At 48.4% G+C, this 113,520-nt stretch overlaps 5 protein-coding genes across 12 annotated transcripts; 2 read left to right on the top strand and 3 right to left on the bottom strand.

Annotated features, from left to right (window-relative positions):
* Positions 1–1,744: 1,744 nt before the first annotated feature.
* On the bottom strand, positions 1,745–42,289 carry SHC2 (SHC adaptor protein 2). The gene is made up of 13 exons (XM_060275337.2): positions 41,726–42,289; positions 38,120–38,190; positions 33,084–33,144; positions 32,133–32,252; positions 28,980–29,033; positions 18,575–18,626; positions 16,987–17,113; positions 16,229–16,409; positions 15,941–16,007; positions 15,088–15,252; positions 13,118–13,434; positions 5,804–5,941; positions 1,745–2,972 (listed from the first exon to the last, which is right to left on the bottom strand). Exons 1-12 carry the CDS (start codon positions 42,287–42,289, stop codon positions 5,813–5,815), a joined length of 1,908 nt encoding a protein of 635 aa, XP_060131320.1. The 3' UTR covers positions 1,745–2,972; positions 5,804–5,812.
* Positions 42,290–49,168: 6,879 nt separating this feature from the next.
* Positions 49,169–87,779, bottom strand: CIMAP1D (CIMAP1 family member D). 4 transcript variants are annotated; one of them, XM_088673035.1, is made up of 5 exons: positions 87,643–87,779; positions 87,397–87,564; positions 56,455–56,565; positions 51,642–51,752; positions 49,169–50,461 (listed from the first exon to the last, which is right to left on the bottom strand). In XM_088673035.1, exons 2-5 carry the CDS (start codon positions 87,476–87,478, stop codon positions 49,977–49,979), a joined length of 789 nt encoding a protein of 262 aa, XP_088529161.1. In that variant the 5' UTR covers positions 87,479–87,564; positions 87,643–87,779; the 3' UTR covers positions 49,169–49,976. The 4 variants fall into 4 exon arrangements, with proteins under 4 accessions (XP_088529161.1, XP_088529160.1, XP_088529162.1 ...); XM_088673034.1 differs by having other exon boundaries at positions 51,642–51,755; XM_088673036.1 differs by lacking the exons at positions 87,397–87,564; positions 87,643–87,779 and adding an exon at positions 59,761–60,974.
* A 1,502-nt stretch (positions 87,780–89,281) lies between these two features.
* On the top strand, positions 89,282–98,224 carry MADCAM1 (mucosal vascular addressin cell adhesion molecule 1). Of its 2 annotated transcripts, XM_035119535.3 has the most exons (5): positions 89,282–89,481; positions 90,391–90,657; positions 92,542–92,856; positions 94,535–95,251; positions 96,991–98,224. In XM_035119535.3, exons 1-5 carry the CDS (start codon positions 89,430–89,432, stop codon positions 97,095–97,097), a joined length of 1,458 nt encoding a protein of 485 aa, XP_034975426.3. In that variant the 5' UTR covers positions 89,282–89,429; the 3' UTR covers positions 97,098–98,224. The 2 variants fall into 2 exon arrangements, with proteins under 2 accessions (XP_034975426.3, XP_034975425.3); XM_035119534.3 differs by lacking the exon at positions 96,991–98,224 and having other exon boundaries at positions 94,535–95,573.
* Positions 98,225–102,813: 4,589 nt separating this feature from the next.
* LOC118087659 (uncharacterized) lies at positions 102,814–107,549 on the bottom strand. Of its 4 annotated transcripts, none has more exons than XM_088673038.1 (2): positions 107,422–107,549; positions 102,814–103,873 (listed from the first exon to the last, which is right to left on the bottom strand). In XM_088673038.1, the coding sequence occupies exon 2, from the start codon at positions 103,858–103,860 to the stop codon at positions 103,159–103,161; it is 702 nt and encodes a 233-aa protein (XP_088529164.1). In that variant the 5' UTR covers positions 103,861–103,873; positions 107,422–107,549; the 3' UTR covers positions 102,814–103,158. The 4 variants fall into 4 exon arrangements, with proteins under 4 accessions (XP_088529164.1, XP_088529163.1, XP_088529165.1 ...); XM_088673037.1 differs by lacking the exon at positions 107,422–107,549 and adding an exon at positions 106,668–107,081 and having other exon boundaries at positions 102,814–103,896; XM_088673039.1 differs by lacking the exon at positions 107,422–107,549 and adding an exon at positions 106,645–107,081.
* Positions 106,916–111,392, top strand: TPGS1 (tubulin polyglutamylase complex subunit 1). The gene is made up of 2 exons (XM_035117235.3): positions 106,916–107,814; positions 110,596–111,392. Exons 1-2 carry the CDS (start codon positions 107,462–107,464, stop codon positions 111,125–111,127), a joined length of 885 nt encoding a protein of 294 aa, XP_034973126.3. The 5' UTR covers positions 106,916–107,461; the 3' UTR covers positions 111,128–111,392.
* Positions 111,393–113,520: the final 2,128 nt, after the last annotated feature.

Below are 113,520 nucleotides of genomic sequence, written 5' to 3' on the forward strand. Positions count from 1 at the left end.
GGCAGCCTCTGCTCTCTCCTCCAAGCAGAAGAGCAAAAGCGTAATAATAATAATAATAATAATAATAATAATAATAATAATAATAGGGAATTTATGTAAATTGAGGGGGTGGGATTCCATCAGCTCCCCAGAAAAGGCCGCAGGGGCGAGGGAAGAGAGGGAACGAGATTGCAGCAAATCAAATCAGAGAAGAAGCGAGAAAACTGCAATACTGAATTATTGCCTCCGGCGTTAAAAAGAAAATCTCTGGGTAGTTCGAAGGATTCGTGTTGACACACTTCTAAGCAAGATGTAGAAAAATGAGGAGAGGAACAATCTTGAAAAAGCACGCATAAACTTATCCCCACCACCATCTGCTTGTAGCTGGATTCCCTCTTTCCCAAACCAATTTGATCTTTGTTTTATTTCAGCAGAGACCTCTGCCAAGGCGGAAGGAGAGGAAAAAATCCTAGGCAATTAAAACCCTGCGAAGTGCGGAGGGTTGGGTGGGAAGGGAGCAGCAGTCAGAGGAGAGACAAACTCTCCAAGATCTGTGTCCACGGCAGATCTGGGAGCCAGGAGGAGGCTGCTACAGCAAAGTGCCCAGCGCCGTAATTGGCTGAAGGTTATTCCAAGGCTCCGACCGGCAAGGAGACCATCTCAGGCAGCCGTCAGAAGCCTCCACTCCAGAGGACGATGCAATTATCTTGGCAGAAGCCATCCAGCAGCGGCAGAACGATAAAAGAGAGATGTGGGCGTCTCAGAAAGCTACGAATGAGTCTCCCTTTGTGGCCAAGTGGCAAGGAATTCGCCGGCGTAGATGATCAATGCAGTAGCCGAATCTGGCTGGAATGCCTTATTAAAATGTCAGGCAGCATGGTGCAATGGTTAGAGTGCTAGATCAAGACCTGCTTTCTCCATGCAGATTGAAGGTGTAAATAGGTGAATAAACCATATTTCTGAAAGCTACGACAGTCTCTGCCGTGTCTCAATTCTCCAAAGGACCACAGGCCCTGGGTGAGTGCCTGGGACCCCCCCCCCCCCGGGCTCTTGCCACTGCTCAGCAGAGGGGGGGGGGAGGCACCCAACTTTAGTAATACAGTGGTACCTTTGTTCTCAAACTTAATCTGTTCTGGAAGTCCATTCCAAAACCAAAGCGTTCCAAAACCAAGGCATGCTTTCCCATAGAAAGTAATGCAATACTGATGAATCCATTCCAGACTTTTAAAAACAACCCCTAAAACAGCAATGTAACGTGAGTTTTACTATCAAACGAGACCGTTGGTCCATAAAATGAAAGCAATAAACAATGTACTGCAGTCACATCAGTACCTGGACTGGGTTCCACAAAGTCACAAAAACAAAACAAAAAAACCTGCAAAAATGCAAAATAACTAGCAAAAACAAACAGACCTCAGCGTAACATTCGAAACAGAAGTGTAGCACTCAAATTGGAAGCGTAACACTCAAAACTGAGCGTGTTCGGCTTCCAAAAAAAAGTTCGCAAACTGGAACACTTACTTCCAGGTTTGCAGTGTTCGGGTTCCAAGTTGATTGAGTACCAAGGCGTTTGAGAACCAAGGTACCGCTGTACTCGAAAGAAGTTTTCTTCTCTTGAGAAAGGAGTTTCCATTTATCTGGCACATTCAGAAGATCGGGTGTTAATGTCTAAATGGTGTGTACATCAAAACATTTTTATTTTATTTTTTTTGAGCAGGAAAAACAACAGCCATCAAACAAACAAGGAAACAAAAAGACTTAAGAGCAACGTTAAACATTTCCGTGTTTAATTAGAAACATATTCAAAACAGCCCATGCTTTCTGGACATCAAATGCTCCCATGGATAACTGTGTGTGATAGAATAGGCTGTATTTATTCATATATGTGCTAACAGTTATGCAGACATTCTCCTGGGGAGGGAATGGGCAAAATGAGTTTCTTCTTTAAATAAATAAATAAAAATCTAGGCAGCAATGTGATAGATCAGAGAGAAGCAAGTGGGGCATGCCCAGAGAAGGCGGGTTTGTTTGTTTCTTGCAGTGGAAAAAGAGAAGCAACTTTGAAATGCTGCCCTGGCATCACAGCACCCCCTGGTGGCACAGGAGGGAATTTTCACCCACCATTACCCAAGCAGCCCGAGAGTTAATTTTTAGATACACACTTCTGGCCGTGGTAGTGGAGCCTTCCAAACTCCCACTAACTGAAAGGAGCCCCAATGTCAATAGGGGGGGGGGACCAGGCAGTGTCAGGCAAGCATCTCCAGATCATTTGCTCTGTTCTCCCCCCTCCGTTCCAGAGACTCAAAAAATGCAAAGCCCCAGAATTCAGAGACAGGAATGCTCTTTGCAGGAATGGAGGGTAGAGAACCACACAGTTGTTCCCCGACTGCCTCCATCCTGGGCTGTTTGGGAAGAATATCCCGTCACTGGATTTGAAACTGGATTGCCCTATATAGGTATATTTTAAAAGCCTGTTGTTGATTCCAAAGTCAGGCGGAGGTAGAGAGCCCCCAAAGCATCTTGGCTGCCTCTCCGTTCAATCGAGAATCTCCATTGTCATCTAGAAAGGGAGACCTAGCCTAGCTTCTCTCCTGCCTCCCTGCTCACTGCCCCCCCTATTTCTAATAAAAAAATAAAGAAAACCGAGAAACCTTCCAACTCTGAGCTGATTTGCTAGAAAGCTGGGCACAGGCCTCCCTGCAGTGTAGGCCTTCTAGACTGATTAAAAGCTTTCCACCCCACATCTGAAGTAGGAGAAGGAGATCGCCGACTTTAGAAAGAATTAAAAAGACTGGGAGAGACTAGTGATGGGCCAGAGAGAGTCAGGAAGGTGGTGATGAAGGTAGAATCCAGGGTTTCTGACTCCACTTCAGATCTCTCTCTCTCTCCTCCGCCAATAGATGGTTGCTTCTGCAAAGCTAGACGCAAGGATTCCAGGCTCGGATCTGGCTGGTAGGAAGGCTGGGACAGCTTCTGCAAAGAGGGCCAGATTCCTAATGGAAAAGACATTTCAGTAAGGAGGGACCGGGGGAGGGGGGTGGTTGTTAGTGGGTGGTTTTTTGCACTGCTCCAAATACAGGCATCTCTGCCTTCTTCCTCCCTCCCCCTTTTAAAAATACGATATTTTCCTTACAGGGTCATTAAGTATGAATGAATGAATGAATGGTGATTTGCGTCAGCCACCGGCCATAGCAATGAAACAACAATGCGAGATATACAAAGAATAGAAATAAAAAGTCAATTATATAAAATACATTTTAGGGTTTTGAATCAATAGTCAAATAGTGGATCTTATTCTGATTGCCCCAGAATGAATTAAGTATGAAAACACATGGCAATGACCATATTTCCCCATGTAAAACACCCCCCCGTGTATAAGACAACCCCTACTTTGGGGGGTTCCAAATTAAGAAAATGGGGTGGTTGCCCAGAGGTGTTGAGCTTTTGGGGGCGGTGCTGAAAATTGTGCACCCGCCTGGTCGACGAAGCCACCAATCGTCTGCCCGCTCGCCGACAGCAGCCATCAAATTGCAGCAGCAGCAGCAGCAGCAGCAGCCAATCAACAGGAGTCCTTGATGCAGCCACTAATCACCCGCCAAATTGCCACTGACAATCTCCTGCTCGCGGCTGCAAGCAATCGCCCGTCCCCCCTCAGCTATTATCCATGTATTAGAGACCCTATACCAGGAGTGGGGAAACCTCAGGCATGGAGAGGCGAATCTAGCCCTCCAAAGTTCTCTCTCTGGCCCTTGCAGTATTCCTGCTGCACGGATTATAGGAAAACAAGGAAGCTGTCATATACCGAGTCAAGCCATAAATCCATCCAGCCCAGATGAGCTTGCTTTTTGAAGCTTCAGGTGTCTGTCTTGCTGTGTATCTGTAACCTTTTGGCAGAAACGGATGAAATTTGTAGGCAAGGCAGCTCTCTTTGGAGAGCTGGTTTTTCAGACCAATATGGGCAGGTTTAGGAACATAGGAAGCTGAGTCAGACTGCGTCAGACCCTTGGGTCCACCTAGGATCAGTTTTGTCTACACTGGCTGGCAGCAGTGGCTCTCCAGGGTTTCATAGCCTCCAGCTAAATAAAAAAATTCCTTCAGTAGCACCTTAAAGACCAACTAAGTTTTTATTTTGGTATGAACACTTGAAACAGAAGAGCCAGACCCTATGTATATACAGAGGATGGGGGTGGGAATGGGTGATGGGCTGGTAGGAGTGGTAAACTCTAACATTGTGTATGCCATCAAATGCTAACAGTGCCCTTCAGCTCTCTATATTGGACCAACAGGCCAAACCCTACGCCAATGGATAAATGGACATAAATCTGACATCAGGAACCACAAGACAGAGAAACCAGCAGGAGAACACTTCAATCTCCCAGGACATTCTATACAAGATCTCAAAGCAGCTGTTTTATTACAGAAAGATTTCAGAAACAGACTGGAAAGAGAGGTTTCTGAATTGGAACTCATTACCAAGCTTAAAACCATGGAACCACCTGGGATGAACAAAGACATTGGATTCTTATCTCATTATGCATGATCAAGCTTTCTTTAGCGCCTCAGCCCTTGCTTTTTCCTCCGCAGGACCAATTGCAGTCATCAGCAGTCGTTAACAGCCATCAACAGGTTTACCACTCCTACCAGCCCATCACCCATTCCCACCCACCCCCACCCCACCCTCTGTATATACATAAGGGTCTGGCTCTGCTGTTTCAAGTGTATCTGACGAAGTGTGCATGCACACGAAAGCTCATACCAAAATAAAAACTTAGTTGGTCTTTAAAGTGCTACTGAAGGAATTTTTTTTTATTTCGCTTCGACTCAGACCAACACGGCTACCTACCTGTAAATAGCCTCCAGCTGTAAGCCAAGGATCAAACCTGGGACCATCCACATGCATGCAAGCAACGCAGCTGTTCTGCCACCAAGTTACACCCCCTTCCTCCTGTTCCCTTTAAAAAGTTTCTTCTCAAACAGGTCACACAAGTTCTGGGAGCACCTCAAAAAAAAAAAAACCCTGCAGGACCTATTGGGGCCTCCTTTGCAGATGGAGTCTCATTTCAAATTTGCTGAGGGGGGGGGGATTTAGGGAGGGGAGGTTGTGCTTTCCCCACCCCCACCTAGCAAGGCTCCATCAGCTGCTGACGGGTAACCTGACAAGCCGTCCTTCAGAGGGAGACGTTGCCAAGAAGATGGAGGAGTGGGAAATGGGGAAGGGGGTGGTTTTCGGGCCGTGGCGTGAAATCCTTGGAAAAGAACGGGCAGTGGCCCAAAAATAAAAACGAAAATAAGAAAGATATCATCGAGTAGGCAGAACCTGAGGGCAAGGCAGTCAGAAATGTGTAACTGAATCCTCAAAAGATGGAGAGCATTATGCATGGTGGAGCAGTCCCGATCCTTTCAGAGCTGCCTTGGGGGACCGGCCTCTATCCCCCAAATATACACAAACAAACAAAAAGATGAACCGGGCTGCGGGGTGTTTGGAGACAGCAAATCTGAGCTCCTTGGAGAGAGAGAAAATACTTCACAAATAAATATGAGGCGGTGTCAGGATTCCAAGGAGGGTGTGAAGCGAGGCCAGTGAGAGATGTAGCCTGGGGAGAGTTCTGAAAGGTGCTGAGGGCCAGAGGTTCCCCATATCTCCCTTGCCTTAGGGTTATACGTAAGCCTCTTCCATATGGAGTTGCACGACCTTGTTTAACTTTAGCATTATTTGAAGTCGTAGCTGCTCATGGCACATCCCCCCATCTTGTGGCAGTCAGTTCCACAAGCCACCGATCATGCCACTAGAGCAGAGGGAGGGCTGCAGTGGCAGGGTACTCACCCGCCCACGTCACTGTTTCCACCTTACCGCCTGCCGCAGGTGGAGCTCGCTTTCGGCGGCGACAATGGGCTGTTCGTTCTGCAGGTGGTAGTTTATCAGGTGGCTGATGCTCTCGAACAAGGCATCCTTTGTCCTCACCTGAAGGAAACAGGTGGGGAAAGCAGGAGGCTTAATCTTAGCCCATGGGAGAAACAGAGCGCAAGCACATAGATCTTGCAAGCATGGGTAGAATCAGGCTTGAGGCTCCACCCCCTGCTCATTTAGCCACATCCAACATAGTCCCCTCCCACCTGTGGCCACGCCCTTCCTTAAAGGAACAGGTCACTAGTTTGGTCCTCTCCATTATGTATCCAAACATTTCGAAAGTTTATGTGAGCTTTAATCTGATTTTAGTCTTTTAAAATAAGTTTTGAATTCCTGTTGTTAATTCTTCTTATTGGTAATCTTATTGTTTTATCCTCCCTGCCCCCTCCCCCGGCAGATGTTATTAAAGTTTGAAAGGTTAATATCTTTTTTTAGTAAACCACCTTTGTGTATAGATTTTAAGAAAGAAATAAAGAAAGTCCTACTCGGAGCAGACCATGGAAATTAATGAATCTAAGTCCGCTGTGTTCATTCGCTTCAGTGGGTCTACTCTGTGTAAGAACAACACTGCATGCATCCCTATATTTACAGATCTTTAATCTGAGAGCAAATGAAGCTCTATTTTAAGCACCGGAATTTGATCATGTTACAAAATTCTGCTTTCTGGATGGGCACTGGTGTCATGGTGAATTTGAAAAAATGCTTTAGGGCTGTGTATATGTCCAGTATTATTTAAACAGCATGGTCGTGTTCTTATTGTGAACTGCCCTGGGATATATTTATATAAAAGGCGGTACAGTCGTAGCTCGGGTTGCGAACACCTCGGGTTACGAACAACCCGGGTTACGAACTTCGCAAACCCGGAAGTATTTTCACCGCGCACATTTGCGCATGTGCAAAGCGCGATAATAGCAAAAATAGCGCTTTGCGCATGCGTAAAACCGTGGTTCAGGCCCTTTTCAGGTTATGAACTTTTCAGGTTATGAACTGCGACCCGGAACGGATCGTGTTTGTAACCCGAGGTACCACTGTATACAAATGACTTAAATAAAATACAGTGGAACCTCGGTTTATGAACACCTCGGTGTGAGCAACAGCAATGGCTAGCACACAGTCTGTGTGTAAATAGTGAGTTTTATTCCAAATAGTCAAAACAAAGGCAAGTAACCACAAGAAAGACTGCAACTTCCTGCTCAAGACCACTAGTTAATCAGATGATGACTCATCTAGCTCTCTAGCGTGAGTCCACCTCCTTTTATTCCTACGCTCGAACAACGCCCTCTGCCTCTCTCTCTGTAATTGCCATTTCCTCTTATCCTGTAACCCTCCCCTCCTACGTTCCTGTAACTTTAAAGAACTAGGACCAGACTCGGACAAACTCTCTTCTGAGGTTTGAGTTATTTCTGCCATTTGCTCACCCCTCCCAGCCAGTTCCTTTATCAAAGCAAGCCTCCCTTCCAGTTCCGGGCTATCAGCCAAGTCCGACAGCTGAGCCTCATTAGTTATCGGCTCTAACCTAACATCATCCCCCCCTCTAGGGGCCTCCTCTCCTTCCTCCCGCCTCCGCACTTCCTTACTTGGGGCGTTATGAGATACCTCCCACCATTCTCCCTCTTCACTTCCCCAATAACTGCAACCCGGTTGCGACTCTTCTACTTCTTCCTCCTCTTCAAACCCACCATTCACTTCAGCTTCCCAGTCTGCCTGTTCTGCCTGCTCCTCTACCCAACCCCGGGGTTTGGGTTTATTAGGGTACCTATGGTGAAACTCTCTCTGCAGCCTAGATGCATGTATATCACTCGCATTCACCCATGAGTTCTCCTCTGGTCCGTACCCTTTCCAAGCCACCAAATACTGTACCCCCCTGCCCCTTCTACGAGAGTCCAATAGCTGAACCACTTCATATTCCGGTTCACCCTCCACCCAGATGGGCAAAGGTGGTGGCTCCTTCCTCTTCTGATACCGGTGTCTTGGCGTTACTGGCGATAAGAGTGACCGATGGAACACCGGATACATCTTCATTGAAGTCGGTAAACGTAACTTATATGAAACAGGATTTATTTGTTCCAACACTTCGAATGGCCCTACCCGTTGCGGCAGTAACTTCTTACAACGTCCCTTGCTCGGCCAATCTTTAGTGGATAGCCAAACTTGGTCCCCTACCCTTATCTCCTTGCCCACTTGCCGGTGTTTATCAGCTTCTGCCTTATACAGAGCCTTCGCTTTTTCTAGCTGTTCTCGCAGAATACTGTGCAACGCTTCCATTTCTTCTGCGAACTGTTCAGCTGCAGGCACTGCCAGTCCATCTCCCTGACCTGGAAACACCCGTGGATGTCGCCCATGGCAGACAAAAAATGGCGTCTGCTGTGTAGAAGCGTGCACAGCATTATTATAAGCAAACTCAGCCAACGCTAGTTTCCCAACCCAGTCATCCTGTTGATAATTCACGTAACAACGTAGGTACTGTTGCAACGTCGCGTTCGTCCGTTCGGCCTCTCCATTTGTCTGAGGATGCCGAGCCGATGAGAGGCACACCTCCACCTTCAGCAATTGCATCAGTCTCCTCCAAAACTGGGAGGTAAACTGCGTTCCCCTATCAGACACAATCTTCTGCGGCAATCCATGCAATTTGAACACATGTTCTATGAAGAGTTGCGCGGTCTCCTGTGCCGACGGTAATTTCTTGCAAGGAACAAAGTGTGCCATCTTGGAGAACAGATCTACTACCACCCAAACCACTGTCTGTTTCTGCGACTCGGGCAAATCAGTGATAAAGTCCATAGCAATGCCTTCCCACGGTGCTTGTGGTGTGGGCAGTGGTTGAAGTAGCCCGGCTGGTGTTTCGCGAGGTCTTTTGGACCGTTGGCACACTTCACATGCCCGGACATACTCCTTGACCTCCTCCTGCATCCGTGGCCACCAAAAATCCCTTGATACCAGACGTTCTGTCTTCCACTGCCCAAAATGTCCTGCTGTTGGACTGTCATGGCATTGTCTCAGCACCCTCGCACGAAGCTCTCCCTCTGGCACATAGAGAGCTTCCCCCTTGTACAGCAGCCCTCCTCTCTCAGTAAACTCCTTCCCTTGGACTTCCCCCTTACGTATTGCCTTCCTCTTCTCTTGAGCGAACCCATCCTTCTGCGTTTGTTGGAGAAAGTCTGACCGTTCTAATGCCGTCATTGTTGCTAGCTGCAGTTGTTCGGGGCTCAGGATCAATCTCCGTTCTAACCCGGTCTCTATTTCGGAATACTCCGGTTTTCGGGACAATGCGTCCGCCCGCTGGTTCTGAGCACTAGACACATACTTAATCCGGAAATTGAACCTGGCAAAGAATTGCGCCCACCTAATCTGTCGTTGGTTCAATTGACGAGCCGTCTGCCAGTACTCTAGGTTTTTATGATCAGTGCGTACCTCCACCTGATGCTGCGCCCCTTCCAAGAAATGCCGCCAAGTTTGTAGAGCATCCTTTATTGCCAACAACTCTCTCTCCCATATAGTATAATTTTGTTCTGACGAGTTTAATTTCCTTGAGTGAAAGGCACATGGTCTCAGTTCCCCTTTGTCATCTTCCTGGAGAAGCACCGCCCCAATGGCTTTGTCCGAAGCATCGGTTTCCACGACCATCGGCTTGTACGGGTCTGGATGAGCCAAGTATCTTTCCTCCACAAACAAGTTCTTAAGTCTCTCAAACGCCCTTTGGGCTTCCTCAGTCCATTTAAACGCCTTTTTGCCTTTCAAACAATCTGTTATCGGTGCTGTAAGGCCTGAGTACCTTGGTATAAACTTCCGATAGTAATTGGCAAACCCCAAGAATCTTTGTACATCTTTTCGAGTCTTGGGTCTTTGCCATGACACTACTGCCTGAACCTTTGCTGGATCCATGTGCACCCCCTCTGGGGTGATTCTATAGCCTAAGAACTCCACTTCTGTTACGTGAAAGTGGCATTTCTCCAACTTAGCGTACAATCGATGTTCTCTTAGACGCTCTAACACTTCCTTCACATGTTGTACGTGTTCTTCCAGACTCTCCGAGTAGATTAATAGGTCATCTAAATAAGCAAGGACCGAACGATCCAACAAGTCGGACAACACGTAATTAATAAATGCCTGAAAGGTGGCCGTGCCCGACTGTAGTCCAAACGGCATGACAAGATATTCAAATGTGCCGTACCTGGTGTTAAAGGCCGTCTTCCATTCATCTCCCTCTCTTACTCGTATCAAATTATATGCCCCCCTCAAGTCCAGTTTTGTAAAAATTTTAGCCGACCGTAATCTTTCCAGCAAATCCCCAATTCGTGGCAACGGGTAACGACTGGGAATCATGCGCTGGTTGATCTTCCTGTAATCAACTACAAGTCTTTTCTCAGAAGTGTTCTTCTTATCCACAAAGAAAATTGGAGCTCCTCCCGGAGTCTTGGTAGGCCGTATGAAACCCCGTTCCAAATTTTTTCGCAGGAACTCCCTCAGTTCTGCCAACTCCACTTCTGACATAGCGTAGATACGGCTGGCGGGTATCTCAGCCCCTGGCACCAGATCTATTTTGCAATCGTACTGGCGATGCGGTGGTAACCGATCTGCCTCCTTCTCGCAGAATACGTCTCTAAAAGACTTATACTGTGGGGGTATTTGTCTCTCTTCCCCAGTGAGCGGACCACAGTCTGGCGTACCATTGGCCTCACCATTCTTCTCCGCCCTGATTCCCAAACAATGTAGTCGGCAATACACTGACGAAAAGGTCATCGATCTCTGGCCCCAGGAGATCATCGGATCATGACGGGATAGCCAACTCATCCCCAAAACCACGGGGTAGGAGTTCAACCTGGTGATATGGAATGCAATGACCTCTCGGTGTCCCGGCAGTTCTAGACCAATTGGCATTGTGGCCTCTGACACACAGCCAGACAGCAACACTCTACCATCAATTGTTCTAACTTCTAAAGGTTCTTCCAATGACTGTGTCTCTATTCCCAACCTGCTCACCAAGTCCATGTCTATAAAATCAGTCGAGGCTCCAGAATCAATAAGAACTTCCACACGCTCGCCCCTTCCATCTGGGAGTCGTAGCATTGCGAATGCTGTAATTACTGGTAAGATCGGTCCAGGTGGAAGCCCTTTGGGTCTCTTTTCCCCCAACCCGAGGCCTCCAGAACGGGCTGGGTCATCTCGTTTCCCGACTGCTCCACTATGCCCTCTCCAGGTGTTGTTACATTTGTGCCAGACAGCGCACCTCGGTTTCTTCCTACAGTACACTGACGAGCCATGTGATTGGGGGAGCCGCAGATAAGGCACAACCGATCTCTCCACCTTCTCTCTCTCTCAGCGTGTGTAATACTAGGTGTTGTACCCCTTCTGATAGAACTACGTTGCATGGGTGCTTCTTCCTCCACCCTTCGTGAATCCGGCAGCTCTAAGGGCACAAATGTCCTGCGGCTCTCTGACCTTCCTTGGCCCCTACGCAACCTGTCCAGCGATTGGAACCTCAGGTCTAGTTGCAAGGCGACTTGTGCCACCTCTTCCAAGGTCTTCAACCCAGGATTTTTTGCCAACTCCACCCGAATCTCTTCACTGAGTCCCGCCTTAAACAATCCAACCAAGGCCTTTCCTTCCCAGCCTAGTTGTCTAGCAAGTCTCACAAAAGAGGACCAGAACTGTGCTACAGTTCCCTTTCCTTGCTTAAGGCTCAAGAACTCCTGTTCCCACTCTGCTTCTTGTGCAGGATTCCTGAACATGCTATCCAGAAGCTTCAAGAAGGCTGATAAGTTGGTGAGCACTCGGTCATTAGACATTAGGTAAGGGGCAATACACTGCCGCGCCTTCCCTTCTAAAAGCCCCACCACCAGGGCCACTCTGGCATCATCATCTCTGTATTCTTCTCCCTTAAGCCTTAAATAATACAAGCAGGAAGCCCGAAATGAATCATACTCTGCACCGCTCCCACTAAAACGTGGGGGAAGGGGAACAAAATTCTTTGCCACTTGCCTGCCAGATAAGTCAGAGAGTTGTCTTGCTTGTTCTGAGGTCACTCCTTCCAGCCGTGCTAATCTTGCCTTCAACTCTTGGTTCTCTGCCCAGAGAGCTTCAGTATTATCTTCTAACTTCATCTCCATTGCTGTTGCGCCGACTGATAAATCCCCAGCCGGTTGCTGCTTCCCCTTTTCTTCCATTCTTGCTTAAATCCACATGCTTCCCCTTCAGCAGCAAGTTAGATGAGTCATGCTGTGAGCAACAGCAATGGCTAGCACACAGTCTGTGTGTAAATAGTGAGTTTTATTCCAAATAGTCAAAACAAAGGCAAGTAACCACAAGAAAGACTGCAACTTCCTGCTCAAGACCACTAGTTAATCAGATGATGACTCATCTAGCTCTCTAGCGTGAGTCCACCTCCTTTTATTCCTACGCTCGAACAACGCCCTCTGCCTCTCTCTCTGTAATTGCCATTTCCTCTTATCCTGTAACCCTCCCCTCCTACGTTCCTGTAACTTTAAAGAACTAGGACCAGACTCGGACAAACTCTCTTCTGAGGTTTGAGTTATTTCTGCCATTTGCTCACCCCTCCCAGCCAGTTCCTTTATCAAAGCAAGCCTCCCTTCCAGTTCCGGGCTATCAGCCAAGTCCGACAGCTGAGCCTCATTAGTTATCGGCTCTAACCTAACACTCGGTTTATGAATTTTCAGTTTATGAACGCTGTGGACCCATCTGGAACGGATTAATTCACTTTCCATTACTTTTAATGGGAAAGTTCGCTTCAGTTTATGAACGCTTCAGTTTATGAACAGACTTCCGGAAGCAATTACACCCATGTTTCTGTTTATGAACGCTTCAGTTTAAGTACTCCGCAGACCCGTCTGGAACGGATTAATCCACCTTCCATTACTTTCAATGGGAAAGTTCGCTTCAGTTTATGAACGGTTACTCCGCGGACCGTCTGGAACGGATTAATCCACTTTCCATTACTTTCAATGGGAAAGTTCGCTTCAGTTTATGAACGCTTCAGTTTATGAACAGACTTCCGGAACCAATTGTGTTCATAAACCGAGGTACCACTGTACATATTTTAAATAAAGTACCACTAGGCATGTGCAAAGTGCATTTTCCCTCCCATCTGCAGAGCAGCAACCTACACTCAGGGGGTACGTCAGGCTCAGAGGAGACCCACTGAGACCAATGGGTGCCTCAGTGTCCAGCTACCCATTGCTGCAAACCCAGCCTCTTTGAGGTCCAGCTGCTTACCACGCCTTCCGGGTCCACCAGGAGCAAGTGCTTGGGCTGCCCGCTTTGCATCCCGGTCAGGACGTATTGTCCCGGGTTGGTGACGCTGTCCCTGACCAGGAAATCCCCATCCACCTGCAGCAGCTTCTCCGCGTCCCTCCGGCTCAGCTTCCCGCGGTACCAGGGCTCCTGCTTCAGTTGCTCCTCCGTGGGGGCGATGGGCGCCTTCCGGGTGGGTGGGCTGGGCCACTGGTCCTCAATTGGCGGGCTGCTGCCGCTGACACCCACGCCGCAAGCAGACATGGATTCGTGAAGCTTCAGAGCGTCCTCAAATGGCCCTGGGAGAAACCAAAAGGCTGAGGTCAACTCAATCAAGGACAGGGAGTCAAGGACCGCGTTCCACTTGTCAGCGGTGGGTGGGAGCAGAGGCGAAAGTGGGTGGAGCAATGAACTAGCAGGCTAGTTTTCACACCCCATTCTAGTTCTAGACCAGGCATCCCCAAACTGCGGTCCTCCAGATGTTTTGGCCTACAACTCTCATGACCCCTAGCTAACAGGACCAGTGGTCAGGGATGATGGGAATTGTAGTCCAAAACATCTGGAGGGCCGAAGTTTGGGGATGCCTGTTCTAGACTGGCCACATCTCTATCTTAGTGCTGTCCGTGGTGCTGAAGCCACACCTGCCATCTCAGACTCTTTGCTGTTGCTGTCAAATCTGGAGCCCACCTGCTATGGGGGGGGTTATGGTCATTGTCCTTAGGAGCATAGAAAGTCACCTAACACTGTGTCAGACCATTGGCACATTTAGCTGGGTACTGGAGTACTGATTCCATCAACGGTGTCTCCGAAATACATTACACATCACTTGGGAAGACAGGCGAACTGATGCCAGTGTCCTGGAAGAAGCAAAGATCCTGAGTGTCGAAGCGATGATTCTTCAACATCAGCTTCGTTGGACTGCTCATGTTGTCCAGATGCCTGATTATCCTCTTCCAAAGCCACTACTCTTTTCCGAACTTTAAAATGGAATACGTGATGTTGGCAGTCAACAAAAGAGGTTTAAAGACTCTCTCAAGGCAAATCTTTAAAAAAAGTAGTATAAACACCAACAACTGGGAAACACTGGCCTGCGAGTTCTCCAGTTGGAGAACAGCCTTTAACAAAGGTGTCGTGGGCTTTGAAGACACTTGAACTCAGGACGAAAGAGAAATGTGCTAAGAGGAAGGGTTTTCTCGGTGCAGAATTCAGGCACTTGGCCTAAATTCGACAACTGCCCCATCCATGTTGAGCGCAGAAAGTCAGGGAGGGAATGGAGCCAGAATCCCTGCAAAATTTTCACAATACAGTCATACTTCAGAAGTCGAACGGAATCTGTTCTGGAAGTCCATTCGACTTCCAAAATGTTCGGAAACCAAAGTGCGGTTTCCGGTTGGCTGCAGTAAGCTCCTGCAGCCAATCGGAAGCAGCGGAAGTCGTGTCGGACGTTCGGGTTCCAAAGAACGTTCACAAACCGGAACAGTCACTTCTGGGTTTGTGGTGTTCAGGAGCCAAAACATTTGACTCGCAAGGTGTTCGGGATCCAAGGTACGATTGTACAATAGAATTATATCTAGAACTAATAGAATTGAAAAGACAAGAAAGAGAGGGAAAAGAGGAGAACAAGAAAATGAAGAGGGGGGCGGGGCGGGAAGAGGAATGGTGCCAGAACCTTTCCTTGCCACAAACTAAACTCTCATGAAAGCTCCCCTCATCAAACTCACTTTCTGTTGTGTTTGTTTTCTCTCCCCCTGCTTACGCAACTCGCCCCGAGCACCATTCAGTGTGGGAAGGAGATATTAATAAAAATTATCGCTCGACTCTGCCAGGTGGGAGTGATGCACTTCTGTCAGGTTCCGTCCTGCCAGTGTTTGCAGAGGCAACTTTTGAAAGGAGAAGCAGAGCGAGAGGCAGCCCTCGCCACCTGCTCCATCGCCCACCCCCCACTTTCTTACTCATATCAAAGAGGTCCTTTGTGGGGCTCTCGTCAGCCGCTCGGTGCACCCCAGCATCTGCCTCCCAGTTGTCCAGGCTCTGGGTGTTCACATACATGTGCTCTTCATAGTCTTGGGAGCCCAGGGGCTTTCCATCTGCCTGGACGTACCCGTCACAGCTCTGGCCTGGAAGAAACAACCACACTGTGTTGTCTAGCAGCTCGCCATAAGGACTCCCTGGTCCTGAATGGGGTAAGTGTGTCCCTGAAGGACCAGGTGCGCAGCCTGGTGGTCATTTTGGACTCGCCACTGTCCATGGAGGCGCAGGTTAATTCTGTGTCCAGGGCAGCTCCATCTGGTACGCAGGATGAGACCCTCCCTGCCCGCAGACTGTCTCACCAGAGTGGTGCATGCTCTGGTTATCTCCCGCTTGGACTACTGCAATGAGCACCAGGGTGGCGGTGGTGGCAGAGGGACGATGAGCGGTGCGAAAGGGCTGGTTCCAGAGAGGGACTGCTTAAACTGGCGCTCAGCCAGCTCAGCCCAGCCTCCTTCCTCCTCTAGGCAGGGTGGGGAGAAGCCAGGAGGGAGGAGGCGCTGCCACAATGTGAGAGAGGAAGGTGGGGGGAATGGAATGGCGCAGGGGGGGGGGAATGGCACAGCCCGAACGAACAGAATCCCCACGCCGATCCACGGACAGTCCAAGGGCTGGATCCTGAAGGCAATTGGGCCTGATCTGGCCCGCGGGCCTTAGTTTGCCGACCCCTGTTCTCTCTCCCTCCCTCCATCTCTCTCTATGGGTCCCTTTTGCATATAGGAGTAGCAGCACTTGGAGAGCTTGAATCAGAAAGAGGAATAAGTGGGGATGAGTTACCGTGAGCGTCGGATTCCCAGTTCAAGTTGGAGTGAGCGCTGTGGTCTCTCCTGGCCAGAGATGCAACCTACAGAGCAGAAGATTGGGGGGTGGGGGAGAATGACAGATGTCATGCTTGGCTGGGAGGCCCCAAAGGTGGGTTCTATCAAGATTACAAAGGTTCTCATCTCGTGAGGCCATTGCTCAAAGGTGGCATTCACACGCCTGTCCCCAAAAATGTGGAATGTCCAGTTTCAGAAGGAGGCGGTTGCATTTTACAAATACTTGCAAAGGGCAATTGGTGGTCACCTGGCTGAAATGACCGGCGCAGGAGAGCTGGGAATGGGCGTGGCTCAGGGAGGGGCTGTGCTGAAGGCGGGAGTCCACCAGCCCACCAATGGGCGGCTCCTTTCCTGGGATGCTGTTGTAATAGTCGTGCTCCAAGGCTTCCTCATCCTCTCCCCAAGCAGAATCTTCCGTTCCCATTGTCCTGGCCAGGAAGATAAATTGGGAGGGGAGGGGAGGGGGTCATGTGACACAACAAGCGACCAATGGGATTCCACCTGAACTACAAAGCTGGACATCTTTTATTTATCTCATTCCAGCAATGGTGGAACTGAACTGCCATCAAAGTACAGATGGGTGAACCTGCCCATTTTAGTTTAAGAACCTCTTCTCTTTCAAAGCCATCTTAGTTGGTGGCCATTGGTGGCTCCTGCAGCAGCGAGTTCCATAGTTTAAACTATCTGTTGCACCAACAGAATCCTTTCTTTTCTCTGCCCTGAACCTTCCAGCTTCAATTTTTTTCAGTTCCTCATTTTTCCTCCTAAACTGGTTCGGTTTGCCCCATTTCCACATCTCTTCATGAATTGCACAGAGATGTTTTTAAAGTCCTTATGAAGTGTTTTGACAGCGTTTGAAATTTCATTGCCTCCCCCCTTACTGTAATGCATATTTCATGCTATTTTAATTCATATATTCCTTTTCATGCACAACTGGTGTCAATATGCAATTTTTATCGTTGCTGGAGAATTGCCCCGGAGAGGTACGAATTCTGAAATACCTACCTATCCTGCAGCCCCATAGTCTTGGCGGGGCTGTGGAGATATTGCTTAAACCGGAGCTCGAAAGCTTGCCCCACAGTATTGATGACACTCTGCGCCAGCCCGTCACAACACTCCAAGATGTGGCAGGCTGCCAATCAGAGAGAGGGGGGGGAGAGAGAGAAGCAGTTACTCAACACTCACTCAGGTTGATGACAAGCTCAACATGAGCCAGCAGAATGACACAACTGCTAAAAGGATGAATGTAAAACTTAGACTGCAATAGAAGCAGAAGGTTACAATATGCCCACCCTCTTCTACACTGGCCAGGGCTATCCCAACCCTGAACTGCTGGAGACTTCAGAGGAAGAGAAGGATTTGAACTCAAGCCCTGGTGTCGAGTTTTTCTGGGCAGTCATCAGAGACCCACTCCTCTGGGGAGAGCCATCAGCACCAGATTCTGCCCCTATCTCCCCGAGGTTGTCAGAGGAACGGGCTACTAATTCCTCCAAGGAATCAGAGAGTCCACGGCCCCACCACCTAGAAAGAAGCAGCCCTATCTCCAAAGGATAGAAGCCCTTTAACCAGTTGGCTTCAGCAGCCATGAGGCAGGGCTTTAGTCTGGGTCCTATACACCCAAACTATAAAGCTATGGCAATTGCAGCAAGCTGGTGCTGAAACAACTTCTTCCCTTTCTCAAATAGCTGCAGGGTGCTGTCCATGGTCTTGAAGCAATTGCTCTTAAACCCTGGCCCATCACCCCAAGTTCTGTCCAGGGTCCTGACCTCACTCAATCACAAAGCTGGCTTGAGTAGCCCTGAGTCTGCTTCCACCATCTCATCTGGGCTGTCATTCCCTTGAGTCGACGGAGATGGCTCTGGAACCAAACAATTAGATATAACTGCTAAATACTTTCTCTTCTCCCTTAGACATCTGTGTCAGTGCGTCTCCACCCCCATCATTCTGCCCAGACACTGAGGTCCAGCGCCGAGGGCCTTCTGGCGGTTCCCTCCCTGCGAGAAGCCAAGTTACAGGGAACCAGACAGAGGGCCTTCTCGGTAGTGGCACCCACCCTGTGGAAAGCCCTCCCACCAGATGTCAAAGAGAAAAACAACTTTTAGAAGACATCTGAAGGCAGCCCTGTTTAGAGAAGCTTTTAATGTTTAATAGATTATTGTATTTTAATACTTCTGTTGGAAGCAGTCCAGAGTGGCTGGGGAAACCCAGCCAGATGGGTGGGGTATAAATATATTATTATTATTATGCTTTGATGGGTTTCCTGCTCGGCAGGGGGTTGGACTGGATGGCCCTTGTGGTCTCTTCCAACTCTACGATTCTATTATTATTATTATTAGGTGGATCTTTTATAGTAAAGAGGCTTTTGAGAAGCCTCTTCTTAGGGATTTTTTGAAAGGCACCCTTGCTTGTGTTGGGGGAAGTGAAGGAGATACGAGACAGGTTGACCACACAGGATACAAATTTTGATCCTTGCAAATTGCTGTAAGTAATACTTAACGTTTGTATTGCATGATCAAGTGTTCAAAGCAACCCGGGGGGGGGGGAGGGAGTGCCAGTCCTTTGCTTAAGCCCCTCATTGTGGAGTTGCTCTCACCTCGTTGATTGATGGGGTCCTTTGCAACGTAAGCCACGTAGTCAGTTGTGTCCTGTCCAAAAGTCCAATGAAGAATGGAGAGTCAAGGGGTGAAATATAGAGTGGAGCAGGGAGGGAATCACATCTGGCAGCCAATGTCTCCCTTTGGTTTCAGGTAGTACATGAGTAGACAAGTATAAGAAGCCTGGGACACAAGTTTTCATTTACAGGAAGTTAACTCTGGAGTTTATCCTAAATTCTGACCAAAATAAGCCTCCTAGAGCGCAATATGCATGTCCCGGGTTTTTGAGACTCATCTACTATTCCAAACCAAAGGGATACATCGGTTGCCAGATGGGAAATATATTGGCATTATTCCCAGCTCCCCTACCCTGCTGATTCTCATGAGCAGAAACAACACCTGAAGAGGGAGAAAGGTGAAGGAAGAAACACATTTTTTGTATTCATGTAGGATTTTCGGGGGAGCACCTTCTCTCGGTCTCATCCACATCAGAGGCACGGTTGGTGGTCGCACGAGAGACAGGGCCTTTTCTGTGGCTGCTCCCATATTGCGGAATCCCCCTCCCAAGAGGCTAGATTGGTTTCCTCCTTGTTATACTTCCACGGGTAGGCGAAGACATCCTTATTCAGACAGGCCTTTGGAAACTAAGGGGATGTCGCTTTTAATTTTAATTTCCGGTTTCAAATGTGTTCTGCTGTATCCAAATTGTTTCCAGCTAGATTGCTTTCATTATTCTGTGCGTTTGTAAACACTGGGAGCTGCCTTGAATCCCAATTTGGGAGGAAGGCAGGATATAAATACATTCAAACAACAACACTTTGTTTGGCGCAGTTACAATGATTATGGAACGCAAGTTCCCGGGGATGAAAAACACACGCAATCCCGCAGACTTTGGCCACAAGAAGGAAGCAGCAATGCGTGATGGGAGACACCTGCAAAATGGCAACTTGTTAATCATACTACCAGCTACAAAGAAGGATTAGGCTCCTGCACTTATTTACATTTATGGCTTTCAGGCCAAGGGAGCCGGCACTTGTCCGCAGACAGCTTTCCGGGTCAGGTGGCCAGCAGGACTAAACCCCTTCTGGTGCAACGGGACACCGTGACGGACGCCAGAGCGCACGGAAACGCCATTTACCTGCCCGCTGGAACGGTACCTATTTATCTACTTGCACTTTGTGCTTTCAAACTGCTAGGTTGGCAGGAACTGGGACCGAGCAACGGGAGCTCACCCCGTCCTGGGGATTCAAACTGCTGACCTTTGGATTGGCAAGCCCAAGAAGCTCAGTGGTTTAGATCACAGCGTTAAGGGGTGATATAATAGCCATGTTCAAATATATAAAAGGATGTCAAATAGAGGAGGGTGAAAGATTGTTTTCTGCTGCTCCAGAGAAGCGGACACGGAGCAATGGATTCAAGCTACAAGAAAGAAGATTCCACCTAAACATTAGGAAGAACTTCCTGACAGTAAGAGCTATTCAACAGTGGAATTTGCTGCCAAGGAGTGTGGTGGAGTCTCCTCCTTTGGAGGTCTTTAAGCGGAGGATTGACAGCCATCTGTCAGGAATGCTTTGATGGTGTTTCCTGCTTGGCAGGGGGTTGGACTGGATGGCCCTTGTGGTCTCTTCCAGCTCTATTATTCTGTGATTCTGTGGTTCTCTTTTCATAACCCCTTCTTTTACATAAATAATAATACGCTGAAGGAGTTGGCAGCTGCAACAGAATACCCCAGCCCTTTAACTGTCCAGCAGGCTGCAATCAGGCAGATGGGGCCTCCTATCGGCCTCCGAGACCACATAACACCGGTCCTGAAAGACCTACATTGGCTCCCAGTACATTTCCGAGCACAATTCAAAGTGTTGGTGCTGACCTTTAAAGCCCTAAATGGCCTCGGTCCAGTATACCTGAAGGAGCGTCTCCTCCCCCATCGTTCTGAGGTCCAGCGCCGAGGGCCTTCTGGCGGTTCCCTCGCTACGAGAAGCCAAGTTACAGGGAACCAGACAGAGGGCCTTCTCGGTGGTGGCGCCCGCCCTGTGGAACACCCTCCCATCAGAGGTCAAAGAGAACAACAACTACCAGACCTTTAGAAGGCATCTCAAGGCAGCCCTGTTTAGGGAAGCTTTTAATGTTTGATGTTTAATGTCTGATGGATTTCTGTATTGTAATATTTTGTTGGAAGCCGCCCAGAGTGGCTGGGGGAACCCGGCCAGATGGGCGGGGTATAAATAATAAATTATTTATTTATTTATTATTATTATTATTATTATACCTCGCCCTGCTATAAAGCAGGCTCAGCTGATCAAGGGCCTTGCTAAGGCAACCTGGATGCCTGGTCTCAGCTGCAGGAGAGCTGTCCGTGGTCCTGAACTCCCACCATGACCTCCCTTCCAAGGTCCTCTCCTTGCCTGAGCCCTGTTCAAAGTAGCCTTACCGCTGGTCCCCTTATTTGTGCCACCGAGCCTCCCCAGTGGTGCCCCCCTACGGATCATAAGGGTGCAGCTCTAGGGCTGGTGTGCTATTTCACCCTTTCAAGGGAGGCGTCCAGGGTACGGGGGGGCAGGCGGTTTGGGGCTCTGAGACTTCCTGAAAATCACCCCCCCACACACACACACTGGCTTCTAGCCCTTCCACCTTCAGAGCGGATGGCAGAGCAAAGGTTCTGCAACCTTCCACCACCTCATCCGATGCAGGTGGAGGTTACCCAGTGGACTTTAACAATGGTGGCAGTAATGTTAAAGGAACCCCTGACCATTAGTTGCGTATGACTCTGGGGTTGCGGCGCTCATCTTGCCGAGGGAGCCGGCGTACAGCTTCTGGGCCATGTGGCCGGCATGACTAAACCGCTTCTGGAGAAACCAGAGCAGCACATGGAAACGCTGTTCACCTTCCCACCGGAGTGGTACCTATTTATCTACTTGCACTGTGACGTGCTTTTGAACCACTAATAGTACCACTGTATTCTGCTCTGGTCAGACCTCACCTGGAGTACTGTGTCCGGTTCTGGGCACCACAGTTCAAGAAGGATACTGACAAGCTGGAATGTGTCCAGAAGAGGGCAACGAAAATGGTTAAAGGCCTGGAAACAATGCCTTATGAGGAACGGCTTAGGGAGCTGGGTATGTTTAGCCTGGAGAAGAGAAGGTTAAGGGGTGATATGATAGCCATGTTCAAATATATAAAAGGATGTCATATAGAGGAGGGAGAAAGGTTGTTTTCTGCTGCTCCAGAGAAGCGTACATGGAGCAATGGATTCAAACTACAAGAAAGAAGATTCCACCTAAACATTAGGAAGAACTTCCTGACAGTAAGAGCTGTTCGGCAGTGGAATTTGCTGCCAAGGAGTGTGGTGGAGTCTCCTTCTTTGGAGGTCTTTAAGCAGAGGCTTGACAGCCATATGTCAAGAATGCTTTGATGGTGTTTCCTGCTCGGCAGGGGGTTGGACTGGATGGCCCTTGTGGTCTCTTCCAACTCTACGATTCTATGATACTCTATTCTATGACACTAGGTTGGCAGGAGCAGGGACCGAGCAGGGATTCGAACCTCCGACCTTCTGATCGGCAAGCCCTAGACTCTGTCGTTTAGACCACAGCACCACTCACGTCCCACATAGTAGTGCCCCACATAGTACTACCACAAGGTAGCATGTCCTTATCAGCCCTCCGAAGAATCTGAGCAATTTCCTTCCAATAACTTTGGGCTTTTTATACAGCCATATATGAAAATCAGATGCAGCACAGCTCTGACATTAACCTATTCATTTGGCTTAATTTGAAAGGAGTTAAATACCAATTATGTAAACCTGCAGAACAATTTTTCCTCAAAGGGGTAGAAATTGAGAAGTTTAAGCTCATTTGCAAAAATAGCTTCCCATATACTCCCGGTAATCGCCGTCCTACAATAACAATTCCAATTCGCTTTCAAACCTTGGATTTTTAACCACCACCACCCCATTTCTATCATTAAACCCCAATATATATTTAGCTAATAATCTTTTAGTGCTCTGTAACTATGAAATTATTATTTTTTGAACCAAGTTAGTTGTCTATTCACTTTCCTTCCACTATAATTTAACAAACAACTTAATTGAAAATATTCAAACCATTGAATTCAATCACCATGAAATCTTCTACCAATTTCTGTATACTGAAAAAAATGAGCATTTCCTTTAAATGAAAAAAAAAAGATATATTACTGAATAGAACACTTCCCCATGCTACCAAATTTCTCAACCTTCTTTGCCTTGACTGACGAACAGAGTCCATTCTGGAAGTCCGTTTGACTTCCAAAATGTTCAAAAACCAAAGTGCTTCAACTTGGAAGGCGTTTCGGATCCAAGGTACGACTGTAGTCCAATTGCCCAGAAACTCACAGGGAATCACCTTTTTTCTTTCTTTTTTTAAAGAGCAACATTCACACACAAATTTTAAAGGCTCTCACAAAATCCCGTTGGGGAAAGGCTGTAGCTTCTGTTTTCCATGCAGAAGGTCCCAGGCTGAATCCCTGGCATAACCATGAGGACTAGAATTTTACTTTACATTTAGAGAAAGGGACCATAGCAAAGCGGTAGAGCAGCTGCTACTTTATATGTGGAAGGCCCCAAGTTCAAAGCCCAGGGCGGACAAAGAGAGTCCCTGCTGAAAAACCCGGAGAGCTGCTGCCTGTCAGTGTAGACAATACTGAGCTAGGTAGACCAATGGTCTGACTCTGTACAAGGCAGCTTCCCGCACTCATAACCCTGCACCTCTTTATTATCTGAAAGTCAGCAGGCCTCAACCACTCTAAAAGGGGGTGGCTCTGCCTGCAAATTTCATCCACTTCTGCCAAAATGTTAAGCAGCCAGCAAGTGGGGTCTGGTGGTTAGAGTGTTGGACCGGGGCCCTTAGAGAGACCAGGGTTCAAATCCCTCACTTGGCCATGAAGCTCACTGGGTGACCTCTCAGCGCTAACCTCCCTCACAGGGTTGTTGTGGGGGTCAAATGAGGAGGGGGAAGAACTGTGTACGGCACCTTGAGTTTCTTGGAGAAAAAAAGGTAGGATATAAATGCAAGAAATAAATATTCTGCAGTAGCAAATCCGAAGCTTTGGGGAACAAACCAATGTGATGTTCTCCTTTGGATCCTGGCCAAAGTGAGCTGCTGTCTGAAGCATGCATGATATTTTTGAAGCATTTCCTTAGTCAACAAACCAAACAAAAAACCCCTTGCTACTGGAGCAATAGTACCATATTCAGCTGGAACTGAACCTGCATATTATGATCTTTCCAGTGTGGTATAGTGGTTAAGAGCGGTAGACTTGTTATCTGGGGAACCGGGTTCGCGTCTCCGCTCCTCCACATGCAGCTGCTGGGTGACCTTGGGCTAGTCACACTTCTCTGAAGTCTCTCAGCCCCACCCACCTCACAGGGGGAGGAGGGGAAAGGAGATTGTTAGCCGCTTTGAGACTCCTTCGGGTAGTGATAAAGCGGGATATCAAATCCAAACTCTTCTCTTCAAACTCTTTCAGGATCATTGTTATTACTCCTGCTACAATTATTCCGCTTTTCTGTACACTATCATTTGAAACTTATAGCCCACCTTTTTTCCACGGGTTTACTTGAAGTGGATTTCGGGCTAAGGACGCCGTACAATGCACAGAAACATAACAGGGCAAGATCCTGTTATGTTCATTATTTTATTATGTTTGGTTTATCATTTTTATTGATAAAATCTGCACGCCGCCCTTCATCCAAAGGTCACGGTGCGGTTCACAATACGAAAATACAATACAAAATACGTAATAAAAACAAGAATGAAAAAAACCAAACCAATAACCCAACCCACCCGTCCCACAAATGTTTGCTTCCCTGAGCAAAAAGTTTGGATGGATTCCCTCCTCCTTTTTCTCCAAAGAGCTCAAGGGGGCATGTAGATGATTCTCCTCTCCTCATTCAATCTCAGCGACAACCCTGTGAGGTAGGTTAGGCTGAGAGGCAGTGACAGGCCCACAAGGTCATCCAGTGAGCTTCATGACCAAGACGGGATTTGCCCTGGCCTCCCAGGTCCTAGTCTGATGCTCTAACCGCTCCACCACACTGCCTCTCACTAGGCGCTTCCACCAGCAACAACAGAACCTCTGGTTTCGGTGCTCCAGCTCCTGTGTCCAACCTCCCATATCTGTTCCAGACATCTGAGACAGATTTTGAGGGGTTCCATGGAGGCGGGGAAGAAGCCCTTTTGAACACAGGGATGCCTGCTCATTCTGCACCCTGGATCTCGCCCACCAGCTATAAAACGACCAAAGGTCAACTATCCGAAAACATTGATCACGATGGAGCACCCGGAGGAGGAAAGGCAAAAGAGCAATTAGCTAAAAGCCTCCTGGAACAGATGTGGTTTGGCCAGACGCCTGAGAGAATAAGTGAATGGGCCAAAGAAGCTTCCCTCGGGGGTGTCATTAAGCACGGCAACCAGAGAGGCCTAATGATAAATGGGGGCTGTTGGGCTGATGGGAGTCGTAGACATCTAGAGGGCACCAGGTTGGGTTTGTCAAGAAAGGTGCTGCCGCTCAGTGGTTAGAGCAGTCCCCAATTGCATCTCCAGGCAAGGGAAGGCTTCCACCAGTTTCAACAGGTGTACTCTGAGGAGGGTGGCGCTGTGGTCTAAACCAGTGTTTCTCAACCAGTGTGCCTCCAGATGTTTTGGGACTACAACTCCCATCATTCCTGACCACTGGTCTTGCTAGCTAGGGATGATGGGAGTTGTAGTCCCAAAACATCTGGAGGCACACTGGTTGAGAAACACTGGTCTAAACCACTGAGCCTCTTGGGCTTGCCAATCGGAAGGTCAGCAGTTCTAATCCCCGTGACCGTGGTGAGCTCCCGTTGCTCTGTCCCAGCTCCTGCCAACCTAGCAGTTCGAAAGCACGCCAGTGCAAGTAGATAAATAGGTACTGCTGTGGCAGAAAGGTAAATGGTGTTTCCATGCGCTCTGGTTTCCATCACAGTGTCCTGTTGCGCCAGAAGTGGTTGAGTCCTGCTGGCCACATGACCCGGAAAGTTGTCTGTGGACAAACGCTGGCTCCCTCGGACTGAAAGCGAGATGAGCGCCGCAACCCCATAGTCACCTTTGACTGGACTTAACCATCCAGGGGTCCTTTACCTTTACCTTTTACTCTGAGGAAGACTAATGTTGGGGAGGGCCAATTCATTGCCTCCCTTCTGGGGCATTCCAGGAGTAGTGGTCACCTGCCATTAGAGGGTGGGGCGGCTGCCTTCCCATTCCTCTCTCCCCTCCCACGTCGAAGTTGTCCTGGGATGACAGAGTACCCAGGGGATTCTGGGGGAACAAAATGGCGGCCAACACCAGGGCTGGCAAGCCACTGAAACTGGTTTTGGGGCCACTGCCACAAGCTGTAGCAACCAAAGGAACTGAAAGAAGGGGAGAGGAGAAACCTCCAGAAAACGAGGAAAACAACCGTCCTAGGAATGAACGGATAATGAAATGAATGTTGTTTTAACAAATGAATAATGGAATGTTCACATTTAATAGTGGGGGTGAAGAGGCTAATAGCAAACATTGTTGCACCCTGATCTTTTTGAAGGCCAGTGAAGACCTTCTTCTGCCTGGACAGAGATGGATCTCCCCAGGGCCGTCTTAAGCCTATCCAGCGCCGTGGTTCAGAGATACCTCCGGCGTGCACCCCCCCCCTGTTTCCCAGAGCTTTGCGGAGCAGTTGTGGGGCGACTCCTGCCCTCTGCTTAAGGTTGTCATGTGGTTCCAAACGTGTGTTGCGTCTGCTTTTAAGGGCAGAGGGCATGTAAACGAGGGAAAGGGGGATCCCCTTGCTCCCTCCCTAGCTCCCTTCCTTCCTTCCTTCCTTCCTTCCTTCCATAACCCCCGCTGCTCAACCGCGCCTTGACTCTACTCCCAAACAGCAGCGGCAGCAGGGAGACTCTGCTCACCTCTCCACATGCCGCGCCAGGTTCACCTTGGACCTTACCTTTCAAGTTCCGGACTGCAGAATCCGGGACCGGCAGCCATTTGACACTGGAAGTTGCGTCAATGTAACTTCCGGTGTCGCTTTGCCCTTCTATGGGCACCCAAAATGGCCACCGCCGGCTTCGAAAGTCGCTTCTACGCATGTCAGGACTGCGCTGACGCAACTTCCGGTGTCGCTCCACCCATCTATGGGCACCAAAAATGGCCGTCGCCAACACCGGAAGTTACGTCTGTGCACTTCCGGACATGCGTAGATGCGACTTTTGAAGCTGGCGGCGGCCATTTTTGGTGCCCATAGAAGGGCAAATCGGAAAGAAAAAAAATGGCCACCGGCAGGAGAAAATAACGGAGAAAAACGGGAGACGAAGTGATATGGGGGACCACTGGGAAAAGGTAAGTAAAAAAGGGGTTTTCCCGGGGAAAACGGGAGACTTGGCAGCTATGCCTTGGACGGCAGCCACTACTACGAGGGCAAATGGGAGGCAGAGAGAGCTGGGAGGGAGGAGGCTGGAAGCAGAGCCCCCTGCAAACACGCCCCCCCCCAATTTCCCAGAGTTGCTTTTTACAGTGCTGCCAGCAGCTTTGCGGAGCTGGAGGAGTCAGGCAGCGGCTGGAGGGCAGCTCCTCCGTCAGGGAAGAGGCGGAGGCTCCGGGTGCGGCACTGCTTCAGTCCAATGGGCGAGGGCGCCGCGCCCAGCCTCTGCCTCTTCCCTGGCACCCGTGCCTCGGCGGTCACGGCAGGCGGAGGCTCCGGGCCCAGCGCTGCTTCGGCGTGGCGGACGAGCGCAGTGAGCTGATGCCGCGTCCAGCCTCTGCCTCTTCCCAGGCACCCTCCAGAACTTGGTGTGAACTTGGCACCCTGGTTCCCCGCGCTACTTGCCTCTATGGGCAAGGCGCCCCTGGATCTCCCCTTCCTCCCTCAGTTATGCCTCCCCTTGCTGGCCTATTGTCCCTCATTAGGACTGCCAGTTCTGGAGCATCCCAGGGCCCAAACCTAATACCCAGTGGTTGATTTGGTTGATGTCACATGGGGTAACCAGGCCGGCATGTGCATAACTGCCCCTCTCCTCCTCTTGAGCCAGTTCTTTTTCTTCCTCGGCGCTCCCTCCCACTATTGATCCCTGGAGACAGAGGTTAATTGGGAGAGGGGAGCAGGGCAGATCCCTGGAGATGGAGGTTAATTGGGAGAGGGGAACAGGGCAGGCCCTCACCCTCGAGAGTCTATGCAATCATTTGGAGCCAGCTCCTGCAGGACGGAAGCTTGCAAGCTCCACGAATAACCTTCCTTTGAAAAGGAAGGTGTTCTCGCCCACCTGGAGATTCAATCCTGGGCACCTGGAGGAGGCCAGGTCAACATGGAGACTTCAGGTCAGCCCGGGAGTTCTAGAAATCCTGAGGACTGTGTTCTACCTCCTACCGTCAGAGGCAGTGATGTTTTTGGGTACCAGGATGCCGGACCAAGGTGCTTCCTTTGACCCAGCCAAGCTCTTTATGTACTTAACCTGGGCCCTTCTGCATGTAAAATAGATGCTATTATCGCTGAGCTATGGACGTTCCCATATTTGAATATTTGTTTACTGGCAAGTGGCCGACGGTGGCTAGGTTATAGGTTATCATAAATGCCTCCGAAGACCAGTTGTTGCTGACAATTGCAAGCATGAATAGTTCCCCATCCCTGTTCTGCATTATTTCCTCTGCCCTCACCATCTCCTCACAACAACCCTGAGAGGTAGGCCGGCTGAGACCTGGTGTCTGGCCCAAGATTACCCAGGGAGCCTCAAGGCTGACTGAGGATTTGAACCCAGAGGGCTCCAGTCTGAGGCCATATTTGTATTATCCATTTAAAGCAGCATCGTGCAACTTTGAACAATCATGGTTTCTCGCAAGGCATCTTGGAAACTGTCGTTCAGTAAGGGCGCTGAGGCTTGTTAGGAGACACCCCCACACCCCCACTGCTCACAGAGCTACAATTCCCAGAAGGTTTTAACGGCCAGTCCCTCTTCTCACGGAATTCTGGGTCTTGTACTGAGGGGAAGAGGGGCCTCTCAACTTCCCATAATTCTTTGGGGGAAGCCATGACTCTTTGCAGTGTTATGAAACTGCTTTAAATGCACAGTGCAGATGTGGACTTGCAGGCGGGAAACCTCTGGGTCCCCAGATGTTATTGGACTACGGTTCTCACCATCCATTGGCCATGCTGTCTGTGCCCGGTGGGAGTTATAGCCTGGCAACATCTCAGGGGAACGCAGGCTCTGATGCTTAATGCTTGTTTCCATGCATGCCCATTCCTACAGTCCTTTCGGCACGGTTTTATTTTGGAAGAGCGTGATAGGACTACGATTCCAGATGTGAGGGCCTGTGTCTCTTCCCCGACTGCTCCCGCAGTTTGATACACACCCACACGCCAAAGCTTTCGAACCCCCCTTACCGTATCACCCCCTGAAGCGAAGGAGATGGATTGCATGTGGTGGTTCGCGATGATCTGCGATGGAAAGAGACAGGCAGAGGTGGGTGGGAGGGAGGGAGGGAGGGAGAGGGGTTGAGAAGAGCTTGACAGACACCAAGGACAAAGAAGGTCATGCGGATGACTTAGCCATCACTCAGCGGCTGGGTCGATAGAGCAGTTGGAGGGGGAGGACTCAAGCCTCTGGGGGGCAAAGGCCTTCCTCGCAAATGTTGGGGTGACCCAGGCCGCTTTCAGCACAGAACACTGGACAGGACAACCTTGGGGCGGCGTGACACCCCCCCTAACAGATTGGCAAGGTCTCTCCCTCTCTGATGTCACGATGCCTGGAACAAGCGGATATATAAACATGTTCCATTTGGTTCCTCGTTTTCCCAGTCTCCAATTCAACTCTCCGCGTCAGCCTGAGATTTATCAATACCGTGTTTCTTAAAGTTCTCGTGAAAATTCACCAGCATTTTGGCACCCGTTCCTCCGAAGAGAGACGTTTTTGTAGGCCTGTGTTCTTCAAACTTGGAGAGGATTCTGAACTACAACTCCCATAATCCCTGAACCATTGGCATGATGGGAGTTGTAGTCCGTCAACCTCTGGTGACCCAAGGTTGAAGAACCTCGAATGTAGGCAATTTTGCCTGAGGTATACATTTTTGCCCAGCATTTCCCCCCGACGTACATTGTTTTGTTTGTGTTTCCAATCAAGCGGTATATACCATATTTTTCCATGTACGTTGTTTTTTGCTTTTAAAAAAAGTAAAAAATTGGGGGTCTTCTTATACACAGATGGTGAATGCATAGGATGGTGGACCATGGGGAGAGGCAAACTTGCAATGGCCAAAAAAAAAGCTCAACAACTTAACAACTTTGGCCAACTTCTCTGACCGCTGCTGGTGCTTAACTATATGGTCCTAAATATACTGGTGCTTTGAATATTTAAGAAAATATCAAAGTTGTTCTGTTTGATGTTTAAAATATTGATTTCTTAATTTTGGGTTCAAAAAATAGGGATGGCCTTATCATAGCTGCCAAGTTTTCCCTTTTCTCGCGAGGAAGCCTATTCAGCATAAGGGAAAATCCCTTTAAAAAAGGGATAACTTGGCAGCTATGGGCCTTATACACGGGAAAATGTGTGTGCATGCATGTGTGTGTAGCATATATTGCTTAATTGTAAGAACAAACAAACAAAAACAAACAACAAACTCAAATCAGTTTGCAAGAAGAATAAAACAATGAAATGATCGGCAGAAAGTTCAAAACAACGACTTAAAACATCCCCCCTCACCCAAAAAAATTAATTAAAATCACCAATTAGCTAAATACCTGATTAAAACAGATTCTACATACAGGTATCTACATACATAGCAGGCTTCCACGAAACATAAATGGCACTTGCAAAAAAAAAAAAAAGCCGTTGGGAAAGGCGAGTGAGTGCGCTTTTCATGTTACGCTGTTACAACCCTTTTTGTACGCATTCCTCAACTAGGGAACTGCAGTCCAAAATTCAGAGGTGTGCAAACATCTAAGGACGGCTGTGTTCTTCTGGAAAGTGGCCATTCCATAAAGGCAAACGAAACTGAATTCCCACCCCCCGCAACCTTACCTGGGCCAGCTTTGGTGACCATTGTCAGGGGCCAATGCAGGCCAAGCCGTTGCCCTCCATTGACTCAGACTACAACTCCCATCAGCCCCAGCTAACAGTAGGCCCAGCCAATCCACGTGCTGATCTACATCTGGAGGGCGGGGCTTGATAATCTGTGGTCCTGCATTCCTGGGTAGGATGGAAGGAGCTGCCTATTGGACTCTGCCCATTTTCTCATCTTTCCCAATCTTAAACTTCAGTTCTCCACATTTTTTGCAGCCATTTGCTAAATATATATATTTTATAAACATCTTGAAGTCCACAAGCACTTTGGTGAGGATTTTCCCCAATAAACGTATTTTTTTTCCTATGCAGTGTTGATTTTTGCAAGCACTTTCCCCCAATATGGCACAATCTTTCTATGAAATTTTTTAGGAACACAGGCTCGTTTTTATGCACCTTTCCCCCTAATTTGTGCATTTTTGCTTCGTCGGAGAACTGCATTGCAAAATTCAGACCAGCGTGGATTTCGAGGGACGGCTGTGTTTTGGTTCTCGTGTTCTTTCGGAAAAGATGGATTCAATAGATTTGCTTTAAATGCAAACCAAGTTGAATTTCCCCCCCCCCCCAGTTTCAGCCAGGCATGAGGTTCCTGGTTCACGGGCACACAGAGTCCCTGGTGGGGGTTGCCGGTTTATTTCCTGTTCCTGTAAATTTGGGCTGACACCCCACCCACCCCAAAAAGGTTGATTTTCACAAACAAGTTAGTCCTTGTCGAAAGGTGTGCCCCCCCCCAAACAGTGAAATACAGTGGAACCTCGGTTTATGAACACCTCGGTTTACGAATTTTCGGTTTACGAACGCCGCGGACCCATCTGGAACAGATTAATTCACTTTCCATTACTTTCAATGGGAAAGTTCGCTTCAGTTTATGAACGCTTCAGTTTATGAACAGACTTCCGGAACCAATTGTGTTCATAAACCGAGGTACCACTGTAGAAGTATTTCACTCAATCAGCTACATTTGCCTGTGGTGACATCATTAATTCAACACATAATCCTTGATTGACTAGACCAACCATGTGACCAGCTGAGGAAGTATTGCCCTCTGTGCATAGCTGCCAAGTTTTCCCTTTTCTCGCGAGGAAGCCTATTCAGCATAAGGGAAAATCCCTTTAAAAAAGGGATAACTTGGCAGCTATGCCTCTGTGACATCATCCGTTCAACTTGTGGTCCCTGATTGACTAGGACCACACATATGACTAGCCCAGGAAGCGTTGCCCTCACTCTAACTTGGCTTCATTGACCCTCAGTGACATCGCCCAATCACTGCTTTTCTAGGAACACCCTGCGGCTGGTCCAGGAAATGTTGCCCTTCCTCCACCTTGGCATTCATTTGCCCACAGTGACATCACTATGTGAGTCCTGATTGGCAAGGATCATGCCCGTGACAAAATGGGTGGTTGACATCTTTCAGCACCAGCCGAGAGAAGGGCCCTAAGACGAGAATATTTGAATATTGGGGGGTATTCAGGGCTTACCTGTCGGGTGGTAGGAATCATGAGATTCAGCCCGTCAATGGAGATGTTGACCGCTATACTAATGCCAGCGAAACGGAGGTTGCTTTTGCCGAGAATTGAGAAGAGGGCTTTGTTAGGTGCCTGGGAAGAGAGAGGGAAGTGGGAGAGAGGCTCATGCCAAACAACTTGTGAAAACCCTCAATCCTTATGGCCATTTCCCTATCACAGCTGTCCATGGAGGCGCAGGTCAGTTCTGTGTCCAGGGCAGCTGTCTACCAGCTCCATCTGGTACACAGGCTGAGACCCTACCTGCCCGCAGACTGTCTTGCCAGAGTGGTGCATGCTCTGGTTATCTCCCGCCTGGACTACTGCCATGTGCTCTACGTGGGGCTACCTCGGAAGATGACCTGGAAACTACAACTAATCCAGAACGTGGCAGCTAGACTGGTGACTGGGAGTGGCCGCCGAGACCACATAACACCAGTCCTGAAAGACCTCCATTGGCTCCTAGTATGCTTCTGAGCACCATTCAAAGTGTCGGTGCTGACCTTCAAAGCCCTAAATGGCCTCGGCCCAGTATTCCTGAAGGAGCGTCTCCACCCCCATCGTTCTGCCCGGACACTGAGGTCAAGGTCTCAGGGCCTTCTATTGGTTCCCTCCCTGCGAGAAGCGAGGTTACAGGGAACCAGGCAGAGGGCCTTCTCGGTGGTGGCTCCCACCCTGTGGAATGTCAAGGAAATAAACAACTACCTGACTTTTAGAATTTTTAATGTTTGATATTTTATCGTATTTTTTATATTATTATTATTACACACAGGAGTCTTTTCCAACCCTACCCAGAAATTCCATTGGGGACTGAACCTGGGTCCTTCTAAATGCAAAGCACATGTTCTGCCACTGAGCTGTGCTCCAGTCCAAAATTACTCTTTTATGCAAGAATCTCATAGAGGGTGGGGAGGATATCAAACCCACCTTCTTCTTCCAGGTCCCTTTGACTCCCGGGACAGCTTCGTACAGTCTGTTGATGGCTTCCCTGGAAAAGGAAAAAACAATTCCAGAATATCAGTGACAGATAATAAATGTTAGGCCCCTGTCTATCTAGTCAAGCATGGTCACCATGTAAACACACCAGCCTACCTCTGAACATTTTATTATTTTTATTTTATTTATTTAGACTTATGGGTATAGGTAAAGGACCCCTGGACGGTTAAGTCCAGTCAAGGGTGACTATGGGGTTGCGGCGCTCATCTCGCTTTCAGGCTGAGGGACCCGGCATTTGCCCACAGACACCTTTCCAGGTCATGTGGCCAGCAGGACTAAACCGCTTCTGGCACAACGGGACACCATGATGGAAACAATGTCTGCTTAAAGCAGGACGATACAGTGGTACCTTGGTTCTCAAACTTAACCTGTTCCGGAAGTCCGTTCCAAAACCAAAGCGTTCCAAAACCATAGTTTCCCATAGAAAGTAATGCAAAAGGATTAATCCGTTCCAGACTTCTAAAAACAACCCCTAAAACAGAGTCGGACACAACTAAACGACTAAACAACAACAAAACAGCAATTTAACATGAACTTTACTATCTAACGAGACCACTGATCCATAAAATGAAAGCAATAAACAATGTACTGCAGTCACACCATCAATCCATCAGTAGCTGAACTGGGTTCCACACAGTCACAAAAACAAAACGAAAAGAGCCGCAAAAACAAAAACGCTAAATAAATAGCAAAAACAGCTCAGCGTAACACTCAAAACGGAAGTGTGGCACTCAACCAGAAGCGTAAAATTCAAAACGCAGCACGTTCGACTTCCGAAAAAAGTTCACAAATGGGAACACTGACTCCCAGGTTTGCAGTGTTTGGGTTCCAAGTTGTTTGAGTACCAAGCGGTTTGAGAACCAAAGTACCACTGTACTCTGCAAAATGGGAACTAGAGTCTAATTCGCACGTTGTCAACTCGGCATGAAGGGAGGTGTTCGACAAAGCTTGGCCTCTTCTCTGCCCTTAGAGGCCAGGGAGACCAGCGGCAAAACTGGGTAGCGGAACGAGGGGGACACCCATCGCAGGGTGCCACCTGAGGCGGCTGCCTAACCCAGCTTCATAGGTGGACCGGCTCTGGCCTGTACAGAAACGGGAATGAATCTGACACGAATGAAGCTGTGCTGATGTGAACAAATGGGCTGTGGAAGGAGGGGAGGGCCATGACAGGCATCCAGGGAAGGAAGCAGCTTTACTGTGGCTCCCATGTGGTCATGAGAGCCCCCCCGAAAAGCCCTTTTGAGAGTGGAAGAAGCAAGGAATGGAGGCAGGGCACCCCTCCTGGGATTCTGTAGTTGGGAAAGGGTGCGGGAAAAAGATTAAGAGAATGGAGCGACTCCCCTTTGAAGAAAGGTTGTAGTGCGATAAAAGTTTATACAATTTAGCGTGGAACGGGGTCAGAGATTTATCCTTGGGAAAGTTATGGAGGGAAGATTTACAATTCACAGCATGCTGTAGGTTGAAGGAGAACTATATGAAAACAGTATTTAACACCGGCAAAATTAGCAAGGATGCACAGAACTGCTTCAAATGTTTGCTGGAAATGTAAGGAGAATGAAGGCACGTTCTGCCACTTGTGGTGGACATGCAAGATAACAAAAGCATTCTGGGAAATGATTCATAATGAGCTGGAAAAAATGTTTAAAATAATGTTTGTGGGAAAACCAGAGGCTTTTTTACTAGGAATTTTAGGTGCAGAGACACCATAAGGAGCGGAAATGATTGTTTATGTATGCGGCGACAGCAGCGTGGATACTACTGGCCCAGAGATGGAAAGAAGATAAAAGTCCCATCAGAGAAAAGGGGCTGATGGAGACGATGGACTACGCCAGGCATCCCCAAACTTCGGCCCTCCAGATGTTTTGGCCTACAATTCCCATCATCCCTGACCACTGGTCCTGTTAGCTAGGGATCATGGGAGTTGTAGGCCAAAACATCTGGAGGGCTGAGGTTTGGGGATGCCTGGACTATGCCGATATGGCGAGAATGACCGGGAAGATCAGAAACCAGGAAGAGAGGAACTTTAAGAAGGAATGGGGAAATCTTACAATGTATTTAAGAGAGCACTGTAAACAACTAAAAACTTTGGCAGCATTTGAGTATCGCTTGAAATGTATGAAAAACGATGTTAAAAATGAATTCTTTTTTAAAAAATAGATAAAATTAAAGGAAGCAGCGGAAAAAAGATTGAGGATGGTAACCATGGAAGGGCAGAGGGAAGTTGAAGGATTCAGGGAATTCTAAATGATGATGATGTTGATGTTTAATGTTCGAATTTAAATTTGTAATGTAAAACTCAATTTAAAAAAAAAAATTAAGAATGGGGTCAGAGAAACATTTTTCTCCTCCTCTCATGACACTGGAGCTTGTGGGCATCCATTGAAGTGCAGTGCGGTAAGACTTTCCAACATATTTATGTATGCTTCAGTGTACCTGAAGGAGCGTCTCCACCCCCATCGTCCAGCTCGGACACTGAGGTCCATCTCCGAGGGCCTTCTGGCGGTTCCCTCCCTGCAAGAAGTGAGGTTACAGGGAACCAGGCAGAGGGCCTTCTTGGTAGTGGCGCCCTCCTATCAGATGTCAAGGAAATAAATACCTGACTTTTAGAAGACATCTGAAGGCAGCCCTGTTTAGAGAAGTTTTAATGCATTTTTAATCTCTTGTTGGAGGCTGCCCAGAGTGGCTGGGGGGGCCAAGCCAGATGGGTGGGGTATAAGTAATAAATTATTATGATTATTATTTTGAAAATTTTCAGTGGGGAAGATGCAGGGCGGATAAAAGGAAGTCCTTTTCTAAACTGTGGAACTCCCTCCCGCAGGAGGCAGTGATGTCCAGTAGGGGATTATGAAAGAGGGTGATTAAATCCATGGTGCCAGCAAGATGGCGGTTAATTGGGAACAGTCAAATGAAGGCAATTTGCAACGAGAGAGGCAGAGACTGGGGAGGTGTTAGAGCAGAGGTTTGGGGAGGCACAGAGAAATGCTACAGAGGTGGGGCACCTCCCAGCCTACCTCCCCCTCCAAGAGGAGGAGTCCCTATCGGAGCGATCCATTCCCTCCCCACCCCCCCCCGCAAATTTGCTGCCTGCGCATTCGGACTCCAAAGTCATTGGGGTCGACAGGTGGGGAAGGCCAGCGTCTCTTCAATAATGCATGGCCATCCTGCCCCACTGCGGGGACGCCTTCCTTCTCCGGTTACCCACCATTGATCCACACTTTGCACGAGCACAAGGAAGGGGCTACCCCCTCGCCGTGGTTCCTCCTCCCTCCTCCTGCCTGTAGGGCTGATGTGTCAAGCTCCCTCCCCCCAGGTGGTCCTCGTCTCAGACATGAGTGCGTTCGAAAGATTGTGGCTGCTGCATCAGGGCAAAGACCCATCACAGGCCTCCCGTCCACACTGGAGGTTTAAAGCAGAACTATCCCACTTTAGTGGACCCAGGTGGCGCTGTGGGTTAAACCACTGAGCCTAGGGCTTGCTGATCAGAAGGTCAGCGGTTCGAATCCCTGTGACGGGGTGAGCTCCCGTTGCTCGGTCCCAGCTCCTACCAACCTAGCAGTTCGAAAGCACGTCAAAATGCAAGTAGATAAATAGGAACCGCTACAGCGGGAAGGTAAACGGTGTTTCCGTGTGCTGCTCTGGTTCGCCAGAAGTGGCTTTGTCATGCTGGCCACATGACCTGGAAGCTGTACGCCGACTCCCTCGGCCAATAACGCGAGATGAGCGTGCAATCCCAGAGTCGGTCACGACTGGGCCTAACGGTCAAGGGTCCCTTTACCTTTACCTTTATCCCACTTTAACCCTCTGCAACCACACCAAATATTTAAAGCACCACTAAAAAGATAAAGGCAAAGGGCCCCCTGACAGTTAAGTCCAGTCACGGACGACTCTGGGGTTGCAGCGCTCATCTCGCTTTACTGGCCGAGGGAGCCGGCCTTTGTCCGCAGACAGTTTTTCCGGGTCGTGTGGCCAGCAGGACTAAGCCGCTTCTGGCGAAATCGGAGCAGCGCACGGAAATGCCGGTTACCTTCCCGCCGGAGCAGTACCTATTTATCTACTTGCACTTTGACGTGCTTTCAAACTGCTAGGTTGGCAGGAGCAGGGACCGAGCAATGGGAGCTCACCCCGTTGCGGGGATTCGAACTGTCAACCTTCTGATTGGCAAGCCCAGGAGGCTCAGTGGTTTAGACCCCAGCGCCACTACGCAATGTTAAATAGTCATGTCCCCACTCCCGAATCCTGGGAGCTGCAGTTTGTTAAGGGTTCTGAGACACACACCCCATTCTCTCCCCCCCTCCACAGAGCGATGATGATGATGATGATGATGATGATGATGATTGCTATTATTACTATTACAGTCATACCTCAGTTTACAACTGCCTCGGTTTACAACCACCTCGGTTTACAAAAACCGCGGACCCATCTGGAACGGATTAATTCACTTTCCATTGCTTTCAGTGGGAAAGTTCGCTTCAGGTTAAGTACAGACTTCCGGAACCAATTGTGGTGGTAAATCAAGGTACCACTGTATTAGAATTCATATACAGTGGAACTTCGGTTTATGAACATCTCGGTTTACGAATTTTCGGTTTACGAACGCCGCGGACCCATCTGGAATGGATTAATTCACTTTCCATTACTTTCAATGGGAAAGTTCGCTTCAGTTTAGGAACGCTTCAGTTTATGAACAGACTTCTGGAACCATTTACATCCATGCTTCGGGTTAAGTACGCTTCAGGTTGCGTACTCCGCGGACCCGTCTGGAACGGATTAATCCACTTTCCATTACTTTCAATGGGAAAGTTCGCTTCAGTTTATGAACACTTCAGTTTATGAACAGACTTCTGGAACCAATTGTGTTCATAAACTGAGGTACCACTGTACAGCCCTTTCCCTGTCATCTCTAACTGCCCCCCAGCCCACCCTGTCGTGATCTCCGTGGCGTCTCCTCGGGGCTTCGCGACACTTACTTGGTAACTTGCGTCCGAGTGTTGAAATCTAGGGACCTCATTGAGCGCAGGATTTCGATGCATCCCATGTACTAAAAAAAAAGCAGAGAAGGGGCATCAGCAAAGGTGGAGAGGTCAAACTCTGACTGCTGCGATCCCTGCACTGCAGGGGGTTGCATTAGGTGGCCCTTGGGGGGTCCCTTAAGAGCACAGTGGCTGACCAGGGGAAACAGAGAGCAGGATTCGCACCCAAGACCAACATGCTCGGCTCCTGTGGCTTTGGCAGGTGCCATGCCGAAGCCCTGCTGCTTCGGCTATAACCATAACTCTTTTAAAGTCATCCATGGCTGGCTCCTGTGGGAGGGAGTCCCACACTGCGCACTGTGTGAAGAAGGGCTTCTTCCTTTTATCTGTCCCGAATCTCCCACTTTCAGATCGTCATTCAGTAATACTTGAATTAAGTGGAGAGAGGGGCGAAAACACTCCATTTAGATGGAGATTAAATGAAGTACTTTCAGATAATCAAAATATTTTACGAAAAGCAGGGGGGGGGACATCCTGAGGGATTATTTTGAATTAAATTTAAACCAAGGAAAGATGCTTTGGGATGCTAGTAAAGCAGTAATGAGAGGTTTCAAAGTTGTTTAGATTTCTATACGTCTTAATCTCTCTCTCTCCCCCCCCCCCCTCTCTCTCTCTCTCTCACACACACACACACACACATTCCTTGACTGAAGAAGGGCATTGCAAAATTTGGAAATCTGCAATTTTCAGAGGATAGCTGTGCTTTGTTTCAGGTATTGTTTTGGGAAGCGTTCATTAGCTAGGTTAATCTCTAACCATGGGTGGAATCAGAATTCTGCCCCATCCTTCCTTGTCTGCAGCTAAATTCTGCTACTTACAAAACCCATTGAAATTACCGGTAATGGACTAACTTTAGGCCCATCAATTCCAATGAGTTTACTCTGGGGAAAACAAAGTTAGGCAGACCTAATTCTGCTTTCCACTTATTTACTCCCCCCTTGGGACATCCCCCACCCCCACCCCACCCCCCAAAAGGCTATTTGCCTTAGGAGAGTATTCTAGAAGAATAACAACCCACCCCCCTCCCTAATCTGAAACCAGGAAATATAACTTGAGAATAGGAATGGAAGGAGCCATCCCTTTTGACTTTCTCCGCGTCTCATTTTTGCAGTCTTGATTTCAGTTCTTCAAACTTTGCGACAATTTGCGGTTTATTTCTGGAGATGGGGGGGGACCCTCATGAAAATTCTTCAGCGTTTCAGTGCGAATTCCTTCCAACGAACACATATTTATATTATACGCATGCATTTTTGCAAATCCACCCCCCCCTTATATAATGCAAATTTGGATATTGCTTTCACAAGTATGAAAAGATGCCCACTTTCCCCAAATAGATGCATTTATTTTGTTAATTTGGCTCGCTTCACAAAATTCGCTGCAGTGCGAATTTTTGAAGGATAGCTGTGGGTGGGTTCGCGTGGTGTTTCGGAAAGTGTGGGTTCAATGGGAGCATAGAATCATTGAATTGCTAAGTTGCAAGGGACCCCCAACGGTCATCTAGTCCAACCCCCAGCAATCCATGAACCACAGCTGGCCTCATCCCTGACAGGTGGCCATCCAACCTCTGCTTAAAAACCTGTGCCACCTTCCGATGGAGTCTTGTTCCACTGTCAAACAGCTCATATCCTCAGAAAGTTCTTCCTAATGTTTAGCTGGAATCTCCTTTCTTGTAACTTGAAGCCATGGGTTCGAGTCCTACCCTCTAGAGCATGAGAGAAAAAAGTTTGCTCCATTTTCCATGGAACAGCCCTTCAGATATTTGAAGATGGCCCCCACAATCACCACCTCAGTTAAACATACCCAACTGTCTCATACAGTTTTACTGATTTGAATCTCTCCTCCACCCGTACTCAAGAGTAAACCCATATGAACACACCGGGGATCACATCCCATGTACACCAACAGCCGGCCTGTGACCCTCAGAACTGTTCTGGCCTCATTTATTGCCATATGCCATCGTTGCTGACTTCTCAGCTGGCGGAGGTTCAGAACAATAGATGTTTTCCTCCATTTCTCAAGAAACCCAGCTTAACAAGGAATGATTTATAATCATTTTTCCAGGCAGTGAAAATTCCCTCCCCTCCCCACAAAAAAGGCTTTACTGCTGCAATTTGCCTGTCAAAATAAATTGCCCCTTAAACGAATTAAGAACAAGGGGGTAGCGAATGAGTTCCTCCTCCTCCTCCTTTTTTTCCTTTTGTGATGTGTCTTTCCAGTTTTACGCCTGAGGGCAGAAATTGCCCTTTCCCTGATATTTGCAAGCAGCTTTGGCAGGGGTGGGGGGGGGTTCTTTCCTGGCTGAAGTGCTGGGTTTAAAAAAGTACCGGTAAGTGGTGCCCACCCTCTAATTGACTTAAGAAGGTGCTCTCTCTCTCTCTCTCTCTCTCTCTCTCTCTCTCTCTCTCTCTCTCTCTCTCTCTCTCATATAATTTGTTCTAAAGTATAACTCCCAGTGCCAAGAGACTACAGCTGGCCTGCGGTCATCAACGAGCAGGGATTTGAACTCGAGTCCCGCAAGGTGCCACAACAGCCCTGGTTATCATTTATTGCCTTTGTTTATTCTTATGTTTATATATTTAAAGGACAGCCCCAAATCACTGCTGCTGGGGGGGGCGGACTCTTTTTTTGAACTCCTTCCAACTCCAAACGAACCTTTGAGGGCATCAACAAAGGAGGCCGCTGTGAATTCAGGTTGCTGTTGCATGTAAGTTGATTGGAGGAAACCCCAGATGAGATCCTCTTTAGAGCCTTCAACCCTGCGCTGAGTGAAGGGGGCTAAAATATAAACCACAAAACCTACAACTGGCTCTGCCTTCTGTCCCCCCCCCCCCACCAACACATCCACTTCCCGCCCTACTGAATTCAAAATGACGACTTAGCGCGAAAGAGTTTGTCTGTCCTGATTTCCTGTAACGTCATTCCAGTCTGTGCAATGGGTACATTTGCTGTTAGGGTCCAAAAAATTCAAACTAGTGATAATCGCCAGCTAGTTTATTAGCAAGAGGACCTGGGGCTCGTCCTTGCTTCATTCTGAAAGCCCTACCTCGACTCAAAACATGTCAGGGCACTCCAGAGATGCTCCACAGCACACAAAGATCCATTGGGGCAGCAAACAACTATTGGGAATGGCATCTGAGCATGTGCAGAGTGAACTCCACTCCGCAGAGCAACTGCAACGAGTTCCACAGCATGGGACCGGGTATGCGATCTCCAGGGCATCCCCTGAGGTCCCCTTCTTTTTTCACTGTGCCCCCTAGAATCATAGAGTTGTAGAGCTGGGAGGGACCCGAGGGTCATCTAGTCCAACCCCCTGGGTGGGGTCAAACCACCAACCTTCTGGTTGACAGCCAGGCATGCCGAACCACTGTGCCAAATTGCACGAATTAGTACTCCAGGCGCTTCCAGCGTTGACATAGATTTCAGGACATGGATGGGCTCGCGAGGTTTGGTGCCTGTTGCAAAAAGTCCCCCCCCCAACTGCCCCCAGAACTGTTCCTGACGTGGTCCCCAAAGGAAGGAAGCAGGGGGCCGACGGCCACTCACCCGAACGATGTAGGAGACTCCGGGCCCCAGGATCCTCTCATCCGGATGTAGCCAGCCTTGGACCGGTTTGCTGATGAAGCTCCCTTTGCGGCTCCACTCCTCCCCAGCTGGCCGGCCCCCCTCGGCCCGTGGGGCCTTCCTGCCGCTAGCGGGGGCCCCCCTCAGCCTGCTCATCACCTGCAGGCTGCAGGGCGTGGCGCAGACCGGCTCGCAGGCGCTAAGGACGGCGGCCAGGCCCGACGAGGGGGGCTGCGAGGTGCCCCTGACTTCTCCAGCTCTGCCTGAGGCCGAAAGCTCCTTGCTGGTGCCGGAGGGGCTCCGGCTGAGGAACCCCGAGGGGCTGGAGAACTTCCACTGGGGCATCTTGGGGATCAGCATGCAGAAGGTCGTGACGGCCTCCTGCTCCTCGCCCAGCGGCGGGGGGCAGGGGGGGTTCGCAGGGGGGGCCGCCGGCGGGGGCGGCAGCGGCCCGCCGGCCGAGGCGACCTTGCCGCTCATGGCTGGGTTCTCCAAGGGAGTCAGGGCGTCGTTCCAAAAACGGTCATACTTGGGCACTGCTAGCATCCCCAGCCGACGTGCTCGTCTGGCTAAGTGGTTTTAGAGTGCTGCCAATCACTCTGAACAGCGCGGCCGGCCGAACGCCCGCCCCTGCCGCCTGCCACCCCCTCCACCAACACAGGCCTCCAGCAGTCATCCCTCCTCCCCAGCCCCCAGCCCTTGGGAAGATCAGTGCACACACTATGACGTAATGCTCCCCTGACTTCCTTTTATTTATTTCTTTACACACACACACACACAACCACTGCAGAATGCGAGGCTCCAGCTGCCAAGACAAATTGGCAGAAAAATAAACTTGCTGTTCCTGCGGCCGTTCCCCGCCCCCAAGGGGCCACCCCCACCTTTTTCATTATGGAAACTTTAAAGATTCGGGGTTGGTTTTTTTTTATGTCATATACCCTTGGAACCCAAAGTATTTCTGCTTGTTATTTAAAAGATGTTACAGTCGTACCTTGGTTCTTGGAACGCAATCCATTCTGGAAGTCCACTCGACTTCAGAAAACGTTCGAAAGCCAAATCATGGCTTCTGATTGGCTGCAGGAACTCGGAAGGTGGATGTTCGGCTTCCGGAAAAAGTTCACGAACCAGAACATTTGTGGCGTTTGGGAGCCAAAACTTTTGCGTCACGAGGCGTTCGAGAACCAAGGTACGACTGCAGTCGGGGAAATGATTGAGACCCAGCGAATGTCGTGACATTCAAACCCTGATCTCTGACACTCCAACCACTGCCTCTTTTTAACCACAAGGAGGCCAAATTGCAGGTTATCCTGTTGCCATTTGGGGGCAAAGCAGATTAACTCTTCCCGGCCCCCGGGAGGGCTGCCCCCAGGATTCACCTCTGCCCCCCTCCCAAAATGATGTAGCCCAACTTGGTGCCTTTAAGAAAGCCCTTGCATAGAGTTTACTGCCTCAATGACCTGGTGCCCTCTCGATGTTGTAGACCACAACTGCCATCAGCCCTGGCCAGCATGCCCAGTGGTCAGATCTGGTGGGTACATAAGGCCCCCCTCAGCTGCATCAGTGGTCATAACTGCTGCTTATGTTATAATTGCTAAAAATTGGGCTGGAGGAGCTGAATGGGTTGAGAAAATGTGGTCCGTGGTAGCTATGATGAAGCTTCCTTGAGCCTTGGGGGTCATTGTAGACTCACAGCTGTCCATGGAGGAGCAGGTCAACTTTTGTGTCCAGGGCAGCTGTCTACAAGCTCCATCTTGTACACTGGTTGAAACCCTACCTGCCTGCAAACTGCATACCTACCAAGTGTCCTGGAAAACACAGAGCACCCCGCTTTTTTTGCACAAGATCACAGTGGCTGTTTTGCACTCTACATGGGGCTCTCTTTGAAGGCAACTCGGAAACTACAACTAATCCAGATTCAGGTACGTAGCCATGTCGGACTGCCATAGTCGAAACAAAATTTAAAAATTCCTTCCAGTAGCACCTTAGAGACCAACTAAGATTGTCATTGGTATGAGCTTTCGTGTGCATGCACACTTCTTCAGATAAGTCTGCATGCACACGAAAGCTCATACCAAGGACAAACTTAGTTGGTCTCTAAGCTGCTACTGGAAGGAATTTTTAAATTTTGTTTCAACTAATCCAGAATGAGGCTGCCAGGCTGGCGACTGGGAGAGGCCGCCAAGACCATATAACACGGGTCCTGAAAGACCTACATTGGTTCCCAGGACATTTCCGAGCACAGTTCAAAGTGTCGGTGCTGACCTTTAAAACCCTAAACAACCTCAGGCCAGTACAGTGGTACCTCGGTTTATGAACACAATTGGTTCCGGAGGTCTGTTCATAAACTGAAGCGTTCATAAACTGAAGCGAACTTTCCCATTGAAAGTAATGGAAAGTGAATTAATCCGTTCCAGATGGGTCCGCGGCATTCGTAAACCGAAAATTCGTAAACCGCGGTGTTCATAAACAGAGGTTCCATTGTATACCTGAAGGAACGTCTCCACCCCCATCGTCCAGCCAAGACACTGAGGTCTAGCTTCAAGGGCCTTCTGGCAGTTCCCTTCTTGTGAGAAATGAGCTTACAGGGAACCAGGCAGAGGGCCTTCTCGGTGGTGGCACCCATCAGATGTCAAGGAGATAACTACTGTATATGACTTTCTGTAGATATTTGAAGGCAACCCAGTAAAGGGAAGTTTTTTAATGCTTGATGTTTTATTGTGTTTTTATATTTTGCTGGAAGCTGCCTGGGTGGCTGGGCAACCCAGTCAGATGGGCAGGTGGGGGGGGTTCCTTTTTGTGGAGAAATTGGTGTTTTTTTGTAATACTTCAGAGCAACTTCAGTGGCAATGTCCAGCCTTATGCTGATTTCAACCTGCTTTCAGCCAGGAATTCTTTATGCTCTTAAGCTCTGGTTTATTTTATTCATGAAATACTTTGTAAAGGGTTTGTTTTTTTCAGTGAAGGTTTCTTTCACGTTATAAACAGAGAGAACACTTATAACAGATGAAGAGCAAAACTATAAAATAGGTGCCTAGAATGAGTACAGTTGCACAAGGGATAAAATGACAAAGTCCAAGTCATGAAAGAGGAAAACGAGAGAATAAATGTTGCCGTCAGATAAAGATATTCACTTCATTCGATTGTCAAGCTGCTGATTTGTCAGGCTTGCGGATCGGAGTTGCCTTGAAAATGGTGGTTCCTTTGTAGATGTGATAAAGAAATGCCAAATCAACTTCTGAGTGCTTAGAAAAGGGAGGAGGGAGGGAGGTGAAAAAATCTCCCAAGGAGACGGCGGTTGGACTTGAATTTATTTGACTTCTGATGGTTTCATCCAGCTTTGAAGTCAACGGGCCTCCCATGGGGCTTCTGAGTCAGGAGAATGCTTTTTAAAATAATAATAATAAGAATAACAAACACACAATGAACTAAATTTAAGAACCATAGAATTGTAGAGCTGGAAGGGACCCCAAGGGTCATCTAGCTCAACCCCCTGCAATGCAGGAATCTCAACACTTCGTTCCCCATCCAATTTGAATCCATAACGGACTCTGCTTAGCTTTGCAAACGCACTAGCGGTTTTGTTGATGCACGGCTAAAGTCAAACGGCATTCGGCTGTACAACATCGTGGAATTGATATTTCTGAAAAACGGGCCTTTCCTTGAGGGTGTGGGTCTGTCTGCCTTGCTAGGACTCCCCCCTGTGAGCTTCCCCCCGATCCCCCTGCAAAGAAGGCCGCTGCGAATCCATCGTACGTCTCAATTTTGGAGGCCAGACCTGCTTGCCCCTTCCTTTGCCAGCAGGCTGGGCATCGTGATTCTGAAAGCAGCCAAATCTTTGGCTCCCTAAGCCCCCTGCTATCTTCAGAGTGGATCAAGAACAATTCATTAAAGGGGATCAGTGTCAGAAGGTGGACATGCTCTAGCGCTTGCTGAAAGCTGGCCTGTCGTCTCAGAGGCTCGGATTATCTTCTGGTGGAGGAGAGAGAGAAAGAGAGAGATATGCCGTAAGATTCTGAGTTTGCAGCGCAGTCGCAGGCCAAGAAAAACAGGTGAGAGCTCCTATCCTTGGCAGGTAAAGGGACCAGGCCACAGGGAGGGGTGGAGAAAGCACGTGATGAATTAATTACTCCTCTGCCAGATGTTTTGTGCCAAAGTGCTCTTTTTTTAAAAAAATCCCCAAATAATTTAAATTTCCAGATTTACAAATATACATCAAACAAACAAATAAAGCATTCCCCATAAGTTCCCATGGACTTCTCTGCTCCCATTTGTGGGTCCTTATGTTAAGGGACGGGAGCTCTCCCTGTCACGGGGATTCATCATGAGAAGAGAAGACTCCCTGGAAAAGACCCTGATGTTGGGAAAGATGGAGGGCACAAGGAGAAGGGGACAACAGAGGACAAGATGGTTGGACAGTGTTCTCGAAGCTACGAACATGAGTTTGACCAAACTGTGGGAGGCAGTGCAAGACAGGAGTGCCTGGCGTGCTATGGTCCATGGGGTCACGAAGAGTCGGACACGACTAAACGACAACATGTTAAGGGGCACAGGTGGCGCTATGGTCTAAACCACTGAGCCTCTTGAGCTTGCCAATCGGAGGGTTGGCGGTTTGAATCCCCATGACGGGGTGAGCTCCCGTTGCTTCATTTCAGCTCCTGCCAACCTAGCAGTTCGAAAGCACATCAAAGTGCAAGTAGATAAATAGGTACCACTCCGGCAGAAAGCTAAACGGCGTTTTCGTGCACTCTGGTTTCCGTCATGGTGTCCCATTGTGACAGAAGCAGTTTAGTCCTGCTGGCAACATGACCCGGAAAGCTGTCTGGGGACAAACACAAGCTCCCTCAGCCTAAAAGCGAGATGAGCACCGCAACCCCATAGTCGCCTTTGACTGGACTTAACCGTCCAGGGGCCTTTTACGGTAGCTTTACCTTTTTTTTATCCTCATGTTAGCTTTTCCTTCTGCATCTTCTCTGTTAATCGAATTCTATTAAATTTCTGATAAAACCACATCCCAACGTTTAACTACAAACATCATTCCAATCCTACTAATAATTTTAATCGCTTACAATGATTTTATTTTTTTTATAGGTAAATTATATATTTCCCCCCATTTCCTTATTGAAATGTTGGTCTTCCTGATTCCTGATTCTTCCGGTCAGTTTCGCCAGTTCTGCAAAATCCATCATTTTCATCTGCTAGTCTTCTTTCGTTGGTACTTCATGCTGCTTCTATTTCTGGGCTAATAAATTAATTCCTCTGGCTTTTTTGTGGCTGGAGTAGAACCTTTCAGAGTCGTGGCCCGTGGCCCCGCCCACCTTTGCATCTGGCCCCGCCCACCGCCAGCAAGCGGCCCTCGGAAAGTCACTTGCAAGGGAACATGGCCCTTGGGCCAAGAAAGTTCCACACCTGATGGTTCAATGAGAATTTCTTTGGACTGAGGTGCACCCCAGAGGCTAGAAATTATTATATAACATTATTTGTTGGTAGTGATGGCGGTATTCTGAAAGGAAAGGCTTGTCCATCCGTCTGTGTCTCCCTCTTTAAAAAAAAAATCAATTTTATTTAATTTTTACAAGTAAAAAGTTATCACATTACCAAATATAGAGAGATTTCTCTGAATCTAGAGGCTTCCCCCCATCCCCTCCAGGGGTCCTATTATCAACATTTACAACTGCATATTATTCCATAATCTACATTTTGTATCCATCCATATTATCCATAGTATTTGTTACATTACAAGTGTGATTAAAATCCTGCTCATGTTTTTTATCTGCTTACAGTGGTCTCTTAAATAAATGGTAATTCCCCCCCCCATTCTTTTTTTTAAAGTTTTTGTCCTCTTGCTTGGCCAGTTTTGCCATTTCGGCGTAGTCCATCCGCTTAGTTTGCCATTCCTCTCGGATAGGGACTCTTTCTTCTTTCCACCTCTGGGCGAGTAACATCCATGAGGCTGTTGTCACATACATTAAAAGTCTTTTCTGGTCCTTTGGAATATTGGTACCTATAATTCCTAATAGAAAAGCTCCTGGTTTTTTAAGAAACATTATTTTAAACATTTTTCCCCCATCTCATTATATATCATTTCCCAGAAAGCTTTTATTACCTTACATGGCCACCACATATGACAAGGTACAGTGGTGCCTCGCTTAACGAATGCCCTGCTTAACGAAATTTCCGCTTAACGAAAGGATTTTTTGAGCAGAGGTTGCCTCGCTAGACGAATTCATTTTAGGAAAAATTCGTCTAGCGAATCGCTGTTTCCCATAGGAATGCATTGAAATTCAATTAATGCGTTCCTATGGGCAAAAAAAAATTCAAAAAAAATTCAATGCATTCCTATGGGATTTGCTAGACGAATTTTTCGTTATAAGAAAAGACCCGTGGAACAAATTAAATTTGTCTAGCGAGGCACCACTGTACCTTCATTTTCTTTACATTTGTACTTGCTCTGTACATTTTTGCTAACTTAAAGGTAAAGGTAAAGGGACCCCTGACCGTTAGGTCCAGTCGCGGACGACTCTGGGGTTGCGGCACTCATCTCGCGTTATTGGCCGAGGGAGCCGGCGTATAGCTTCCAGGTCATGTGGCCAGCATGACAAAGCCACTTCTGGCGAACCAGAGCAGCGTACGGAAACGCCGTTTACCTTCCCACTTGGAGCAGTACCTATTTATCTATTTGCGCTTTGTGCTTTCAAACTGCTAGGTTAGCAGGAGCAGGGACCGAGCAACAGGAGCTCACCCCGTCACGGGATTCGAACCGCCGACCTTCCAAACGGCAAGCCCTGGACTCTGTGGTTTAACCCACAGCGCCACCCGCAACCCTCTTTTGCTAACTTATTAGGAGCCAAATACCACTGGTACATCATTTTCATATGATTTTCTTTCAGCGTACAACGTTTCCGTAAATTTCACATCTGTTTTCCATAACCTTTCCCACTCTACCATCTGAATGTTATATCCCAGGCTAATCTTTCCTCGGTAGAATTACACATCTGGCGTAGGACACTTAACTATTGGCTTCGCCTAAACTCAAATCCCCCCCGGTCTAATATCCCTAGCGCTGCAAGGTTGTCGCAAGAGCGCCTAGACTGAAATTGTCTATCAGAAACTTCACTCTGGTGGTTTATCACCACAACAGCTACTCACTTTGGGTTTTCGTAAAACCAACAGTCTAATTTGTCCGCGCCTAAATGATATTTATAAACGCGGGTGGCGCTGTGGGTTAAACCACAGAGCCTAGGGCTTGCCGATCAGAAGGTCAGCGGTTCAAATCCCTGCAACAGGGTGAGCTCCTGTTGCTCGGTCCCAGCTCATGCAGTTCGAAAGCACGTCAAAGTGCAAGTAGATAAATAGGTACCGCTACAGCGGGAAGATAAACGGCATTTCCGTGCGCTGCTCTGGTTCGCCAGAAGCGGCTTTGTCATGCTGGCCACATGACCTGGAAGCTGCACACCGGCTCCCTCAGCCAGTAAAGCGAGATGAGCGCCGCAACCCCAGTGTCGGTCACGACTGGACCTAATGGTCAGGGGTCCCTTTACCTTTTTTAATTATATTGAGCGTCAGAACAACTTGGCCACAATAAGGAGATTTTGCCCATGGTATGACTATTTTCCACTTTCCCATTTCGACACTCTGCCACCCTATCTGCATAGCCTAGCAATTCTAAAATATAGACACGGTTTTACTCTCGCAAGATTGAATATACTGCCCTTGGCTGTACTTGAGGGGCGATTCCAACAGATTCCACATGAAAAACGCTTATGTCCCTGTGGAGATGGCAGTCCCGAATCAGTGGCGCATGCCCTTCTGGCTTGCTCTTTTGATAAAGACTTGAGGAATGAGATTATTGCCCCTCTTTTATTGTTCATTCCGGGTCGCCCAGCCACTGCCCCAGTGTCCTTTCTCTTGGAAGATCAAGATGAGCAGGTGACAGCAAAGGTGGCAAGGTTTTTAGCTGGGGCAATCAGAATAACATCCACTATTTGACTATTGACTCAAAATCCTAAAATGTACCAGTATTTTATATAATTGACTTTTTATTTCTATTCTTTGTATATCGCATTGTTGTTTTATTGCTATGGCCGATGGCCGACGCAAATAAAGATTCATTCATTTATTCCCAAATCCTTCGCCCAGTGTATCATTGCAGCTTTGAATCAGTCTGTGTCTCTCAACTAGTCCTAGATGTGCGACGGGTGAGACAGTGGCATCTGTGCCCAGCCAGTCCCCGATTCTACCATTCTGGAACATCTGTGATGAGGGGCATGAGGAATTCCGAGTGGCGGACCCCGAGGGAGTAGGAAGGGGCTCTCGCCCTATGAGCCTTCACCTTCTCTGGGCTGTGGGCCCCAGGGCCTGGGGTGTGGGAGACCCGTGTGGGCTTCTTCAACCTCCCCAGCATGGAGAAAGACGGGGGCCGGCACAGGTAGACGCTGGGGTCCGTGGTTTTGTAACGCCCTGGGCCGGGGGTCTGGGAGAGGTCTTCGGCATAGCTCCCCTTGGCGTTCCAGCCACGGATGGTGAAGGATGGGCTCGAGGGCTTGCTGGGAACCCGCGGGCCAAGCAGCGAGGGGAGGGTGTAGCTGTTGGGGGCCGGGACGGGGTCCACTAGGCGGCTTTTGGTGCGGGCCCCGATGGAAAAGGAAGGCGGTCTCTGCTGCGATGGAGGAGGGGCCCTCTCGGGGCTGTATGCCCCTGGCCCAGGTGTCTCAGGCAGACCTGGAAGGAAAATACACACAGTTGAACGCAGCTTGGCATAGAGGCAGTGTGGTGTAATGGTCAGAGAACAGGGAGTAGCTTCGCACAGAGCTGAATTGTGGAGTTGAGGAGTTGGAAGGGGTCGCGTGGGTCATACAGCCCAACCCCCTGCAATGCAGGAATCTTTTGCTCAATGTGGGGCTCGAATTATAACTCAGTAAAAAAAAGGGCAAAGGCCCCCCTGGATGGTTTAGTCCAGTCAAAGGTGACTATGGGGTTGTGGCACTCATAATAATAATAATAATAATAATAATAATAATAATAATAATAATTTATTATTTATACCCCGCCCATCTGGCTGGGTTTCCCCAGCCACTCTGGGCGGCTTCCAACAGAAAAATAAAACACAGTAATCTATTAAACATTATAAGCCTCCCTGAACAGGGCTGCCTTCAGATGTCTTCTAAAAGTCTGGTAGTTGTTTTCCTCTTTGACATCTGTTGGGAGGGCGTTCCACAGGGCAGGCGCCACCACCGAGAAGGCCCTCTGCCTAGTTCCCTGCAACTTGACTCCTCGCAATGAGGGAACCGCCAGAAGGCCCTCGGTGCCGGACCTCAGTGTCCGGGCAGAATGATGGAGGTGGAGACGCTCCTTCAGGTATACTGGACCGAGGCCATTTAGGGCTTTAAAGGTCAGCACCAACACTTTGAATTGGGCTTTCAAGGTCAGCACCAACACTTTGAATTGGGCTCAGAAACGTCCTGGGAGCCAATGTAGGTCTTTCAAGGCCGGTGTTATGTGGTCTCGGTGGCCACTCCTAGTCACCAAATATCCATCTCAAGTGTTAAAAGCCAGGGTAAAGAGGTCTGCCATCAGCAGTTTGCTGAAAGCAGGACAATGAAGATACTTTTGTGGGGAGACCCTCTCCTGCAAGGCCAGCACCACCTCAAGCCTCTGAGGGTGGAGGAACTCCCCAGAGGCCCCCCTCTGCTGATCACCAGAATTGGGCCCAGAAACAAACCGGCAGCCTGGTAAAGCTCATAGTCTAGCCACTGTGTTTTGAACCAGCTGCAGCTCTTATGCCGTCTCCGAGGGCAGCCCCACCCTGAGCATCTCGCAGCAATCAAGTCGGGGGCCAACCTTCCCGATCTGGCGTGCTCTTTGTTTCGTGAGTGTTTCAAAAGCCCACCTGCCCGCTTACCCGGGGGTCTCGCTCTTGCCAGCATGGAATAGGAAGGACCCTTTGCCCGGCCGAAGCGTGTGAGCTCAGGTTGCACAAAGTAGCACGGCCCGGGACTTGAATCCTTCAGGTCTACTGGGGAGGAGGGGAAAAAAACAACAGTGGATATACTAGAAGACAAGACAAAACAAGCTTATTAATTGAATTTATATACCACCCTATACCCAGAGGTCTCAGGGCAGTTCACAAAAAAAATCACAATATTTAAAAACAATAACCCAATCACACACACACACACACCGCAAAAAGAGCCACATTTTAAAAGGGTATAGGTTGTCAGGCTGGTTAAATCAAAGGCCTGGTTTAAAAGGATCGTTTTTGCCTGGTGCCTAAAGGTGTATAGTGAAGGCACCAGGCGAACTTCCCTGGGGAGAGCGTTCCACAGATGGGGAGCCACTGCAGAGAAGGCCCCGTTCTTGTCTTGCCACCCCCTGGACCTCTCGAGGAGAAAGGCACACGAAGGAAGGACTCAGAAGATGATCTCAGGGTCCAGGTAGGTTCATATGGAAAGAGGCGGTCCTTGAGGTATTGCGGTCCTGAGCCATTTAAGGCTTTCTAGGTCAAAACCAGCACTTTGAACTGGGCGTGGAAACTAACTGGTAGCCAGTGCAGTCAGACCAGGATCAGTGTAAGATGCTCAGATCGTCTTGCCACCCGGTGAGCAACCGGGCTGCTAAAATTCTGCACAGTACAGTAGAGGATATGAATTCACCTGTCAGTGTTGAATAACAGATTCAGCTACACGTCTACTTGTGTTCTGTACATAAAATGCAAGCTCTCTCTCTTTCTCTCTCCCCTCTCTTCTCCTTCGCCTCAAATATCAAAAACCCTTGGACTGGTCCCGATAATGCACTTCACAGCAGTTTAGTGCTCACCAATTACCTCCGTTGTACTCTGAGGGGAAACGTGTAGGTTTGGGGGGCAGCCGAGTAATGTGATCACAGGCATATTTAAACTGCATTTTAAATCCTTGTAACCTGCCCTGGCGGCTTGGGGCAAAAAGGGCAGCTGGTAGTAGCAGGAAGTACTAGTCGTATTGGTAGTAAGTATTAGAATTAGCATTCGTAGTAGTAAGTATTTTGGCTTGCAAAATAAAATCAGCACAAAGGTACAATTCGTTTAATTCTGCTGTACATCAGGTCAGACTGGCTAGGCGACATTAGTCAGAGATGACTCACTGACAAAAATGCACGCAGGTCCATTAATCTCAATGGGACTACTCTGAGCATTACTAGCCTTGGATATTGTTTGCGGTAAAGGCTGCCAGGTGCAGAGAGACGTTTGTGGACCTCCCATCTCTGAAAATTGTCATGGAGACTTGAATACATTGGGAATATGACTGCTATCCTGACAGCTATTAATGCCACCTGTCAAATGTTTATCGTGTCTCCATTTCAGTCATGTTCATTTGTTTTATAAGCAAAGCTCCGTTAAATTTGAGAACATGTACATCTCTTTATTCATTTTCATGTGCTAATTTTAACCGTGCCTTCTGCGTTTTATGCAAGTTTCGCCTGTGTTTTGTCGCTTCGTCCTGCTATGCCGCAAGTGCTCTTCTGTTCTGACTTGGGATGCAATGCACACACATTCCAGCACATCTGTCCACATCTGGACGGCTCATTTGAACTTCCTGGGAGAAATTTTCAGAAGCATTTTGGAGGTTTCCCAGCCCGTTGCATGGCTGGTAGCGGTGCTGCACCTGAATTGTGTGTGTGTGTGTGTTATTTAGAGATGGTCTCCCTAAGCATGCCCCCTCCTCCTTGACAGTGTCACCACTGCCTACTAGATTGCCCTCAACCACAGAGACAGGTGGCAGCTCGAGGCCAGTAGCCCAACGGTTCCAGCAAGCCAACCTCAGTGTAACGTTTCAGCACCATGGCCAGCAACCCTCCAGGTGAGCCAGACCATACAAATTGTCCTAAGGAGCCACTGACAACACCAGCACCTTGGAGAGGTTCCTAGCTGTGGGTTTCAGCACCACGGCCAGCAATCCTGTAGCTGAGCCAGATTGTACTAGTTGTCTCAGCGCAGTCCCAGAGAGCAACTGGCAGACCTTTATACCAGGCATCCCCAAACTGCGGCCCTCCAGATGTTTTGGCCTACAACTCCCATGATCCCTACTTAACAGGACCAGTGGTCAGGGATGATGGGAACTGTAGTTCAAAACATCTGGAGGGCCGAAGTTTGGGGGTGCCTGCTTTATACAGTGGTACCTCGGGTAACAGACGCTTCAGGTCACAGACTCCGCTAACCCAGAAATAGTACCTCAGGTTAAGAACTTTGCTTCAGGATGAGAACAAAAATCGTGCGGCGGCAGTGGGAGGCCCCATTAGCTAAAGTGGTACCTCAGGTTAAGAAGAGTTTTAGGTTAAGAACGGACCTCCAGAATGAATAAAGTTCTTAACCCGAGGTACCACTGTTGTCTGGACTGAGTATTCATTGTTGTTGTTGTTGTTGTTGTTGTTTTTGCTGTTGCTGTTTAGTCGTATCCGACTCTTCATGATCCCATGGACCAGAGCACGCCAGGCACTCCTGTCTTCCACTGCCTCCTGCTGTTTGGTCAGACTCATGTTGGTCGCTTCGAGAACACTGTCCAACCACCTCGTCCTCTGCCGTCCCCTTCTCCTTGTGCCCTCCATCTTTCCCAACATCAGGGTCTTTTCCAGGGAGTCTTCTCTTCTCATGAGGTGGCCAAAGTCTTGGAGCCTCAGCTTCAGGATCTGTCCTTCCAGTGAGCACTCAGGGCTGATTTCCTTCAGAATGGATAGGTTTGATCTTCTTGCAATCCATGGGACTCTCAAGAGTCTCCTCCAGCACCATAATTCAAAAGCATCCATTCTTCGGCGATCAGCCTTCTTCATGGTCCAGCTCTCACTTCCATACATCATACTCAACTCCTTTTTAAAAGATCAAGGTGTTGGTGGTGAGGAAGGAATTTATCTTCCCAAGACCTGAGGCTCCAATACTTTGGCCACCTCATGAGAAGAGAAGCCTCCCTGGAAAAGACCCTGATGTTGGGAAAGATTGAGGGCACTAGGAGAAGGGGACGACAGAGGACGAGATGGTTGGACAGTGTTCTTGAAGCATGAGTTTGACCAAACTGCGGGAGGCAATGGAAGACAGGAGTGCCTGGCGTGCTCTGGTCCATGGGGTCACGAAGAGTCGGACACGACTAAACGACTAAACAACAACATGATTGAACTAGGGGCCTTCTGCATGTAAACAGGGCCTCTGTTTCTGAGCTACAACTCAGAGAGAAAATGTTGTATCCCTGCCCCAATGAACTTACAGCAGGTGTGTTGCTGACCTTTTTAGTTCCATGGACACATCTCCATTTTTCAGTGGGTGCAACCCCTTTGCTTGCATCTCTCCCACTGCTCCCTAGATCAGTTTCCTCCTCTTCTCCTCAACAGACATTTAAAAAATCACATGCACATGTGTACACACACACACACACAAGTGATCTGGGTAACGAAGTTTGATCCAGCAGAATTCATCGGAACCTTGAAAAGCACATGGAGCTGAAAGAGGAAGTGGGAAAGAGCGCCACTCTTCCAACTTGCTCCTTCAACTCTGTGTCCTTTCCAAGTGAGAAAAACAGGGTGGCTGTCCTTTCCACAAGCAATCCCAATCTTAAACAACTCCTCACCCACAATAATACAACCACCAGACTTAACATGGACACTGGTACCAGAGCCTGCAATAAACCCAGATACCAACTTTGCTGCCACATACACCCGGACAACACCATTACTGGCTCCAACAACATCCAACATACCATCTCAGGACTATTTAATTGCTCATCTTCTAACATTGTGTATGCCATCAAATGCCAACGGTGCCCTTCAGCTCTCTATATTGGGCAAACAGGCCAAACCCTACGCCAAAGGATAAATGGACATAAATCTGACATCAGGAACCATAAGACTGAAAAACCAGTAGGAGAACACTTCAATCTCCCAGGACATTCTATACAAGATCTCAAAGCAGCTGTTTTATTACAGAGAAATTTCAGGAACAGACTGGAAAGAGAAGTTGCTGAATTGGAAATCATTACCAAGCTTAAAACCATGGAAGCACCTGGGATGAATAGAGACATCGGATTCTTATCTCATTATGCATGATCAAGCTTTCTTTAGCACCTCAGCCCAGGACTAATTGCAGCCATCAGCAGCCATTAACAGCCATCTCCAGGTTTACCACTCCCATCAGCCCATCTCCCATTCCCACCCACCCCCACCACCCTCTGTATATATATAGGGTCTGACACTTCTGTTTCTAGTGTATCTGAAGAAGTGTGCATGCACACGAAAGCTCCTACCAAAATATAAACTTAGTTGGTCTTTAAGGTGCTACTGAAGGAATTTTTTTATTTTGCTTCGACTCAGACCAACACGGCTACCTACCTGTAACTTTCCACAAGCAGTGAGTGTGGGGAGAAGGCTCAGAGGTACCAGGAGATTAAAGGTGCAATTGCACTCATGAGCCCCATACCCATGAGCCCCACATTAGCCAGCCTGAATATAAGAGTTATCGACAGAGACGGGCCCTCTCGGTCACCTGCTCCCTGAAGAGGAGGTTGAACCTGGGCCACACAGCAGCTTTCCGGGTCCTTCTCAGACCCAGAAAGCACCTCACAAATGGCTGCTAATCACTGCAAAGGACTGCCACCCACCCACTCAAGCAACAACAGGCCATATAGAAGCCACAACTTCCTCCTCAAGCATTGCTCTTTCACCTTACAGGTAACCGCTCGGCGGTTCGACTTACTCACTTCTGTTTTTCAGCCTCTGGTGGAAGGAGTAAGCTGGACTGGTGAATCGAGTGTAGTCGTGGTTGACAAACCCAACTGTGGGGGGCAAGGTGTAGCATCCCGGTCCGGGGCCTGGCATGGTATATGAAGGGGGGGGGGTGAAAAAAACATTTTAGAAACAAGTTTCAGTGACTAAGAATGTGGCAAGGATGACTAAACCGCTTCTGGCACAACGGGACACTGTGACGGAAGCCAGAGTGCACGGAAACACCATTTACCTTCCCGCTACAGCAGTACCTGTTTATCTACTTCCGCTGGCATGCTTTCGAATTGCGAGGTTGGCAGGAGCTGGGACGGAGCAACGGGAGCTCACCCGGTCGCAGGGATTCGAACTGCTGACCTTTGGATTGGCAAGCCCAACAGGCTCGGTGGTTTAGACCAGTGGTCCTCAACCCCCGGGCCGTGGACCGGTACCAGTCCATGGATCAATTGGTACCGGGCCACCCAAGGAACATTAAATACAATTAAATTAACATTACTAAATCAAAACAATCTAAATAAAATATAAAGAATCAACGTCCCCCCCCCTCAGCGGGTCGCGAAACAATTGACATCCCCCCTCAGCAGGCCGCAGTAAAATTATCAAACATTGACTGGTCCATGGCGATAAAAAGGTTGGGGAACACTGGTTTAGACCACAGCGCCACCCGCGTCTTCGGAATAGGTCTTTGGAATAGGAGAGGGTTCTTCAGCTGTGTTCCTGCCACTGCTAATGGCGAGACCCCTTCCCCTTGCCGCCGAGAAACCGCTAGAGACACCCTCCTGCCATTGGAGGATGTCAGCGAAACACTTCCCCGTCCCCACAAATTACAAAAGAGAATCCAGACCAGCCTACTATTGCACACAGCTCTAGCTTTCGACGGCTCTCTCGCCAAAACCTGGAAAAGGCACACATTCGATTCCTGCAGCAGGGGGCACAGGGTGGGCCTCTTCAGCCACCCCACGTGGACCACAGAATATTTTAAGGAGGCACATCTCGTGCTGTTGATCATCCTATTGACAAGCTCCTTTCAGGCTTCTGATGAACTCAACAATTCCTCGGTCCAGTATATCTGAAGGAGCGTCTCCACCCCCATCGTTCTGCCCGGACACTGAGGTCCAATGCCAAGGGCCTTCTGGCGGTTCCCTCCCTGCGAGAAGCCAAGTTACAGGGAACCAGGCAGAGGGCCTTCTCGGTAGTGGCACCCGCCCTGTGGAATGCCCTCCCACCAGATGTCAAAGAGAAAAACAACTACCAGACTTTTAGAAGACATCTGAAGGCAGCCCTGTTTAGGGAAGCTTTTAATGTTTAATAGATTATTGTATTTTAATATTCTGTTGGAAGCCGCCCAGAGTGGCTGGGGAAACCCAGCCAGATGGGCGGGGTAATAATAACAACAACAACAACAACAACAACAACAACAACAACAACAACAACAACAGAGCTACATAGAGCTACAGTGGTACCTCTACTTACAAATAACTGTACAGTACTTACGAATTTTTCTACTTACAAATGGAGCTCCGTCCGCCATCTTGGATGCGGTTTAGATAGGATTTTTTCTACTTACGAATTTTTAGATAGGGTTGCTTCGACTTACGAATTTTTTCTCCCAATGCATTCCTATGGGATTCGACTTACAAATTTTTTCGACTTACAAATGTGTGTTCGGAACGCATTAAATTCGTAAGTAGAGGTACCACTGTACATTTGGTAGGAACTTTGTGTTCTTTCCATGTCTGGGCTAGTAACATCCGTGCAGCTTTCGTCGCATACATAAAAAGTCTTTTTCTGGTCCTTTGGGATATCAGAACCTACAACTCCTAATAAAAAAGCTTCCAGTTTTTTTAAAAATAAAGGTTATTATTTCTTTCCTTTCATTATATATTATCTCCCAGAATGCTTTTATTACCTTACATGTCCACTACATAGGATTAAAAAGGTACCATCTTTTTCTTTACATTCCCAGAAGGTATCTGTACTTGTCTTGTACATTTTTGGTAACTTACTAGGGATCAAATACCACCGGTATATCATTTTCATACAGTTTTCTTTCAGCGTTCGACATGCCGAGGATTTCAAGTCAGTTTTCCTTAACTTTTCCTAATCTGAAAATCGAATACTGCGCCCCAAATCTCGGGGCCTTCTCGGTAGTGGCACCCTCCCTGTGGAATGCCCTCCCACCCGATGTCAAGGAAATAAACAACTATCTGACTTTTGACTGCATCAATAGATTACATCCCACACAGCCAAGCCAGCTTCAAGGTCCGGGCATTAGCTTGCAAAGCCTTGAACAAAACTGGGGCCAGGATACTTCACGAACCCTTCCCTCCCAGCTCGATCACAGAGATCATCTGCAGAAGCATCACTGGGTGTTCCTGGAGTTGGCAAGGCTCATTGGACAACAGCAAGGAGGGATTTTTTAAGGAGTCATCTCCCTACTCCTGTGGCCCCATGGCCCCCAAGAAGAAGAAGAAGAGGAGTTTGGATTTGATATCCCGCTTTATCACTACCCTAAGGAGTCTCAAAGCGGCTAACAATCTCCTTTCCCTTCCTCCCCCACAACAAACACTCTGTGAGGTGGGTGGGGCTGAGAGACCTCAGAAAAGTGTGACTAGCCCAAGGTCACCCAGCAGCTGCATGTGGAGGAGCGCAGACGCGAACCTGGTTCCCCAGATTATGAGTCTACCGCTCTTAACCACTACATCACACTGGCACACTGGTAGGGCCATCTTAAGCATATCCAGCACCTTGGTGCAAAGATCCCTCTGGCGCCCCCCCCCCCGGCAACTTCCAAACAAGGGAGGGGGCGGTGGAAAATGTCCTCTGACGACCCCACCGCCCCGATCCCTAGCGTGGTGGCTGCGATCAAGCAGGGAAATGTGCTCTCCGGCGTTGAGGCTCCCGAGAAGGCAGCCCGGGAAGGCTGTGCACCGCCTTTCAGCAGGAAGCAGGAGGAGGACAACGTCCGGGAGCAGGGCTGTCTTTAGCAGGCGCAGAGGCTTGGGAGCGAAGCCTCTGCGGGGATCGCTCTCCTCTTGCGGAGGCTTGGGAGGGAAGCTGCATACCCGCCAGCCATATAGTGGGCAGGGCGCAGCAGGTGGGCATGCAGGGAAAGGGAAAGCTGCCGGCAAAGCCGCGTAGCTCCCCCATTTGCTAGGGTGCCACTGAGAGGCTGGCGCCCTGGCGCAACGAACCACTAACACCAATGGGAAAGACGGCTCCACTTAGGGGTTTAGTACGTTGCCATGTTTAGTATAAACAAAGTAAGTAACAGTCCTCCATACCCGTCTCGCGAGCAGCAATCGCTGGCGTCTTTTTCAGTCCAGAGTCTTCCATCCTGGATCTCCAAATATGGTGTTCGCAGGGGGTCAATAATGCTTTCTTGTGTCTGTCCTCCCAACCCAGAAAAAAAACAAGACACAAACGTTTTGGCGAGGGAGGGTTTGTGCGTGTAGGGAATAGTTTCTCTCTCTCTGGGTGGACCGGCCCACGGTGAGGAGAAGAAGAGAAGCGAGTTTGCGCCTGCTCACGTCTCGCTGCCAGGGACGCCGAGATGTCATTTGGGTGCCGCCGATCCTGTCGATAAAAGGATGCTCTGAAAGGAGATACGCAGCAGGTGGCCGGAGAGAGATTGTCTCTGTAAATGTATCTTCCCGATCTTTCAGAAGAGAGCGATATGGTGGCACAAAAGGAACCCTGGCGCACGGCGGAGACAGCTGAAATGCCCTTGGGGAGCTGTGCTGCTCTGTGTATCTAGACGTTGCGTTCGTGAATGCTTCTGCTAGACGAGAGGCAGGTAAACAAAGAGAGCTGTATGAGAACATCAAAAGGGCTCCCTGCTGGATCAAGCCAATGGCCCCCCCAAGTCCAGCATTCTCTTCTCACAGTGGCCAACCACGTGCCAGGGGGGGGGACACCCACATCAGGATTCAAACGCAACTCTCCCCTCCTGCGGTTTTCAGCAACTGGGATTCAGAAGACTTGCTGCCTCCAACTGTGGAGGCAGAACAGAGCCATCCTGATGGGCGTCGGGAGCAAGTCCTCTGCAATAACTCGCAAGATGTCGGCGAAGTTAACTATTCAAAGAAACGAAACAGCTCAGGCCAAGTGAGCACAGTAGCCCTTCCCCCAACGAGGCAGTTGCGAAGGCTGAAGGTCTCTAAGTCCTTTGGGATGTGGGTGGCGCTGTGATCTAAACCACTGAGTCTCTTGGGCTTGCTGATCAGAAGGTCAGCGGTTCAAATCCCCATGATGGGGTGAGCTCTGTCTCAGCTCCTGCCAATGTAGCAGTTCGAAAGCACGCCAGCGCAAGTAGATAAATAGGTACCACTGCGGCGGGAAGGTAAATGGCATTTCCGTGTGCTCTGGTTTCCATCACGGTGTCCTGTTGCACCAGAAGCAGTTTAGTTCTGCTGGCCACATGACCCGGAAAGCTGTCTGTGGACAAACGCCGGCTCCCTCGGCCTGAAAGCGAGATGAGCGCTGCAACCCCATAGACTTAACCATCCAGGGGTCCTTGACCTTTTACCTTTTTTACCTAAGTCCCTTCCTCCCCCAGTTCCTTTCCAAGAAATCTCAGGCTCCTTCGTCTTGCCTGTCTTTGCTCTGCCCTCTTCGTGCCCCTTCTGGTTCTGGGACACATGGGGGGGGGAGCTGGTCGCAGCAGGAAGAGGAGCCCCCCTGACTTCTTCACCAACCTGACCCATCCCTCGTGGCAGAGATGCCTCCTCTTCATTTGACAGAAATGGGCATAAAACTGATTGGTGGTGTTCAGAGAAGACCTCTTTCTCGTTGAGCAATAAACCTGTGAGAGAAATTGATTGGTTTCATTGATTATCGGCATGCCCCCAGCCTAGATTCACATCTTGTCTTTCTACAAAGTTTCAGGGCAGCTACCAATCAAATTCACATCATGGCTATTGCGCTCAACGGGAGAAATCTATTTTTGTAATTGATGTAAACCTTTTCTTTAAGAAAAGGATTATATCACATGTCTAATCTTGTTGCACTAATAGAGAGATGCAAAGTTTTGGGGGACACAAAAGGTGGTTTATTATCATCATCATTATCGATCATATATAAGTCTCCCTGGAAGCCTTGCAGCGTCGGGCAAAAACACATCATTTTACATTAACAAAGAATCAATGCTACTCAATGTAATCCAAGAGAGGCAGTGTTGCATAGTGGTTGGAGCAGGGGTGGGGAAACTTTTTTCATGCAGGGGGCATATTGCCTTTGATGGAACCTTCTGAGGGCCACATGCCCTGGTGGGCGGAGCCAGAGGCCAAAGGAGGCAGGCCAATGGGTGTGGCTTTTGTACTGCTTCGGTCATGCAAAACTCAAGCAGCTTCTACAGTGGTACCTTGGTTCTCAGACTTAATCCGTTCCGGAAGTCCATTCCAAAACCAAAGCGTTCCAAAACCAAGGAGCGCTTTCCCATAGAAAGTCATGCAAAAGAGATTAATCCATTAATTGGGTTAATTGAAAATGCAATCATTAAAGCGCAGGCCACGGAGTGGAAACAAAAAGTGTGAAACATCTCAAAATTGCAGAAACTGTCGGCACTAGCAATTTCAGTCTCCCCGAGGCCACTGAGCTTGAAGAGCTCTCATACGCGGTGTTCCAGTGCCCTCTTTGCACCAAGCCTGCGAGGTAGGCTTCACCTTCACTCAATCCCTCTCTTCCTCCCCTCCACATTGCAGATCCTTTGCTTACATTATGGGTTGCAAATGTGGCATGTCTGGAGAGGCAATTGTGACTCTCCTTGGAACAACTTCTTCTTCTTCTTCCTCTTCTTCTTCTTCTTCTTCTTCTTCTTCTTCTTCTTCTTCTTCTTCTTCTTCTTCTTCTTCTTCTTCTGCGATCCCTCATAGCCAAGCAAGATTGTCTTCCATAAACACAGTTTTAACAGTGAGTCCGTAAGTCACTGTGGAGGCCAATCCTGGATCCCCACGTCCTTCCACAGTGGGGACATAGGTCTCCAGGTGGGAGTTGATCCCGGTGAGGGTTTGCCAAGCATGCCTTCCTCTTAGCACATTTCTCCCTTTTGTCCTGAGTTCGAGTGTCTTCAAAGCCCATGACACCTTTGGTTAAGGCTGTTCTCCAACTGGAGTGCTTGCAGGACAGTGTTCCCCAGTTGTCGGTGTTTATACTACATTTTTTAAGATTTGCCTTAAGAGAGTCTTTGAACCTCTTTTGGGGGGAAGGAAGTCGAGTTTTGAAATGTTAAAATTATTGAAATGTATAAACCTGAAAATCATTAATAAATTTTTTAAAAAAAGAAGAAAAAGACTAATTGAACCCTACAAAAAGTGAAAATCCGGAGCTTTTTTTTTTTTTAACCAAAGTTATTGAAGTTTTTGAGCTTTTTCTGACCTACGCAACGTCTGGGAAATTTCAGACGTATGGTAACCCTAGAGAGGAGGGGGAGATTTCAGTGGTGGGGAGTGCAGTATGGCCAACCCCCACCCAAGGCGTGTGAAACCAAGCAGTGTGGTTCTGAGTTCAAGTTGCGGCAAATTGCAGGAGGGGAGAGTTACTGGATGGCTGCCATGAGAACAATATGATGGACTAGTGGGGCTTGTTTTCCGGTTTTCGTACGTTCTTATATCGGCAGCCACCAACTCAGATGACTTTAAAAGAGGTTAAGGAAGGCAAATTGGTGGAGGATCAAGCAGTTAATTACGATGTCTGCAGATGATCCATCTATCTTAACTAATATCTCACAATCAGTTTTCACCTGATCCAGCAGGCTCTGCCTAGGTTCTTATTAGGCTTGAACGTTACAATAAAAGGCTTTCCCCACTCCCCCCCCAGGCCAAATCCCAGTGCACGGAGGAGGGTATCTTGGAATTAGATACCAAAGGGGTTAGCCTTTTCTCTCCACAGCTGTGCAAAATCATCATCATCATCACCCATTTGAACACTTGTAGGAAAGTCTTCAACTGGCTCAAACAGAATCATAGAGTTGGAAGAGACCACAAGGGCCATCCAGTCCAACCCCCTGCCAAGCAGGAAACACCATCAAAGCATTCCTGACAGATGGCTGTCAAGCCTCTGCTTAAAGACCTCCAAAGAAGGAGACTCCACCACACTCCTTGGTAGCAAATTCCACTGCCAAACAGCTCTTACTGTCAGGAAGTTCTTCCTAATGTTTGGGTGGAATCTTCTTTCTTGTAGTTTGAATCCATTGCTCCGTGGCCGCTTCTCTGGAGCAGCAGAAAACAACCTTTCTCCTTCCTCTATATGACATTCTTTCATATATTTGAACATGGCTATCATATCACCCCTTAACCTTCTCTTCTCCAGGCTAAACATACCCAGCTCCCTAAGCCGTTCCTCATAAGGCATCGTTTCCAGGCCTCTGTCCATTTTGGTTGCCCTCTTCTGGACACGTTCCAGCTTGACTTTTTTTCAAACCTCATTTATTCTGCATTTGGAGAGGGGAGGGTTGATCTTCCTGGTAGAATGCAAGCCAGGGAGTGTAGAATTGCACAAGGTAAACACACATGCATAGGTATATAAACCACATGTCTAAAACAATACAGGAGAGCTATCCAAAAGCCAACTTGGCTCTCCTAAAGACTAAATATTTTCTCTGCCTCTTTATAAGGGGGGGGGGGGGAACTGTTCCTTTTTCCCTTATGGGCTACCCAAGAGCCTGTATAGAGTCCTTATAGAGTTCTCTATTGGTAGGAGAAAAGAACAGAGGCCAAGCAGAGTCTCCTGCAGCACCATAATTCAAAAGCATCAATTCTTCGGCGATCGGCCTTCTTTATGGTCCAGCTCTCACTTCCATACATCACTGCTGGGAAAACCATAGCTTTAACTATACGGACCTTTGTCGGCAAGGGGATCTCTCTGCTTTTTAAGATGCTGTCTAGGTTTGTCATTGCTTTTCTCCCAAGAAGCAGGCGAAATACATAGAATCATAGAGTTGGAAGAGACCACAAGGGCCATCCAGTCCAACCCCCCTGGCAAGCAGGAAGCACAAACCCTTAAAAGAGATTGGGATCTTGGTTCTGGGTCTCTCTTGCCTCCTTGCTAGGAGAGGAGGGGAAACTCTGTTGCAACAGAAGAATAAAGGTCTGCTTTGCTTCCACTGCATCCTGCCTCCATCCATTCATCTCTGACCCATCATGGACTTAGGGGACTCAACCACCCCTATTTTTTCTATATCACCTCAATACCCTTCTTAAACTGTTAGCGCCCTAATCTTATTGATACTGGGGTAGAGGCTGAGAGTCCAGGGATTTTCCTCTTTATCAAACTGGATGCTAACCGATCTGCGGCCTGGTCTCTTAACCCATTACTTCATTTATTTATTTTGACATTTACGCCTCCTTTATTATGCCTAATGATTTCCTTCTGAAGAGATCTGCTCCTGTTTCAGCTCACCAACTGCCGGCGCGATGCCGCCCCAGCTCTAATTAAATTCTAATTACTGCTATTAATGCTAATTAGGACCACTAATACTTGGCACCGATATAGAACTTTTTTAAGTGCTCTGCATGCATTCCTTCGGTAGGCTCATTACACCGACCTTATAAGGCGGCTGTTCTCTTGCAAACAGGCAGTGTGTGTCTTGGTCTCTGCCTATTTCAGAGTATCGTTTGGCCCAGACCTTAAGGTGCTTCAAACTGGGGACTTTGTGCACTGTTAAATACACTGGTTACAGGTAGGTAGCCGTGTTGGCCTGCCGTAGTTGAAACAAAATAAAAAAATTCCTTCCAGTAGCACCTTAGAGACCAACTAAGTTTGTTATTAGTACGAGCTTTCCTGTGCATGCACACTAGGGTGACGACTTTTTTACAACCTCATTTCCCTGTATCATAATTTGATGAGCTTTCATTAAGGATTAGATAAAATCTTACTTTTAAAAAAACCTCACGCACAAAATGATTAAAAAAAATTATTTATCAGTTGTTTGACCATTTTTGAAGTCACTGTAAGCAGATATAAAATTGAACCCAAGCTTTAGAGCAGGGGTCCCAAACTAAGGCCCGGGGGCCGGATGTGGCCCAATCGCCTTCTAAATCTGGCCCACTGACGGTCCGGGAATTTTACATGAGTAGAATGTGTTATTTTATTTAAAATGCATCTCTGGGTTATTTGTGGGGGTGCCTGGTGTTTTTACATGAGTAGAATGTGTCCCTTATATTTAAAATGCATCTCTGGATTATTTGTGAGGCATAGGAATTCATTCAATAATTTTTTTTCAAAATATAGTCTGGCCCCCCACAAGGTCTGAGGGACAGTGGACCGACCCCCTGCTGAAAAAGTTTGCTGACCCCTGTTTTAGAGTCACATACAGTATATAGAACATTATATAGGGTCATCAAACACACAAGGAAGCTTTTTTAGCTGCAATAACAGTATAGACGCCACTAGAGGACGGTGTTTTGCTACCTCTCCTGTAGGTTCTTTTCCCAGCATGCCCGGCGGCAGGGTCTGCTGGCTGCATTTTGAGGTCCCAAAAAAGGGGATTTTACCTTGCGCAGGTGTGACATTTGTATACCCTATGTTGCTAAGAGCACTCCCCATTGTGGAATGTGGTGTTGTGTCCAAATTTGATACGAAATATATATATAGAATTGTTAATACAATTTTATGAAATGGTAAAAGGACATACAAAAAAATTTTAAAACGGTTTGTGCGTAACCTTTTTAAATATTTCAATGGAATATACCTCATTTTAGTCATTAATAGGCAAAAGATCATCCATTTGTGCTACAGGAAATAATTTTTGAGAAAAAAAATGAAAAAGTCGTCACATCTTCATATCTGAAGAAGTGTGAATGTCATATCAATGACAAACTTAGTTGGTCACTAAGGTGCTATTGGAAGGATTTTTTTATTTTATTTTGTTATATACACTGTGCTTCGTTTTGAAAAATTGGGAAGAAAAGCTTGCCATTATATAGTTTGGTTCTCTATTTATCTGGAAAGATGGGAAGTGAGACCAGAAGGAGGCAAGCAAAATGATGAAGGGCTTGGAACAATTCCCCTTTGAGGAAGGCATACCTTCCATCATTGTGCCGATGAAAATAGGGACATCTGATTCCATTATTATTACAGTGGTACCTTGGTTCTCAATGCCTTGGTACTTGAACAACTTGGAACCAGAACGCTACAAACCCGGAAGGAAGTGTTCCAGTTTGTGAACTTTTTTCCGGAAGCCGAACGTGCTTTGTTTTGAGTGTTACGCTTCCGATTTGAGTGTTACCCTGAGGTCTGTCTGGTTTTGCTATTTATTTAGCGTTTGTTGTTTTTTTTGTGTGGCTCTTTTTCGTTTTGTTTTTGTGACTGTGGAACCCAGTTCAACTACTGATGTATTGATTGTGTAACTGCAGTACATTGTTTATTGCTTTCATTCTATGGATCAATGGTCTCGTTAGATAGTAAAGTTCATGTTAAATTGCTGTTTTAGGGGTTGTTTTTAGAAGTCTGGAACGGATTCATCCGTTTTGCATTACTTTCTATGGGAAAGTGCATCTTGGTTTTGGAACGCTTTGGTTTTGGAACAGACTTCCGGAATGGATATAATTTGAGAAACCAAAGTACCACTGTATTGTAATAATAAAGCTTTTGTAGTGCTTCGGCCATGCAAACCTCAAAAGGCTTCTACTCTGGAAACCAAAGTTAGGCAGCTCATACCAGTGACAAACTTAGTTGGTCTCTAAGGTGCTACTGGAAGGATTTTTTTTATTTTGTCTCAAAATTATGCCCAACTCCAGCTTAATAGCGGGGGAAGACCTGCTGTCCATATTCTGCTTTAATAAGTAAACAAGGTGGGAAACACACACACACACACAGAGTGGCTCCAAGTCGAGTTCAGTAGAAGCAGCCGCAGCGGCAATGGGACTTGGCTGCCGAATCTGCCACGTCAGGCCCGCAGGACAAAGAACGCCAGAGGAGGAGGAACGCCACCCGCCTGTCAGGCCTCAAGACTTCCAATTAGCTAAATTGGCAGCCACGCCGGCTGAAAACCAGAGCCCAAGTTGAGAGAAGAAATTGGGGGGGGGGGAGAGAAAGCACATCACTAGAGCAAGGTGTTTTAAAACTTTTAATGAATGCCTCCGGGGGTGGAAAAGAAATGAAGTTTCCGAGGGCTCTGTGCGAGGTTTCTTTCAGTAGATTGGCATCAACACTCGCAAAGCTGCTAATTGGAAGATGCTCGGTAGGGTTGGCGGGGAGGTGAAGGAGGGGGGACGTCCCCAAGTCGGTGCCCCCGCCTCCATATGCTGCTGGACTCCTAATTCCTCATCAGCCATAGCAAGCGTGGCCAAAAATGACCCAGGCTGTCGGAAAGACCGTATTCTCCCTGCCTGGGCTCTAAGATCTTCGAGGGAGACACTATTCTCAGTCCCACCACTTTCACAAGTGCATTGGGTAGGGACGCAGGAGAGGGCCTTTTCGGTGGTGGCTCCTCCCTAGATGTTGGAATTCCCTCCCTAGAGAAACCAGGCTGGCTCCCGCCTTGCCGTCTATCCACTGTAGGCAGAGATCATTTTATTCCAACAGGCCTTTGGGAAACTGGACTTGCTTGGCAGTCTCCTCAAGCGTTTTAGCCTGGTTTGAGTTCATTGCCCTTGAACTCTGATACTGCCTCTTGCTTGGATGGTGCATAGAGAGCGGTCTGTAGAAAGAAGCCAGCTCTACAGAGGTAAAATCTGTGTTCAGTGCTCTCCCCACATTTGCATGTGCCCGCAGGAAGATTGTCCAGTATGTTGGCCCTTTTGCGCTGCAAAAAAAGTTCCCTCCTGCTTCGAATCAGGATTTCTGCTATCCATCGTTTACACACCAGTGCCTGGTTTGGATTCCAGAGAACCATGGCTTCTGCAATTTCCCTTCTCTCTCTTTCCCTTTTGCCAGATGGGAATGTTCAGGATGGCAGAAAAGGATATATTGTTTATTAATATCCTTCCTAACTTGCGCTAGCCAGTTCCTTTACTTAGCAGATTACTTCCCCCTTTTCACGCACAACAGATAGCTGGTTGCAGGCTCGTGTGAGCCTCTCACTGTTATACAACGTTCCTGGTAAGTTCCCTTGAATCCCTCTTAAAAGAATAAAGACGCCACAATCTTATTCAAAGTCAATCAAAGAAGTTGACTCACATCAGTTCACAGTTGGATCCCTGAAGGCAGACTTGGTTACAAATATGTACATGCGGATCTACCCCATATGGGGGAATAATCCCAGTGCTTCTGCCAGCTGAGAGCTAGCAGAGCAGTCCTAGCTAAAAGCTGGTCAAACAAAGAAAGAAGTCAAAAAGAGAGGGAGGTGTGCTGCGTGACTCGTCCTTTTTTACCTGGACAGGTAAGGTCACACCCACCTTCTATCACATGCAAAAGGAAGGGTGCTTCAGCCAGGAGGAACAGGAAGTTTCGACTGGCTGGACCAAACATTCCTTCGCATGTTTTCTCTAGCATTACAAGGAATGTTGTACTTGGCTGCCTCTCATGGATCACATCCCACAATCAGAAAGTTCATTCTGCACGATGTCAGCATTGGGCCTTTAGTGTGGTAGCCTTTGGAACTCCTTCCCACTGCAATACCAGACAGGAGCCGTCCCTTATAGCTTTTTTTTTTGTTGCCAACTTTTAAAGACATTCCTCTTTCAGCAAGTTTCTTATTTGATCCTAGAATCTCCCACTTTTCCTTAGGACGCCCCTATTACCGTCAGAGAAACCTTGGAGGGTGCGGAGTTTTCTGACCCTCTGAGCCAAGGAGATAAGTCACTCTACAACCTTTGGAAGACATCTAAAGGCAGCCCTGTGCAAGGAAGTTTTTAATGTTGAATGTTTCGTTCTGTTTTTATATATGTTGGAAGCCACCCAGAGTGGCTGGGGCAAACCAGTTAGATGGGCGGAATATAAATAGTAAATAATAATAATAATAATAATAATAATAATAATAATAATAATAGTTGTTGTTGTTGTTGTTGTTGTTGTTGTTGTTGTTGAGTCGTTGAGTCGTGTCCGACTCTTCGTGACCCCATAGACCAGAGCATGCCAGGCACTCCTGTCTTCCACTGCCTCCCATAGTTTGGTCAAACTCACGTTGGTAGCTTCGAGAACACTGTCCAACCATCTCGTCCTCTGTCGTCCCCTTCTCCTAGTGCCCTCAATCTTTCCCAACATCAGGGTCTTTTCCAGGGTGTCTTCTCTTCTCATGAGGTGGCCAAAGTCTTGGAGCCTCAGCTTCAGGATCTGTCCTTCCAGTGAGCACTCAGGGCTGATTTCCTTCAGAATGGATAGGTTTGATCTTCTAGCAATCCATGGGACTCTCAAGAGTCTCCTTCAGCACCATAATTCAAAAGCATCAATTCTTCGGCGATCAGCCTTCTTTATGGTCCAGCTCTCACTTCCATACATCACTACTGGGAAAACCATAGCTTTAACTATACGGACCTTTGTCGGCAAGGTGATGTCTCTGCTTTTTAAAATAATAATAATAATAATAATAATAATAATAATAATAATACCTATATTTATATGGATGTTGTCTAGGTTTGTCGTTGCTTTTCTCCCAAGAAGCAGGCGTCTTTTAATTTCGTGACTGCTGTCACCATCTGCAGTGATCAAGGAGCCCAAGAAAGTAAAATTTCTCACTGCCTCCATTTCTTCCCCTTCTATCTGCCAGGAGGTGATGGGACCAGTGGCCATGATCTTGGTTTTTTTGATGTTGAGCTTCAGAGCATATTTTGCGCTCTCCTCTTTCACCCTCATTAAAAGGTTTTTTAATTCCTCCTCACTTTCTGCCATCAAGGTTGTGTCATCTGCATATCTGAGGTTGTTGATATTTCTTCCGGCAATCTTAATTCCGTCTTGGGATTCATCCAGTCCAGGCTTTTGCATGATGAATTCTGCATATAAGTTAAATAAGCAGGGAGACAATGTACAACTTTGTCGTACTCCTTTCCCAATTTTGAACCAATCAGTTGTTCCATATCCAGTTCTAACTGTAGCTTCTTGTCCCACATAAAGATTTCTCAAGAGACAGATGAGGTGATCAGGCACTCCCATTTCTTTAAGAACTTGCCATAGTTTGCTGTGGTCGACACAGTCAAAGGCTTTTGCATAGTCAATGAAGCAGAAGTAGACGTTTTTCTGGAACTCTCTAGCCTTTCCATAATCCAGCGCATGTTTGCTATTTGGTCTCTTGTTCCTCTGCCCCTTCGAAATCCAGCTTGCCCTTCTGGGAGTTCTCGGTCCACATACTGCCTAAGCCTGCCTTGTAGAATTTTAAGCATAACCTTGCTAGCGTATGAAATGAGCATAATTGTGCGGTAGTTGGAGCATTCTTTGACAGTGCCAAAGAATACACTTCAGATACACCGAAAAAAGAAGTCACCAGACCCTTATATATAATGAGAGGGTGGGGAGGGGTATTACTCAGAAGGGTGGTGGGAGTGGGTGATTGGCTGATAGGAGTGGTAAACCTGTGGACGACTGTTAACGACTGCAACTGGTCTTACAGGGAAAAGCAAGGGGTGAGATGGCTAAAAATAGCTTTATCATGTATAATGAGATAAGAATCCAATGTCTCTATTCAGACCAGGCTCTCAATGGTTTTAAGTACATGTTGTTGTTGTTTAGTCATTTAGTCGTGTCCGTCTCTTTGTGACCCCATGGCACTCCTGTCTTCCACTGCCTCCCGCAGTTTGGTCAGACTCATGTTTGATCAGACCCGTTGAGCCAGAAGATGTTTAGCCCTGCTGGCCACATGACCCGGAAAGCTGTCTGTGGACAAACGCCGGCTCCCTCGGCCTGAAAGCGAGATGAGAGCTGCACCCCATAGTCGCCTTTGGCTGGACTTAACCGTCCGGGGGTCCTTTACCTTATATATATATATATATATATATATATATATATATATGAATGAAATAGGCATTTAAAGCAAAATGTCACTCTGATATATTTTCCTCGAATCTTTGTTTTGTTCTTGATTGTTTTATTTAAGGTTTTCATGTGCTGTAGACCGCCTTTAGATTTTTTTCTTTAAAATATAAAGCGGTATAGAAATGTAATGAATAATAGCAGCAGCAGCAACAATAACAAAAACAGTAATAAATGTCACAGCAAAAAACAAAAAGTTGCCTAGACATTCCATTGTGGCTTAACAACAACTGTGATTACTTGACCATCATTTTTAATAATTTCTATTTTGCAATTTTACACAAATTTCATTTGGCAAGCAAAAGCAAATTATATTAATGCAACCCAAATGTTCTTTGTGAGGTGTGTGTGTGGTTTTTTTTTTAATTCCCAAGTCGCGTTACAACTTTTCAGCATTCGTTGTTTTTGGAATTTGTGCACCAGTGCCCCCCAGAGGACGGTTTGGGCATAGCTGCTCAGAAACTTGACAGAACCTTTTGAATGATGATAACCTTTTTTAATCGCCGCAGCCCCGATAAATATAGATTTGATGAATCAGTTGAAAATGTTAGTTGGCTGAAAGCTGGATTTTAATGAACCATACTGAGAGTAAGAGAGAGGTAGACACATGCAGAGAAACTTTTATGGAAAACTTTAGATGGCATGATAGACATCGTGATTAGTAAACTTACTTACTTACTTCCTTCCTTCCTTCCCTCCTTCCCTCCTTCCTTCCTTAAGATATGGTGACCAGAACCTCACACAATGGATTGTCTCCACTCTTAGCCCTACCCAGAGTAGACTTACTGAAAAGAACAGACACAGCTAACTTGAGCCCATTAATTTCAACAGGTCTACTCTGAGTAGAAGCAACATTGCATACACCTCAGAATTTGTAGGAAGCGATTGCAATACCAGTGAGGCTTTTTTTTAACGCTCCCTTTCCTAATGGTCCCTGGTGACTGCAAGTGGCTGCCGAGACCATATAACACTGGTCCTGAAATACCTTAATTGGCTCCCAGTACATTTCCAAGCACAATTCAAAGTGTCGGTGCTGACCTTGAAAGCCCTCAATGGCCCAGTATCCCCGAAGGAGTGTCTCCACCCTCATTGTCCAGCCCGGACACGGAGGTCCAGCTCCGAGGGTCTTCTGGCGGTTCCCTCCCTGCGAGAAGTGAGGTTACAGGGAACCAGGCAGAGGGCCTTCTCGGTGGTGGCGCCTGCCCTGTGGAATGTCTTCCCATCAGATGTCAAGGAAATAAACAACTACCTGACTTTTAGAAGACATCTGAAGGCAGCCCTGTTAAGGGAAGTTTTCGATGTTTGATGTTTTATTGTGATTTTAATATTCTGTTGGGAGCCGCCCAGAGTGGCTGGGGAAACCCAACCAGATGGGCAGGATATAAATTATTATTAGTATTGGTACTAGTATTAGCATTATTATCCCTGATCCGAGGTTACACTCCTGTAGCTGACTCTCTTCAAGGCCAAAGAGAGGGTGAGGCAGGATCCCCCCCACTTTCCCCAAAACATGTCAATTCCCTGTCAACTGATTCAAACGTTTCTCAGAGCCAGCTGCTGTTCTCCAGACGCAGCTCACTGTATGAAAAGCAGGATTTTTAATTTCGGGTGAGAGTTGTTCCCAGACTGCTGCGAACAAGGACCAGGCGGGTGCAAAGATGGGTTGGAACAGAGTTGGGGAGCAAAGGCTGGCTGTATCTCGGTCCCACCAGAGGTATGGCTGGTGGCGATGAGAGAAACAGGGTCTTTTCTATGGCTGCTCCCTGATTGGGGTTCAGCATAGCAGAGCCACACAGGTCCCCTGCCCCTGGCTAAAGTTTTCTTTTTTGGGGGAGGGTGGTACTTAGAAGTAGTTCCAATGTGGCCCAGATGGAAAGAAGATAAAGTTCCTAGCAGAGAAGGATGGCAGATGAAGTTGATGGACTACGCTGAAATGGATAAAATGACCAGAAGTTTCAGAAGTCAGGAAGACCAATAAGGAATGGGGGAAATTATACCGGTAACTTGACTTAAAGACCATTGTAAAAGGTTAAATTGTTTTTTTAAAAAAAATGCTTTATTGGTTTTAAAACGGTATAATAGAAATAATCAATAGATGTTAATGACAAAATAAAGATAAACATTCCTTCCTTCCTTGATGAATGCTTGTTTTGCACATCATTCTGTAATTCAATTTAACATGACCTCCCCATGGTCTTCCCATTATGTTCGCAAGATATATTCCTTGAATATGCACCTGAGTTTATTTTCTCCCTATTATTTAGCTTGTTTTTTAAAAATAAAATAAAAATCAAAGTTGTCCTATTCACACACGGAAATTCAATTGATACCTGCCAACAGATTAATATTTTGACAATGTTCTTTTCCATAGACTCTATATATATCCCACTCTCTATTAATTTTTTCATCTGTAACATCTCGTAGCCATGTACTCTCTTAATTTGTTTTGCCAGTCTCATTTGGATGGGATAGTTTCTCCCTTCCAACCTTTTGCAATTAAAATTCTGGCAGCAACTGTGGCATACATAAAAAAGACGCTCTTAAACTTTTTTGGAATTTCATTTCCCATAATTCCAAGCAGGAAGGCTTCAAGGTTTTTTGGGGGGTAAACAGTTATAATCGTTAGTAGGATTGGAATATCACTTGTAGTTTAAGGCTGATTTCTGGACATAATGGAAGAGGCGAAAGGGTTTGGATTATCATAAAAGATGTGGGAGGAAAGGGTTAATAATAGGACCCACAAAGGGGAGGGTGGAAGTCCAGGAGATTCCTTGGAATCCTGTTTTTATGATTTATGTTTGATACATCTCTGTAAAATTTTGATTTGAAAAACCTTCATTGCCTTCTATCACTGTGCCATACAGAGCGTGCTCACGTACGGTTTATGTGTGTGGTATGGAAGCTGTACTTCTCAGGACAGAGCAGGGCTGTGTAGAATTATGAAAACAGGAGAGAGCATTATTGGCTGCTCACTCTCCACCTTAGAACAAATCTATACCACCAGGTGCCATAGAAAAGCACTAGACATATCAAGAGATCCAACGCACCCTGGTCACCATTTCTTTGAGCTCCTGCCATCGGGACGGAGATATAGAACTATGCAGGCAAGAACAAGCCGTCTCAGGAACAGTTTCTTCTCTAGAGCGATTTTGGCCTTAAATGGAAAGCCTGGACTTTGAAGTCATCTTATTTTACTTGTTATTTGTATTATATTTACTGTTTTTAATTAGGTTTTGTAATTTTGGATTATGCGGAATGCTTTATCTGAGTGGATGTAGCAACCGAGTAATTTCGTTGTTCCCGCAAGGGGACAATGACAATAAAGATATCTTATCTTATCAAATAAAATTTTTTACAAAAAAAGAAGAAGTAGTCGTTCCAAGGTTGGCCGTAGCAAAGCCCGTGCTGGGAACAATTTCATTTCCCAGGAAAACCACTTTCCCCATCAACAAAAGATGCTTTTCCTGTAGCCGGGGTGAGGAAATCAAATCGCATTAATGAGCGCCGTCGACCTTAATGATAACTGGATGAAACGAAACAACCTGCTCTTGGACAAGAAGCCCAAGAAAGCAGGTTTCGTTATCCAAGAATGCGATGTGGTGGAAATTCCTGGCGGCCATGGGGCCATTCCTGTTTCTTGGCTCGCACCTCATCTCCCCTCGCATAGCAAGCCCTGCCTGTATCAACAGGACTTCCCGTTCCCATTAGAGAGGCACTGCGCTCAACGTCTCCATACCGTTTCCTTCTCTGTGGGGATTTTGTAGCATCTGATTTCTCTGGCGACAGGGGGAAGGAACTTTTGTCCCTTGTTTCCTGGCAGTCTCTCCTTACCAGGAGGTGACAACCAAGTAGGAATTACAGGGGTTTTTCTTTTCTTTTCTTTTCTTTGAGTAGCCAAGAGAACCCCCTTTAACCGAAAATGTGAAGTGTGCAACGTGGTGATGATGTCTTTCTATTGAATTTGTTTTCAACCCTTCCTGATCATTAGCGGGGATGGCCTTTCATGGGGGAATTTGCAGGCATGGGGCTGTAGCATTGGCCAAACAGACAAGTTTAGAGAGAAGTTCAGCAAAAGGTTAGTTGTGTACAGGGCTGGATTTAGGTTCTGTCCTCTCCCCCATGCTTTTTAACACCTATATGCAGCCGCTGGGAGAGATCATCAGGGGGTTTGGGCTGGGTGTCCATCAGTATGCTGATGATACCCAGCTCTACCTCTCTTTTAAATCAGAACCAGTGAAGGCAGTGAAGGTCCTGTGTGAGTGCTTGGAGGCGGTTGGAGGATGGATGGCGGCTAACAGATTGAGATTGAATCCTGACAAGACAGAAGTACTGTTTGTGGGGGACAGGAGGCGGGCGGGTGTGGAGGACTCCCTGGTCCTGAATGGGGTAACTGTGCCCCTGAAAGACCAGGTGCGCAGCCTGTGAGTCATTTTAGACTCACAGCTGTCCATGGAGGCACAGGTCAACTCTGTGTCCAGGGCAGCTGTTTATCAGCTCCATCAGGTACGCAGGCTGAGTCCCTACCTGCCCACTGACTGTCTCTCCAGAGTGGTGCATGCTCTAGTTATCTCTCGCTTGGACTACTGCAATGCGCTCTACGTGGAGCTACCTTTGAAGGTGACCCGGAAACTACAACTAATCCAGAATGCGGCCGCTAGACTGGTGACTGGGAGCGGCCGCCGAGACCACATAACACCGGTCCTGAAAGACCTACATTGGCTCCCAGTACGTTTCCGAGCACAATTCAAAGTGTTGGTGTTGACCTTTAAAGCCCTAAACGGCCTCGGTCCGGTATACCTGAAGGAGCGTCTCCACCCCCATCGTTCTGCCCGGACACTGAGGTCCAGCTCCGAGGGCCTTCTGGCGGTTCCCTCACTACGAGAAGCCAAGTTACAGGGAACCAGGCAGAGGGCCTTCTCGGTAGTGGCACCCACCCTGTGGAATGCCCCCCCACTAGAGGTCAAAGAGAACAACAATTACCAGACCTTTAGAAGGCATCTCAAGGCAGCCCTGTTTAGGGAAGCTTTTAATGTTTGATGGATTTCTGTATTTTAATGTTTGATGGATTTCTGTATTTTAGAATTTCTGTTTTGTTGGAAGCCGCCCAGAGTGGCTGGGGGAACCCGGCCAGATGGGCGGGGTATAAATAATAAATTATTATTATTATTATTATTATTATTATTATTATTATTATTATTATAGGTTGGATGAGGCCCTAAGCTACTGAAAGTAATGGGGGCCTTTATATGTCCAGCTGTCCTTTGTCAACAACAAATGGTCGCTGTTTTTTGTGTGTTGAAAATATGCTATATGGTCATTGATGGACCTAATAGGTATCTCTCAAGCCATTTGCCCATGTTGCTCTGCAACCAGTCCATGCAGAATATAGGCACCCTCTATAGAATCATAGAATCATAGAGTTGGAAGAGACCACAAGGGCCATCCAGTCCAACCCCCTGCCAAGCAGGAAACACCATCAAAGCATTCTTGACATATGACTGTCAAGCCTCTGCTTAAAGACCTCCAAAGAAGGAGACTCCACCACACTCCTTGGCAGCAAATTCCACTGCCGAACAGCTCTTACTGTCAGGAAGTTCTTCCTAATGTTTAGGTGGAATCTTATTTCTCGTAGTTTGAATCCATTGCTCCGTGTCCGCTTCTCTGGAGCAGCAGAAAACAACCTTTCTCCCTCCTCTCTATGACATCCTTTTATATATTTGAACATGGCTATCATATCACCCCTTAACCTTCTCTTCTCCAGGCTAAACATACCCAGCTCCCTAAGCCATTCCTCATAAGGCATCATTTCCAGGCCTTTGACCATTTTGGTTGCCCTCTTCTGGACATGTTCCAGCTTGTCAGTATCCTTCTTGACCTGTGGTGCCCAGAACTGGACACAGTACTCCAGGTGAGGTCTGACCAGATCAGAATACAGTGGTACTATTACTTCCCTAGATCTAGATGCTATACTCCTATTGATGCAGCCCAGAATTGCATTGGCTTTTTTGGCTGCTGCATCACACTGCTGACTCATGTCAAGTTTGTGGTCTACCTTGACCACATATGTTGTTGTTATTGTCTAGTCGTTTAGTCGTGTCCGACTCTTCATGACCCCATGGACCATAGCACGCCAGGCTATATACCCTCTATATAGAAAGGAGCAAACCAGGGATATTTGTCCCTGAGCTGGGACACAGCACCGGGAGCTCAAACCATTGCGGGGATTCGAACCGCCGACCTTCTGATCAGCAAGCCCAAGAGGCTCAGTGGTTTAGACCACAGCGCCACCCACATCAGGGCAAGTGGAAAACCACACAGAGCCACGCTTTCAAGGCATGGGGGAGAGCGTGCAGACAATTTTCAGCTGGGAGCAGCTCTCCTGGGTTGACGCAGGAGCCTTTCCCAGCCTGACCTGGCTCCTTAGCAGCACATGTGAAAAGGATCTAGGGATCTTGGTGGACAACAAGGTTAACACAAGTCAACAGTGTGATGCAGCAGCAGCAGCAAAAAAAGGCTAATGTTATTCTAGGCTGCATCAACAGAAGTCTAGTGTGCAGATCAAGGGAAGTCATAGTCCAACTCTGTTCTGTCATGGTCAGATCACACCTGCAATCCTGTGTCCACACCTGGAATCCTGTGGAAGGTGTGCAGAGCAGGGCAACCAAGATGATCAAGGGTCTGAAAACAAAGCCTTACGAGGAGTATTTCATAGAATCATAGAATCATAGAGTTGGAAGAGACCACAAGGGCCATCCAGTCCAACCCCCTGCCAAGCAGGAAACACCATCAAAGCATTCTTGACATATGCCTGTCAAGCCTCTGCTTAAAGACCTCCAAAGAAGGAGACTCCACCACACTCCTTGGTAGCAAATTCCACTGCCGAACAGCTCTTACTGTCAGGAAGTTCTTCCTAATATTTAGGTGGAATCTTCTTTCTTGAAGTTTGAATCCATTGCTCCGTGTCTGCTTCTCTGGAGCAGCAGAAAACAATCTTTCTCCCTCCTCCATATGACATCCTTTCATATATTTGAACATGGCTATCATATCACCCCTTAACCTTCTCTTCTCCAGGCTAAACATACCCAGCTCCCTAAGCCGTTCCTCATAAGGCATTGTTTCCAGGCCTTTGACCATTTTGTTTGCCCTCTTCTGGACACGTTCCAGCTTGTCAGTATCCTTCTTGAAGGAGCTGGGTGTGTTTAGACTTGAAAAGAGGAGACCGAGAGGAGATATGGAGCCACTTTCAAATATCTCCAGGGCTATCACATGGAGGAGGGAGAATTCTTGCTTTCTCCTGCTCCAGAGGGTAGGACTCAAACCAACGGCTTCAAGTTGCAAGAAAGGAGATTCCGACTCAAAAAGGGGCTCAGTGTTTTAGACCACACCGCCGCCCACATCCCTCCTGTAACCTCCTCGCGTCAACTGCTGCGCATTGTGTGGGTGCCCAGTCGGCCACTGCGAAAACAGGATGCTGGCCTGCCCTTTGGTCTTGCACTCCAAATTTCCCAACTGCGGACCTCAGGAAAGAGAGAAGGTGCCAAGCAGGGTTGGCGGTGGAGGAGGATAAAGGACACTCGGCATTCCAGATTGACATCTATCGCACTCAAGGCTGAGAAGAAAGCGAACTGGTGGCCTCAGCGCTTTTCTCCCCAAAGTGCCAAAGTGTCCAGGAACAAAGAGCCTCACTAGGCAGGAAAGGAAGGCGTCCATTTCTCAAGAAGGGGATTGCAATCCCACTTGAGGGAAACAATGGGTTTGGAGGACACGAGGCCTGGTCAGGGTGAAGGGCAAATCACTCCAAGGCTGGAAAGTTTGCAGATGTGCCAAGGCCAGGAGGACTGCGGAGGGGTTTGCGGAGACTCGGCAACAGGAAATCTATGCCTGCGCTTTCCTACGGTTGTCAAACATGGGGGTTTTGAAGTGCGGTGCAGCAAAGCAGGCATTTCTTAAAAAAAGAATCAGCAGCACCTCACATCCTTCGATGTAAACATCCCTCTAGCGCTGAAGGACAGGTTGTGCCGAGGGGGCTGAGAAGATGATCTCGTGACCGTCTCAGGGAAGCGCTGATCTTTACATGGTTAAAGGATGAGGCAGAAAGGGATCAGAGTTCAGGGACAGAGCCAAAGGACGCTGGTTCCATCCCCAGGTCCTAGAATCACAGAAGCTTAGCATTGGAAGGTGTGGGGATTACACGAGGAAATGGGGCTGGCATGTGTGGGAATGACTGAGATCTGGTGCTGGCAAGCCACACTGATCTTCAAGAGTGTGGGCATTAGCATGGCAAACCGGCTAATGTCAGAATGGGAAACATGTGAAGAAGGACAGGTCAGAGGCTCAGGTCAGCAGGGCAACAGGTCACAACAGAGCTAGGAGGATCTAGGAGGATCTGAAGGGAACTGGATGAATCAGGACACACCAGATGGGTCAAGCCAAGGAGGGCAACGCAATGGGAACGAGGAGGGGGTGTTTACAGAGTGACATGTGCTCACGTAGGCTATGGAGGATGTCTTAGGGACAGGAAACATCACCTTGTATGGGACTGCACTGCTGTAATTGGCTAGAAGTTACACTGTCGTTGTAATGATTAACTGTCATCCTGAGCTTTCAATAAAAGGAAGCGCTCGAGCTCTGCTCTTGGTCGCCTTCCCATTGAGTTCAACCTGCCTTGAGTCGTGTCGTCTTTGCCATTACAACAGGAAGGGACATCCAGGGCTCATCGAGTCCAACCCTCTGCAATGCAGGAATCTCGGCTAAAGTATTCCTGGCAGGTGGCCATCCAACCTCTGCTTAGAAACCTCCCAGGAAGGCCCTAAATGGCCTCGGTCCACTGCAGAACAGCTCTTACTGTCAGAAAGTTTTTTCCCCGAACGTTGACTCAGAACCTCCTTCCTTGTAGCTTGAAGCCATGGGTTTGAGTCCAGCCCTCCAGAGCAGGAGAAAGCAAGAATGCGCCCTCTTCCGTGTGATGGCCCTTCGGATATTTGAAGATGGCTGTCATGTCTCCTCTCAGCCTCCTCTTTTCCTGGCTAAACATACCCAGCTCCTTCAAGCGCTCCTCGTATGGCTTTGTTTCCAGACCCTTCATCATCTTGGTTGCCCTCTGCACACCTTCCAGCTTGTCAACACCCTTCTTAAATTGCAGGGCCCAGAACTGGATGCAGGATTCCAGGTGTGGTCTGAGCAAGGCAGAATGTTGCTGTTTAGCCGAATAGTCGTGTCCGACTCTTCGTGACGCCATGGACCAGAGCACGCTATGCACTCCTGTCTTCCACTGCCTCCCGCAGTTTGGTCAGACTCATGTTGGTGACCTCGAGAACACTGTCCAACCATCTCGTCCTCTGTTGTCCCCTTCTCCTTGTGCCCTCCATCTTTCCCAACATCAGGGTCTTTTCCAGGGAGTCTTCTCTTCTCAAGAGGTGGCCAAAGTCTTGGAGCCTCAGCTTCAGGATCTGTCCTTCCAGTGAGCACTCAGGGCTGATTTCCTTCAGAATGGAGAGGTTTGATCTTCTTGCAGTCCATGGGACTCTCAAGAGTCTCCTCCAGCACCATAATTCAAAAGCATCAATTCTTTGGCAATCAGCCTTCTTTATGGTCCAGCTCTCAGGACACTAGACTTCTGTGGATGCAGCCTAGAATTGAATTAGCCTTTTTTGCTGCTGCATTACCCTGTGGACTCATGTTAACCTTGTGGTCTACTAAGTCCCCATGATCCTTTTTACATGTCCTGCTGTCAACTAGGTGTCCCCCATCCTAAATTTGTGCATCTGGTTCTTCCTGCCTAAGTGCAGAAGCCAGACCCTGATTTAGAGAAGCTTTCCCGGGTTATGATTTGATCCTGGAATGTCCCATTTTCCCTTAGGACGTTCTTATTTTCATTGGAGAAATGTTGGAGGGTATGGAGTTATCCGACCCCCGAGCTGTCTGAAGGCAATCCTGTACTGTATAGGGAAGTGTTTTTTTTAATGTTTTGTTGTGTTTTTATATATGTTGGAAGCTGCCGAGAGTGGCTGGGGCAACCCTGTAAGATGTGTGGGGTATAAATAGTAAAATTATCATTACGGAATGGGACGTCCCTATTTTCACTGGAGAAATGTTGGAGGCTATGCAGAACCGTATGTTTTTCCCTATGCAAATTCACTGTGCTAATGCTGGCCCAGTTCCCTAGTCTGTAAAGCTAAAGGCAAGAGGACCCCTGACCATTAGGTCCAGTCACGGACGACTCTGGGGTTGCGGCGTTCATCTCGCTTTACTGGCCGAGGGAGCCAGCATACAGCTTCCGGGTCATGTGGCCAGCATGACTAAGCCGCTTCTGGCGAACCAGAGCATCACACGGAAACGCTGTTTACCTTCCCGCTGGAGCGGTACCTATTTATCTACTTGCACTTTGAGGTGCTTTCGAGCTGCTAGGTTGGCAGGAGCTGGGAGCGAGCAACAGGAGCTCACCCCGTCGCGGGGATTCGAACCGCCGACCTTCTGATCGGCAAGCCCTAGGCTCTGTGGTTTAACCCACAGCGCCACCCACGTCCCTTCCCTCCCAGGTCTGCAGCTGACTTAAATTCATTGAGTACAATGGAGTTCCTAGTTAAATCAGCCCTTTGGTCCATAACCATGAGAACTAGAATCTTAGTCTCACTGAGACGCAATGGCTCGCTGCATCCTCCTCGTTCCATTATGGCAAACCTCTAAAAAAAGAAAACAAATGCCTCTGTTTAAAAACCCGCTTCCTAAATCGGTTAAAAACTGATTAGCTGATGACCCGACAGATAAGACTACTGTACAGGAAAACCTGCAGCCTTAGCTAAACATCCAGCTGGGCTTTCCGGAATCAGCAGTTTTCGGACCTGCCTTTCTGCAGAAAATCAAGGCCAAAGGTTTGGGTGGGGGGCCCTGCTGGCGATGGGTGGGCATTCAAAGGAGAAAGAGAGAAAGAGAGAGAGAGAGAGAGAGAGAGAGAGAGAGAGAGAGAGAGAGAGAGAGAGAGAGAGAGAGAGAGAGAGAGAGAGAGAGCTCTTTGCGCTGGAGTGGGGTCACCCCACCCAAAAATATGTCTGCGAGAAGCTTAGACAATGCTGGGGATTTTTGTGGGGTGCTTGCTAGGACATTTCTGAAGCACTGCGAACTGGTTTTTATTGTTTTCGCTCTGTGGCTTGGATTCTTTCTGCCCTGGAAGCAGAGATTAGTTTCTCTCCAAGAGTCAAAGGTGAGAGGAAAGCGCACTCGAGTCAGGGGGGTCGGAAGTGCAGCTTCCAAGAATGGGGAAACCGGAGGGGGGAGGGAACACCAGGAGGCCTTGTGTGTTCCGATTCTGCTCTAAATTTGCCTAAATCCATGCGCCTCCATGCGGATCTCATTGGTCATTGCCAGGTTAGTCAAGCAAACAGTCTAATTTCTCAGTGCCTAAATGATATTGAGCATCAGAACAACTTGGCCACAATAAGGAAATTTTGCCCGTGGTATGACTATTTCCCCCCTTCCCATTCCGACTCCCTGCCACCCTATCTGCATCACCGTGCAATTCTAAAATATAGATGCTCTTTTACTCTTGCAAGATTGAATGTATTGCCCTCGGCTGGACTTGAGGGACGATTCCAACAGATCCCACACAAAAAACGTCCCTGTGGAGACGGCAGTCCTGAATCGGTGGCACATGCCCTTCTGACTTGCCCTCTTTCTAAAGACTTGAGGAATGAGGTTATCCCCCCCTCTTTTATTGCCCATTCCGGGTCGCCCAGCCACTGCCCCAGTGTCCTTTCTCCGGGCAGATCAAGAGGAACAGGTGACAACAAAGGTGGCAAGGTTTTTAGCTGGGGCAATCAGAATAAGATCCGCTATTTGACTGTTGATTCAGGACCGTAAAGTGTGTTTTATATAACTGACTTTTTATGTCTGTTCTTTGTATATCACATTGTTGTTGCTTTGCTGCTATGGCCGATGGCTGATGCAAATAAAGATTCATTCATTCATTCATTCTGCATCTTTTTGAAACCACGTTCCGTCCCCAGAGATACTGAACTTCAGGCCTTCCGGAAATTGCTGGCCTGCACCTCCCATCCTTCCCTAAAAGCATTGAGCATACTGGGGGGGGCTGTTGAGAGTTGGGGTACAACCTCTGCAGAGCCACAGGTTCCCTTGTCCTTGGCTAGAGTTTTATTTTTGTTGTTGTTTATTAATATAATAATAATAATGATAATAAATTATTTATACCCCGCCCATCTGGCTGGGTTTCCCCAGCCACTCTGGGCGGCTTCCAACAGAAATATTAAAATACACTAATTTCTTAAAGATTAAAAGCTTCCCTAAACTGGGCTGCCTTCAGATGTCCTCTAAAATTCTGCTGGTTGTTTTTTCTTTTTGACATCTGGTGGGAGGGCGTTCCACAGGGTGGGTGCCACTACCGAGAAGGCCCTCTACCGGGTTCCCTGTAGCTTTGCTTCTCACAGTGAGGGAACCGCCAGAAGGTCCTCGGTGCTGGACCTCAGTGTCCGGGCAGAACGATGGAGGTGGAGACGCTCCTTCAGGTATACCGGACCGAGGCCATTTAGGGCTTTAAAGGTCGGCACCAACACTTTGAATTGTGCTCGGAAACGTACTGGGAGCCAATGCAGGTCTTTCAAGATTTAGTCATTTAGTTGTTGAGTCGTGTCTGACTCTTCGTGACCCCATGGACCATAGCACGCCAGGCATTCCTGTCTTCCACTGCCTCCCGCAGTTTGGTCAGACTTGCGTTCGTAGCGTCGAGAACACTGTCCAACCATCTCGTCCTCTGTCATCCCCTTCTCCTTGTGCCCTCCATCTTTCCCAACATCAGGGTCTTGTCCAGGGAGTCTTCTCTTCTCATGAGGTGGCCAAAGTATTGGAGCCTCAGCTTCAGGATCTGTCCTTCCAGTGAGCACTCAGGGCTGATTTCCTTCAGAATGGAGAGGTTTGATCTTCTTGCAGTCCATGGGACTCTCAAGAGTCTCCTCCAGCACCAGAATTCAAAAGCATCCATTCTTTTATTTATTTATTTTTATGTTTCTTTTGGGAGGAAAGTTCTACTTAGAAGTAGTTCCAAGGCTGGCTGCGGCCAAGCCGATGCCGGGAAGGAACTCATTTCCCAGGAAGACCACTTTCCTATAAACAAGAGGCAGTATCCCTGCAGCCAAGGCGAGGTATCTTGCGGAAATAAAAATGCATTAATGAGCGCCATTGACCTTACTGAGGCATCTGGTGGGCCATGGCGAGAGCAGGAGGTTGCACTAAATGTGCCAGTAGCCTGATCTGGCGAGTCTCCTCCGGTCTTCTTACAGTATGCCGTTTTCCAATTTCTTGTCTTTTGCAAACCTTAGGCTTTCTTCACTAAGTGCTACTAGAGCATCTCTTTTGCATGCAGAAGGTCGCAGGGGCAGCTTTTTATGTTCGGTTTCCTAGTTCGCTCCACTTTCTACACCCGTTGGCAACCTTTTTAAAAAAAGAAATGTTGTGCGAAACCGGCCTGCCTGTTCCCGCCTTGCTTTTGCACCCAATTTTACATCGTCCTGCTTATTATTTTTGCAGCAACTTACATCCCCCGATATGAAGCAATTTTGCTAATAATAATAATAATAATAATAATATTTATTTATTACCTATATTCCGCCCATTTGGCCGGGTCTCCCCATCCACTCTGTGCGGCTCCCAACAGAACATTAAAAACACAATAAAACATCAAACATTAAAAACTTCCCTAAACAGGGCTGCCTTCAGATGTCTTCTAAAAGTCAGAAAGTTGTTTATTTCCTTGACATCCCTCACTTCTTGCAGGGAGGGAACCACCAGAAGGCCCTTGGAGCTGGACCTGAGTGTCCGGGATGAACGATGAGGGTGGAGACGCTCCTTCAGGTATCCTGAGCCATTTAGGGCTTTCAAGGTCAGCACCAAGACTTTGAATTGTGCTAAGAAACATCCTGGGAGCCAATGTAGGTCTTTCAGAACTGGTGTTATGTGGTCTCGGCGGCCACTCCCAGTCACCAGTCTAGCTGTTGCATTCTGGATTTTCTCCAACATGCGCTTTTTTTGTGCACCCTTCTTTGTTGCCTCCGGAAAACGTACTCCCAAATTTTGAGAATTGTACACAGTCAGAAGCTAGCTGCATTTTGGTGCCTGGCTTGAATCAGAAGGTACAGTTTAAGTAGGTTTGTGTTGAAAAGGGAACAGAATTGAATTTCCCTGTCCGCCCACACTGCCCCTATTATCAACATATATTAATATTATTTATTGATACCCTGTCTTTTTCCCTGACAGAAACTCAGGGTGGCTTACAGCTAAAAAAATAAGATCGGCTAAAAAACAGAGAGAAAAACGATAAATAAAAAAACAACCTAAACATTCATAGAGCTAAAACTACCCACCTACCTATTTAAAGATCTATTAAATGCGTGCTGATAATTACAATAAAAACAGCACGGTACCAGCCCTTTAATTAAAAGCAGTCAGTTCCCCCAAAGCCTGGTGACAGAAGGACAGCAAGGAAGGAGCCAGTTTGGCTTCTCTAGGGAGGGAGTTTCAAAGTCGCCTGGGAGGAGCCACCACCAAAAAGGCCCTCTCGAGACAGACAGATGCCGACCACCAACTCTGAGTAGGGCTAACATTGCATGCTTTTATTATCTATTTACTTATTTTTGTAAAATGCATACTGCTTGATGGCCAGAAAGAAAACCTCAAAGTGGTTTAGAAAAAGGAAACTACCAATAGAATTTTTAATCTTTTGTTGGAAGCAGAGGCTGCAAGGCTGCTACTCCATGGGGCTGCCCCAGTTTCGTTCACAGTCCCCCCCCCCAGCCTTGGACTCCTTTGAAACGACAAATCTTGGAAGGAAAAGGGTGAGGCCACCATCACCCATAGCTGGCCGGGTTTCTGTTTGTCTACGAGCTGACCTTTTGATAAATCTGATAAATCTTTTGGAGCGAAAACACAGGGATTACAAACTGGCAAGGCCTCCTTTGATTCCGTAGGTTTTTCAGTGGAAACGAGAAGGAAGCTTACGAATTTCGTTGGAAACGCGATTTCAGCCTGTGAAATTGAGGCGGGTTTTCCTACCACGCAGATGTTTCGTTCCACCAAAGGCCGGAGGGTAGGAGGGTAGCGTAAGGCCAAAGGATTTCTGCATCTGTGAAACTTTCCCCCTTTCACATGCCAATTTCATCAGACACGCCCTCCCCCTACTCCTGTTAAGGTGTTGTGTTGGGGGAGGGGGTGGAATGAGGAACAGGACTAGGAGGGGTGCAAATATTGGAAAAGGGGAAAAGAGAGTCTTCCACGCTCAAAACTATTACAGACAGACCCATGTGGCGCCATTATCGTCATTTTGTTTGTTTCTGATATTTGTACCCTCCAACATTTCTCGGATGAAAATAGGGACGTCCCAGTCCATAACGATAATTTTGCTCTTTATACATCTTATTGGGTTGCTCCGGCTACTCTGGGCAGCTTCCAACATACGTAAAAACATAACAAAACATTAAACATGGAAAAAAAATCCCTTCCCTATACAGGATTGCCTTCAGGCAGCTCAGGGGTCGGATAACTCCATCCCCTCCAACGTTTCTCCCATGAAAATAGGGACGTCCTATTCCATCCCCTCCAACGTTTCTCCCATGAAATTAGGGACGTCCTTTCCCAACCCCTCCAATATTTCTCCCATGAAAATAGAGACATCCCATGGGAAAGCAGGGCATTCCGGGATCCAATCAGAAACCAGGGCAGCTTCTCTAAATAGGGGACTGTCCGTGGAAAATAGGGACACTTGCCGAGGGTCTACCTTTACTGGACTCAACAGAGCTGGATGTTGGACAGTTCAGGACGATAAAAGGAAGGCACTAAACTACGGAACTCACTGCTGCAGCAGGAAGTGATGGCTACTGGCAACCCCAACTAAGATGGCTTTAGAAGAAGGAAATTGATGGAAAGGATAAGCCAATGAAGGGCACCTGCTAGCCGTGATGGAGAAGCTTCCCCCGCCCCCCCCAAGTCAGGGGCAGCAATGCTTCTGAATACAGTACCAGTTTCTGGAAGCCACAGGAGGCGAAAGAGGGCTGGGGTCTTGCTTTCGGGGTTCCCATTGAGGCAGCTGGTTGACCACATGGCTCTTCCGATGTTCTTATGTTCCCGCCTCCCGAACGTTCTCAAAGCGGTTTACCAGCATCCAGGGTGGGGATCTTGTGTGCTAGCTGGAAAAGCACATCAGAAGTGGGGCAGAAGTAGAAGCAGTGGGGAGGTGGGGGGGGGAACCTGGGAAGACTTCTCACCTGCTAACCTTTGCTCGTCTCCACGCTCATTGCGGATCCCTCTGCCCGCTTTTCAGAGCGCGTAGAATTGTTGTGCTTTACTTTTTTTTGCTGGTTGCTATTGGTTTTTGGTTTACTTTGGAAAGCTTTGAGAGCTGCATTCTTGAGCCTTTGCTTTGGAACAAGGTGGTACGAACTTTGTTTGGCACAGAACAGGGGAAAGCCGCTTAGGAAACTCCCTAAAAGGCAGTTTATTTTTCTCCAGATACTCTATCATTTTTTTTCTTCAGTTTTATCCCGGGCCTTCTCTGTAAAAATTAACAACTGCCTACATTAGCAAAGGACAAAACTCTCTTATTAAGTTCACCTACTTCAGCCTTTGAGGTCCAGCAAGCAATCTAACGAGCAGAAGTTGGGAAAACTCCTGGTCCAGATGGCCTCCCGGCAATTTATTATAAGAAATAGGAAGAAATGTTATTTATTTCCTTGAAAGACACAATGAATGATATACAATGGTACCTTGGTTTATGAACACAATTGGTTCCGGAAGTCTGTTCATAAACTGAAGCGTTCATAAACTGAAGCGAACTTTCCCATTGAAAGTAATGGAAAGTGAATTAATCCGTTCCAGATGGGTCTGCGGCATTCGTAAACCGAGGTGTTCATAAACCGAGGTTCCACTGTATTAATCAATGGGACCTTGTCTCTGCCATCAGCCAGATGGGAGGGGTATAATTAATAAATTATTATTATTATTATTATTATTATTATTATTATTATTATTATTATTTTCGGATGGAAATGTCTATAACATCACTTCTTTCAAAACATGCTAAAACAACCCCGTCGCTTTTGCTCGTTTTCTTGAAAGGAGGCCTTGAATGCCAGCCTCCCAAATCCTACCCAGGTAGGGCGAGAACCTCCTTGCTTTCTGAGAAGCCTATCACTGCATGAGCTATGGATCTGGCTCTGGCTGCTATCTGGAGGAAGCAATCCCAGAACGATGGCTCATGCAGAGTGGCGACGGCCGACTCTTTGCCTAGAGGGGTTGAATGATCCACACGCAGAGCTGCGGGAGATTTGCCCTGTCCTCAGAGGAGGCTGCCCTGCGCAAATTGCTGCTCTGGGGCTAGCCCAGATCAGGGACTCTGACAGAGACACGACAGACAAACTCTTCTTTCTTTCTTTCTTTTTAAGAGTTGGTAATCCCGCTGTGGGTTCGCTTGGGAGAAAATTAGCATTCCGAACTGAGTGACGCAGCGCCGTTGGTCAGGCCGGGTTCTCGGTATCATGCAGAGATCTAGCAGGAAGGCTCCTTCGCGCAGGGTTGCAGTGGGTTTCCCCCTGAACGGCTTTCACGTGGGAAACGGCTTTTTTAAAATTGGAACACCTCCAATAAACAGAATGCGATTCGTCTGCTGAAGAGCGAGGTTGAAGAGTTAATTGCTCCTCTTAATTCTTTTTCTCTTTGATTAAAAGGGCGGGTGGAGTATTTCTGGAAAAAAAATGCTAAATCCAGGATTCTATCATCACTTGGATTATGGGAAGAGGCAGGCCAAGTGTGGGGGGGTGGATATTGTTTTTAACCCCCCCACCCTGACAAAGGGGTGGGCGGGGCCACCCACCTTAGATTTAAGAGGTCCTGTTGTCATTGAGTTTCGACCAGACTTGGAATCTGCACTGGGGCGAGAGTGCTGTGAGGAAGGAAGGAAGGAACTACATTGATTAATTTGAAGAGAGACAGGCTGTTGCTGCTGGAATAAGTCTGTGAAACTGTAGGTAGCAATATTAACTCGAGTGCACAGGGCATGGCAACGATCAGCTTGGGATTCCTGTTCGCCTTCGTCAGGCTTGGCTGGGGTAAGTTGGATCATTCCCCCACTCCACCCCACCCCCACCCCCCAAAATTGCCATTTTTTAAAAAAGAGAGAGAAATAAATACATTCTTTCCCCTCCGCCATCCATGACTTTCCCATTAAATAATAATAAAAACACAATTTTCCCCACGACTGTCCCAACAGAATGCTTGAAAAATTTGCAACGTTTCAGGTTAGCATCTCAACAAAATGCCATTTGTAAAAGGAAGAAGTGCATTGTCTGTTTTGGTTTTCCCCCATTATTATTTTTATTTTAAAAAAGAAGATTTCTTGCACAACTAAACATATTTAGCTGGCTGCTTTCCTCTGCACCTCGCCCGAGCAAGCCAGCTCCCAGGCCTTTTAATGGAACGAGGCTGCCCAGGGGTGTTGGGGTGGCAGTGAAAAGACAAGTCGAAAATAATAATAATAATAATAATAATACCATAATAAAAATAATTTATTAATCATACCCCGCCAAAGCATCACTGAAAGGATGCGGAATTCGCTTTTTTGGGGGGGTGGCGGGAAGAAATACAAAAATATTGGGGGGCCTTACAATTGCCACTAGATGTGTGGGCCGTTATGGCACTGATTCTACAAAGTTTCATTTTTTCCTTAACTCCGAGCCACCTTGAATGCATCTGTTGGCTCCATATCTACGGAACTCCCTGCCACAAGACATTAACCCCTTCAGAACTGGCTTTGAAACTGCCCTCGCAACACCTTTTAAATCTAAGGCACTTCTAATTAAGAAGCTGGCTTTAAAAATAAAATTTTGTGGCAGCAGCAGCCAGCAGGACCAATGGTCAGGGGACGATGGGGGGTGGAGTCCAGCCACAGGGGACCCCATTCATGCATCTGTCCGGCCCCCCCTCAGCACCGACCTCTCTTTCCCCTCTGTGCCATGCAGGTCTTCCCAGTTCCGTCCTGACCGTCCACCCTCAGAAGGCGCTGGTGGAACTGGGGGGCTCCGTCCGGCTGACCTGCTCCACGGACTGCCCCGGCGGGAAAGTCCAGTGGGAAGGCCTGGACATTGACCAGGGCGAAGTCTTCTCCAACAAGACGCACAGCATCCTGACCATCGCCAAAGCCGCCGTCAGCACGGAAGGAGCAAAGTTTTGCACAGGCCAGTGCCGGGGGGCCTCCGACCAGAAGAGCGTGGAGCTGCAAGTGTATTGTAAGTGCAGAGCTGGAGGCAAAGGGCTTGGGGGCCGTTGGGTGGGGGAACCTTCTGCATGCTAAGCGCCTGCTCTGCCCCTGAGGTCGCAGCTGCCTGTAGAAGGGGCCTCACGTGGCGTCAAGGCATAGAATAATAGAATCATAGAATTGGAAGAGACCACAAGGGCCATCCAGTCCAACCCCCTGCCAAGCAGGAAACACCATCAAAGCATTCTTGACATATGGCTGCAATGCCTCTGCTTAAAGACCTCCAAAGAGGGAGACTCCACCACACTCCTTGGCAGCAAATTCCACTGCCGAACAGCTCTTACTGTCAGGAAGTTCTTCCTAATGTTGAGGTGGAATCTTCTTTTTTGAAGTTTGAAGTCAAGGCACATGCTTTGCATGCAGAAGGCGTTCAAAGTTGAAGTCTAGGAATCTGGACATCTCCCTCCTGTCCTTTGAAATTAGGCTGAATTAAGCAGAATCTGAACACAAGAACAATTCTCCCCTCTTGTGGTTTCCGTCACTCGGAAGCTCTCCAACGTTCTTAATGCATACCTCCATTATTTATCTTTATCATCATCATCATCATCATTTATTCCATTGCTATCCCACCATGATCTTCCAAGGATCTCAAGGTGGCGGGTGTGGTTCTCCCACTCCCCATTCCACCCTCGCAACAACCCGATGAGGTAGGCCAGGCTGAGAGACAGGCCCGAGGTCACCCGGCGAGATTCATGGCAGGGCGCGGATTCGAACCCTGCTCTCTCCCAGGTCCAGGTCCAGCACTCTAACCCAGGGGTCCCCAAACTAAGGCCCAGGGGCCAATCGCCTTCTCAATCCGGCCCGCGGACGGTTCGGGAATCAGCATGTTTTTACATGAGTAGAATGTGTCCTTTTATTTAAAATGCATCTCTGGGTTATTTGTGGTGCATAGGAATTCATTCATATATTTTTTTTCAAAATATAGTCCGGTCCCCCCACAAGGTCTGAGGGACAGTGGACCGGCCCCCTGCTGAAAAAGTTTGCTGACCCCTGCTCTAACCGTTAATGTGGTTTGGAGGATGGATGGCGGCGAACAGATTGAGGTTGAATCCTGACAAGACAGAAGTACTGTTTTGGGGGGACAGAGGGCGGACAGGTGTGGAGGACTCCCTGGTCCTGAATGGGGCAACTGTGCCCCTGAAGGACCAGGTGTGCAGCCTGAGGGTCATTTTGGACTCACCGCTGCCCATGGAGGCGCAGGTCAATTCTGTGTCCAGGGCAGCTGTCTACCAGCTCCATCTGGTACGCAGGATGAGACCCTCCCTGCCCAGAGACTGTCTCGCCAGAGTGGTGCATGCTCTGGTTATCTCCTGCTTGGACTACTGCAATGTGCTCTATGTGGGGCTCCCTTGGAAGGCAGCTAGACTGGTGACTGGGAGCGGCCGCCAAGACCATATAACACTGGTCCTGAAAGACCTACATTGTCTTCCAGGATGTTTCCAGGCACAATTCAAAGTGTTGGTGCTGACCTTGAAAGCCCTCAACGGCTCAGTATACCTGAAGGAGCGTCTCCACCCCCATCGTCCAGCCCGGACATTGAGATCCAGCTCCAAGGGCCTTCTGGCGGTTCTCTCCCTGTGAGAAGTGAGGCTGCAGGGAACCAGGCAGAGGGCCTTTTCAGTAGTGGCACCCTCCCTGTGGAACACCCACCAGATGCCAAGGAAATAAGCAACCATCTGACTTTAGAAGACATCTGTAGGCAGCCCTGTTTAGGGAAATTTTTAATGTTTGATGTTTTATTGTGTTTTTAATATTCTGTTGGGAGCCGCCCAGAGTGGCTGGGGAAACCCACTCTGGCGGGTGTAAATAAATTAGTAGTAGTCGTAATATTAACACCCCACGGGCTCTTTTCCAGCTTTCCCCGATGCCTTGCAACTGGACTCTGAGCCAAAGATTCTGAGGGCTGGGCAGCCGGCCCGCCTCGAATGCTTCTTGAGCAAGGTGTACCCTCCGGGCGCCCTGACGCTGAGCTGGTTCCGGGGAGAGGAGAGGCTGGAGGCTGCAAAAGAAGAAGAGCACATGGAGGATTTTGACCAACAGCTGATGTTTTATCGCTCCGTCCTTGAGGTCCCGACGGCGGCAGAGGGAGCAGCCTACAAATGCGAAGCTACTCTGGACGTCGAGCCGGACATGTTCCGCCAATCCAGGGTGGCCGCCGTGAACCCCCAAAGTAAGCTTTGACCGTGTGCAAAACCCACAAGCAGGAGACCCAAGCATAAGAGACCCAATGCTTCCCTCCTGCCGGTTTTCTGCACCTGGGATTCAGAAGAATCTCCGCCTACTAAGCCCCTGATCGCTTTATCCTCCCTGAATTTGTCCCATCAGAGGTTGAATCCTGACAAGACAGAAGTACTGTTTTTGGGGGACAGGGGGCAGGCAGGTGTGGGGGGCTCCCTGGTCCTGAATGGGGCAACTGTGCCCCTGAAGGACCAGGTGCACAGCCTGGGAGTCATTTTGGACTCACCGCTGTCCATGGAGGCGCAGGTCAATTCTGTGTCCAGGGCAGCTGTCTACCAGCTCCATCTGGTACACAGGATGAGACCCTCCCTGCCTACGCACTGTCTCGCCAGAGTGGTGGTCTGGTTATCTCCTGCTTGGATTACTGCAATGCGCTCCCTTGGAAGGCGACCCGGAAACTGCAACTTCCGTAATCCAGAATGCAGCAGCCAGACTGGGAGTGGCCACCGAGACAACATAACACCAGTCCTGAAAGACCTAACATTGGTTCCCAGTATGTTTCTGAGCACAAGTCAAAGGGTTGGTGCTGATCTTTAAAGCCCTCAACAGCCTCGGCCAAGTATCCCTGAAGGAGCGTCTCCACCCCCATCGTTCAGCCTGGACACGGAGGTCCAGCTCCGAGGGCCTTCTGGCGGTTCCCTCCCTGTGAGAAGTGAGGTTACAGGGAACCAGGCAGAGGGCCTTCTCGGTGGTGGCACCCGCCCGGTGGAACGCCCTCCCATCAGATATGAGGAAATAAACAACTATCTTGACTTTTAGAAGACAGCCCTGTTTAGGGAAGTTTTTAATGTTTAATGTTTTATCGTGTTTTTAATGTTCTGTTAGGAACCGCCCAGAGTAGCTGGGGAAACCCGGCCAGGTGGGCAGGGTATAAATAATATACTACTACTACTACTACTACTACTACTGCCAACCTAGCAGTTCGAAAGCACGTCAAAATGCAAGTAGATAAATAGGAACCGCTACAGCGGGAAGGTAAACGGCGTTTCCATGTGCTGCTCTGGTTTGCCAGAAGCGGCTTTGTCATGCTGGCCACATGACCTGGAAGCTATACGCCGGCTCCCTCGGCCAATAATGCGAGATGAGCGCGCAACCCCAGAGTCGGTCACGACTGGACCTAATGGTCAGGGGTCCCTTTACCTTTACCTTTACTACTACTACTACGATTAAAGCCCTCCAAGTTGATGGCTATCACTGCCTGCTGTGGCAGGGAGTTCCACAGTTCAACTGGCGGAAGGCCTTTTTAAAAAATCTGTCCTGAATCTTTCAGCATAGTATGCCTTGGGGGTGATAACTGCTGATTCTATTCCTGGCGCATAAATCGACTTTTTCGAGTCTGGATGTTTTGGACTACAAATCGCATCATGATCATCCCTCACCTTTGATCATGCAGGTCAGGGCTGGCGGGAACCGTGGCTCAAAGCATTGGAGGGCACTGTGTTGGGGGAAGGCTGACGTTGACATTAAAAATATGGCATCAACGCCCAGCCCTTGTTGATAAAAAAGAAGAAGTGGCTCGGATTAATCAACTAAACTCTAGTTGATTAATCTTCCGGTGAAAATCTTGTGAATGCCTTTTTTTTAAAGATGCAAAAACCTTTGGTTTGCAGCCACACAGGTGCCCAGCGCTACAGAGGAGGCTACCTTTGCTCTCGTGACGGAAAGAACAAGCCGTGTGGATACTCTGGAGCTGGCCATCACCTCGCCGGCGGCAACCACCAGTGGCCTTCCCCTTCTCTCCACCACCGAGCCCCCGACCACGACGCCAACCGCTTCTCCCACCCCACAACCCCTTTCGGAAATGAGCAGCCCTTCCCCGACAAGGAATCCTGTTGTGGAGGTGAAGACGAGCTCTCAGAACTCTGGGACCGGGACCGGGGCCAACACCGTGCAGGTCCCCGTCTCGACGTCGACGCCAGCAACCTCGCAAGCCCCTCACTTGACAGATGGACCACCTGCCACCGCGTCCGTCCCCACCACAGCTGGCAGCCTCGTCACCCTTGCCACCCAAAAGCAACGCAGCTCCTCCACCGCCACGGACCCCTCCAAAGACCCCTGCCGCCCCGTCATCACTCCTGTCCCCACCCAAGGGAGCACGGGGGGCACCCTGCGGATCACGTGCCTCACGGCCAACTGCAGCAAGGACGTCCACGTCCGATGGGTGGAGACTCCCGTAGCTAAGTCCCGGTACCGCCAGGAAGAAGCCAGGGGCTGGTCCACCCTGGTTGTGGAGAGCGTCTCCCTCGAGCATCAGGGGGTCTACCGGTGCCTTGCGATAGCCAGCCAGCCCCGCATAGCCAGCTTGACCATCTCCATCGTGCCTAATGGTGAGCGGACAGAGGTTCCCTTTTCCTTCTTCAGCAGCGTCTCAAATCTGCCTTTGGAGGCAGGCCTCTTCAGGTTCCTGCTGTCATTTTCTGTCGTTTCATTCTGGCCTCCGCAAAATCCCTGCTGTCCATTGCGGGACAACCGCCCGTTGCCGCCTAGGGGGTCCTCCCCTCTTGGCCCTTTGAACCCCTAGGGTCCCCCCGTACCAGCACTGCTTTTTTATTCCACCGGCCTGAGTGGGGGGGAAACCCTTAGATTTGAGTTTTAGCACACATGAAAAACTTAAAAAACAAATCCTTACTGTATTTCCTGATGAATAGCCTCTGGACTATAATGTAACTTAAATAGAAAACTATCTTTAGGAAAATAAAAAAAATTCCTTCAGTAGCACCTTAAAGACCAACTAAGTTTTTATTTTGGTATGAGCTTTCGTGTGCATGCACACTTCTTCAGATACATTTGAAACAGAAGTGTCAGACCCTTATATATATACAGAGGGTGGTGGGGGTGGGTGGGGGTGGGTGATGGGCTGATGGGAGTGGTAAACCTGTGGATGGCTGTTAACGACTGATGACTGACAGCCATCTACAGGTTTACCACTCCCATCAGCCCATCACCCATTCCCACCCACCCCCCCCCACCCTCTGTATATATATAAGGGTCTGACACTTCTGTTTCAAATGTATCTGAAGAAGTGTGCATGCACACGAAAGCTCATACCAAAATAAAAACTTAGTTGGTCTTTAAGGTGCTACTGAAGGAATTTTTTTATTTTGCTTCGACTCAGACCAACACGGCTACCTACCTGTAACTATCTTTAGGAAGATTCCCCCCAAAAGCATTTTATTTTAAAAATCCGATTTAAATAAATAAAAAGATCTGATTTAAATAAAAATAATTGATTTTTATCTACAGTGTCTGAAACCAAAGGGGTGCATTCCTTGGCAGATGTGAATTATCCCCCCAGCTCTGACTTCAGAGTTTTACACTGGTATCACTGCTTTCGCCAGGCAGGTGTCTATTTATATCTAATGCACAGGCCAATCCTAAAGTTGTGGGTTTACGATGCTGCGAAGGCCCGGGATAAGCCTCCAGAAGAGCTTCCGCCCTCAACCCACCCTTTTGCATTCGCCTGTACCGTTACCACCAGTCGCTATTGGGGAGACTCGGCTGTGGCTGGCAAGCTCTGGAGCTTGCAGTGGGGAGAAAGAAAGGAAAAATACCATACATGAGTAGCGGAGCACAAAACGGGACAGGAGCACGTCTTGCACTGTGGCTTAAGGTTCTGGGGGCAACCTCAAGCTGCTCCTCGCCACAGATTGCGCCAGGCTTACGGAAACCACTGAACTGTACCCCACCAGGGCTCACGCTGTCTCCCTTTCCTGAAGGAGCGTCTCCACCCCCATTGTTCTGCCTGGACCCTGAGGTCCAGCTCCGAGGGCCTTCTGGCAGTTCCCTCCCTGCGAGAAGCGAGGTTACAGGGAACCAGGCAGAGGGCCTTCTCGGTGGTGGCACCCGCCCTGTGGAACGCCCTCCCATCAGTTGTCAAGGAAATAAACAACTATCTGACGTTTAGAAGACAAGCGAAGGCAGCCCTGTTTAGGGGAAAATTTTAATGTTTGATGTTTTATCGTGTTTTTAACATTCTGTTGGGAGCTGCCCAGAGTAGCTGGGGAAACCCAGCCGGATGGGCGGGGTATAAATAAAAAAATATTATTATTATGGTGTCTCTCCCCAGCTACGTTCAGCACAGAAACCGCCGTCGCCATCGGAAGTACCGGCTCCCTCCTGGGGGTGGTCATCACCGGGTATGTGGCCCGTCGCTTGTGGCGGCGACGCGGCTAAGAGCAGGTGGCTCCATCGACACCCGTCTCTTCCCTCTCTGCAGCGGTTACCGTGTTTGTTTCCCCCTGAATTTTTTCGGGGAGCCTTTGAGGGAGGACACAACCCACCCAACTCCCGCCAGCTGCTGCTAGGAGGACTCAGTGTTTCTTTCGGCGCTTCCTGGTGTCACAGAGAAGAGGCAAATCCAGCAGGGGAACCCTACCACCTGAGCGGAGGGGGGTCGACCCTCCCCACCCACCGATAGACAGGAGCAACTTCTGCCCAGACTGAAACCATACGCCGGAATCCGAAGGTCATCCGAGTCTAGTTGTCCGGTCAAACCTTGTTCCCTCCTTGACATTTTTTGAGGCCGTGACCCTAAGCACAGTTTACTTTCGGCCACACATGAAACTCAGTGGGATTTGTGTTTTGAGTCGGCCTTTTTTAGGGTCGGGGCAGCGGGCAGGAGGCGAACAGAGCCTCCGGAGTTTTGAACACTGCAGAAGAGAGACTGGATGGAAGCTATTCCTAGAGAACTGTAGAGGTGTGGGCCCAACATCTCGTCCATTTCCCCCTCTTTCGCAACTCTTGGACCCAAGAGGTCTATAGTTGGGTTTGCTGGCTGGCCAACAGACCCGAGCACAAATCAAATCAGGTATTTCTTCGTGGACTTTTAATTGCCAGAGGTTGCGGCGATGACTACGGCCTTAGGCAGCCGAGCATCGCAGAATCGTAGAATTGGAAGGGACACCAAGGGTCACCCCCTGCGACAGGGGAATCTTTTGCCCAATGCAGGGCTTGAACCCACGACCCTGTGATTAAGAGTCTCCTGCTCTACTGACTGAGCTATCCCCCAGGGCTCTTCTGGTCGCTTCGATTTGCCAGTAATGGAACTTCCACAGTCAGGGGAAGTCTCTCTGGGCTGTCCGATACTTAAAACAGCAGGGGAATGGGACATTACCTGTGGACAGGGCGGGCGCCAGGCAAATATTTGCTCCCATTAAGTGAGTTCATCCAGAAATGCCCTTGTCAACTGCAGCCACATCCCTAAACAGATTGCTTTGTATATAAGCCCTATCTATTGTACATACAGTTGGTTTTTTTGTAGAGATTACCACCACTGTAATTAAACGGGGTTTTTTTTCCACATCGTGTCTGCCTTCTATGATCTTAATGAGCCTTAACCCTAAAGCAGCCCCATCTGTCGTGGGAAGCCAGGGTTCCTCAACTGCTTAGAGGACAGCTTCTTCTATTTCATGGGTAGGCAAACTAAGGCGCAGGGGCCAGATCCAGCCCAATCGCCTTCTAAATCCGGCCTGTGGACGGTCCGGGAATCAGCGTGTTTTTACATGAGTAGAATGTGTCCTTTTATTTAAAATGCATCTCTGGGTTATTTGTGGGGCCTGCCTGGTGTTTTTACATGAGTAGAATGTGTCCTTTTATTTAAAATGCATCTCTGGGTTATTTGTGGGGCCTGCCTGGTGTTTTTACATGAGTAGAATGTGTGCTTTTATTTAAAATGCATCTCTGGGTTATTTGTGGAGCATAGGAATTCGTTCATCCCCCCCCCAAAAAAATAGTCCGGCCCCCCACAAAGTCTGAGGGACAGTGGACCGGCCCCCTGCTGAAAAAGTTGGCTGGCCCTTGTTAGGGGAAGGGGGCTGCGCTCAGTGACAGAACACCTGCTTTGCATCCAGAAGGGCCCAGCTCCAATCCTTGGTCACTCCAAGTTAACAGGATCGCGGAGGAGGCAGGTGATGGATTTAAAAGACCAGGCACTGCCAGTCAGTGCTGGCTAAGCAGGCAAGCAAGGTTGACCTGAAATAAAGCAACTTTCTCGTCGCGCCATTGGCTTGAACCTTCTAATCCTAGCAGCAGGGAAGTGAGTCCCCAAAATGAGGCAAGGGAGGAGCCAACACATAGCAGGTTTCACAGGGGAAAGGCAACCAACACATAGCAGGTTTCACAGGGGAAAGGCGGCAGCAGCAACTAGGCTACATTCAATGCGTTTTTAATCGGAACAGTCGTTTCCAATCCCCATTCTAGTCCCGACATTACAAAATGAACAGGTTACTATTGCCTTTTACATAAAAAAGGAGTTTTGAGTGTACAGTGGTACACCTTGGTTGTCAAATAAATAATCCGTTCCGGACGTCCGTTCCAAAACCAAAGCGTTCCACAACCAAGGCGCGTTTTCCCATAGAAAGCAATGCAAAACGGATTAATCCGCCCCAGACTTTTAAAAACAACCCCTAGAACAGCAATTTAACATACATTTTACTATCGAACTAGACCACCGGTCCATAAAATGAAAGCAATAAACAATGTACTGCAGTCACACAATCAATCAATCAATCAATCAGTAGCTGAACTGGGTTCCACACAGTCATAAAAAAAAAGAGAGAGCCACAAGAACAAAAATGCAAAATAAATAGCAAAAACAGACAGACCTCAGCTTAACACTCAAAACAGAAGTGTGGCACTCAAATTGGAAGCGTAGCACTCAGAACGGAGCACGTTCAGCTTACGAAAAGAGTTCGCAAACCGGAACACTTACTTTCCGGGTTTGCAGTGTTTGGGTTCCAAGTTGTTTGAGTACCAAGGCGTTTGAGAACCGAGGGACCACTGTATTTAACCCTCCCGAAGTTCCTTAACAAAACTCTTCAGTGCGCAGCACGGACAGAGCGCATCCAATTAACATTTGCTCAGTTTTAAATCACACACGGCGTGTCCATTTCCCCCCAAGTGGACTTCTGCGAACTAGGTGCGCACCAGACAGATCGTTGGAGGGTGGGCAGGGGGGGTAAGGCTAGCCCATTTCCTGTCCTCAGGCTTCCCCCACACAATCTCCCAAGTCTCTGCCCCACAAATAAGGGATGGGAAAACCTGTGACCCTTTCAGATATGGCTGGATCCCAATCTCCATCAGCTCCAGCCAGCACAGCTAAAGGACAGGACACTGGGAGCTGTGGTCCAACATTGGGGGGGGGGGCGCAGAGGTTTGCACACCCATTTGAAACTGATACACACCACCTGGGCAAGTTCAAGCCGAGAGAGGGCCAAAGGGGTGCTTTCGACCCCCATCTCCCGCAGCCGGAGCAGCTTCTTGGCATCTCTCACCCACTGGTGTCTTATAATAACAATAATTTATTATTTAAAGCCCGCCTATCTGGCTGGGTTTCCCCAGCAACTCTGGGCAGCTCACAACAGAATATTAATAATAATATTAATAAAAGTGATAAAAGATCCAACATTAAAAACTTCCCTAAACAGGGCTGCCTTCAGGTGTCATCTAAAAGTCAGATAGTTGTTTATTTCCTTGACATTGGCTCCCAGTATGTTTCCAAGCACAGTTCAAAGTGTTGGTGCTGACCTTTAAAGCCCTAAACGGCCTCGGTCCAGTATACCTGAAGGAGCGTCTCCACCCCCATCGTTCAGCCCGGACACTGAGGTCCAGCGCCGAGGACCTTCTGTCGGTTCCCTCACTGCGAGAAGCAAAGCTACAGGGAACCAGGCAGAGAGCCTTCTTGGTAGTGGCACCCACCCTGTGCAACACCCTCCCATCAGAGGTCAGAGAGATAAACAACTACCGGACATTTAGAAAACACCTAAAGGCAGCCTTGTTTAGGGAAGTTTTTAATCTGTGATTTGATGTATTTTAATGTTCGTTGGAAGCCGCCCAGAGTGGCAGGGGAAGCCCAGCCAGATGGGCGGGGTATAAATAATAAATTATTATTATTATTATGACATCTGATGGGAGGGCATTACACAGGGCAGGAGCCACCACCGAGAAGGCCCTCTGCCTGATTCCCTGTCACCTCACTTCTTGCAGGGAGGGAACCGCCAGAAGGCCCTCAGAGCTGGATCTCAATGTCCTGGCTGAACGATGGGGGTGGAGACACTCCTCCAGGTATACAGGGCCATTTAGGGCTTTTAAGGTCAGCACTGACACTTTGAATTGTGCTTGGAAACGTCCTGGGAGCCAATGTAGGTATTTCAGGACCGGTGTTATGTGGTCTCTGCAGCCGCTCCCAGTCACCAGTCTAGCTGCTGCAATTGCCAGGGCCTTCCTGTGTCTGTTTACGCTGGAGGGTGGGGGTTAAAAGAGCCCTTTATTATTATTATTATTATTATTATTATTATTATTATTACAGGTAGGTAGTCGTGTTGGTCTGCCGTAGTCGAAACAAAATTAAAAAATTCCTTCCAGTAGCACCTTAGAAACCAACTAAGTTTGTCATTGCACACAAAAGCTCATACCAATGACAAACTTAATTGGTCTCTAAGGTGCTACTGGAAGGAATATTTTAAATAATAATTTTATTATTCATATGCTGACCATCTGACCTGGCTGTCATAGCCACTCTAGAAGACAGCCTACAAAATATTAAAAGCAGAACCAAACCTCAAACGCCAAAAAGCAGCCTGTGCCCTGGCAGCAAAGGCAGCCAAAACTGACTTCGCTCAGCCTGTGGTTTGCACCTAGACGTCAAAGGCGAGTGGGTTTTTTGTCACCGCTTTGAGTCCAGCCTTCGCCTAATGACAAGAGGGTGGATACGACCCCAATGCAGAGGAATTGGTGGAAATAACTGGAAATGACAGAACCAAGGTCCTCAAGTTAGCTTTTGGGCAACCTGGTACCTTTCAGCTGCTTGGAAACAACCACAAGCTTCAACCAGCCAAATCCCTTGCAATACAGGAACCCCTGGCAGGTGGCTGTCCAACCTCTGCTTAAAAACCTCTCAAGGAAGGAGATTCCACCACCTCTCAAGGGAGTCCATTCCTCTGTCAAACAGCTCTTGCCATCCGAAAGTTCTGACGATGGTGTTTAGACGGAATCTTCTTCCTTATATTTCAAAGCTATTGGTTTGGATCCTCCCCTGTGGAGCAGCAGAAGGAAGGAAGCTTTCTCCACCTGTCTTGTGGCAGCCCTTCAGAAATTTGAAGGTGGCTATCCTATCACCCGTCTCCCCTTCCCCAGGCTAAACACGCCCAGTCCCCTCAACCGTTCCTAATCAGGCTTGCTTTCCAGACCCTCGGTCATCTCGGATGCACACCTTCCAACTTGTCAACATCCTTTTTAAATCGTAGCGCCCAGAACGGGACGGTATTCCAGGTGTGGTATGACCAAGGCAGAATAGAGTGGTTCTATGACTTCTCTTGATCTGGGCACTAGACTTCTGCTGGTGCAGCCTAGAAATGAATTAGCCTTTTTTGCTGCTGCATCACCCTGTGGACTCATGTTAACCTTGTAGTCTACCAAGTCCCCAGAATCCTTTTCACATACCCTGCTGTCAAGCCAGGTGTCCCCCATCCTATATTTGTGCATCTGGTTTCTTCCTGCCTATGTGCAGAACCCAGACCTTCCAAGTGTCCCTATTTTCCAAGGACACCCCCAATTTAGAGAAGCTGCCCTGGGTTATTATCATAGCTGCCAAGTCTCCCATATTCCTCGGGAAACCCCTGTTTTTCCAGCCGTTCCCAGCAGGAAAAACGGATTTTTTTGTTTTTTTCCTGGTTTACTTACCGGCCGGGGGAGGCTCCTTCTGCGCATGTCTGGAGTCTCTGGACATGCGCAGAAGCGATTTCTACCGCGCCGGCCATTTTGGAACTGGGCGGAGCATGCTCAGAAGCGACTTTTGATGCTGCTCTGCCCAGTTCCAAAATGGCCGCAGCGCGACTTCCGGCATGGTGGCCATTTTGGAACTGGGCAGAGCAGCATTGAAAGTTGCTTCTGAGCATGCTCCGCCCAATTCCAAAATGTCGGCAGCGCTACTTCCTGTCTGCCCATCCCTTATTTTTTCCGGCAGGAACTTGGCAGGTATGGTTATTATTTGATCCTGGAATGTTCCACTTTTCCTTACTTCTGTGGATGCAGCCCTAGAATAGCATTCGCTTTCTTTGCCGCTGCATCACGCCGTGGACTCAGGTTAAGCTTGCGGTCCACCAAGACGTCCCCGCCGCCCAATTCTCCTGCCTTGGCATTTGACGGACAGCCTTATCCCTTCAAAGCGGGGAGGAGTAGGAGGGCTCTCCTCCTGGCCAGGGTCTCCTCTGGCGCAGAAAAGGAGGGAGGACCGCTCCTAGCTGTGCATGTTCCGCATGTGCTTTAAGAGATTGGACTTGTGGTTGAACGCCTTGGAGCAGTGTTCGCAGCTGAAGGCCGGCTGGGCCTGGTGGGTGCGGCGGTGCTGCAGGAAGGTGGACCGGTGGGTGAAGGCCTTGGCACACTCACCGCAGCGGTACGGCCTCTCGCCCGTGTGCACCCGCTCGTGCTCCTTGACGGAGGCCTCCCACTTGAAGCGCCGGGCGCAGTGGGCGCAGGCAAAGGGCTTCTCCTGCGTGTGGATGCGGAGGTGCTTCACCAGGCATGAGGTGCGCTTGAAGCGCTTGGGGCACAGGTGGCAGGCGAAGGGCGCCTCGTCCGAGTGCACCTTGCCGTGCTTGTCCAGGTCGGCCTGCAGCTTGAAGCGCTTCCCGCAGGTCCGGCAGCGAAAGGGCCGCTTGGCCGAATGCACCAGGCGGTGCTTGATGAGGTCGGCGCAGCGGATGAAGGTCTTTGCGCAGCGCTTGCACTGGTAGGGGCGTTCGCCCGTGTGGATGCGCTGGTGCTCCCGGAAGTTCGTCAGGTACTTGATGTCCTTCTCGCAGACATCGCAGCGGAAGACGTCCACGTCGGCAGGAGAGGAGGGGGCCTGGGGGCGCCTCGGCTTGCCCGGCCGGACCACCACCTTCTTCCTCTTTTTCCGCGGGCGGGTTTTAGGAGGGGCCCGCCCGGCATCCATGAGTCCCAGGCACCTGGCAAAGATGGAGCAGAGGATCTATGGGGGTGGTGGGGTAGATTTATTTCATAAAATGCATACACCGATTTATTGGAAAAGGAAAAGAAAGATTACTGGGAAATGATACCGTGTTTCTCACATTATAAAACACCCCTACAAAATAAGGCATGGCAGGATTTTTCTGAGGTGGCAAAATATAAGGCATACCTCGAAAATAAGCCATACCGCAGGTCTGTGGCAAAGAAGAGGAAAAGGAAGGGGGCTGCTCGGAACCGGCTGCTGCTGCTGCGTTAACCCCTGGGACCCGGCTGCAGCCTTTGTGCGCGGTGCGCGAAGCCCCGGGACCCGGCTGCAGCCTTTGCGCGTGCCGCGCCAAGCCCCGCTCGCAGACAGGCAGGCGCGCGAACGAACGAGGGAGGTGTGGAAATGGCCAGGAGAGGCTTCCCACCCACCCCTCCTCCTCCCTCGGCCTTCACATACGATAGCTGGGCAGCCAGTCACCGGCTCTAACTACGGTATGGACTTTTAACCTCAGGCGGGGAAATGGGGTGGGGGTCGGTTGGCGGCGAGGGAGGGGCGGAAGGAATCTGAGGGGTTGCATGCTGACGCGCATCTTGCCCCCGCCGCGCAAAGTGGGCTGAGGATGCGCGCCCGGCTGAGGCGCAGGCATGGGGGGGGGAGCAGCAAACGTTTCCTCAGGCAATCCGAAATAGACTCCCTTGCCTGCCTGCCTGACTCAATCAACTCAGCAAAACCACCTCCGCTCCCCAGCTCACTGCCCGGTGTGGGAGCGAGAGGACACACACTCGCAACAGGACACGCAAAACACGATAGTGGGGGGCGCTATTGCACTACCCATGTACCGTAATAAAAATAAGACATCCCTTGAAAATAAGCCATGGTGTGTTTTTTTTGAAGGAAAAAATAAATATAAGACATGTCTTATAATATGAGAAACACGGTATACAGTTGTTCTTTGGCTTTGGAACAGCTTAGTTCCCGAACGTTTTGGCTCCCGAATGCCGCAAACCTGGAAGTGACTGTTCTGGTTTGCAAACTATTTTTGGAAGACAAACGTCCGACAGGGCTTCTTAACAGTGTGTGTTGTTTGTGTTTGTGTGTACCCCAGGCATACACACACTTGATTTCATCCTCCCAACTTCTTGATTTCATCCTCCCGACCCAAGCTCTGCAGTTTGACTCTTTATTTCTCTTATCCGTTTTGATTGGGGGTGGGGGAAAGCAACCAGAAGCAAACATATAAATAAACACAGGCGGTTCCGGTTTCCGCCGGCAGGAATGGCGGACCTGTTTTCCATCTCTCTGACCTTCGTGAGGAATTTGGCGGTTGCTAGGGGAGTAAATGGCAACCCCCTACCCTCTCCGGGGGTTACGGAGAGGGGCCGCTGGCCCGCGATGCCCCCAGACCCACTCCGACTGTTTATGGAGTGGGGGGAGCTTGGGCTGAAAAGCACTTACGAGGGCCAGGACTCCCGGACGCTAATCTGCATGGCGGGGATTTCCATGGTTAAAGAAGATAATTAGGCTTAAATCTATGGACATACTTCAGAAGGAGGGGAAGAAGCGCTGTTTACTGCTGAGAAATTTATGCTGCTGAGGGAGAGGAGTCAAAGGCTGTACTACATCTGGAAGAAGGATTGATGGGGACGGAGCGATAAGGGAAGTGAGTTTTTTTTTTTTTCATATATGTTGCCTCGTACCTTCCCGGACGCGATGTCCTGGCTTGTTTGGAGTGAAAGAGAAGCAAAAGACTGTGTGAGTTGAACTTTATAACTGTTGTTACTGAGCATACTTTTTAAAAGATGTGGAGTTGCCGATGAGAAAAGCCCCCCCCCCCCCCTAGTCGGACGGAAGGAGTTCGGGACGCGTTCGGAGGATTTATGAGCTGTGACGCACTTTAAATTGGAGCAGCGACCTGAAGCTAAGTTCAGCTATAGGGCATGGAGATCCATTAATTTACCAAGAGTTTATGGTTTGATGTTTGGGTCTCCTGCCTGGAAAAGCTGTAAATTCTATAAAGATCGTAAATCTTCATAGCTATGAGAGAAATCGAAAGTGATTTGAGCTTTTCAAGATGGCGCTGCTTCGAGCTGCTTCGACGCAACAGGGAGCTCCACTAAGAAGATTTATGGGGAGGCTGGACTGATTAACTCACACAGGAGAAAGAACATCTGTGAAACTTTGTTTGATATTTATCTCAGCAGCTGGGAAACAACCGGTTGAGTGGAAAACATCTATGTGACTGTAAGGGGAAGATCTGGATTATTATGAACTTGGAGGACGATTTGAACTTTAGAAAAAAGACGGCAGTGGACGGTTGCGAGGAATTCCCAATTTCTTGAAGCATGGGAACCCAAATAAAAAATTCTTTAGATGATTTGGCATAACATTCGGTTGGATTGATATATATATGTGTATAATTTGAAATATTGAATGTGATATAATTGGTTTTAATTGGAAAATTAATAAAAATATTTAAAAAAAAACATATAAATAAACACAGGCACGTGCACCCAAGGGACAGAGGTGGTCTTGGTTTCTCTGCCCCCACGCCCTCCTGCATGCTGGTTTTGCATCTAGGCTGAAAATTTAAATAAATTCTGGGGGGTGGGCAAACAACAACAACACAGGCTGATTAGCAACCCACACCGTTACTGATAAATAAACAAATACCATGCAGTCACTCCTGTGAGCATTGCAAAGCCCTTAATAGCTTTGCAATGCTATTAGCCCCCCCCCCCAAAAGGCACCCCCATGCAATCTCACTTTATGCAAACCCCGCCACTTACTGAGCTCCAGCAAGAGGGGGCTGGGGACCAAACTGCCAACGGAAGCAGATAAAACTCCCCAAGTCACAGCTCAACCGGTACACTAAGAGACGGAAACAAAACCAGCCTTTTCTGGCATAGTAAGGATAAAGTCACGTTGCCCATACTAAAGATGGCTGCCTTCCCCTCACGCCCGCCCAAAGAAAATGCCCCTTTATCCCCGTGAGTTGGCGCAGCTGCTCCAACTCTCGCGCCACTTCCTCTATCCTGACGGAGCCCCGGAGCAAGAAGGGATAGACCGGCGGGGGGAAATACACACTCGAATAACTATGATTTAAAAAAAAATACTGGATATCTATCAGCGATATGTAGCACATCCTGTTGACGCAAGGTAGCGCTGCCTTATGCCTTAGCAACTTTATGGTAGAGCGCGGCCTATACTTCCGGTAATTATGGAAGGAGGCGCTCTAGCCTTTTCCCTCTTCATGGTGGAAGCTCTCCACAACTTTTGAACGGAAACATCCCCGTGTTTGAAAGCGCTGGGAGGAACCGCGGAGCTTCCTGTTCCGTTCCTAGGCGTTTCTATACCCTCCGGCTTGGCTGTTCTTGATTAAAATAATAATAATAACAACATAACAACAATAGCCGCTCGGTTTAAAACAAGAATGGCGGCCGCCTCAGCTTCTTCTCTTCCCTCGCCGGCTTTTGATTGGCTGCCCGTCGCAAGAGAGCGAGGCGCGGCCCTCACCCAAAATGGCCGACGCACGGCCCTCACCCAAGATGGCGGCCGGCGCTAAGCGGCGCCCTCAGACAAAATGGCGGCCACCGAGAAGCGGCGCTCGTCCCCTGCGGCGGCCGGGAGCGAACCGGTCCGGCCGCCCCTTCCCTCGAACGGCGCCCCGTCCGAGAGTGAAGCGGAGTTCCTCCTGCAGGCCGGCGTGAGCGACATGGTCCGCGAGGCCCTCCTGAAGGTGCTGGAGGCGCGCCCTGAGGAGCCCGTCGGCTTCTTGGCCGGTTACTTCGAGAGGCTGGCGCAAAGCGGCCCTGAGGAGGCGGAGGCGGGAGAGGCCTTGTCGGCGGCCGACGGCGGCGGCGAGCCCCGGGGGCTGCTGCGGGGGCGCCTCGGCCGAGCCTTGTGGTACCTGAGCCTGGCTCACCACTCCCACAGGTGCGGCAGGTGGGAAGGAAGGCCGGGGCGGGCAGAACTACAGCGCCCAGAATGCACCGGGCAAAATTCGGGGCTCTTTTGCTGTGTTTTGGCGCGCGCGGCCTCCTGGGACATGAAGTCTTCCCCCCTTCCTTTTCAGAGGAAAAGGGAATTAGGCTTTAAAAACGATTTTTTAAAAAACAAGTTCTTTTATAGGCTGCTGTACAATTCCCCTCGTTCCATGCAGCACGTTTTATATATTGGGTTCAGCTGAGTGGGTGCATTCGTGTGTGGTTTTTTTTTATCTTTCCTTTTCATTGCATTTATTTTTCTTTAAAAAAATTCAAAATCTGTTATTTCCTCCAAAGACCACAAGGAGGCTGCGTTTTGCAGCTGCTTGCCCTCCGTATTTTACAGTCGCAACAACCCTCCCAGGTAGGCCAGTGAGAGGTCAGGCGTCCCGGTGAACTTCGTGGCGGAACAGGGATTTGAACCCGGGATGCACCCAGGTCGCTCTTAGCTGCTGCGTGGCTTTCCATGTTCGTATGACAGAAACTGGGCTGCTTCTCCCTTTTGCTTCAAAACAGCACGGCCTAGTGGTTAGCACGCTGGGCAGGGAAACCGGTGTTAACAAAATCCCTCGCCTTGGGCCAGCCGCCATCTCTCAGCCTAACCTACCTTGAAGGGTTGTTGTACAGGTAACGCGGTGAGGGTAGGAAGAACTTCACTTGTGCTCCCTTCGGCCTCCTCGGAAGAAGGGTGGAGATGAAGCAGGGAAAGTAATGAAATGTTAAATGAACGACTGCACCACAGCGCCATTTTAGTTGGGAGCAGACCCCTGCTGAACTCGTTGGATGAAGGGCGGGATCTAAATGGAGCCGGTTGATAACGTGTTTTTATTTTAGGACGTTTGCCTTGCACCTTTTTCTTCTGTAGTAAATGTTATTCCACTGACACTGACTCAAGGCGCCTTTACAGTCTATGGTTCACCCCTTTTGAGGGAGTTGTTTAAATCTGCAGAAGACTTGAGAAGGTGGCACAACAGCCATCTTCAAATAACTTGAAATGCTGCCACTTGGAAGACAGAGCAAGCTTGCTTCCTGCTGTTTCAGAGAGTAAGGCCTGAAACAACAGACTCAAATGGCAAGGAAGGAGATTCTGGCTAAGCATTGGGGGGGGGGGACAACTTCCTAAAAGTAAGTACTGTTTGACAGCAGGATGCAATACCTAGGAAGGTGGTGGACTGTCCTTCATTGGAGATGTCTGCACTCTGTGGGCGCCACTACCAAGAAGGCCCTGGTTGGACGCAGAATAATGGACCACTTGCTGTTCCACCTGGGGTTCCCCAACTGGTTTCTCCCACCATTCCTCTGTCCCCAACCAATCCATAACATGGTTTCAGCGTACTGTTCTCACATTCGCTAACCATGTGCCTATTGAAATAATTTTTAAAAATTAAAAAATAGCCTAGTAGCACCTTAGAGACCAACTAAGTTTGTTCTAGGTATGATTTTTCGTGTGCATGCACACTTCTTCAAATACTCGTGCCTATTGGGAAGCCAGGTAGCGCTGTGGTTAAACCACTGAGCCTAGGGCTTGCTGATCAGAAGGTCGGCAGTTTGAATCCCTGTGACGGGGTGAGCTCCCGTTGCTTGGTCCCAGCTCCTGCCAACCTAGCAGTTCGAAAGCACGTCAAAATGCAAGTAGATAAATAGGAACCGCTGCAGCGGGAAGGTAAACGGCGTTTCCATGCACTACTCTGGTTTGCCAGAAGCGGCTTTGTCATGCTGGCCACATGACCTGGAAACTATACGCCGGCTCCCTCGGCCAATAATGCGAGATGAGCGCGCAACCCCAGAGTCGGTCACGACTGGACCTAATGATCAGGGGTACCTTTACCTTATTGGGAAGCCTGCAAACAGGATTTGAGGATGGAAGTGCTCTCCCTGTGGTTTCCAGCACCTGGGATTCAGAAGCATTGCTGCCTCTGACTGCAGTGGCCTCACGAAAGGGCCGTAGCTCAGTAGCAGCTGGTTTGCATGGAGAAAGTCCCGAATTCAATTCCCAGGATCTCCAGTTAGGGCTAGGAGAAAAAAAACATCGCCTGAAATATTGCAGAGCCACTGCCAGCCAGTGTAGACCGTACTGAGCTAGCTGGGAAAACAGTCTGACTCAATATAAGGTGACTTCCTACGTTCCGGAGCATAGTCATCATGGCCCAGTAGTCTGCAGAAGCAGAAGAATCTTTATTTGCATCAGCCTCTCCAGACATTACAAATAAAATAAAATGTACTGAAGATAGAGGTAAAAACTATAGAAAATACATTTGGGGGGTTTACATCAATAATCAAATAATCGATCTTATTCTTAATTGCCCCCGCTTGCAGTTTTTGCTGTCACCTTATCACCTTGATCTGCTAAAAGAAGGAGCACCGTAGCAAAGGTTGAGCGACCCGGCATAAAGAGTGCTAGCCAGAAGCACATGAGCCACTGACCTAATACTGCCACCTCCACAGGGACATAAATGTTTTTCCAGTGGGATTTTTTTGAAATCGACCCTCAAGTACAGCCAATGGCTGTATATTCAATCTTGCAAAAGTGAAAGCGCGTCTGTATTTTGGAATTGTTAAATTCTGCAAACAGGGTGCCCGAGTTTCAAAATGACTAGGTGAGAAATAATCATACCGTGGGCAAAATTTCCTCATCATAGCCAGATTATTCGGTCGCTCAATTTCATATAGGGCGCTGACTAGTTAAACTGTCTGCTTTACCAGTGGTCTGTTTTTATGTTCCTTCCCGTAGGATGGCCTTTAACAACAACGTGAGTGTGGCCTATGATTCCCTGTCTGCCGCCGGCAGGCACAAGAAGCCCGGAGTTAGCGGGAAACTCTACAGCGAGCTGCTGAGACTGATGTGCCAAGACAAGGGAGCCCCAGAAGACATCGCTCTGCCCTTGCTGAGTAAGGTCACCTGCCGAGACCACGAGGCGGTGCCCTTTGACATCTTCCGCTACGGGGTCCTCACCTGCCTGGTCCTCCTTGAGTTCCTGGCCAAGGCAGATTTGCTTTTCAACACACTGGCCGGCGGCTCTGGGGCGGCGGACAAACGAGTCTGTGCGGCGGTCCTCGGGACCCTGGAGGACGCCCTTTGCCCCGCCGAGGTCGCTGCCCCCATCCGCTTCCTGGAGGCCGGGTCCAAGCTTGGGCCGGATTGCTTGGCTTCGGCCATGGACAAAGCACTGGCTGAGCGGAAACCCAGCGTGGTGATGAAGAAAGAGGAGTTCCTGCAGAGAGCCTCGTCCATCTTCGTGGCGAGAGTGAAACCCGTCGAATGAGCTCTTAAGCGGGGCGGGTGGGTTTGTGCTTCGTCTGGTTCCCTGATCACCACCTGGCTGTTCATCTAGGGTGGAAAGAGTGACAGTGCCTACTTCCTGTTTGGGGCCGGCAATGGAGAGAGATCGAAATGTAGCAACAGTGGATCGACTTTGCTGCATGACTGATGTCCAAAATTGCTGCTCTTTGTTGAGTAAATCTCATGTCAAACACTGGATAGGTTTGAAGGATGATGGGAGATATTTAAATTGGGTTATTTATATTGCAGATTGTCTCAAGATTTCTTTCTTCTTCTTTTATTACACCACACAAGTCATTGAGCCAGTCCACACCTTTCCTGGGTGTGCCCAGAATGTGGTCCTGGCTGCCCACCTACCCCAGTCAGATTTTGGAAATCTGCACACAAGTCCAGTGTTTTCCTACTGTGCCTTTTTGCTCTCAGTGGTGAACTGTGTTGTAAGGTCAGCTGTGCCCCGAGCTTAGACTTTTTAGGTTTATTTCTTATTTCAGAACATAATGCATCGCTTGGTTGTTTAAAATAAAACCACGAAAAACTCAAAAGTGGTTTTTGAAAGGAATTAAACAATACAATTTTCAGCAAAAAGGAAAAAAAGAAACAGCTTAGAAAACCGCAATTTGAAACATTCAAAAAATTAAAATCGGGAATAAACTAAAAGCAGGTTAGAACACTTCAGCATTCTAGATCTATGTACGGGATTGTCTTAACAAAAGTGTTTCTAGCCAACACCGAAAATAGTGCAGTGAAGGTGCTGTAATGCTGCTTTTTTTTTACAAATGCACTTTGGAACTCCCTGCCTAATTATGTCAGGCAGGCACCTTCCACTGCACTCTTTTCGGCACCTGCCTGGTGCTCAGGCATGTTCCCAGGCTACATCTCCACACACACTTTGCCTGACTCGGATGTGTCTTTGAAGGGAGAGAATGTCACTCGCTTGCCTCTACAGCAGCCCAAACTGCGGCCCTACCTAACAGGACCAGCGGTCGGGGAAGATGGGGATTGTAGTCCAAAACATCTGGAGGGCCGAAGTTTGGGGATGCCTGCTCTACAGAAACCTCTTGACTTTTGCATAGCTGGGATACGGAAAGGTAATTGTAGAGCAGGGGTCGGCCGGTTCACGGTCCTGCAGATGCCGCGGTGGGCCGGAGTGCCCGCACACACATGCGCAGACACTATTTCTGGCGTGGAGGAGGTGTGCACAGTTTCCTATTGGCTGCAGGAGCTTCCTGCAGGCAATGGGAAGCTGGCCAGCGTCACGGAATGCACTGCTTTAGCGCGGCGCACGGGAACCGACTGAGCGGGTGGCAGGGGTCCATGGGCTGGTTAAACGACCCCCATGGGCCGTTTGTGGTTGCCGACCCCTGTTGTAGAGATCCTGTTATCCGCTTTCACCCAACCACATGCCTGTGGCCCTGCGGAAGCTTGCCCAGAAGCAAATGTGGCCCTCAGGTGGTGGTGGTGGGGAGCTTCCTTGCTCATGGTTTATTTGATTGGAGGACAGTAGAGCCATAGCTGCCAAGTTTTCCCTTTTCTCGCGAGGAAGCCTATTCAGCATAAGGGAAAATCCCTTAAAAAAAGGGATAACTTGGCAGCTATGAGTAGAGCAAGCAAGCAGCTTGTTGACAGAGAAAAAGGAAAGTATTGTAAACACAAGCCTACTAGGAACTGCTAACTCTAACACTGAAATTAGCACAGGGACAAACAAAGGAGGATGCCTTCGCCCCAATGTGACAAAAAAAAAAGACGGACAACCCCCATCCACCCACCCACTGGCGGAGTAAGGGACTGTGGTGGGTGCGGACTGCCCCAGATGTCATCCCTGTGGGGGGTGACATCGCCGTGCTGCCCCCCCTTGCTACCTCTGCCTCTGCCCCCACTACACAGCATATGAATCAATATGGCTAACATGACCCTCCCTTCGTATACAAAACACAGTGCAACCAATCAATTGCAACCTGGGTCTTCTGATCTCTTGCTCTGCCAGCAGAATGAGATCCACTGGATGCTGACTCCAAAGCTCCACTTGCATACTATGCAAAAAACGAGAATTTACTGCCCCGATTATTTCTATTTCCTCCCCTCTCTCTTGCCCACTTCTCCTCTCAGCCCCATCAAACTGAATGTGATTGAAGGATTCTCACCCTTTGAAAACGAGAGATGCTGAATGTACTTTTTTACTCATGAAAATATTTTAATAAAAACAATTTTTAAAAAAGTGGTGAGGGGCACAAGCCTGGGAATGGTATAGACCAGACTGAGCTTTCCAGACTTTTCACGTTGGTGACACATTTTTAAGACGTGTGTCATTTCGCGACCCTGGCAATTCAGTTTTACTAGCAAACTGGAGGTTAAACTAACGTCTTTCCAGCCCCGGGA

The sequence above is a fragment of the Zootoca vivipara genome, chromosome 6 (assembly GCF_965207765.1).
Source record: "Zootoca vivipara chromosome 6, rZooViv2.hap1.1, whole genome shotgun sequence".
NCBI classification, from domain to species: domain Eukaryota; kingdom Metazoa; phylum Chordata; class Lepidosauria; order Squamata; family Lacertidae; genus Zootoca; species Zootoca vivipara.

What these genes read in the sequence shown, in the direction of transcription:
- SHC2 (XM_060275337.2), bottom strand. Translation starts at nt 42,289, where the DNA reads ATGCTAGCAGTGCCCAAGTATGACCGTTTTTGGAACGACGCCCTGACT. An exon ending in TGATTCCTACCACCCGACAG is followed by an intron (nt 29,034 to 32,132) that starts GTAAGCCCTGAA and finishes TTTCCATCGCAG; the next exon opens with ATCATCGCGAACCACCACAT. An exon ending in TCGCTTCAGGGGGTGATACG is followed by an intron (nt 18,627 to 28,979) that starts GTAAGGGGGGTT and finishes ACTTTTGGACAG; the next exon opens with GACACAACTGACTACGTGGC.
- CIMAP1D (XM_088673034.1), bottom strand. Translation starts at nt 87,478, where the DNA reads ATGTGGTCAACCAGCTGCCTCAATGGGAACCCCGAAAGCAAGACCCCA. An exon ending in CCAGAGGCTGAAAAACAGAA is followed by an intron (nt 51,756 to 56,454) that starts GTGAGTAAGTCG and finishes CCTCCTCCCCAG; the next exon opens with TAGACCTGAAGGATTCAAGT. An exon ending in GGCAAGAGCGAGACCCCCGG is followed by an intron (nt 50,462 to 51,641) that starts GTAAGCGGGCAG and finishes TTTTCCTTCCAG; the next exon opens with GTCTGCCTGAGACACCTGGG.
- TPGS1 (XM_035117235.3), top strand. Translation starts at nt 107,462, where the DNA reads ATGGCGGCCACCGAGAAGCGGCGCTCGTCCCCTGCGGCGGCCGGGAGC. An exon ending in CTGGCTCACCACTCCCACAG is followed by an intron (nt 107,815 to 110,595) that starts GTGCGGCAGGTG and finishes TCCTTCCCGTAG; the next exon opens with GATGGCCTTTAACAACAACG.
- LOC118087659 (XM_088673038.1), bottom strand. Translation starts at nt 103,860, where the DNA reads ATGGATGCCGGGCGGGCCCCTCCTAAAACCCGCCCGCGGAAAAAGAGG.
- MADCAM1 (XM_035119534.3), top strand. Translation starts at nt 89,430, where the DNA reads ATGGCAACGATCAGCTTGGGATTCCTGTTCGCCTTCGTCAGGCTTGGC. An exon ending in CTTCGTCAGGCTTGGCTGGG is followed by an intron (nt 89,482 to 90,390) that starts GTAAGTTGGATC and finishes TGTGCCATGCAG; the next exon opens with GTCTTCCCAGTTCCGTCCTG. An exon ending in GGCCGCCGTGAACCCCCAAA is followed by an intron (nt 92,857 to 94,534) that starts GTAAGCTTTGAC and finishes TTTGGTTTGCAG; the next exon opens with CCACACAGGTGCCCAGCGCT.